The following is a 144,179-nucleotide window of genomic DNA, read 5'->3' on the forward strand; positions in this document are numbered from 1 at the left end:
GCTCTTTTTTACTGGATTTAGAAATGAGAGAAAATTTAACTGACAACATAAAAATCTATGTTCTTAGTTGGTATGCAGATATGGCTCAGAATGAAGTTATTAGCATGAAGAACATAAAGCGTTTGCTTCGGTATTACCACTGCCTCTTTATTCAGCTCTTAAAATATTTTTTAGAAATCTAATGAATTGTCAGACGTAATGGATTATATAACAGTACATCCTGAGGGGCTGTAAAGCTTTTGATTGCAATCATTTTCTTTGAAAGCATGAATCGGTTTAAAACATTTGTCTCTGTCTGTGTTAGAGTGACAATTTTTCAATAGGTGGTTCTAGATCTCCTATGCAAATAATGTTACCTGAGTGTATGCCTGAACTTTCCTTTTTGAATCATCTTCAAAGTAAGGAGGGATCAAAGTATCAGGGGCACACATCGAAACTGTCAAATGCCTTTTAAATAACTTTATTTTTTGCCAAGAGTTCAAAGTAAGATTACAAACATTATCTTCATGACTTCATTACAGGCAAGTCAAAAATTTAAATTGGTGTTCATATGTGTCCATCATGATGAAGATAGTTGGCTTTCAGAATGGAAAAATGCATTACTTTTTTATGTAAAAAAAGAATAAAAGATCAAAATGCTGAAATTATTAAAGGAACTACAGAATCTACAACCAATAATAAGTTTAGCTCTTAACTTAAAGACGGGGATCATTACTGAATCTGTTGATCTCAAGGGTAGTTTTTTGCAGTTGAAATGAGAGGTGCCTTTCATGTGTATGTTATTTCTGTTTTTAGTCTGAAGTTCTGAGGAGAAAGTGACTTACAGATAAATGTGGGCCTGATTCTCCATTGTTGCATCATTTTCCCACCATGGTTAATTGTTAATTCTAAATCTAAGACATCTTACATTTTACTTTTAGAAAAGTGATGTGTGTATGTGTAAGGACTTAGATGCTAAAACATACAGGTCATTTCACTCAATAGTTTCCCTGATTTTATTAAGACACTTTAAAATATGTTTCTTGGTTGCAGTCTTAAGTGCTATTCTATGACTTACGATCAGTTCTGAACTAATTTACAATAAAATTGGTAACCCGTCATAGTAGTGATGGTCTCAGGTAAGTGTAACTTATAAATTATTGTGGGCTTTTACAATAGAATTCTTAACAAAAATACTGTTTGAAGCAATTAATGACATAGAAAAGCATGTACAGCAACAGGAATACATATTTATCGTTCTTAGGTTTTATTATATGTCTTTATTTAATTGGCTAGAACTTTTAAAAAAACTCCTGTTTGACTTTCAGAATAAAAATCTCTGATAAATAGCTTTTAAGGGAAGCTGGGTGACATACAATCTATATAAATGAAAATTAAATTCTATATTCAATGGAAAAAATGATTTTCTGTAATAATATTTTGTATGTAGTGCTGAGGATCTGCAAGTGCTTTACAAACATCCTTAGCCTCACAGCACCCTTTGAAGTAGTGAAAGAGTTAAGAGTCTAAAAGAAATAAAATAGTTGTAGTAATAAAAAAGGAATTAATGGCTTCAATATTATTAGGAAATTAGCTTAAGGAAACAATGGGTTAATCCTCTGCTAAAGAAAGGGAGTCCTTCTTTGATCCTCTGCTGAAGAAAGGGAGTCTTTCTCTAACCCTCTGCTGAAGGGAGGAGCCCTTATCTAATCGTAACCCCTGAACACAAAAATTCCGTTAGAAAAGGGCAAAAGGTAAAGTAGAAAGGTGCATGCTTAATAGGATAATAGAACATTAACACACACCCTGCATAGAAAATTAGCTTATTAGCATGAACATGGGATGTATATGTTATATGTAGAAGAAAATGTATGTAATAGGCGGTCGCGAAAGTTGTAAACCTTTTATTACCCAGCCAATGGGGAACAAGGGAGGGACTTTTTCGGCTGGGATAGGGAATATAAACTGTTGAAATATGTAAAGAGCGCGCGCTCCTTGCAGAATATATTTTTTTTCTCTTGAGTTGCGCCCAGCTTTGCAAACCTGTTAAAGAAATAAAAGTAGTTTGTTTTTACTCTTTACCCGCTTATGTCCGATGTTCTTTATTAAAACTAAAAAGGTGTTTCTAACAGTAGGGAACTATTATGGACAAAATGAGGCCTGAAAAGGCTTAAGGCTAGGATTTTCGAAGGAGCCTATGAGAGTTAGGAGCTCTACTTCCATTGAATTTCAATTCTCAGATAAGTGACTTGCTTAAGGTTGCACAGCAAGTTCATGGCAGAGCTGTGAATGGATTTCAGGAGGCCTGGTTTCTAGTCTCCTGCTCTAACCACTAGAACACACACACTTTGTGATGCCAGAGTCTATTAAAATCATATCACTCTCATTCACTTCACTGTAAGCATTTCAGCAGAATATATTACATAGGCCACTTCAGAGTGTAGGAAAGCCAGAGTTCTTACACCTCCCTTTTTAAAACATGAATAATTTTTTAGAATAGTTTACTCTTCCTGTTACTTTGAGAAATTTTTACCATTCAGGCTAAATTTTTCTATGTTGGTATTTGCCACTGATTTATTTTTTGAAAATTTCAGCCGATTCTGAGAATAAGATTAGACAAAAATATGTTGTTTTGCTCATGTTAAATTCTGGTGACCTTTTCTTTAAAGAGCTCTAGCACCTCTATGCTTTGGAACAGAGACTCAAACTTTTGCAGTGGTCGGTGGCCTTCATTTCAGGAATGTTCCTTTTGTTGTCCACAGGAAAATCCACCCAAATGTGGCTAAGTTATGAGCCTTTGAAATATTGCAGTTCACCCTTGCTCAATAGAGGTATCTTAGATTTTAACAGGTAATTTCCCTGAAGAATCTGTCTGCACTGGGCATGCTCTAGCCTGGGGCTGAATAGGACTTTCCTTGCAATTGCATCTATGGGTTGCTGCAGGTTGTGCTGGTTCCAGGTTTGGGTACAGGCACCTGAACTAAGAGCAGGTAGATTGTCTCTCCTGTGCTCAAAATGACCTCCCTCCTGGGCTCAGGCTGCATGGAGGAGAAAGCTGACTGATATAAATACATGAGGGCAAGAGCTGGACCAACAGTGGGATAGATTGGAACAAGGAGCCTGGGGGAGGGAAATGGGGCAGGGGAGCTGGAGGTGGGGGAGGAAATGTGACTAGTTAGACAAAGAAACTGGGAGCCAGGGAGGAAAATGTGTGTGTGGTTAGTAGAGGAAGGAAGACTGAGATTAGATGGAGAGCTGGACAGGGGGAGTGGAACTGGGAGAAATCTGAAGAGTGGCGAATGGGACAGACTACGTGGGGAGAATGGTATTGGAATGAGGAGCCAGGGTGGGAAAGAGAAAAGCCTGGGACAGGGATAAATTGGAGAGGACAGGGCAGAAGGGGTGAATACTCTCCTCCGCAGTTTGGAATGGAAGAGTCCATGCCCATTAGAGCATACTCCCCTCCACAGCCTGGAATGGAACCAAACATGCCCAAGTTTCACTATTCCTCTGAGGACAACAAGTATTTTTGAAACACACTAGCAAGGTATCCCATCGCCCTTTAGTGGCAGTCCTGATGGAGGCTGATAGTCTATTCTTGCTATCAGTTACTCCATTAGCTCAAGTGGCCGAGGTCTCTGTGGTGGTTTAAAGGTTTCAGTCTTGCTGATGATCCATGTGGGTGGTGATATGATGCCACATGATGAAATTTTTTTTTTTGGGGGGGGGAGGGAGGGAGAGGGGTTCATTTTTTTTTTTTAAATCTAGGAAATTACATACAAAAAAACTATGTTAAAAGAATATTATTAAGGTATCAGAACCAAGCACTTGAAAGTACTTGTGCATGTGCATGATGATATACTCTTTAATTACATGAGCACATTCTATTTTTTCCACATGACCCTCGCCTCATATGGTGCACAGGGTAGCCCTGCTTTGGAGATAAATTGGGGTTGGGTAGTGAAGGAGGCTGTTGTCTGCAGGATTCCATCTCATTTGTTGCAGAAATTAACTCCTTCTAACTTCTTAGCTTCTTCTTAACTTCTATAGATTGATACTTCACCTTAGCTCATAGAGCTCTATCTATTTTGTAGTAGGTTGACTTAAAGGGAACACTTGGTCAGAAAAATAGCTGTAAAAGAGATGTTGTTTCTGTATATCCATGCAGTTCATACATAGCTCATTATTATTAACACAGTTTGTCTTTAAATGTTATTGATAGTTTCTTTACTAAGAACATTTGGTAATAAAATGCATTTATATTACTTATCCTTCTAAGACTGTACTTCATTGGTTAATACTTCTCGTGATATTTATTTTAATTGGTTTTTCGTAGCTATTCTGACCTGACATTTATTTATACTTTGACCATTAATTATCTTGCTTAGCGTTCCAACACATCTGAGCCACTTTGCATGTTAAGGTAATTTATGTAGGTGTTGAGTTTTGTTTTGGATTTATAATGGTAAAATGTATCCTGTTCATCTTTATATATGGTGACATCAAACGAATGTAACTAACCGTTCATTGTTTCCAGTCTCTGTTGTTTTTATTATTAAACCAGTGTTTACCAGGGGAATCAGATTATCTGATCACAGATGTCAGTCAAACATTTCTCTCTGTTTGCTGGACCCAAGTTTCTGAAGCATCACTTACTGAAAGGTGCTGAGAGGCTGCAACTCCCATTGATTTGCAAGGCTAGATATCATGGTGGTAGCACTCAGAGAGGCAAACCACATGAAGTTACAAAATTTTAGCATGAGTTACTTTGCTGATATGCTAAGGATGTGCACGATATAAACTAAGTGCTAGATCATCAGCTATTCTGAGCTTTCACTCTGTGCAGCTGATGGGGGGAATAAAGGGAGACTAAGTGCTGCTCTGATCTAGGGTGGGTTGCCCATGGCATAAGTGCTGCTCAAAGTTATGTTGGCTAGAGCTGTCCCATAGGGATGTCTCTGCTAGCTGAGGATTGCCCGAAGCATTGTGTACTCTGGGACATGGAGGTGACATTTCTGGATGGGGAAACCAAGTCAGACTGGTTACACAAATTGCCCAAGATCATAAAGGAAGCTTGTAGCAGAGCCAGGAATAGAACTAGAACTCCTAGTCTCATGCCTTGCCCACAAAACTATCCTTCCTTACACTAGGCTTGCCATTATGACGTTAAGAGCTTGTTTGAAGTGGGAAGTAAGGAGAAAATGTAACTGAAGGGCTTTTTAGAAGTCTTTTTAAATAGGGAGTTGAAGGAAGAAAAGGAGGCTATTTGGTACATAAATTGGAGACAGCTGGAAGCATATGAGTCAGAGTGTAAACATGTCTGTGGTTAGTGTTTATTTTGTGACTTGATTCATTTTTGGGACGGCCATGGGTGCAGTACTAATCAAGTGTGTCTGAGGGAGAGAAAGAAAAGAGGGGAATGAGGTCTTTCTAAATGGAAAACGCTTTGGGGCATGTACTCATGGGTCTGCTTGTTGGAAGGCTGCAGTCAGAAGCTGCCCTCGCTGTTTTGCTAGCCAGGATAGAAAATTTTGTCAGTGCGCATCACCGCCCCCCCTCTCCCCTTGGCCGAGCAGCCCAGCCCAGCCAAAAAAAGAGCTGGCCAATCGAGGAGAGTAAAAACAGCCAGCAAGAGCAGTGTGTGTGTGTGTGGGGGGGGGGGGGAAGGAACTGACCAGTGCAAGGTGCCCAGGGCAACCTCTCTGCTCACCCACCTGTAGAACTCGACCTGCAGTCACTTGGGGATAGCCTCTGAATGAAATTATGTAGAGCCCATCATCAAGAGCCCAAAATTAGTGCTGAGCAACATTAACTCCTATTGACTCCAATACCTTCTAGGATCAGCCCCTAAATAAGTACATTACATTGATGTACTTTTAAGACTTTCCTCCTCCAGTTCCAAGATGCATGGTTTTGCAGGCAAATTAGATGCAGGTCAATCTAACCTATGCTTTTGCAGTCGTACTGACAAGCAAAGTATTATGCCATTAACAACATATGTCATAAGGACTATCAATGCTTATAAGCTCTTGTGCTGTAAAAGGCATGGTTTCTGTGCCTGGCAGACGGGTTGCAGATTTGGCTCTTGGTTTATAATGCAAAATCTGTCTACAAGATGGATGTGTATTAAGGTATTAGGTGTCTCTAAAATCAGTGCTTATATTTTTACAGAACATATTTATGATCATGTTCCTGTCTGCACCATTAAAAGACTTGTTTTTATAATCTTCATCTTTCCAAATGAATCGCAATAGGTACTGCCTGTGTACCAAAGATGAGTCAAAAACACAGCATGTTGAAGTATGTGTTTATGAAAATCTTTCTTCGTTTGTGACTACTGAGATGTTATAACTTTATTTGGGAGGAGTAGGATTTCTGGTGTGACACACAGACATTTTGCAACCTGGAATAGTGAGGTTTTGTGAATGTTTATATTCACTACTCCAGGTTGCAAAATATCTGTGTATTGCAAAGTGTGTGTGTGACACCCAGGAATTTCACTTTTAAATTATACATCTGGCATTTCCCAACTTCTGAGTGCTTGACTTTGCAACCTAAATAGCATTTTTTAACATTGTTTGTTTATTTTTGTATGTAATTTACTAGACTTTTTTAAATGAAAAAGGGTAAAATTAAATTCCATTATGTGCAACATTAACAACCTCTTCTACCTCCCCCCGCCACACACCCATGCATCCTCAACAAGGTTTGAACTTCAGCACAGGCTGTTATTACTTGAGGTGGAGAACTAACTATGTTAGCTGGCAGTAAGAGAAAACTGTTATTCCGTAGGGGAGGATGGATTTTTCAGTCTAGGTGCCTAGATCGCAGGAGTGGCTAGGGGCCCAGTACATGTTGACTTCCTTTATCCCCACCCTTGGAGCTGGGGGAGGGCCAGGCAAATGTAATTCCCCAGAGGGGGAGGGAAAATGGGACACTGGGTCTGGTGGCACTTATGGAGGTTGGAACCTAGCCTGGTTCCTGCCACACATGGTGCCCCTAAGGGAGGGGGGGGGGGGGAAGCAATGGGGTCAAGTGCCAGGTTTGGCAGGGGAAGAACCTAGCCCAGCTTTTTTTCTTTTACCCATATACAGTGACTCCAAAGCTCCCAGCTGTTCCCAGTACAGTGGCTGCTGCTGCTGCTTCTGCATTGGTGGCAGCATGAGCCCAGCCTTAGAATGTTTCTGTGCTCAATTATATATGCATGTTGCCAGAATTGTCCTGAGGAAAATAAGGAACAAAAAGGGAATGGAGTTTTGAGCCAATTATCTGTCAGCAAAATCTGAATGAAATCTCAGAGGAGAATGAGAAGACTTTTCCCTAGTTTGAGGGTATTCCACCCTGTTCAATATCAGAGTCTGCTGCAAACAGTGGAAATGTTCATGTGTCTAAAAGAAAAGGTCACAAGAATACTTTATAATGAAAAATGTTGGGCAGCCTAAATATAAGGGTCACTATCCACTCCTCTTCCAATAAGTAACAGAAACCAAAAGTTCCTACTGAAACTAGGGTGTGCTCGCCACCCCTCCAAAGAGCCACATTTTCACTAAGAGCTTCTCGTTTCTGTGCAGCACTGTTCATCACTTCTTTACCTCTAGAACCAGTAGCTACAAAATCATAGTGAAATCCCTAGCTTGCTCAGCGTTCCATGGAACTCTTCCTTTCCAGTCTGAACTCAATTCAGAGTTTTAGCGGAAAGGGAGTGATGAAATTTCTCTGACATAAAAATAGAAGATCATTTGGGGCCTGTTCCAGTTTTCTTAAGGTCACTATCCAAACTCCCATAGCCTCATTTCCGTCAACAAAAACAGGGTCAGGCAACCATAGATGCCAGTTTTAATATTTGGCCTCTTATGTCTTTATTTTTTTAAACACATGCAAAACATGAAACCACAAATCTAGCTCCTTCTTCCCTTAGGAAGAAAAATCCAATAAACACAATAAACTGCTGCGACAAAAGAAAAAAAAATACAAAAGCTATAAATGTCCAATAAAGACAAACTATAATAAAAAAGTGCAGGCACAGGACTTTATTAGTATAAGTATTTGTATTATTGTAGCATCTACGAGCTCTAGTCATGAATCAAGTCCCATTATGCTTGGCACTGTACAAACACAGAACAAAAAGATGAGTAAATATATGACAAGAGGCAACAGATGGATACAGGCAGACGCACAGGGGAATACAAGGAAACAATAGGACAGTATTAATCAGTATGATATGCAATGGTCTGAGCACACCAACGTCCTAATCATTATCAAGTCTTTTGTAGGCATCATGGCAAAGGAGAGTTTTTAGGAGGGCTTTGATGGAAAACAGTGAAGTATAGAATTGTGAAACGATGTATAAAATGAAAAGTGCCTAGATTTCCTGAAAATCCAGAGCTTGTTTTCATCTGCATAAGTCTTCCTTAGCGGTGGGGTACTTTAAAAAATCAATTAAAAAAGCCCAGATTCTGTCTTTGTTAGCTATACAGCCATTTGGTCACAAATTTCCATCAGGCCACCGAGGGTCAGTGTGATAGCATGTACTGACTTAATGTGTATTTTGTCCCACTTGCCATTGTCAATTTTTGCTCCTTGTGTTGAAGTTATTTTACCTGCTATGGAGCATTTTTTGAAAAGCTGAACCAGCAAGTTAATTTATATAGGTTCTCTGGTCATGTGATCAGGTTTTTTTCTGTATATTTTGACTATGGAGATAGAATGGAAAAATACAGTCATAAGTCATGCATTCTTCTGGCTTCCGTGTAAGAAAATGTGAGGAGAAAAAGCTTCATCACGTTTCCAATTGATCTACCAGCTAGTGCAGTGTGGCAATTGCAGGGGAGGGGGGGTCTTATCTAAGCCTATTTATGTGGAGGAAAAGCCTGCTGTGTTCTCTGAATCTGGTGTAGACTTCTGATTGCAGAATTGTAACACTAATAATAATAATTAACTATGCAATAAGTTCACAATCTGAATTGTTACAGATGGTCACATTTTTTATCATAGACCAATCAAGATTATTTGTACCATCTACTTATTCTCAATAAAACAAAAGGCAATATATATGTTCTGTTCCTGTATGTTGATTGCTCATTGTAAGTGGCACTTCACATCCAGAGTATTGGAGACATGAGGGACGGTAAGAAAAAGTATTAAAATCTTTGCAATTTAAAACCTATGCAGATTTCAGTGTTGCCTTTATAGACATACATGTTACTAAAAATGGATTTACTGTCTTTATTAGTTTAACTACCAAACTATAGTTCCAGTTCAGCAAAGCACTTCAGCATATGCCTAATTTTAAAGCACTTAAGCAAATGCTTAAAGTTAGGCACATGCTTAAGTGCTCTTCTGAATGGGGCCTTAATAGTGTAAAAATGGGCCAAAGGAGATGAACTGATTTAAAAACATCACTGATATAACTCATATAAAATATATACACCTATTGTAACTCATAACCACAATTCTGCTGTGTTTCCCTTGTCTTTTCTACAGGATAACACTCTGGTTTGTAACGATGCAAGGAAATAATTTATACTGTCAATAGTTCTATTTCTTTAATAGAAATACAGCAATTAAACATCCAGTTTGAATTTTATTACACCTTATTTCTCCTACCTTCAATAAAGCTTATAGGAAAATCAAGTTTGCAAGATATAATGCAAATCAAACCTAAAGAATCCTTAATAAAATATAAATCTTTTGACCTGACGTGTGTTTGTCAGGCACTTATGTTAATTTACTCATAAAAAATGTATAAAAGCAGTCAAAACACCTTCTTTTAAAATCTCCTATCTTTTTCCAAGCTTGGAATGAATTCCTGCAGAAATTTGTACTAGCTCAGTCTGAAGGGGGAAAAAACCCCTCCTCTAGCTCACCTGGTAGAGCCGTCATGTGCATTTATGAGGGTTCCTATTTGAATTTTGGCTATAGTAGTTAATAGGGTGATCACACACAAAATACAGATGTGGCCGTACATTATGGCTGGTGGGAGGTTCCACTAATAGAAATGATTGCTCTAGTGGTTGGGCACCTACTGTGGACATCACAACATTTTTGGGGCTAGCAGTCAGTTAGATGATATTGAGTATAGCATGTAGACCCTTAACTAGTGTACTTCATTTACATGTTCAGGTGGGTAGTTATTGTTCAGGATTCTGTCACTTGAGCCCTCATTCAATCACCAAATAAAAGTTTCTCAAATCTGATATGGTTGTCTTGGTAAGTGACATTTTTCATTCCCCTCTAATGGATTGTTCCTCATGTTTGTTCAGAGCCATCTGATATGGCTCCCTATTAGGTGTTTGTATATTATAAAATTCTTCATTGAAACTGGGGGGGGAGGGGGGATACTCTTCTAGGGCTTGATCCTGCAATGACTTATGCAAGATCAAATGCTGCCTAAAAATTAGAAAAACAAATCTCCTTAGGTCCTACCAAGCCCAGGAGCTCCCCAAACTCCCCACATTTCCCAGTGCCTGAGGCCTGGCATTCTTGTGATACTCAGACCTGGGCTACACCTAAAATTTAAGTCAACCCAGCTATATTGCTCAGGGGTGTGAAAAATTCCCTTCTGTCTCTGTAGCAAGTGTCTACACTACAGTGGGGTAGCTGCAGCTGTGCTGCTATAGTGCTTATAATGTAGAAATAGCCTCAAATTGACTTTCAGTGAGACATAGGCTCCTAAACTGCCTCAGGCAAGATTTTTAGAGGTATTTAGATGCTTAAAGATCAAGATAAGCACTTAGTGGGATTTTCTCAAGCACCTAGGCTGCTAATTCTTATTGATCCTAGGTACTTTAGAAAATCCCACTAAGTGCCTGTCTTCCTCTTTAGGTGCCTATTAAATATGTTTTAAAAATCTGGCCCTAACTCATTTTTGAAGTTGGGACTTAAGCACTTTTGAAAGTTTTACCCCATGTGGCCAAATGACTAATTCTCTCTTAGCTGGGAAATGTTCTTTGTTCAATAGTTTTATTCCAGAATATCACAGAATTTAGTACTGAATGCAAACATACATTATGTTTTCCCCATTTTCTAGTATATGATAACATTATCCACTATTGCTACTGTACTTTTGTCTCTCCAAAGGTTTAGGCACTTTCTTCTAGATGCAGAGATGATTCTAAATGGAATTAGTGGAAAATTCCTAGCTCCTAAAGAGAGTTGCAAAAAATAGGTCCAAATCCTTAACTTGTATGAAATGGTGTAGCTCTATTGATGTTTCAATGGAATCACATCAATTTACTTCAGCTGAGGATACAGCTCTTTGGGACTTCAGCACTGTTACTGTTGTTGAGGTGAAATTGGCATGGTCCCTGTGTAGCGGTATCTGCTAAAACCTACTGGAAGTGTCAAATGAGAATAAAATGTTTGCTGTAGCTAATGTATGAAGCATCAGTCCTTCCTGTTCCATTACCTCATTCAGCTACTTAAAGTCTAAACAGATTCTTATGCTACCAGTATTTATTAATTTATTTATTTGCCAGAGAAAACACTGAAACACACCAGTATGTCAGCTCATTAACTTCCTCTGTGACTGATTTTTTTCATTCAGATTCTCTCTTCCACTTTTGGAAACAAGGTAAAGAAAACACTACATGGTGCAGCAATTTTGTATGAAGTGACGTTTTCTTCATGCTCAGATTCCTATTAAAGCAGGCCAATGTACCCAAAGTTATCCAGGTTTCTTTCCTCTATTCAGTGCAGGAGGTACACTTCCTAGGCCAAATCTTAGCCCAGCAGGTTGTGTGTGTAATTGATGTCATGAAAATATTAAACATTAATCTTTCATTATTGTGTGATCTCTGTATTATAAGCATCCCTGTTCATTGTAATTTCCCTGCTGGAGATTATAAATCAACTGTGATTTGGTCTAGTTGTATTTGCTTTTGCTCACCTCTTAGTATGCTTTCTTGGTTATTTCTGCAGACCTCCTATGGAGGGCAGAGCAAATGGGTGGTGACTAGCTAAAAAGTTCCAGATTATGAATTTGACAGTGTTATTTGGAATTTTCTTTTGCAGGCAGCGAAGTTTGGGGTGAGATGTTTCCTCTACTTTATTCATCTGCTTCTTTTTAAAATCCTAAGAAATTATATAGAGAATACTGTTGAGAATATTAAAGTTACATGGCTAAGCATCTTATGTCAGGAATTGTGGTGTGTATGTTATAGCTTTATATTTTGTGTTTCTATCGTTCCTATTTACCCACCTGACAAAAGGGAAATTTCAAAGATTTCCACTGCTGTTAAATTTTTTTTTGCTAAAAATAGACGAAGTGTTAAATTTAAACTTGAAAGTTGCTTTCACTGTGGAAAACATCCATTACTTCCTAATGTTGGTAATTCTTCAAGAAGATGTGTTACATAAGTGGTGGAATTTGGGGGCAGATTTCAGAGTTTCTGATCACCAGCAGCACATGTTAATTTTAATTGGCGTGGTGGTATCTACTCATATGCCTGAAAATCTGGCCCTTGCTTTTGCCTTTGTCCTTAAATAAATAACTTTGCCCTTGAGAGACTGGTAATTTATCTCCATTCAAGATTCATCAATGCTGTGTTTAAAATTATCACGATGGATGATTTTAGAAACTTTGTATAATACATTTCTATTTTCCCATTTTATATGCTAGCTTCTTAGAAAAATCATGACTTTTTACATGGATTTTCAATGAAAGGCAAATCTCATCTTCATATTTTATTCTGAACTCATTTGAATTGCCACGGGGCTCAGTTTCGGGATGGTTTGATGATGTTGCTGACAACCATTGGATAAGAAGACAAAACAGCAAGTTGCAGATTGTTAAATCTGGCAGTTGTTTTATCTATCTGTAGACAAAATGAATTTTAACTAAACACTATATTAGCTCATGATGGCCTGCCTTCATCTTTATATTGTGTGCATACTAACCATTCTGTCTTGACATTTAACTATTCTAGTTATTACACATGTATCAATGAGCAAGGAATAATTAGACATGGCTCAATAGCGCTAAAAAGATTTAAACAGTTGTGTAAATCCAGAAAAAGAGATAAAGGAGATAAAATAAGATACTTTGTCGCTTGAGGCTGCAAGCATAAAATATATAACAATTCTAAAAAACAAAAACACCCATATCACACACCACCAGCAAGAAAGTACTCCAGAATAGAATGAAATTAAAATACTCAAGCAGGAAATATTTAAGGCAGTCCTCTAATTACTTCATTTAATATTTTAAAATCTGCTTCTTCTCTGACAGTTTTGCTTCCTTGTCAAACCACACACACTGCAGTGGCAAGGGATTGTTCAATTGAATGGCACTGGGAATAACTGGTGCTCCTGGATTCTGTTTCCATCTCTACTGACTCTTACTATGTGACATGGGGCTAGGTTGTTTCATAGAATCATAGAATCATAGAATATTAGAGTTGGAAGGGACCTCAGGAGGTCATCTAGTCCAACCCCCTGCTCAAAGCAGGACTAACCTCAGCTATATCATCCCAACCAGGGCTTTGTCAAGCCTCAGCTTAAAAACCTGTAAGGATGGAGATTCCACCACCTCCCTAGGTAACCCATTCCAATGCTTCACCACCCTCCTAGTAAAAAACTTTTTCCTAATGTCCAACCTAGACCTCCCCCCTGCAACTTGAGACCGTTGCTCCTTGTTCTGTCATCTGCCACCACCGAGAACAGCCTAGCCCCATCCTCCCTGGAACCCCCTTTCAGGTAGTTAAAAGCCGCTATCAAATCCCCCCTCACTCTTCTCTTTTGCAGACTAAACAAGCCCAGTTCCCTCAGCCTCTCCTCATAAGTCCTGTGCTCCAGCCCCCTAATCATTTTGGTTGCCCTCCGCTGCACTCTCTCCAAATTGTCCACATCTTTTTTGTAGTGGGGGGCCCAAAACTGGACACAGTATTCTAAATGCGGCCTCACCAATGCCGAATAGAGGGGAATAATCACTTCCCGTGACCTGCTGGCAATGCCCCTCCTAATGCAGCCCAATATTCCATTAGCCTTCTTGACAACCAGGGCACACTGCTGACTCATATCCAGCTTTTTATCCACCGTTACCCCCAGGTCCTTTTCTGCAGAGCTGCTGCCCAGCTCGTCGGTCCCCAGTCTATAGCTGTGCATGGGATTCTTCCTTCCTAAGTGGAGGACTCTGCACTTGTCCTTGTTGAACCTCATTAGATTTCTTTTGGCCCAATCCTCCAGTTTGTTTAGGTCACTCTGTATCCTATCCCTACCTTGCAGGGTATCTACCACTCCCCCCAGCTTAGTGTCGTCCGCAAACTTGCTGAGGGTGCAATCTACCCCATCCTCCAGATCATTAATAAAGATGTTGAACAAAACCGGCCCCAGGACCGACCCCTGGGGAACTCCGCTTGTGACCGGTTGCCAGCTAGACATGGAGCCATTGATCACTACTCGTTGAGCCCTATGCTCTAGCCAGTTCACTATCCATTTTATAGTCCATTCATCCAACCCATACTTCTTTAACTTGCTGATAAGAATACTGTGAGAAACCGTATCAAAAGCTTTGCTAAAGTCAAGGTATATCACATCCACCGCCTTCCCCACATCCACAGAGCCAGTCACCTCATCATAGAAAGCAATCAGGTTGGTCAGGCATGACTTTCCCTTGGTGAATCCGTGTTGACTGTTTCTGATCACCTTCCTCTCTTCCAAGTGCCTTAAAATGGATTCCTTAAGGACCTGCTCCATGATCTTTCCAGGGATTGAGGTGAGGCTGACCGGTCTGTAGTTCCCCGGATCCTCTTTCCTCCCTTTTTTGAAGATGGGCACTATATTTGCTTTTTTCCAGTCCTCAGGGACCTCCCCCTGTTGCCACGAGCTTTCAAAGATAATAGCCAATGGCTCTGAAATCACCTCAGCCAACTCCCTCAGCACCCTCGGGTGCATTGCATCCGGCCCCATGGACTTGTGAATGTCCAATCCTTCCAAATAGTCTTGAACCTGTTCCTTCAGCACTGCGGGATGTTTGCCTCCTTCCCATTCTGTGCCACCCAGTACAGCAGTCTGGGAGCTGATCTTGTCTGTGAAGACAGAGGCAAAAAAGGCATTGAGTACCTCAGCTTTCTCCACATCCTCCGTCACTAGGTCGCCCCCTCTTTCTTTAAGGGGCCTACACTTTCCCGAATCTTCCTCTTGTTGGCAACATGCCTGTAGAAACCCTTTTTGTTCCCCTTCACGTCCCTTGCTAGCTGCAACTCCAATTGCGCTTTGGCCTTCCTCATTTCATTCCTGCACGTTCGAGCAGTGTTTATATAATCCTCCCTAGTCATCTGACCAAGCTTCCACTTCTTGTAAGCTTCTTTTTTGCGTTTAAGTTCGCCAAAGACTTCTTTGTTAAGCCAAGCTGGACGCCTACCATATTTGCTATTCTTTCTGCACATCGGGATGGTTTGCTCTTGTGCCCTCAATAAGGTCTCCTTAAAATACAGCCAGCTCTCTTGGGTTCCTTTCCCCCTCATATTAGCCTCCCAGGGAATCCTGCCCATCAGTTCCCTTAGGGAATCAAAGTCCGCTTTTCTGAAGTCCATGGTCCGTATCCTGCTGTTCCCCTTTCTTCCTTTCATCAGGATCCTGAACTCGACCATCTCATGTTTAACCTCTCTCTGCCTCAGTTTGCCCATTTCTAAACTGGAGATATTCTAAACTGGATAGAAATGTTCTGAGAAGAACTGGTGACAGTTTTTGACTGAAGACTTTTTCACAGAAAAATTCAGATTCTGGTCAACCAAAATATTTTGTGAATTTGTGCTGATTCTGGAAAATTGTTTCAGTTTGGAAAAAAAAAATGGGAATGTTTACACAAACCATTTTGACATTAATGAAATGTCTTCTTTAGATTTTTCCAGCCAATTTTCTACACCAGAGGAGGAAGAGAAGGAGGTGCTGGGGCTCTCCTTACAACTTTTGTCTAGTGGTTAGGGCATGTGTCCCTCCCCAATTCCCAGGTGAGTGCCTTAGCCACCAGGTTATAGAATCATTTTCTGTCTCTGGCCTGATACATATTTAAGTATTTTGTACAAAGTGGAACAGCTTCAGTAGGAGAGACTGAGAGAGACCCACTGATAGCCTGGTGGTTAACCTGGGTTCAAATCTCTGCTTCAGAACAGGCATTTAAACCTGTGTCTCCCACATCCCAGCTAAGTTTGTGAATCTAGCTCTTCATTTTCTTTGCCTAATTAAAAAGAAAAAGAAAAATAATTTTGTGAACTTTTTTGATTCAATGAGAACTCCAAAAAATTTCAGTTTTAGTTCAACCCAAACTGATTTTTTAAATGTTTTTTTTTTCCAGAACAGCCAGTGAACAGAAAAATCAGTTATTTGCTCAGCTCTAATTGTGAGGGTTAATTAATGTTTGGAAAATATTTTGGGAAGCTGGATGAAGTAAGAGTAACGTATGTAAGTAACAGTAATGTAAGATAAAAAAAGGAATGGCCTTTAAAATGCATGCCGGGGTTCTTTATTTCTTTGTGCAGACACATTTTATTTTGTGAATCTCCACCTAGCCTCAAATTTCATAATGAATTCTAGATCAGATTCCTCTAGTATGCCAGTTTGGAATAAAGGCTTGTCTACACTTAAAGCACTTCAGTGACACAACTGTGCCGCTGTAACACTTCAGTATAGACACTACCTAGGCTGACAGGAGGTGTTCTCTCATATGTGTAGATGATCTACCTCCTCAAGAGGTGGTAGCAAGGTCGATGGAAGAATTCTTCTGTCAACCTAGCGCGGTCTACACAGGCTCTTAAATCATCTTAATTTCATCACTCAGGGGAATGGATTTTTCACACCCCTGAATGACATAGTTATGCCAACTTAATATTCTAAAGTAGGCCAGGCCTTAGTCTTCTGAAAGCAATGGGGTTATATTGGTGTCAAGCTTCTATGAGTGAAGATAGAATCTGGCCTTTTTATAGGACAAGATTATTTTTAACTGTTCTGTATGCTGAGATCTATTTTCCTGCAAGATGAAATGTTAGGATACTTAAAGGCGTGTCTGGCGAATGCCAGCATTCCATGTGTTAAAGATAATATATAGCTCTTACAACTTTCATTTAGAATTATATTTCTAAGGGCAAGTTTGGCAGTCTGCAAAATTGGGCATAGATATCATAGGTTATACAGCACCTGATACTTTTTTTTTTTTTAAATAACGTATTAAATACTAGGAGGCAAGGGTGAAGAAAAATCACCTCGTGCTATGCATCAGAGAGTTAAAAAAATCATTCAGCTGGATTCAGTAGTGAGAAGCTTGGGATGGCCTTAATTTGGGAGATTAATACTGTTGGTTGTTTAACTAAGGTGACAAGATATCCTCATTTTATAGGGACAGTCCTGATATTTGGGGCTTTGTCTTATATAGACACCCATTACTCCCCACCCCTTGTCCCAATTTTTCACATTGGGTATCTGGTCACCCTATGTGTAACAGAGAGTGAATGAACATGAACTTGATTTGTTTACTTTGGTGAGAGGGGGCTGCCTCAGTTAATCTACAGGCCACCTTTAGGATTTACTGATTCATATACAATAAGGTGAAACTGACACACGGCCTTGATTTAGTTTAAAGGAGCATTACATGCTGATGTTGTATTAACCAAGATTCAGGCCAAAATATAATTTCAGTATAAATAAATGGTGAAAACCTTTAATACACAGGTGCATCAATTACATTGCTGTTTTAGTCCATAGTATGTATCCTTAATATGAAATCCTACTTTTCACATAATGTAATAACAATATGGGAGTTGCATGGTGATTGGTATTATAAAATGTATAGTAAGATAAATGCTGTTATTATGGAAATCCTATTAGCAAGTCTCTATGTACTGTACATGCAGCACAGATTTATTAACATACTCTCCTGTAGTTACTTTCTTGAAAACAGTTTTACCTCCTATGAAATACTGTGCAATAATGTCATTAATAAACGTATCTAATTGCCGCATATAACTGCAAAAGCCTGAATGGCTTGAAATGGATTTCATGAGAAGCAGGATTATTGCAATGGACGTATTGAACAACATATATAGCACATCCCTCATTCTTTGTACTTCAGTATGTCAAAAGACAGATCATTAAGTGCATAGTCAGACAGTTAGGTTAATGAAAAAAGCTAGCCTTTTTATAAAGAGCTGTCAGTAGATGGCAATGTGACTATTTTATGCAGAATTTTCATTCCATATGTAGCTAACAACTTGCAATCATTTGCCTTTGCTGCTTAAATTACTGTAATTTAAAAAAAAAAAAAAAAAAAAAAAAAAAAAAAAAAAAAAGCTTTTAGAGCCCTTTTAAACTATTCTTTAAATAATTGATAGTTACAAATGGAAATCTTAGTCCAGAATCTCCAAAAGTGATCAAAGTTATTTTAATTTTTTACTGGTCAGGGTTGAATAAAATGTCACATATTGTGCCATAAATAAGCAGGGAATTATTGTTCTGGTATCTGATGGTGCAGCAGATTTAGTAAACCCAAACTTTTGTCTATGTAGACACTGTGGGCACAATTCATTTGAAAGTGTGATATTTATAATGAGCAGCATAAGGATAATAAATAAATAAATATATTTTCTTGTTGTCCATAATACAACCAGCACAAAGCCCCTTAATAACTTCTGCTCATCTCTTTACTTCAATGGGGCTCTTCTCTCTGGCTCTAAATAGAAGGGGGAACACAAAGCTCGTCATCTGGAGCTATATTCTATACTACTGTAATAAGAGATTAAAAACAACAATGTACACACACACGCATCTAATTGAATTGTTTATTCTATTGGTTTGTCCTAATATTTTCTTTTGACCTTTTAGATTTTCAAATACATTTTTTTATACAACTATCTATGACCCAATTGAATACAATTGTATCTAATGTTAAAAAAACAACTATAGTTCTGAGACTATACTTATTCATCAAAAGACACATTTATGAATGTGCTGGTGCCCACATTGTCTAATGGTAGTAGGCCTCAGAAATGCTGACTGCTGTTAGAATTTAACTGCCTTGGTATTACATAAGCTCATATGTTTTGGGAGTGCCCCTTTGGCAAGAATTTCTGGTATGAGGTGGGTCAAAGGACCAATTTGATGCTGAATTGGAGGCCCCCTTCAATTTCATTCTTGGAAATAGTCACACATGCACAACTGGCTGGAAAACCATACCCAAAGAATAGTTATCAATGGTTCACAATCAAATTGGAAGGGCATTTCAAGTGAGGTCCTATAGAGATCTGTCCCGGATCTGGTTCTGTTCAATATCGTCATAAATTATTTGGAAAATGGCATAGAGAGTATACTTAATAAGTTCGAGCTTGATACCAAGCGGGGGTTGCCAAGGCAGGATGAGAATTCAAAATGATCTTGAGAAACTGGAGAAATGATCTGAAATAAGTAGGATGTAATTCAGTAAGGACAAGTGAAAAGTACAACATTTATGAAGGAATAACAATTTGTCGAAATACAAAATGGGAAATAGCTGCTTAGGCAGGCATATTGCAGAAAAGGGTTAAGCTGACCACAACTAAATATGAGTCAACAATGTAATACCGTTGCAGAACAAACAAACCATCATTTTGGGATGTATTAGCAGAAGTGTTGTAAGCAAGACTCTATTCAGCACTGATAAGGCCTCAACTGGAATACTGTGTCTGGTTCTGGGCACAACACTTTGAGAAAGATGTGGACAAATCGGAGAAAGTCCAGATGAGAGCAACAAAAATGATTAAAGGTCTAGAAAACATGACCTACAAGGAAAGATTGAAAATATTGTGTGTATTTAGTCTGGAGAAGAGAAGACTGAGAAGAGGGATGAGGGACATAAATCTTCAAGTATGTAAAAGGTTGTTATAAAGAGGAGGGTGATAAATTGTTCTCCTTAACCATTGAGGACAGGACACAAAGTAATGGGCTTAAATAGCAGCAAAGGAGATTTAGGTTAGACATTAAGAAAAAGCCTCCTAACTGTAATGGTATTTAAGCACTGAAACAAATTACCTATGGAGCTTGTAGACTCTCCGTCACTGGAGGTTTTTAAGAACAGGTTAGACAAACACCTGTCAGGGATTGTCTAGATAATACTTAGTCCTGCCTCAGTGCAAGGAACTGGACTAGATGATCTATTGAGGTCCCTTACATTTCTATGGTACTCTGATTCCTGATATCTGGCAATTATCTGGTAATGAAGCGGCGTGATTCCAACATGCAGCTTTGGTCGCCAAAAAATTAATCCTGCAAAAATTAAAAAGTCAATCCCCACCGAATATTGGTTCCTGGCTCAGTGATTTGATTGACCTCACAAACAAATGGCTGGCATTTCGCAGAAAGGGAACGCCCAAAAAATTCAAAGCAATTTGGGCTGACTTTTTTGGAGGTCTGCGATTAATGTAGACCATGAAGATAGATATGTTGCTTCTCCTCCACTCACTTTATCCTAATCCTCCTTATTTACTTTGTGTATTATGGTGAATCTGGTATTTTGATATATTTGTTGTATTTGTAAAAATTAAAAATAAATGATAAAGCTTTTTCTCAGTAAAATTGGAAAAACAATGACACACTTCTGAACAGTGTTAACCAATTTATTATCTTTATTTTGCTAGCTAATTTTTAAAAAATAAAGAGCAAAATCTTGATCTCTGCCAAACAAAGGAAAATAATGTTGAAGTCTTTTGTTGCCATACAAACAGCCAGGCAGAATGCCTCCTTGGTATATGAAAATACATGAGGATATGCCCAAACATGTCCTATTCTCCACATTCACCATTGGAGTAAGTAGGAACATCTCCACTGATTTAGGTGGAGTGGCATTAATTTTGCTATTGGTCAATTTGATCCCATTTCTGCATGTGTTTATGGTCTGCAGGCTAACAATTACTATGCCATCAGCAACAAATGGTAATTGAATCAATATGTGCTTTTCTCTTTGAAAAAAAACAACTATTAGATAGGATTAATGATAATACTAATTTAGTATAGATACAACACTCAAGCTTCAGGGAAACCTCTTATTATTTCCCCCATATTCTCATGTATGTTGTGCAGTGCATAGCATACTGCAATAATATGAATAGCATTATATGCACTGGAGTAAAAATTGCTTTGTAGGCAGTGACCACTTGCTTTCCGTTGGCCAAACGCACATTCTACCACCATCCTGCATCTGCACAGTGTGTAATTAAATATTCTGTCTGTAATTAAAACTCCTCTCACTTTTGGCTAGGACTTCATGAGCTAGAGTAGTAGGGGTTAGGCTGGGCCTCCCAAAATAACAGTGGGCATAGACACATGATTGATATCCATATTATTGGATGAGAATGAATTCTAAGCTTGTCCAAACTTGAAACATTTGATAACATTGAAACATCTCTGGAATACCCTGGCATTATGCACCCTGCTGGTTCATCCCATGTTTGTGTTCATGAACCTTCCTCTTCGGTCAACCAAAGCTTGCATACTGAGTGAGAAGTATCCTTTCAAGTTTATGTATTCATGTGCACCTTACAGGGAGGATGGGGAGAGCAGACAAAGGGCACATATGTATCATCACTGACCCCAGCACAGTTCAGGGAGCTCATTTACTCAAAGCCTACTATTATTTCAGGGACATTCACAATCATCACCATCTGTGGGTATACCACAGCAATAAATACGTTGCAGTATTTACTACCATTACCACAACACCAACAGCTGATTTGCGACAACCAAACTGATTAGCCGTTGACCTGTAGCAATCTGGGGTAGCCAGGTTCCAGATGACAATAGCACCCTGCTTCTGGATTGGTATGGCCTCCATCATCTGTGTGTCCTAACACTGGAGGGTTGGAGTAACTTTCTCACACAGCTCCAGGAGTGTGGCCCTCCTCACACAGAAGTTCTGGACCCGCTGTTGACATCACAGGTCTGCATGACAATATAGTCCCACCACTCTGTGCTTGTGGTCCTCTTCCAGAACCACCGGTGAGCAAAGAGGGATTCCTCAGCTATTAAAACGTGCATCAGCTATCTCCACTCCACCATGTCTTCATGCACCATGCATGATCTCCTTCTCAGGGTGGCAAGCCACTGCTAAAATGCCCTCCATCATGTTCCATGCCCTGCTTCTACCTCCTGGTTCTGAAATGAGTAACATTAATGCCAGAAGGTGCAACAGGTAATTGCCCAAAGTTGGATCTAGGCCTTGTCATCAGTTAGAAAGGATTCTGCAAACAGAAATCTAGAGCATGACAGACTGGAAGGGTATTGCTTTACTAAATTGGCCAGCTAACAGTACTGCTGCACATGCAACCAGGAAGGACAGACGTTCTCCCATAAAATACAGCCAAAGAATTCCTAAAGCAGTGCACCTTAGCACAGTTCTAAGAAGCATGGGATATACCTCCAGAAGTCTTAACACTTCACATGAGTACAGCATCAGTGTGGATACAGCAGCTCAGGTATAGCCTTGCAGTGTGAATGCTTAGACTGGGTACTGATCGCCCAGGTTAATTCTGCAGTGAAGACATACCTTAACTTATAAAGTTTAGGAAGAAATTTGCATTATGGGGAGGTTATTCCATAATTGTCCATGATGTAGATTCTTATACTTCTTCTGAAGCATCTTGTTCTGGCCACTATCAGCAAGCAGAGACTGGACTAGAAGGACCACCTGTTAATATGTTATGGCAATTCTGAGCCCTTCACAGAGGCGGAACAGTGTGTACCATAGGGTGGTTTCTCCTTGGCATGAGTGGTTAAGTGATATTCAGGCCCTTGCTGGGTTGTTGTAATAGGAGGACAAATTAATTTTATGAGTCATATTTCTTTAGTGAAATGTTTATTTGCAAATAATTTATATAATGTCCTGTTTCCTTGCACAAACAGCAACAGGCAATTCCCTTGGGCACAGTTTCCAAGCCTTCCTCTACAGAGAGTCCTGTGCCCAAAGGAGCTCTGTCTTTGCTCCTTCACAGGGCCACGTTCATGACTGCTTCTCTGGTTTTCTGATTGCTTTCTAGTTGTTTTCTGCCTCTCAGACCCACCCAAACTTAGGTGCAATCAAATAATGCCCCAGCCCCTGTGTTTACAATCAGTCCCCAGGGAAACCACCCAACCTTTTTATTCTCCCTCAGTTAGTTCTTGCTCAAGCCTTCCCATGTACCTTTGGCAGTAGCTTCTATTATTTTGTTATCTTACTCCATTAAGGAGCTGAATTTTTGCTTCCATTTAGCCTGAAGGAAGGGTGGTTAGCACATCCAATAACTTTTGAACTCTATGATTGCTTACATATCAAAGACACACTTGCTGGCAGCCATTAACAACTTTTGACATTAACAGTGTGTTGTAGCAGCATGCTACATAGTAGCTTTTGATCAGAAGAACATCTGGCTAAAAGCTGTGTGGTATTTTAAATGTCATATTTTTGGTTAATAATTTCAATAAAATAGAATCTTTCATTGCCAGATTCTGAAAAAATAGAGAAAAATATTGTCTTCTAGGATGCTTTAAAATAGGGTTGGAAATTTTAAAACCCATTGAGGTTTTTTGAATTAAAAAACCCTCTGCCCCAAAAACCCTGGGTTATGGCCTTTATCTATAGCTTGACATACAGCATCTCCATCTACCAGGGTCCCTTACAGATGCGTCTGAGAAATCCTGTCCTAAAAAATGATACCTTTCTAATTATTCTTTAATTTTGTGTCCAATCACTTGATTTTACATTCACAACTTTTAAAAGGCAAGTACTGTTTATTATTAAACCATATGAAATATGGTTCTGCCTTATTAATGTTTCCTATTTATATATAAAGGCAATACAGTAAGTTGCTTGCTGTGCCTGGCAAATTTAGGAAGGAAAATTAAAATATGGTATTTCATTTGTCCCCATTATACTTCTCCATAGTCAATCTTGTCAGCTATTTTATTTTGCTAAAAATGTCCCCATAGTAACCATAAAAAGGCCCCCGTTGACCCCACTTCCTTAATTGTCTCATGAGAGCAATCATAAAGCATACATTCACTCCTTCTGTGGCAAATTAATTTAAGTCTCATATATAATTTGGGCATTCGGAATGTCTGAAGAGTTGGATGTGAACTCCTTCTAGATTACGAGCAGTTGAAGTTTGTGTCATATGTCATACCAGAGCTCGTTTTCCCTAGATTTGCAATAGGATTTCTGATTTAACCTTTACACTTAGTCATAAGACATTAATTATTTTCCAGACTTCAAGTGAGACACTGTTATAAAAATGATCAAGATTCAAAAGGAAAGCCTCATTTTACATTGAACTTATTTTGACTTCTAATTGCAGCAGAGGAAAAGGTACATCAGTGCTTATTTATTCTCAAAAATGCCGCTGGCAAGTTTAGCAATGGAAGAATGTATATTTGTTCCCCATCACCCATTCATATACATTTTGTATAGTCACTGACCCAGATCCTCCAAAATGTCCAAACTGTGCTCAGCAAAAATCCTGGGGCATTGGCAAAGGTGGTTTTACCACAACTTTGCAACTCCTTCACTGAGTTGATTGGTACCAACTTTCACTTGCAAGAGTGAATAGCTTTATTGACATTTAACTTACATTAGGTGTACCCATTCCTCAGATGAGGAGTTATTCTAGGAATTAGAGTACATATGTAAATGTTACAATGAAAAAAAGGCATGAGTTGGTTGACTGTCTGCCTAGGAGACCCCCAGTGGTTAAATCCTGAGCTTGTATTTTAGACTGTCTCCCCTCAGGACAGATTGTAAAGAAAGGGAAATACCATGGTATGGATAGTTACTATTTTCCTCACTTAAAGCAGGCTTTATGGTAGCCTTGAGGTAAGAAAATTGACATCACTCTGTTTGTGACGGTTGGCAGGAAGAATGTACACCATGAAAACCTGACTTTTTTTTGTGAGGATTTATTTTAAGTGAACTAAAATGGTGGCTGGTTTTTCTAATAGGTAATTTTATTAATAAAATAATCTTAATGTTTACATTATACTGCTTAAATTTGCTGTTCCTTTTCAATTCTTGTATCACTGAATGTATAAACATTTTTCTTAAATAAATCTCACTTTGCATTTACTAATAAAATTCACATCTCCAAACTGTGTTGCCATTTCTTTAGCTGGCCATCAGCCTTGTGTGAAGCTACTTCCAACTTCTGCATAACATCAAGCTACAAGATATTCAGGTAACTTGCTTTCCTTAAAATAATGATTTAAAGTATTTCACACTGAGCTGGACCAGTGATTTTAAAAATACTCAATGGGGAAGATACTTTGACATTTGGAATGATAAATCTGTCTGAAATTATTCACAATGAAAACCCAAACATTGGGCAACTCATCTGATTCTTTTATTCTTCTTTTTCTTCTTCTTCCTTTTTTTTTTTTTTTTTTTAAAACAAATTCAGCAATCAGGGGAGGTAAATGAAGAGTCTGCCAAGGATTATGAACTTGGGCTGTCTTCTGGTTTGCAACAAAAGTAAAATGTACAGCTTCTCAAGTTCACTTTTACATAAAACCAGGGAAAACTCTACATCACTTTTAAAAGGGTTTTGAATCTGAAACTCAGGAGGTACTAATCCATGTGGATTGAAACCAGATAATTTATTCTTTGCAGCCCTCCCTCTATCTCTTGAAAAGAAAGTGACTGATTTTCCAGACTGACTGATTTAATTCTATCCTAGGTAGAATAAAATGGGTAACACACTGAATTTATGAGACTTTATCCTCTGGGAATGATGCCAGGGATTTTTTTCCATATAAATGGGCATGTGGTTATTTTGGAGGCACTGTGGGAGACTGCAATGTTAATGTTGGACTAACTGTATATTTGGCAGACAGTAAGTAATGGAAATAAAGCATTTTTTTAAGGATATGAGACTAAAGGCATGTCATCACGAACAGTTAGGGTGTGGCAAGCTGACGTAAATGTACAGTGCTCCAGAGTGCTGTGTACTAACCGTCGATCTGCTGCTGTACAGTGGAAGTTCCCTAGTGCCCATTGAAATACTGCAGATTAAAACAGCAGTACATTAATGTGTGCTAGGAAAATTTTATTGCACAGCAGCAGGGTCCACATGGACAGTTAGCGCACGACACGCTGGAGTGCAGTAGATTTACACCCCAACTACTACTCATTTAGACAAGTCCTTAAGAACCAGTTCATGGGTCTGATGTGGTAAACGTTACCTATGGGAAACTTTACACATCTGAGTAGTCCCATTGAGTTCACGTGCATAAAGTTATTACATGCAGTGTAAGTTATTACATGCAGGACACGAGCCAGTATTTGTTCCATTTTTAAATGATACAAAAATTTCACCATAGTGGTCCCAATTGAGTCAGTAGTAGGAGAAGATTTGGGTTCATTGGAGGGCAAGATACTACACGTGATAAGAGTGCTAGCTTGTCTCAGTTTTTAAAACACCTTATCATCAGGCAACCTTAAGCATCTGAATATCTTCAGATATAATCAGTCCCTGTACATTGTGTTTTTATAATGCTGGGGATTTTTTAATTAGAAGATGTATTTGACACACGTAATCCAATACTCCCAGTAAATCCTCACATTAAAAGTTTTAATAGCAATCATGCAGAAAATATTTAAATATGACAACTTCTCTTTAATTATCATAAAATTGTATTATGATAAAAGCAAAATGCTGGTCCAAGAAATTCAGACAACGAGCCTATGTATAATTATGCAAACACACACTGCAGAAATTGCATGCAGAAACATGTAAGAAAAACAAAAAAGCTTTCATTAGGAAATCACACATCTCCACTCTCATGTTTGAGTTGGGAGATTAAAGATCTTTCCTTTCCAGAAATTGTCTGATTTTTGTTTTGTCACAGGTAAAAATCAAACGATTCCCATTAATTTCAATATGCATTTTAGCTATCTGAAGAGGAGGGCTTTTTTGTTTCTTTCTAGTTAAAGATTTCAGTATTTTGCAGTGTTTGAAGTTAAGGAGTGAGAGATGCAAAAGGAGAGAAGGGAAAAGGAAAGAACTACACTGTGAAACCACATGCAAATCCAAATGCATTTTCTTTGATCTTATATGAAAAATATTGTAGACTTCTGAAGGCTAAAAATGTCACAGATAAAATCAGCAACCTTCCTAATAGTAGGCACTGCTTTCATCAGTTTCCTGATTCACTAGTATTGTGACTTAAGGTCTTCCAGTTCTGAAACTTGATTTCATCATTTACATATTTAGTCCAACAGGCGTTAGATCTTGCCATTTCTTCCGTTGCTTTTTAGTCTTCAGATCTATCACTTAATGGGCAGAGAAGAGATATATAACATCTGAAGATGTGCTTAGAGGAGGAATGGGAGAACTTCATTTTTTATTAGCTTTTGACAGCAAGCAAGCTGATACTTCAGTAAATCAACCCAGTGAGTAAACAGCTAATATAGATCTCTCATTGCTTGGAGGAGCTTGGAATATTCTTCATAGTGTTCAGATTTCAAAGGTTGAATTCTGAGATCTATATTCTGCCGGGTCTGTGGATCACTGGTGTTCCACAGAGAGCTGGCGGGTCCTGGAGTGGCCCCGATGGAACCCTGCCTGCCAGTTCAGCTTTCTGACAGCAACCTGCCTGGGGTTCCATCAGAACTTAGGCTATATTGAACCTTCTTCGCTGTAACAATCTGCATGGAACTTGGAGGGAGGAGCACAGGTTGCAGGAGGGAAGAGTCTGGAGGCTTCTCGGTAGCCCACTTGCCAAACTTCCCAGGAGTTGGGGACTCCAGGGCTTTCAGGGTCTGCAGCTCCAGGACAACCCACCAGGCAGATGTTGGGATCCCAGAATTGGCATCCCCAGCAGCCTGTGAGGTGCACTGCTTTCAGGGCTCATGGATTCTGTGGCTCTGGGGCAGCCTACCAGGCGGAGTGCCCCTGAGCCAGAGCGCCATTACCTTTCATGGAGAATTTTGAAATTTTTGGGTTTTGTTCTGAATAGGAACAAAACCAGTATGAAAACACTTGACAGCCCCTGTTGTCAAGCTTTATAAAATAAATACATACAATAAAATTAAATAAAGTAAGATAATCAAAAGATTGGCTAACGAATCTCAAACCTTATTGGCCTGTTCTCCAGTAAATTGTTTTTTAGCAGAAAGCTGGCTAGAGATTAAGTCTTACACCGTGTAAGATATTTAGAGTAGGTAAGGAATACTTGAAAATTTTAAATATAGGACTCAGTATTTCCAGATGATATACAACCTAAGCTGTTAAGGAAATTTGCTAATACATTTTCAGTACTATTGTAATTTGTTTCGACAATAAGAGAGATACCAATTTCTAGAAAAGGTGTGATCCTGTCAATTACTCTCCTATAAATTGCAAATGTTACCCTTGATAAAACAATTACATGTTAGAAAATAAAAAGCAGCATAGTCTTATAAAGAATGAGAAGCAGATTCTTTTCTGGATCCAGTTTTCACTGGTGCAGCAGAGCAGGGAGGGTTTCAGGAACCACCTATATCTCCCTGATTCTCTCTTTCTTTGTCCTGGGCTTCGCAAAGTTTATTGTAGCCTGAGGGATACTCTAACTTGCTCCAGATGACTCCAGCTTCCAAGAAATCGTATTACAGTTGGCGATTAGCTGGAAAAAAAAATAAAATTTGGATCTATGGACTAAGTATATTCATAAATGTTTCTGTTAAAATGATCAGTGTGTAATAGCTATAAGTGTTGATGTTTAAACTGTTGTCTTTAGATATCAGAGTTAACAACCTTATTGAGATGAATGAGGTAGCTCACACTTCAAAGCTATTGTTTCTGGCTATGTGGAGATTCAGGACGAAACAGTGCATTGGTTACATTTTTTTTAAGTTCACTTTTTTAAGTTTTAATTCCTGTACGAGAAAGTAAATACTTTTTTAATAATTGAATAAAACAACCAATCAGATTAATTTTCATGCAGCCAGCAACATCACTATAGTAGTTTATAGCTGCCAGGCAAAGCTGACACCTTAATGAAAATACTTTTTAAATAAAATGTATGACCTATTTTAATTTTAAAGAATATATTTTCATTACTGATACAGTTATTTAAACAGATTTGATTTTAAAAAGGGAATTAATCAGCTAATGAATATTATTACTGTTTATTTGTATTCCAGTAACACCCATGATGTGCTGGATATTAGCCACAAGTACAGAAATATGTTGTTCCAGCTCTGAAATGCTTACTGTCTATGAAGATAGGCAGTGCACAAGATGGGAAAGAGGGATACAACTGAAAAATGGTCAAGATTTTCAAAAGTGGTTTCTGTGAAAAAGAATACAATAGAAATATGTGTTTTTATGCTATAGTGTGTGTACTTAACATCACTCATTGATTTCAGACCCTGTAAAACCTGTGCAAAAAGAGATAAGCTATGCTCTGCAGTTTCTTTAACTCTAAATTTCCTTCCATTAAGAGTTTAAATCACACCTTTTTGTCACTTTAATGTGGAGCAGGTTCTTTTCTGTTAATAAATGTAGACAAAGCTGTGATTTAAGCTGAATCTTGTCAAGGTAACTCTTTGTTAAACTGTGAGGAGAGACTTGGCTGTAGACCACTATTAATGGGAGAAATATTTTATAATAAAAAGCAGTATGTTAGTAATAGAGGATTTGCTGGTTCTTGTAGTCTCCACAAGCACACATTCTTGTCAGTTTTCACTGCGAAGTGCTAATGCATTTTTGTCAAGACTTTAGCAATTAAAAAAACCAAAAAAACTTACCACTTCTCTGTTTAATATTGTCGAAGACGGAAATTCTAATTTTCTAAAGGAAGTAGTGAAAACAGAGATCTTAGCCAGAATAAGATAGACAATGTCTGACTATCAAAAAGAATTCATTTTTGAAAGAAGGAACCCATCAGAAAGTATAGCAGTTTGAATATAAAACTGTATAAACCTTCAAACTCCAAGTATAAAGGGGTGTCAAATTGCCAGTAGTTTTCTTTTTTCTTTCTTTCCCCAATTTCGTTAAAGGGATCCGTCAAATGTAAAGAGATGACATGAAGTAATTTATATAAGATCATATTCACTATGTAAATGACTGCAATGCAAAAATGAAAGCCCATTTCTCTTGTGTGTTTGCATATACAGCAGTTACTCATCACCTAATACTTATGGATGGATTCTGTGATTCTGACAGTATATTAGGTATTCAGGCAAAAGCTCAAGGGAAACATATGAAAGAGATAGCATGGATCTGTTTGAGATTCTGAGGCAGCCAAAGTGTAACAGATTTTTTGCAAATGCTAAAGCATTCAAAAGTATGGAGGAGTTACTAAGAAGAAAAAAATTCCATTCATTTTTTAGTGTACTGATTTAAATTAATACCTTGAAGATGTAATCCTGGGAGGTGGCAGGTGCCTTCTGTTATTAAAATCAGTAGGAGTTGAGGATGCCTCATTTTTAACGGGAGGTGACCAGAACCCAAGGTCTGAGGTCCTAACTTTACAAAAGGCAAGCTGTTATGAATTCATCATGACTAAGTCTGGTTCAAAAGTTTTCTGGCAAAACTGGTTTTCAATGGAAAAGTGGATTTTTGACTAATGAATATTTTCATGAAAAATGTCTGCTTTCCACAGAAGTTTTGAAGTTTTTGTCATAAAACAGAATACTTGAAAACAGAAGGGTTCTGGTTTTGACTGAGACCCTTTGATTTGGAAATGCTTGTCATTGTGGCTATAGGAGTTGGGGGGTCTTACTAAGGGACCTGGCATGCAGAACCTGATCTTACAACTCCAATGAGCACAACACTGGCATTTTCAAATTTAATTTTCAGGTTTTGACCAATGGTTTTAAGTTTTCACATTTTTCTTTTCCCAAAAATTTGCAATTTTTCATGAGAGGAAAACCTTCATTTTTCCCACCAACTTGCATCTTAAGACAGATTTCTTTATATGGTAGTGTAAGTATGTACCAACCTACATTTTAGACTATGATAAAATCTATTTCTTTGTCGACTTAAAGTGCATTTACAAGTCAGCCTTCCATATTCTCAACTTTTGTGCAGTGTTTTAGGGTATATGGGCCAGTTTATCAACAGTTGGTCTCTGGAAGTCTCTTCCAGTCCTATGATTCTATGATTTTCTGAACAAACTGAAGGCACAAAATATTCAACTATTGCGGCAGAGGTTTTGTGGCGCAATATCCCACAATTCTATTATTTTCTGAACAGACCGAGGGCACAAATAATTATGGGCACAAAATATTACAACTATTGTGGCTGTGGGTTTGTGGTACAATAGGAGGGCTTTTTTTAAAGGGAGGCTGAAACTAGGCTTTAAAAGTTGTTTCATCATTTCAGGAGCGAAGTTGTATGAAACATTTAGCCTACTGTTATGTAAATGTCAGAGTACATTCTCTTGTTATGGAAATAGTTTTCTAGTACATTTCTAGCTTTTTTGTTACTCATTATTCTCCCTAATTCAAATGCTGCAATCTTCAATTGAATCCACTGGAGATTCAGATTAGATTTGATCTATTTTTAATTGCTCTGTTTCTTTACCTATTGGGTTCTGTCAAGCTTTCTCCAGAAGGTTATTTTAATTCCTCAAACCTCTTTGTCTGTATTTCTCTTCTTTCTCTCTGCTAATTTGACATAATTTCTGCACATGGATGTGTGTGACACCTTGGAATTTAACTAAATGAACACAAATCTTTGGACTAAGATGCATTAACGTTGCTTAGTCCTACTTACAGACCATTGGAGATGTCCTCCTGTAGTTCTGTCCAGAGTTCATACTTTAATAAGCAATGGTCTAAACTTCAAAAGGTTCCAGTGATCTCAGATAAGCATCCAAAAAATTGGAAAGATAATGTCAGTTTATTTGGAATCTTCCTGTTGTGGAAATCAGGTGGAATTCTCAAGGTAACAGGCTTTTCTTTCTTACGAAATTTCCAGTATTTCCAGGTTTTGACCATACTGGAAAAACTTTGAGATTAGCCTTGCATGTAGTATTTCAGTCAAAACCAGGGAGAATAGAGTCACAAGCTAATTTAACCAAACTTTTTGAATCTTGAAAAAGTTTATAGATTCATAGATTATAAAGTCAGAAGGGAGCATTGTGATTATATAGTCTGACGTCCTGCAGAACACAGGCCATAGGACTTCCCTGAAATAATTCTTGTTTGAACTAGAACGTATCTAAAAGACAAACATGTAATCTTGATTTTAAAATGATCAGTGATGAAGAATCCATCACAACCCTAAGATAAGAATGTACCGTTACAAATGCTATGGTGTATTATAATTGGAGAGATCAGGGCAGCAAAAACGGGACAATGAAGGGACCCAGATTACCTGGAAAGGATGTTAGAGAGGGTAGGGATGGCTAAAAAAGAAAGACTTCAGTAGTCCAGAGCAGCCAGTTAAGGGAAGGAGGCCATCAGAACATGGAGTGGTAGGTGGAGCCATATGCATTTGTGGTCTATTTTCCCATTCTGATTATTTTTGCTTGGGCCTGTAGGATGAATTGCTTCCAGTTCACCTGCTGGGACATTCGTTTAAGCAGTTTGATTTTTTTATTCCAGGAAATGGGAATATTCCAAGAGATTTTTAAAAAATGCTCATAGAGATCCTCTTTTCATAATTTAAAAGAAAAAAAATCCTATAATTAAGACATTATAGTAATCTTATCAGGGATTTATAATTTTAAACATATTTCTTTATGATAACCACTTTGAAACTTGACATTGAAAATATATCCTTCTCATAATTTATTTTTTAGAAGAGGCACTCTTGTACTTAACTAGTGCCCTAGCTTGGTATTAGGGGGCACGAGATGCTGGATGCCAGCTTTCGGGTGATATACAGAACAGGATCCAATAGCACACTTTTAAGAGTTGGAATATCCTGCCCAGTGCATCCTGCCCATTTCCACTTTATGTAATCAAATTCTATCTATCCTACAGTTTCAGTTGAATAAGGAATCTGGTTGTCTTATCAGATATGCTAGTATAAATTAAAAGGGAATCCACTGAAATCAATAGTGTTACAACAATGTGAAATCAGTGTGGCAAGATAATCAGATCTACTGTACTTTCTTTACTTTTTGTCTTAAACTTTTGTGCAGTGCTCCTCTGTGTCACTGGTATGTCCACCCTGGGGTGGCTGGATTACAATGGTAGTTGAAGGGATCCCAATATTGCCTACCCCAAGTATTCAAAAAACATGAGTCAATCCCACGAAAAACCATGAGATTGGCTTGATTAGATTTTTTTAGTAGTATAATTTTTGGGTTCTTTTTATGTATCTTTTAGGTTTTGAATATGGATCACATTTCCAAGATTTTCTGTGCAATCATGAGTGCTAGAAACTTCCTTTTTTTAGTGAAAGCTGAAATTCTCAAGTAATTACTTGATTTCAGTGGCTGGGGCTTCAAAAAAATCATTACTATTATGAGATCTGCAATAAAAGCACTAAGGTTGGCAATACTGTTTATAACATCCTTATAATGTACTGCAGTCTCAAGGATGTTGGGAAGCTAACCTAAATTTTGTATAGTGTTTGGAGAACCTCTAATTAGATGTACTATAACTATAGTAATATAAAATATGGATATTTATACGTAAGCTTATAACATTATTGCATGCCAATAGTGATTTGTTATTACAGAATCGATCTAAGTCTTAGGCTTTTGGTGAAGATTTTTCATATTTAAAGTACTTTAAAAACAATAAAGACAATGAAATGGCCCTCTCCTTGAGATATAATAAAAAATGCAAGACAGGACAAATTTCCGATCTGCCAACTTTTTCAGTGTTGCTTTAAATTCCCTCACTTAGATTATTTGTTTTGCATTTCTCCTTCACTGAAATTTTGACAAAAAGACAATGACAAGCATGTGAATATAGCTCTTAACTTATTAATGTCAGCTCTGACTCCTGTGACATGAACTAGTAAAGTGTGGTTTCAATGAACATTTTACTTTCATTCCAAGTTGCAGTCAACCACCCGAGTTGTCCAGAAGTGTCATATAACTTCACTGAAATAAGATCAGCACATTAATGCATTAGTGTATTCAGTTAGCTCTTACCTTATAGTTGCTTGTCACATTAATATTTTGTCTAAGCCAAACCTTTAAAGAAATACAAGAACTCACATCACACAGTATTCATACTGCAGGCTTGGTTCTTCCATTCTAGTTGGAGCAGTGCAGGCAGGTTGCACATGTATATTTCTATAAGAGAAAGGCTAAACTCATGGCAATGATTTATTGATTTTTACTTCTCAAATTCCTTGGTATGATTACAGGGATGACAGAAAGTAATTGTTTTTATGGTGGTGCTTGCAACAGGACCTGTGCCAGCATGGTAGCCCACAGCTGAACTCCGAGTGATGGGTGGAGAGAACAGCTCTTTAATAGAGTTGCATGATCAGTTTGAAAAAACAGTTTATTTGATGAACTTAGCCCTTTTCATGTTTGTGAATCATTGATGACTGATGATATTTGCCATTTATTTTCTATTTTAAATTGTTCCATAAATTTGCATGCACAAATGTCAATGACAAGTTGCTTGTCAACGGTTTGCTATGAACATTCCTTTTAGTAACTGATATTCTAGCTCTGACCGAGCCCCTGAGGCACCCAGGATTGTTTGGTTTCCTACAACCAACATTTGGGGAAATGGGCACTCGTTTGGGGCACCTCGGATCTACCTTACAGATTTGTGTATGATTGGTGTGATGCTTCCCAGGTGTATTCAGCTTTGTGAGTCACCTCATCACTCCCAGCAGTCTTTCTTGCTCCCAGCGGAGAGGTCTAGCACACAAGCCTTTCCTAGTGGTGCCAGTGTCCCAGCAGATGATGTGCTACAGCACCTCTTAGCTGTGCCACAGACACACACAGCACTGACTCAATTCCCCTGCTGAAGACAGATCGCGAGTTCGCCCCCTCAACACCTAAGAATGGCTATGGCCGTCTCATATCTGAGACCTGGGGGTTTAAACTAGATTCGTGTGTACAGAAAATAACAACATATCAAGAAAAATAACTTTTCTCCTTTCCACAGTCAGAATTCCAGAACAACCTTTTGAGTCCTCAGGCTGCAGGGAGAGTGAGGGGTCCATCACACCCGCACCTGTTTGTCTGCCAGTCCCTGATCACGCACACCCTTAAGTCCTTCCTCCTGGGTTCCGTGGGTGTGATTTGACCCTCTTCTTTTGTTTGAGCTGCCTGTGTTTGTCCTGGTCAGCTCCAGCTCTACCTCTGCACTCTGACGACTGGCCTCCAGCTTTCTCTCTCTCTTCTCCCCTAGCAGCCTTTTCTACCGCAGCTTCCATAGGCCTGGACCTCTCACCATTAACACTACCGCTGCTTGATCACCTGGGGAACTGTAGACTTGGTCTCCTGCATGCCCTGTAGGAGAAAAAAAGAACCCCTTCTGACTCCCAGTTTAGAGAAGGAACCCCATCCTACCTCATGGCATACGAATGCAGCACCAGCTCCATTTCTTCTGTTCAGCAGCCGACAGACCTTGCTGTGCACACACGGCTCTTCTGACTGCTTCTTAGTGAGTGTAGTGTATGTTTCTTTGCTCAACCTGCTGCTGCTTCTGCTTTATTTATCTTATACTGTCTTTTGTTATGTTTCCTTTACCCAAAATAAACATACAAAACAAAACAAAAACCCCTGTTCCCAACCTTCTCACTTGTGAATATCTCAGATTCTAATTTACCAGTGCTTGGTATCCGATCATTGGCTAACCAGCAAACTGGGTGTAAATCCTGCCATAACTGTGCTACTGTAACACTCCCAAGGAGTACCCAAGATAATGGTAAGGTGCCTCACAACCCTGGGTATGTCTGGGGAGCGTCACATTGGGTGGTTCTGAAAATCAGACTCAAGGTATTTCAAATTAGGCTTTCAGAATTATTGTCCTTGACCTTCAGAAATTTCTTCTGCTTCTGTCCATTTTTTTCTAGGAATCAGGTACCTAAATTGCTTTGTGGCCAAAAATGTATCCCACTGAATGTACTGAAATAAACTATTGAAAACTATATGGAATCTCAGACCAAATTTTCCATTGAAGTAAACAGATGTAACCTCGCTGCATGTTAAAGCCATCCTTTGGCTACCCAGGCATTTTCTGCCTGATTTGCATTGTTAATCTAGATTATAAAATCTTTGAGGCCCTCTGTTCGGTACAGTGCCAGATACCTTGCAGGTGCTCAACAAATACATTCAAATAATTTGGTCTTCCTCTAAAAACAGTGGCAATATGCAGGCCATATTTTCAAAAGTGGCCTCTATATTTGCAATTACCAAACTAAATCTTCAAACCCCCATACTTGTGTATCCAGGTTAGATAACTGTATGTCTGCGTCCTTTGTGTGTGAGCACATGTCCAGTCTAAATGTAAGCTCTGCACGTGCAAATAGGTGAGCGCACAGAACATTCATGCACAAGTTTACAGGTCCATTTCAGGCTGATTTGTATGTCATCTTGTAAATCTGACTCTATTTAGATTTTAGACAATCAACAGAGGATCAAAACATTTAACTGTTCCTTAGCTGCACGTAATCATTAATTTAAAAACATTCCTGAAAGTGCCCTTTGCTTTTCCTCTGTTGTAGCCATGGAGTTCAAGTGCCTGCCCTAATGTCCTCTTAAAGCTATTGACACAGAGCACCCATACTGGAATGTGCATTATATGGTCTGGCTGCTCCCATCCTTCCCTGGATCCTTCTCTGGAAGAGACAGAAGAGATATGCTGTTAAATTGACAGCTGTGAGTGGCCCAGAGCAATGGAGTACATTTATTTTACTTTGATTTTTATTTTCTGCCCCAGGTGCCATAAGAGCAAAATCCACCAGGTTTAATATGTTCATTTAAAAACTAATCTTGCAAGTCTTGAATCAAGAAAACTCCAGATTATGCACTACTTGCTATTCTCTCTGCGTAAACTTTAACAAGCACAGTTTCCTGAGGTGTGTTCTGTAGGGGGGATCTAGTCTTGTCTAATCAGTTGCATGAACTGCTGTTAAGATTAAGAGAGGGCAGAGTCCAGAAAAATCTCAAACTTTTTATTTATTTATTGTAAAATCACTAGACTCACTACTTGCACAAATAAAAACCACCCGTTGAGTAACATTTCTGATGCGTAATGATCTTCTTCAGGTGATACCAGCATTATGACCTTCTTGACTTCCCTGGCACATAATTTTTGGATCATAATTCTATCACAGTTTCTTTTTTAAGTCACCCCAGTAAATGTATTTTATCTTTTATATTATCATAAATTCCATAAGCAACAACACATGAATCATAATGTTTAATATGACTAGATGATGCATGTGATGACGGACATCCCATTTTGAGCCTCTTTTCCACAGTCTCTGTATACACAGACAGTCTTGCTTCTCTCAAATGGACACACAACTCCTGTTTGATTCTCTTAGGAAATGAAATCATACATTTAATAGAATATATTTCTAAATATCCTACAATATCCAGGAACAACAGGGTGTATCTACATGGGGTGGCAGCTAATTAAGTTGTCACAAACATTATTTTGTATTTAGTGGTGTTAATCCCTTCAGTCCTACCAGACTTCAAGGCCCAGATTCTTGGCCCTGCTAAATGAGCAGATCTGGCCAATGGAGGTTTCCCTCTGCCCAGAGGAATCCTTCAGTCATATGCGCTGCTGAAGTGCTTCTGACACCAGCCCTCTCTGGTGCTTGAGGCTACTTCATTTTATGCCAGGAAATGAGTCGGTGGTTGGACAACTCCAAGATTTATTGGTTAATGGGCTCATAAAAGGTGGCCAAAAGACATCTTAGCATAGCTTACAAGGGAGCAGGAGGGCAAACTGCATTTCTGATGGAGCCTAGGATTTGGCTCACAACATTAATTCAACAAACTTAGTAGCCCAGTTGTCTCTTTGAACATACTTTACACAGCCTTATGTTGCACTAAAATAAATGTTAGAAAATAGACACGTCTTAACTTGAATGGGTGGAGCTCAAGGGGTTAATAAAGGTTAGATACTAAAATTCCAGTTTTAGATGATTTAGCTGTGCCACCGGAGAAGTCCAGGCCAGAACTGTTTCTTGTGCTAGACATGAAAAAATTTAAGAATGTTACAACTTTATAAAACTCTCTGCCTTCATGATTCATATATTTTGTGACTAAAACAGTTTAGGGAATCTCAGGAATAGCACTAAAGCACTCATGTAGGTTGTTTTAAATCACAAAACAGATGAGCTCTGACACATGATGGACTCTCAGTCACAGAACAATAAATTGTTACTGTGATCTTCCCTAATTTCATAAATGTAAAGGGGGACTGGCAGCTATTGATGCACCACTTTTCCTGGTAAAACACCTTTCAACTGGATTATTTTGCATGAAGGCACAGAAAAATATGCATATATCAACGAGATGATTTTCTTGGCAATACTGTAGAGACTAGCAAGGGGTTAGCAAAGTACAAGTTATCAGGCTTTCAAGGACATACAGTACTATTAGCTGAACTGAACTGGGGACATCAGGTATAACTTCTCCTAGTACTTGTGAAAGCAGATGAATGCAGTGGGTGGGCGTGCTGCTGTTGCTGCCCTTCTAGCTCAGATGCCTTTCTCGTAATAACATTTAAATTTGGATTGCTCACATGATGGCTATTCCTAACACATTGGGTTGAATCTCCATGTGAGCTTAGATGTAGATTCTTTTTTTTACAAAAAAGTCTTAATAAACATGCTATTTCTGAATCCTGGAGCTTAAAAAAATTAATATGCCCTATTTATTTTATTTTGTTCTAGGCAAAAATATGGATTTAAAAAAATAGTTATGTATTTATAGACAGTTAGTCCTTAAAATGGAATAAGATCTTTTCAACTTTGAAATAAAGGTTTTGAAATTGTTGAGACATTTAAGTTCAAAGAAGCTATGGAAAATGCTTTCCTATAATTTTCCTTCATACTTTTTGCAACAGTGCTAATTTTGTATTCACTGTAGTAGGATTTAATGTCATCATAACAATCTCCTGAGCACATCAATGTGAATCCACAGACATGTTGTTACAGTGTCAAATGAAATGATCTTCCAAGTCTATGGAGAGATCAATGATGCAAACCCAAGGGGGGGGGGTATATTCTGTCAAGATGTTAGCAAATAACGTCTCTGGGAGTCCGTGGAGTACATTTTACAATGTAAAAATGAAACAAAGGGATGTCAATATAATTCTACAAAGAGAACCGTCTGATTATCAAGATGATTATCAAAAAAGAAATTGCTGGTGTTTGTGGCCCTACGCACACCACCATGTGCTGTATTTATTCAGCAAGACATTGATCTTGCTTATCTGTGGCTACAATGAACTGGAGTGTGCCCTTCAACTTAAAGATAATTGCTATTGATGTGACATCATTCTGTCATAAATATTGGGACAATTTCAAACAGAGATTAGCATGGTTAGAGTTCAGCTGAAAGAAGAGTTTAACTAAAAAGCTTCCACTTTACACACAATTGCAACTTTAAGTGGCTTTTTTTAAAGCTATAATTCATGGGGAGAAATATGTGGTTCAGCCATTCACTGCTGCCCAATCAACAGGCACAAAAAGCAACTTCAGCTCCAGAGAGTTTCTGGAGTAGCCGGGGAGCTTTGGTGGCAAGGAGTTTGGACAGAAAGAGACAGCAGCAACGGTAGCAAGAACCTGGGAAGTTTGGAGGGAAGGATTGGTAGCAGTGTCCAGTTGCAGCTAAAGGCCCCAATTGGCATTGAGGCCCTATGTACTTTGGGCTGTAAAAACACAGAAAATTGAGAGTCCCTGTCATCAATTCATCTGTCAAAGGAGAAAAAGACAGCTGGTAGGAGTAGGGGAAGACACTTCATTTTACTACGCTGAGAATTAAATGCAAAAGGCATCTCTTCAACTTGACTCTCTTCCAGTGAACTCTGTTCAAGTGCTTATCAAACTTCAAACCACCCTTAATGGGAAGGAAGAAAGACAGAGATTATTATTGTTTCTATTTCTAGGTACTTGTGAGATGCATGGGGATCTGCAGGAGTATGACCTTCACTGTCAAGCAGACAAATAGTTTTCACAATAATTCTCAGTCTTTTAATAACATTCTCAATAATATTTCCATTTTTGCCAGAATCATAGAAGATTAGGGTTGGAAGGGACCTCAGGAGCTCATCTACGTCAACCCCCTGCTCAAAGCAGGGACCAACTCCAACTAAATCATCCCAGCCAGGGCTTTGTAAAGCCACAAGAATGGTATGTTACAACTTCTTTTGTCTTTCTGCTTGGTCAGTCATTAACCACAACGAAACGGTGCACTGTGACAGAATAAACAGATACGAGGAGCCATAACAGCCTAAGACAGGACAATATGGGTATGTCTACACAGGGATAAAAAATCTGCAGCTGGCCCAGGTCAGTTGACTTGGGCTCGGGCTCCAGACCTGAAAAATCACTTTGTAGAGGTTCAGGCTCGGGCTGGAGCCCAAGATCTGGGAGCTTTCATGTGCAGGCTGGATCTGAGTCTCTGCAGAGCAATTTTTAGCCCCACAGCCTGAGCCCCGTGAATCCAAGACAGCTGACCCAGGCCAGCTGCAGCCATGCTGTGGGTCTTTTATTCCTGTATTTAATTCCTTTATTCCTGCATTTAATTCCTATGGGACTTCAGGGAAGATTTGTTGATAAGGGCTCAGTCAGCAAATGAACTTGGGGAATGGGAGAGGATGGGGCAGTGGTAGGACCTAGCATAGTGTTTCCAGAATTGCCCCTCAGAATGATACAATTGTGCACCAACTGTGCACAGATATAAATGATTACATAAAGCACAAGAATCAACTCCAACTGTTTATATTCAAACTTGTAATCCTGATCTTCCATCAGAAGGCAGGCATCTTGCTGAAAAAATAGATTATTTCTAACAGAAGAAACAAATGGCACAGTTTGGGGAGTTTGGGATTATATTGCAGCAGTAGTATTAGGGTCATGTGTCAGTTGCAGTTTGGCTGGCCCTTTATGGGGATTCAGGTTCATCCTTGCCTGAAATATAGCAGTTATCCCCCAGCTGATCCTGATCTGGTGGTTTAATTACCATTCGTAACCCCAGCTGTGACAGGGTCAGATAGGACTATATAAAGAAAGAAGAGAATTCCTGCCGTGGAGAAGGCCCAGGAGAGAGGAGGAAGAGGGTGCTCTAGCTTTTTGGGGAAGGCCCTGGTGAAAGCAGGCTGGAGAGAACTACAGGAAGCAGATTAGGTTCCTAGGGGAGGTCTTGAGATAGGGTCTGTAAGAAGCAGGGAGGTCCCTCAGAGAAGCTGCCAGAATCCCTAGCGAGGGAAGACAGCGGGGAACCCTTCAGCGAAGAAGCACCTCTGGACCAAAACCCCTGGAGGGTAGTGCTCAGCCTAAGGAGCAATGAAGGAACTCTGCAGTGTCTGGGAAAAGGGGCGTTGAGAATGGAACTTCAGTGTATGCTGGGAGGGGCAGGAGGATCATTTGTTTGGATGTTTATTTGAATTCTTTAGCTGGACTTTTGTTACCCAGGAAGGGGTCCTTAGACGGCACTTAGATGGAGAGCTGTGTCATGGACAGAATCAGCTTATCGCAGAATCAAAGTGAAGGTCAACAGGGGCATTAGAAACAAAGGCTCCTGCAGCACTAATTCCCCCAACACCAGGAAGTATGACAGTGGGAAGTACAACTGCTTACATTGTGTAACAGAGTTCAATTTGAACAGGTGTTTTAAACCTTTATTTTGTAAAAACCTAACTGACAAAGAAACCAAAACATACAATGTTGACTTTGAGCACTATTTGAATTTTTCATGGTGGTTGATGAAAATTGAATTGATACAGAAAGAATAGTAAGAGTTCAGAAATCTTCCCTTTGGTAACTATTTCTCCCTCACTGTATTCCCTCACTTTTCTTTGTAACCGTTATGCAAGAAATCAAAAACACTCTGGGATCTGTCCTTTGGCCACATTGTTGTCCCTCTTGTGATGATTTCTAGAATACTAGTTATATATTGGTAGTGTTTGTCTGTAAAGTATTTAATACATTTTTAGCCATAATGGAAAATACGAGCACCAAAGTAAGCCTTCTGAATTTTAATTTGATGACAAATTGGCAATATTGCAAATGTTGTCACACTTGGGAGGCTAAAAATACTCTCTCATACACATTAGAGAGACAAGGGGGGTGAAGTAATATAATGATCTCAGCAGTGGTAAGGCAAAATAACTTCCTGAATGCATGGAATGCATCCAGTCAGATGTGCTGATCTGTTGATATAATCAATATAAAAGCATATGAGATCACTGTTAATGTTTTGTGTGAGATTAAACTGGGGTATACCTGGTTTTGGGGTGTATGCTGGAGATGGAAGTGTTGGAATGTATTATCACTTCTGTTGTAGGCAATATGAATATTAGAAAACACGCACTTCTTGTTTCCATTTTTAAAGATTTTGGGTGGATGGGATTTGTTCTGCCAGGATCCAAACTGTCACTAAACGTAGTTTTTGTTTGATAGTTTTTTTGTTTGCTGCTTTAGCACTGGCTTAACAATCAGATGAAGACATCTTCCTCTTTAAATCAGAATATATTCAATGTTTGTGTGATTCTTCTTCTGATATAAAACCTAAGTGTTCTTATGCTTTAATATTTAATTAAAACCATATTAAATAGAATAATAAAAGGAAAAATTGCCTGTCTCTGAGGAGTGCTGAGGACAGAAAGGATTAGGAACTCTATACAATTAACCTCTTCAGAGCTGCTGCAGTTATGTGTGTCCTGGAAGGTCCATTTTCAACAGAAACATTCATCTTGTTGGAAGACTTATAGATATCAAGGCCAGAGGGGAACATTGTGATCATCTAGTCTGATTTCCTGTATAACACAGGCCATAGAGTGTCCCCAGAACAATTCCTAGAGCATATCTTTTAGAAGAACATCCAATCTTGATTTAAAAATGGTCAGTGATGGACAATTCACTATGACCTTTGGTAAAATAAGAATGTACAGTACCAAGTGCTATAGTGTATGCCAGGTAGTAGTAGAACATTGCATTTCTTGGGTATATATACTATGTTTTCCTGAAAAAAATTAATACTTCCTGGTATGAAGAAATGGAGGACTTACTTAAATGCCCGCCTGTGTCAAAGATGTAAAAAGAGTGTAAGAGAACAAAACTGACTTCCTTTTCATCACTTTGAACATGCATTTCCCAACTGTGTGCACTACAGTTTTGATTATCTGAACTATGGGACACAGTGAATACATTCAGATAGTGGAAATATTGGAAAATTGAGGGGGGTTTTTTCAGTGTAAGAAAGTCTTGAAAAACATGTATCAGTTTTAGACAGCAGGGAGTTTCATGTCATTGAGGGTTGGATGATTTAGGTTTTACGGTCTGAGATTAAGTAGTGGTTAGTACAATTCTTTATTAATAAGAGTTGGAACAAGAGGTTATGCAAAAAATGTGGGTCTTTTTGTTTTTGTTTTTTTTTAAACTGTGATTATTCATTTCAATTGGTAAATAAATTTGCTTTGGCCATGCTTACACCTTTCCTGAGTTACTTTCTGCAGACATTCACAGGATTGAGTTTTCCTGGTACAGATACTCCTGGCCAGTGAATTTCAAAATCTTACTTTGATTTTTCAGAGTAGAACTTTATAAAAACTAAATGTTAAATGAATAATGTTCACAAATGATCCTGAATACACTATTGAAAAAGATCCTCACTGACTTAACTTAAAAACAAATGAATACATTGCAGAAAATAAAAATCTGCTTGGATATAAGCTGTGAGTAGTAAAAGAGGCTAAAATCACTGAATACATTATTTCCAACAAATTATTTTCATGGTTCTAATAATCTTTTCTCTATCTAATAGGTAACAGTTAATCAAGTTGGGATTTCACATATTAATCTGTCTTTTTATAAGGATAATTATATTTCTAAACAGACAACATCTTTTATAAAATACAATGTCCTCTTGGATGAAAGATGCACTGTAAAAACACTAACATTTCATTTTTCATAAAGGGAGTTAATTGGTTCTAAAAATAAATGTAATTAGATATGTGTAGAGCCAAAGACCAATTTTACTCAGACAGAGTTATCAGGCTTCTTAGATGGGGAAAAGGAATTTACTAGGGATTAATTTGATTACAGTTATAAAGAATCCAACAGCTGTTTATCTTGGCACTATCTTGTGGCTCTTTGAACCATTTTTATATCAAGGGCCCAATCCAGTTCATATTGAAGTCACTGACAAAGTTTCATTGACTACAATGAGTTCAGGATAAGCCCCAATTCCTCTTTACAGTTCCAAAAGTGTAACATTGTCAAATATTTGTCTGCAGTACAAATAATGAATAATAAATTATATGAAGAGCGGCACTGTTTTTTAAAAGAAATGGGCTTCTATAAAGCTTTCCACACAAGGATGTTAACGCTTTGCAAATAATTCAGTTACCTTCTTAAGACCACTGCCAAATGATAAAGTACTCATAAAATAACCATTTTACAAATGGGGAGATTTGCCCAACATCGCTTAGTGAGCCAGTGGCAGAGCTGGGAGACAACTCACATCTTCTAATTCCCTCTCCTCTGCCTTTGTGTGCAAGACCATCCTTCCTCCAAACTAATCCTGGTGCAGTCAATAAATCATCAGGGCTCACTGAAAAAATTAGAACAAAACAATTCTCTGTCTGAAATAGGGTTTTGTTGAAGCTTTCTGTGGGAAAATATTCAATTTTGGGGTATAATTTTCTATCATGACAATCTGAATGAACTATTTCATTTAGGGTCAGGTAGATGATGATGATGATTTTTGTACCCTCCTTAGCAGCTTCTGTGACTCATGGAAATTTAGTTTTGGGTTTCATTGCAGTCTGTTCCTGTAGCTGAGCTGCTATAGTGCCTCAGGGGGGACTCATACCCTCTTAATTCTGTACAGCAGAGGGCAGAATTAAGTATCTAAAGCTAAAGCAAAGCCCTGCAAAGAGTGTATGGGATGGGAAGCGGCAAATGGTTTTGCTCCCTTTCCTTGCCAATTTCTCTCTTAGCATCCCTTCTGCTTCTCTCTCTGTAAAATATCCATGCGCCTTCTGGATGATGCTGAATTAGTCAGAAGTGTGAGGGAGAAACCCGGCAGGGGCCAAAGTAAGCAGCATGGTATTCTGCCTGTTGTCTGATTGTGTATTAATTATATTGATTACTTAAGAATTCCCAGTTAACAGTGCGGTTTGATAGATCCTTGTCTCAAAATCAGTATTTAGAATTACTATTCAGTTTGGAACCCCGATGTGACTGTTGCAACACTCATACTTAGGACAAACTTTCTGTATTTGTAATAGTTTTTATTAATAGAGTTCAAGTTGAAGTTAAAATTTCAAACATACCAATCCAGCAAGGTCGATAGACATAAAACATAATGTGCATCTGAGCATCCATATACTCACACCATTCCTTGCAGAACAACCTGAAATGTTAGTCATTATCTTCTTCCTCCTCACCATCTTCCTTGTCACCATCCTCAGGATGGCATCCTGGTGTCTCCCAAGCACTACATCTCCCCTAGCACACCAGCCAGAATGCAGCTTTTATAATTTGTTATACTGATGCCACTATGCCTAATGCATATTCAGTAAGGGTTTATTCTATTTTCCTTATTTGTATTTCCTCACCCTACTAATATTGGGGTACCCTTCTCCCATAGGTTACTATCTCATTTACCTCAAGCTTATTAGCGTATGTCAGTCAGTTACCATGGTATTCTTGTGGTCAGTCATCTGTTGATATTCCTAACTTTAAAATATCCCAAGCTGGTAAAAACTAGCATCTTCTGGTTACCTGTCAGCAGTTTAGTCATTATAGCATTTTATCTGGTGATACCTTATCATCTAGAATTACCCCTGATTAACTACTTATGTTAAGGCTTTTTGAGCCCTATGTTTTAATTAATTTAGCTAAACTATTGCCTTACAGGCCTGATTGCATTACTGCCTTCACTTATACCTGTAAGTTACCTAGCAAATACCTATAACTACAGGCTACATGCCCTCACTACTTTGCAAACTGGTCCCAATGTGTGGGAGAAATTATGGACTGCTGATAATGCCTAAATCTGTAAGGGTGCTGCGGGCAGCACTAAGGCTTGGGGAGGGACAGTCCCTCTATGGTAAGACAGTGTGGAAGAATAGTCCCTCTCTGCAGCTGACCAAGAGCCGTGGGGCTGGGATCCAGGATCACGAGCCTTCAAGTTTTGTCTTCCAGTCTCTGAACATTCCTGCAGGACTCAGAATGAAGGGAGAATGTGCAGATTTTGTAGATCAGATTCAAAATGCAGCCTGGGAAAGAGAATGCGCATGCAAAGGTGGCTTTATGTCATCTTTGCAGCTCAAGAATTTTAGACTGCTCTGTGGACTAGTAATCCTCCAGTTTATGTTGAGCAACTAACCTACAGTGGCTTCTCCGTAAACACAACGGGCTGCTAGGTAGCCCACTATAATCAGAGTGCAGTGCACTCCAGCAGCTGCTCCACCTACTCCTAAACTACCACTTCCCTTCCTGCACTCAACCATTCTTCTGGCTTGCTCCTATATGGGGGTTACCCAGGAATTATTAATTTGGTCTTTTCTGCTTGCTTTTTGTAGGAGAATTTATGGGAATTTTTTTCTTACTGTAAATAGAATTTTAAATTCAGAAGAACCTTAGCAAGATTTAGCTGGGGCTTTTTTAATGTATTCAGTGCACATATACTGACTCAAACAACTGTTGTAAACCTCTTACCAGACTATTTGCATTTTGCCTGAAAGAAAATAAATCAACAATTGGTTGCTGCAGACACTGAAGTGTACCACTTGATATGTGACAGTGCTGCAAAATTAAATCAAAATGTTTCAGAGATCCAAATTACATTAAAGCCTCAAAGAAGGTGGAATATTAAGGTCTTGGTTTGTGGCAAAAGAATGCATATATAATAAACAATTAGGAAATACTCCAACTTCTCATAAAAATTATTTCCTTGCATTAACATCTCTCTCTTTTGTTTTTACATTCTGAATGATGCCACTAAGAAGTTGTATGAATTACTTGTTGTTAAATGTAATGTCATAACAGGTCATGAGAATAAAGTAGCGTGGGACTGACAATGTTACTGTTTTGCTTGAAATATAGTTTAATGGAAAAAACGAGTAATAACCTTCTTTCAAAGTTAAACTCTGTTGCCTTGAGTGAGAGATTTAAGTATTAGCATAACTTTCTATTTACATGAATTATGCCATTCTTTTGTCATTTTTAACATTACAAAGCAGGAAATAGCACTGATTTATTGCTGTATTTTTAAAGGGCAACACTACACAGAAATCAGAGTATGAGGGAACTAGAAAATGATATCTGTCATAAAGCACTGCTCTGCTGGATTTTATGATCACTGTCAATTTGCCCTATTTATAGGGGTGTCTTTAAAAGCAAGCTAATACAAGAACTTCAAACATGAATGATGTTTCACTATTTATTGTTTCTCTGCCTTGGATGTAAAGTTGAAAAAGAGGTGCCTTCTATTATTTGAAAAAGGGAACACAAGATTCTTCTCCACTCACTTTGTCTCTATAATTAAAAAAAATATGTTTTTGTCCTCAACTCAAGTTCTCCTACATCAGAGAGATCATTGCTCCTAATGAAATAAACCTTGCTCTTTATGTTGGCAATTTGCTATCCCCTTTCTGTTGGAAAATGTTAAAATTCTCTCCCATTTCAAATGAAAGAGGACTGCTTGGTATTCATTTAATACTGTTTCTAGGTATAGGGCAAAATAAATTTCACCATCTGTGCAGAGCTTATGAGAACCAAAGGCTAAGTCGGGGGAACTGTAAGGCTTTTAGGTTGACCAACTAATATGCACTGAGGTACCCAAGGACTCTGGATCCAGATTATATTAAATCAAAAAAGAAAATCAAGAAAACATATCACCAACTAAACTAAACTAAAAGTAAAGCAATATAGAACTACCAAATCAAGGTCAAATCAGGGTCAAATCAAGAAATTCATCTCAAAACTGTATTGCAGTGAAATCAAATCAGTTTTAGAATTAATCAAGTCCTATAATTCTAAAGAGGAGTCTAAGAAGATGGCTGTCCATTTGGTTATAAACCACAACAAAAATTATTTACCATTTATTTAATTATTATTTATTTAGAGCTAGTTTAGAGTTTAATACTGAAATAAATTATCTAACTACTGAACCACAAGCTCAAAGGCATTAAGTTTCCTTCTTAGAATTCTATCCTTATGTGGTGGCTAACTTTTTTCTCCCCTACCCATCAGAGATATTACAATACAGACTTTAACAAAACACTTTTGATAAGCAAAGCTTGACAACTCTTGCCTACCAGAAACTATAGATGACAAGTTTCTTGTCTCTTAGGACTTTTAATAAATAACTTTGAGATAGTTTTTAGGTCAGTTGAAACTTGGGAGGCTTTTTTTTCCCTGGTGCTTTCCCCATGTGGACATTATGGGTGCTTATGCACACAGTCACACTTTCACATACTAAAAGTAAAGAATATAAAAAGGCTGGGATGTCTCCCAGCTAATAAAAAAAAAAAAAGGAAAAAAATAGAAATAGGAAAAATATGAGATAACAAGGGGCTCACAAACTCTTCAGTTGTCATAGTCTTCTGGACTCCAGCAGAGTAGGAGCTTTGAGTGACCATGGTCAAGGAACCAGACAATGGTGTTCTTCTGGTACAGTATATTTTGCTCATGGGCCTCCCTCACGTACAGGACAGCATGGTCAGAGGCAATTTCCTCTCCCTGAAGTGATCAGTCTCAAGTGCTCCAGAACATCATGATTCCCTTGGATAGCTTGTTGACCCAAGAGTCAAAGCTTCCCAGCCTTTACATTTTTTTGTAGTTTGCAAGTTTAGCTTACTCAGCTGTGCAGCACCTCCCTCCATGGTCTTCAGACAAATCGGGTGGAGCCATTCAACTTTATCCAATTAGGTCATCCTCAGCTGAGCAGCAGTTTGGGAAAAGTCCTGTTTTAAACTAGTAATTCTTAAAATATTTGGGATTTTATGTACCTCAAAGAATGGAAGTCTGCATCCACTCAAAAATGTCAAAAATCAAACCACACAACCTGTTTTTGAGTAAGTGGGCCTAGTCTTGTCAGAGTACAAGGGCTTATGATCACATTATGTCACCAATTGATGGAAAGTTTAATACAATTTTTTTTTTTCCTAAAATGGACTGATTTGGAAAGAAAATAGCCTAGAAACACAACCAGTTGCTGAACCAATTGCTTGCCCAGCAACAAATTTAAAAAATAAATTGCAAATAATACAATTTATAATGATATTGAAACTGGTCTATTAATCAAACAACTTATCTTTTCAATTTTTTTTACCTTGATAAAGTAAAGTTACTTCAAAGCCTAACAAGATGAAAGTTAAAATCTACAATGTCCAATTTTATATAAAGTCCCATATTCTCATATAGGCTATTTCTCCCACAATCTTGTGCAAGGGCTCTCTGTAATAATGCTACTTCTTAGTCAAACTGTTGGTCCTTGTGATTATCCTTATCTTGGAGTTGAAATACGTGCCATGGATACTTTCTGGGAAGTACTTGTTTAGGCTATTGTTCTACTATGAATTGTGTATATAAAATAATGCATTTGTACTTTAATCCCTGAAGCAATAATATTTTGTCTAGGTGAAGGCCATTTGGTTTGGAGAGTAATCTAGGTTATGTGGGGGAGAATGAATATACATTCCAAATGGTAATAGATACCTTGGGAGTTATTGCCCTCTACATAGCTTTGTGCCTAGAGTGCATGTTGCTTGAATCTGTACTTTCCCTTATATCATAAAGAGGTAAAGGATACAGTTACTGGTCATAGGAAAACTAAATCCTAGTGTGCTTTGAATTATGGAAAAATTTGTAATTGCAAGGAGCTTGAATAGTGGAGAGAAAAAAGCCTGTTTATCTGAAATACGAAGCAACAACGATGAAATATAAAGGGATATGGGCAGTTTTATTGAGAATAAAATATTCATGTTGATAACTTACATAAAACAAAAGATGGAGTGTTTTCTGCAGGGAAATTACTTTCTCTGATGAGCTTCATTTATGCATGATGGAGTTTTGAATTTTTGAAAACCCCTTTGGATATTTTTTTCTTTCAATTCTAGTGGTTTTAATTTCAGGCTTATAAACAGATATAAAATTTCTTGCTAAAAGGGTCTTATTCTGTTTAAATCCATACTTATTACATTCAGCTAAAACAGAATTGCTTCTTACAATGACAATGAACACAATATCAATATTTAAAGTTGCAGCCTCACAGATTTCATGGTGTGATGTGGGCACATCATTTTAAACTGCTCTCTGATAAAATGTGTCTTCATTTGCTTCCAGTTTATTTTTTAACATTCTTCACCTTAAGAAATATCCTACAGAGATTCTGATTGTTGTATCTAGTAACTGGTAGCCAAACAGCCTAAAAACAGAGTTTTTCTGTACTATGGCTGGAATTGCAGTGTGTGACATGCAGCTGAAACTCAAAGACATGGTCATTATGAACTGCAGGGAGCAGTTCCACCAGGTAATCTCCAGGGAAGCATTGCACTGGCCAAGCAACTAGCAGGACTAAGCTTTTTCTCATCCCAAAGTCCTTACGTGCCGCACACTGTTCAGAGGAAAATAGGAAATGGAATAATACTGACCTCTGGAGAAGAGGTTCAAATTCTGGGTCAGGTCACAAGAGAAAGTAAGTTTAATAATCTCATCTTAGTTTCTCATTTAACCACATCACAAGACTGCTGTACTTACTTAAACCTGAAATTCAGTCTTTTGCTCAAGGATTAAAGTGCTTTACCAGAGATGTGTGGAAGAAACATGAATAGTGCCTGCCCCATGACTGAGTGTCTGGATTGAGTCAATACTCCCAAATGTAGGTATTAGTCATATAGTATAGCCATTTTATGTAACATTTTGGTAGTTACATTCTGTCTATCTGGATTCTTGATAGCTTTAAATTATGCAATAATATTAAATTATTAGGAGTTATACTTCAGTTTCTCTCCAGGAAAAAATGTGCTGCTGTGTTCCCACTCCAAAGTGGGGTGCATCTTGGTAGTGGGGAACTTATATCTATGGGGCAGATTCTACTATTGTTATGTATGTTGAGTGGTATGAGACTCAGTGGAGACTAAAATATTAATTAATAGGTGAAATTTTGTTTTTCTGGAGAGAGTCCAGCACAAGGTCTATGTATTGCTTAAATCTCCATTAAATCCTTAAAATGGGCCCAAACTGGACATCGACTTTAAGCTTGCCCTTTGCACAGGGGTAAGTTTCCTCCAATGATAGTAAGGGTGGCAGAACTGGGACCTACATATTCAAAGCTGAGTGTGTAAATTAGGGAACCCAGTCGTACATTTGAGTACTTGAATGATTTATGTGCTTGAAAGTGGCATTGGTCACCCAGTCACCAATGTGAATGTCCAGTGCAGAATTAAATTCCCTGACTTAAGTGCCCAATTTGAATGTTGGTTTTACAATTTGTAATGAACCTTGGAATCTTTTGGGATGAAAGTCAGTATGTAAATGAAAGATGGAAATGCAACTGTCCAAAGAATCTGTTTATATAACTTCAGTGAAAGACAAAGAGTTTGGAATCAGGTGAATCTGCTGAGGTTTTGCATGATTTATTCCACAAAATTTAAACTGGAAGATTCTTTCCCCCTGTATTCTAAGGATTCCTCTTCCTCTAGCAGAAATAGGCTTTCTCTCCCTACAAAACTTACCATTGGCTTACTTCTCAGAGAAGTGACCTATAACCCCAATTTCACAAGGTCTAGCCAGATAACCTGCTCTGTCCATATCTAGTTTATGGAGGGGAATTGACATGATAGACTTGTTCTTCATGAGAGCCCTAAGAAGTCTCTTTTGGAGCAGTGCCTTGATCCCCACTCCATTCTCCAATAGCTTGACCCAAAAGGTTGACCATCTCTAAATGCTGCAATGTTGTTTAAAGAAACGAAAAGATCAGTCTGATGTGTTAGAGACCCTAAACTATGTCACACTAGGGACTTCATGCTATGGGGATTATCTAAGAATGTGGCACAGTTTGGTAGTCTCCCATCCAAATTGAAATAACTTGACAATGCAGCATCAGTGGGATTTTATGGATGCCTCTGTGACAGAAATGGATGGCAGGAAAGAATACTTTCCTACCTTCTGGATATTAGGGAACAAACCAGTTGGCTGCCTTGTGTGAGTTAAACAACTGCCTGCAGAATATATTAGAGGTGAGGGGAGATGTTTCAACATCTTTGGGCTTGCACAGCAAAAGATAAAGCGGGGAGGCTAGACCTAATGGAGAGATGAGGGGAATTAGCTCCAAACAGGGCCCAGCTCCACTGAAATGTTCACAGTTCTGTTTCGGGTTTCCTGTTTGTAACAAAAGGTTTGTGAGGGACTAGTAATTATTATCCTTACTGGAATTTTGGCCAAGATATAAGGTCTAACACTGCAAATGTTAGAGTCTGCCAAGCTTTACAAGCAATCAAGTTTCAGGTAGTATTATACTTCAGCGAGCTTAGATGAATTATTGATCTTGGTTCAGCAGTTTTAAAAAAGGAAACAATACTTTGAAGTTCATAGAAACCATTATCTCTGAAGATGCAGTGTGGAGTTTTCAGCATCATATATATATATATAGGGCATATATAACCTGTATTAGAAAGTCTACAACAAAACTTAATCAAACATATTTATTTAAAGGAACATCAAAACCTGATTACTTCTAGTCCTTTCTTTCCTCTCACATTCAAAGATTTTTGTAGGCATGTTTACTTAGATACAAAATTAAAAACAGCTGTGTCCTATAGGGAAAAACTAGGTAAATGATCAACAAATATTACAGCTCTAATGTGTCTGAAAGATATCTCTAGCCTAAGTAGGTAAACAATTAAATACATTTAGTCATTTGCACATCAGACATACGGGGCAGAAGGAATGCGCTGCTTAGACTAGAGAATCAGTTTTTGCTGAAAAGTTACTTGCACATAAGTTTTCACTGGATCAGGCTTTATAATTGGACTGTATACTTGACTTTTAAGAATATTAAGTGAATATTGCAAATTAAGGAAATGGACCCTACCCTATTTAAAGGCATCGTTAAGGGACTCTTGGGGGGCCGCTGCCGAGAGGTTCAAGAATCCTTGCTAAGAAATCATTCAGATTTGTGGTAACAAGTATCACATTTTATAAAGTGTGTGTGTTCAGAACTATTGTTAACTGGAATACTGCCTATTCTCACATAACACGGACTATGATCTAACCTGCTCAATTTTGTACTGCCTTGCAGATTCTAGTAGCAGAAAATGCTGCTCTCCATTCCTCCCTACAGATTTGAATATATTGCATTCTTAATAACAAAGCTGCCTTTTTTTTCTCCTCCTCAAGCCTCCTGGGAAGGGCCTATAGTATTAAATAATAGTAATTGACAGCTTTTATAAGGTGCTTTTCATCTGTAAATCTGAAAGGGGTTTGCAAAGGATATATGAATCATAATTAGAGCTGGTTGAAGATTTTTAGCTGCCTCGTGGGTAACTGACTCCCTGACTTCCCAGGAGGTTGATCCTGCTGGCTCCCTGATTTTACTGGGGAGCCCGCGGAGGCAGCTGCCTGAGAAGGAATCAGAAACATTCAGTTTTGGTTCTCCCAAAACATTAATATTCCCACTGCAAAAACCTTTGCATATTTGGTGTTTCATCCCCATTCAGGATATTCTTTTTTTTTCAAAAATTCAGAATTTGTCATTGGTGGGAAATTCCCTTATTGGCCATCTCTGATCATAATCCTGATTTTACGTGGGGGAAGTGAGGCACAGAAAGGTTAAGTCACCAGTGGGCCAGTGGCAGAGTCAGGAACTAGGTTTTCTGAGTCTCTGGGAAGCTTGTGCTCTATCCACCAGGAAACACTGGCTCTGGAGTATGCAGCCTTAGGAGCCAAAATGTGGATTTAGGAACCTAACTTTAGGTTCCAATTATTGAAAATGTTGGCTATAATCTAATTCATCCATAAACAAATTCCATCTTTAGTGGTCTAATGAGCTTCAATAACAGCAAAATACATATTTCTATTCTTTGGTGTGCAACACTAGTTGTGTACATGTGTTCTGAATGTACAGAAATATCTTTCCACTGACTTCAGTAGGTCTGGACAAGGCCCTTGTTTATTTTACATGTTGATTGTTCTTCCCTCGGTTTGCAATATCAGTCATTTCCTATTTTAGTGAGAAAGCAGGCTCGTTTAGCCATGCATTTTAGATTCTATTCTATTCTGTTTAATCGTTTTAGGCATGGATACCATAGTAGGGTAATGCAAGAAATGGTGTTAGTGATTCAGTAACTGACTCTCTCCTCTCCTTTCTGAGCAGGCACATTATATGATAGAATAGAAGATAGTGGTTTTCATCTACAGTCTTACAAGCTTTCATTCTCTCAACTACTCTGCATGATAGGTAAGAACTATCCTCATTTTACAGATGGAGAAACTGAAGTAAAGAGATTGTGACCTATATTAGGTCACTGAGGCAGTTAGTTATTGGATTTGGATATGAGGAGTTCTTGTCTTCCAATACACTGTATGGATAACTAGGCTAAGGGCCAGATTCTCTGCTATGTCTGAGATCTGTTCAAAGCAGCAGAGAGGGCAGGATTGTCAGGGAGCAGTTTATGACTCCTTGATTTTCTTCCCATCTCAACCTCAGTGACAGCACAATGAAATTTTGCCATCTGTTACCTTGGTGTAAATCTGGAGTAACTCAATTTACGTTGGTATGACTAAATTTGGCACAGTATGTGAATGAAGTTTGGTAATGTCCAAAGAAAAGAAATGGTGTGTGCTTTTTCTTCAGAGATGAAAAAATTCAGGGAATATTTTTAATCATTAATCTCAAGAAGCTGCCACTTTCCAGAGAGGTAGACATTTTGTAGGAACTGTTTAGCCTTGGGGCAGTTCATTATTTACACAGATGTATAAGTAGTACAGCTCCTGGCAGTTTTTATCATTACTAATGAATGAATAAGCACATTAAAAAAAACATGTTTCATCAGAAGGAAACATGTTACACTGTTCTTATCAATAATTATATGCAGGCCTGTGGGATTATATTGTTGCGTTTTTTTATACAATCACTTTTCTTAAAAGGAAAGTTCAGACAGATGATAAATGACAGTTGAAAATTTTAGACATACTTAAAAGAAAAAAAAATTCCAAGCCGCTTTAACAAAGGGAACACAGACAAATATCGTATGACCATAGTTTGATAAATAATATTCCATTAAAATAAATAGCATACACAAAAGTTAGGCAGATTTATAAGAAATGGACTGTGTCAGGTTTTTAATAGTCATGAGAATGTGATTAGTTGACCTATTTCATTTCCTATTTTAATTTTGGAGATCTGCAGAGCAAAGATTGTTCCTGAGCACAGTATTAAAGCTGTTGAGAGAAGAAAAACAGGGAAATATTCCTTCCAGAATTCTGGTATGTGTAAATGATAATTTATTTCCTAGAGGCAAGCTAGGAATGGGAGAATGAGCCTTAACTGGACAACTGGGCTGATTTCTCATTATTACCAATGAGAGAAAAGGACAGAAGAATCAACAAACTAATTCTCCTCTGAAGCAACCAATGAGGGGATGAAAGTGGATTGAGAGTGACATCAAATGGGGTTAACAGCCATCAAAAATAATTCAGAGGAAGGAACCACAGCTAAGCCATGGAATATCCTGACCGTAAACAATTTTCAGAGGATACAATATTGTCTGGGAGCAGAGGGGAGTGTTGTGGTGAAGGTTGTAATTCTCACAGTGCAAACCCTGCCTTATCCTTTGGGAGAATTGATGAAAAAAACCCAACCACTTGGAACCATTAGGGTAAGTTAGCCAAATGTTGGGGGAGGCATATCTCCAATGAGAATTACTGTCCCTAAATAACACAAAGCCAAAATTTTTAAAGATTGAAGCTTAAAGCTAGGCACTGAAATCCATACATAGATATCTAAATAAGTGACCTGATTTTCAAAAGTGCTGAGCACTCTGCAACTTCAATTGACTTCAAAATGAGTTTTTTGAATGCTGAGTGCTTTTGGAATTCACGTGGTTCTGTATTTTGATTCAATACTGGCATCGAAGACAGGTATCGTTTCTCTACTATAACTTTCTTGCTCCTAGAAATTTGAATATTCTTCATGCCTGTTGAGCTATTAAAAAAGAAAAGGTGATATATATATAGATGGATAGCTAGCTAGCTAGACAGATACTTGTGTTAAAAAGTAATGAAATGATAAGACCAGAACTTCTGAACCAGGAAATAAACAACATTATATATTATATGGGGGGTTTACTTTGATGCAAAAATAAGGGGAAAAAATATCAACAATACCATAAGTTCCTCTAACTGCATTGTGGTAGTAACTGCTTCTTACTTTTTGTACCATCTCCAGTAAACAGTAATGCTTTCAAATGGGGCTCAAAGAGAGTCGCCTACAAATAGAAATAGATCACAATATGTAGTTACATTTTTCATCTGTTGTAATGCTGTTTGCATCCAGGCTTGTAATAAGAAGTACAACATAATGCTCATCATTTTTTAAAATGAGTTCTCACTAAGGTCAGACGGTTTGCAAGGAGCCTGAAAAAGAAGAATGATTTGGTTCAGAGTGTCAGTGTCAGAAGAAATATCAGTCATAAAATGCCACTCTTGCACTTTCAAAGACACGGACCAGAAACACTGAGAAAACTGCCAATGTATTACTCTTTGTAAAGCTATGTGCTCCAAAGCAGGGAACACAGGAGTCTTTTGGTATTGGGAACCATTGTAATATGCAGAAAGTGGTGCTCAATCTTGGTATAGTCTGTTTTTGAAAGTTGATTTTGCTATCACTGTGCTGGCAAATATCTAGTAAAAATGATTTCCTGTTTTTCATCTTTAAATTACCATGATCACCATGGTATTTGCCAGTAGCCTCCATATATTAGTACCTAGCAGAATTGTCCCCTTATGTGCAGCTGACTGAGTGGTAACATTTGGCAAGTATGTTGGCAAGCCATTTAAGGGCTTTCTGCTGTTTTCATTTGACGTTTTAATAGGAAAATGTAGGATATTTTGAATCCCCAGTCCGTGGTAAAAAAGAGGATTAATGTATCTAATACATGAATACCACAATAAAATTGAGTTCACTGTTACTCTTCCTCATTTTTGTAGTCAGCACTTAGTCTAGTACCTGTTGCAATTCCCTCTGGGCTATCGTGATTCAACCTCAACCTATGTAACCTTATCAGATTAGTTTCTTACTCAACACCTACAACTACATGCAGAAATATCAATTCACTGGATCCTTTGAAGCTTCAGTATTAAAAAAAGTATGTTTCTTGTAGTGTTGGAAACCTTGCCACATCCATTCTTTCCCACCCCTACTAATATAGAATTGCAGCAATAATAGCTAAGGCTCTGCACAAGGCAAGCATAGCAATCTGAGCAAGAGCGTCTGGCAAGTCTCCACTCCTGCAAATTACGAGGATCTAGTCATGTGTCACCCGTATCGCCAACATCTGTACATTACTATACATGTATATGCCACAATCTATGTAATTTTACTTTTTCACTCAGACTATTTCAGGAGCGCTGTAGATGGAAATGTGCCTGGAATATATGAGAGCAGAATAATATTCTGAATAGTGGATCCATTTCATGATCCATGAATGGTGGTGAAAAAGAGGAGAGAAACAATTGAGAAGGAGAAAGAGAGGTTATCAGACACAAGAATCATGGAATGTTTTGTTTATGGGGATAAAATCTTTGTGCCCTCAGAGATTATGCCACTAGCATTGATTCTGACTACTTTTGACATGATATGTCATTCTTAGGCAATTTTACTGAAATTTTAATTTTAATGAGAGCTGAAATAACAATCCATTTGGGTTTCTGGGAGCCAGGGGAAATATATATAATTTATCTGGATGGAGACTGGAAAATTACTCCTGACCAGATGGGTCAGTGACTCAAGTATCCTCATCAGTTTTTTTTTCCCCTTCTCTCTTGGCTCTGTCAACAGAGTGCAAATTGAAGAAAGGGCTTTCTAGGTGATTATGCCAGACCATCCCTTCTCACTGCTGCCATTTGTTAAAGAAAAGCAGGATAAAGTTTTCCCCTTCCCACCTTGCTCCCAAAAAGAGAGAGAAATGTTGGATTATACTGTCACTCTTACTGGCACATATCACTTTATTTACAGTTCAAGACCTAGGCATAATACCCAGGCCCTGACTCTGTTGATTGAAGACTGGGGTCACCATTGTACAAAAAAACGAGAAAGGATTCAAGAAAGGTGGAACAAAGAATTAGGTAGCAAGTGAGTAGCTTTCCCCATAAGTACTGTAGGAGGGGCAGATCCTAGGAAGCAGTATCCAAATGCAATCCTTCCTTCCAGCAATATGATGATATTACCCAAGAGCACATGACTATGTGCTATTTTATCTAAATTATGCTGTTTCATCTAAATATGTATGTGCCCATTTAGCTGGTATTAAGCAGATACCTTTTCCCAAACCTTGGAGAGGGAGAAAGGGAAGGACGAGAAATTAATAGGAATACTGAGAAGATTCCAAACAAAGGGAGAGACATTCCAATGTACCCATCAGCTCCTGGGCACAGGGGGCATCCCAGTGGGAAAAGGAATCTTGTGAGGGTGACTTATTTGATTACAATGCAATGATAGTGGAATCTGTGTTTTCAGTGTGGGAAGTCAGTGTGCTGCCCCCGCATCGAGCACTGCACATTGCGAGCCTCCTCCATAGCAATGTGCAGAAGGACAGAAACCCATCCTCTCACACCTGGGGAGGGAGATACATAAAGGTCTGCAGAATTTGCTTCAGCCATTGGGTTGCAGTAGTCTACCCCGAGTGACTGCATAGCTGTTCTATGGATTGAGGAAGAGGTTTCTTCTCCACCTCATTTTCTCCATGTGCATCTGCTCAGTGATTATCCTGACCATCTGGACCACTTACCACTACAAGTGTAGATATGGTGGAATCTTAGGTGAGCAGAGAGTGAAGCACAATTTGCACTGGAGTACAACCTACAGTGTTTAGCAGTACCTTTTTCTTATTCAACTATAAATTGGCGAAACTATACCTTACGGATGAAATGTGGATGTTTTTTCCCCTCTGATACGTGTTCATTAGCACTGCATTCATCTTGAACTCCACTCCTTATTTCCTTCTTTTTTATCCTATTGTTAACTGTTAGATATTTTTTCTATCTGCTCTTTCTCCCACAGTCTTTCCTGAGAGGACACCAACCTTATAACTTGTGTGCATGTGGTTTTTTTAAATTAGAAACAATGCATTTGTCCATTTCCAGTAACAATAAAGTAGAACAAATTTGATGAACAGATGAAGAGAGAGAAATGTGCTGCATAGTGCATATAAAAGTATGCAGGGAGAACAGAAAAGATGGAAATTATGCCTTTATGAAACGAAACAAATGTTACCTTTGGCCAGCACCATTAGGCCTTTTCTGTTCCTTTCTGTTTATTCTTATATCTGTCATTTGGCAACTGGCTGTTGAATGACGCAATGTAAGATGAACCTTATTATCTTCGCTTGCTCTTAGTGCAGAGTATACTGCAGTGATAGAACAAGAATATAAAGAGGGAAGGAAATAGTCAGAAATGGACATAGTCCTGATGGAAAAAGCTTGTAATTTTGATGGGCAAAGAGATCTGTGTATGCAGTGGGTGAGCCTAGGATATGGTAAATGGCTAGTTAGCTATTTCAGTTTAACTGAGCATAAGAAAACTGCCAGTATGTCCCATTCCTCGTTAAATTACTCTGGTTCTTCAGTTAATGTACAGTCTCATAGTACTTGCATATTAACAGTTATAAAAAATGCATCAAGATAACAAGAGTTCAAAACATTCAGAATCCAATATCAGGCAGCACTACGTAAAACTCTTGCACAAAAACTGAACCCTATTTCCATTCATCCGACAGCTTGCAGGCACTTCACAAGGCAGTTGTAGAGTTCATGCCTAATAGCGTGCTTGCATGCTCATTGGCTGCACTGTAGATTATATGAGTTCAATGAACAGTTCTTTATGTGGATTATCTCAGATTCTCTTTTATGTGGCTTTGTTATATCTGGCAGTGATGTGCATAAACCCAAGCAGTAAAAGATGACTATTGTACTTCTAAAGTATATGGATCTCACTCTTTTCAGTTGTTGGCGGTCTCTAAAGTGGGTGAAGGGATCAGATGGTGACAATCAGCTGAGTGTGGCCTGTGATCTTTGGCTGCTTCAGTAATTTTTGAAAGTTGCCAAAACTGTGCAAAATCATCATACGCCACAGAAAGTGACTCACTCCTTGAACTGAAACATGAATATTAGTACAATTGTGCCTGCTTGTGCTTTTATAAGTACAGGGTGTTCAATATTTCCACTATAAACCCTGATTTTCAAGGGTTTCCAATTCACCTGTAAAATTTTATTCTGCACTGAACTGTGGTGGTCCTCACTTAGGAAATACATTTATGAGGCAGCTTTTTAAAAATAGAAATTAGTTTGGTCTCCTTTTCATGTGATAACAATCCAATTAAAATCTCAAATTATATAGTAGGTGGCTGATTTAGATATTGTTTTGATATCATATAATTTTTTCAAAAGAGCATTTGGATACATAATTAACAGGGACAAAGAGCCTTCTGATACAGGAAAAAATACAACAATTTTAATTAGTTTCTCAAATAAGAAGTCAGGATATTTTTATCACAGAAATTAGTGATGGAAAAACCCATCTGCATCTCTAGGCCTTTGTGGGGAAGGAGTAGGTACAGATGGGGAGAAGTGTGGTTTATACAAGTGTTATTATTTCATATTTGTGCTGTGATGACACCTAACTGCCAAATGAGGTAGTGGGCCCATCACGCTAGGCTCTGTACAAACATGCTATGATAGTCCCTGTCCCAGAGAACTTCAGTATACAGATACTTAACCTTTTGATTTCTGAGGGCACAATTTGGCTTATTGTTTTGGCAATGGTGAATACTGCTTTACGCTAGGGGAGGAGAGAGGACGACAAGGCAGTGAAGCTACAGTTAAGACCTCCAATAGGCAGCCCCCTGTTTTATGTGACAACAAAGTGCTCCCATGGTGTACTGTACTAATTAATTTGGGCAATCATCTGCATTAGGCAAAGTCTGTTTAAGATGGGGCGGGTTTTAGTATAGATTCCACTTTCCCAGTTCCACTTTCACAAATGGACTTGGGAATAGTTACTGATGGATTCCTGACATAATCTACTACTTAAAAAAATAAACATACACCCTCCATTCCCTGTCAAACCCATAACAGCCAGAGACAGCTGGTTATTGTAAAGGGGTGGCTGGGTATTGCATAATCAATATGTTTTTAAGTGATGGCAGAGTGCCCAGTTTTGTACAGCGTCTTTTATTTATGTTTATAAACAGAAATAAATCAAAATACAATCATGCAGTCCTGTTCATGCAAACATTGCCGGTGCAGGATTGCTCTCTATTGTCCACTCTCTGGTGCTTTGACCAAGTTAGCTTTAAAGGTATCACTTGAAGGAGTATCTAATTCTTCCTGTTAGAGCATATGTCATTGTTTAATACACAACACCATTAGGAAATGTTGATGTTTATAACCAGCAAATTTATTATAAATGTCACATCCCTGTGAAAGGTAACAAGTAAAGTCACATAACACAACATCCAATGTTAAAATGACACCCCCTTCATCAGACAAGCTTTCAACTACACATCGCTGAAGAAAAGATCTGTGTAGCTTGAAAGCTTGTCTCTCTCACCAACAGAAGTTGGTTCAATAAAACTTCACCCACCTTGTCTCTCTAATATCTCTCTAATATCCTGGGACCTCACCCACCTTGTCTCTCTAATATCCTGGGACCAAGATGGCTTCAACAACAGAGCATGCATCCCTCCTCAGTTATACACTAGACTAGATTTAATGTTAATCTCTAAATCCTTAACGAAGCAAACAGGAACTGCAGAAATTGACACCATTACAGTCAGATCATGTGTCAGTGGAAGCAGTATTTGAGAGCTGGGATGGATCCCAAAGATCAATTTTTTTCTTGATTTTCCAAGACAAAGATCTGGCTGCAGCAATTAAAGAAAACATTGTTCAATTCTTTCAGGTAAATGATACAGAGAGTATAAAAAGAAGCAGGTAAAGCAGCATTTAGGACACAGTTGATAAATAGAGCCTCTCGATTAATTAAAAAAGAAAGAGCTCTAGAAAAAATAAAACTAGAACAGGAGATAAAAAAATAGATGGTCATAAAACCACAGGTTCCAAAAAAAGTACATCAGCAATTAACTAATATTAGAAGAAAATGGAGTATGTTGATGACATCAAAAAGCCTGCAGGTATACAAAACAGACATTTTATTAAAAAGGAAATAAAGATGATAAGGTATTGGCTTGAAAGCCTAAAGGCATTCAAGAGCAATGTATTATTCCATCAGTGAAAAACAATCAGCAAAAGATCGTTACGCACACTAATGAAAGATGTGATACTTTTGCTTGCTTTTTATAAAAACCTCTATACCTCAGATACTCCAAGTTCTGAAGTTATACAAAAAAAATTGAAAGTAGCAGGCCAGCCAAAGATGATCAAAATTGGTAAAGAATTTTTATCTAAAGAAAGAAATAACAAAAGAAGAAATCTTAGAGACAATAGCAAGTGTGAAAAATGGTAAAACTACAGAATCTGATGGCTTGACAGCTGAATTTTACAGGGTATTTTAAATTGTATTAATGGTCCATTGAGAAATGCCTTCAAGACTACTCTGTTAGGGGAGGAATTTCCCCAACTTATAAAAGATGTGGTTGTTTTTGTCCTCTCTAAAGTTGGAAAAGACCAAGGGAAGGAGGGTGAACACAACTGCCTTTGTAATGGAAATATTGTGTGGGCTGTGCCTCTGTGTAAACTCAGTGGCTGTGGGTCTGGGGATTGGATGGGGGAGCAAGGAGTAGAACCCAAAGGGACTAGAATGGGCCCAAGAGCAGATGGGAACCCCAGGACCCTCCTTCCCAGCTTGGCGCAGGCTCCCTACACACACACGCTGAGTGTCACTACCTCCTCTCACTCCCCATCCTATCCCTTTGCACTCCCATTCACAGAGAGCTTGCATCCCTTCCCTTAGGAAACATTTTACCTTATAAAACAATGAGAGTCGTGTAGCACCTTAAAGACTAACAAATTTCTGCGGGCATAAGCTTTCGTGGGCTGCAACCCACTTCGTCAGATGCATGATGACCTTATGAAGACCCTATTTTATAGATCCATAAGACTGTTGAATCATGACAAAGATTTTAGCAAAAATACTAGGTAGCCACTTGCTGTCCGTGGATTCAGTTTATCTATATCCAGATAAAAACTGGATTACCTAAGGATAGACAAATATCAGACAATACTTGGAATCATCCAAAAAGCCAAATAAAAGAAAAGATCCACTTCGTTTGTTATCACTTGATGCGGAGAAAGCTTTTGATAGAATAGAATGGAACTTTCTGTTTCAAGTCCTGTCCCATGTGGATGTTGGTCCCCAGTTTCTTAAATAGATAACCTGCTCTTTCCACCAGTCCAGAAGCAACTGTGCAAGTTACATCTTGCCTATTTGAATTACACAGAGGGACTAGGCAGAAATGTCCATTGTCTCCTTTATTTTTTGCATTGGCCATGGAGCCTTTTGCACAGAGGATAAGGAACAATGAATCTATCAGGGTAATAGAACTCACAGGAACACTTTGTTATATGCAGGTAATGTAATTAAGGTAATTTAAGTAATTTATTTATTCCTAAGGTCCCTAAAATTAATATCTAAAGAAATCCATGACTTTGAGAAAGGCTCTGGCATTAAAGTAAATTACACTAAATCTGAAATGCTAGCTATGAATTTGCCAGATTCTAGAAGTCATTCCTTCAGAAAATATTGGGGTACAAATGGGCAACAAATTGTATAAGATACTTAGGAATTCAAATCTCAAACAATGTAGAAGAACTCTATGATTTAAATGTCAAACAACTACTTCAGCAAATGAAAAAGCATTCGAAGTGCTGGGGAAGTATGAATTTCTTTGCTGGCAAGAATAGCCACACTCAAAACGAACTGTGCCAAGGATATCTTGCTCATTTCAAACTCTTTCTGTAATCCTCCCAGATAAAACCTTAGTAGGAATACAGACGATGTTGTTAAAATTCATATGGAATAAGAAAAGACTAAGAGTGAATGCAGTTACTTCACACAGACCCTTTAAACAGGGTGGACTAGCTGTACCAAATGTTCTGTGATATCATCAAGCCAGGCTGCTCAAAGCAGTAGAGGATTGGGGATAGTCTAATCTAGCCAAACAGTGGGTCTTTATTGAAAAAGAAAATTGTGGCAGTGGAAACATCACTTGGCTTCCAGGGATTAATAAAAAAAAAAAAAAAGCACACCCTTCAGAAATGTATACACATTCTTTAGTAAAGGCTGCTCTATGGTTTTGAGATAGAACTATGGATACATTCTTTTCCCTTGCCAATGACTTCCATTGCAAATGATCTATATTTTAACCCAAATCATAAACCAGAGAGATTTAAAGACTGGTACAGCCATTGAATACAACTGGTTGGCCAGCTATTCAGTAAAGAATTTTTTCTAGCTTGGAGATCAAAACTAATTTTAACTGGTCCACTCTCCCATGGTACCAGTACTTTCAAGTTAGGGATTATGTGTCTCAGCTTTGTAGAAAAGCTGCTTTATACAGAACCTAACTTTAATAGAAGTGATGGTAACTGGTCAATTAGGAAAAAAAAGTTATAATTATTTTATATGAATTTCAGCAGACAGCTTTCCTGACCAAAAATGTCCATATAACATGCTGAGAAAAGGATCTGGATAGACAAATTACGCAAGGGAAAAATAGGACCAGCAACCTTGTAGCCCATAGAGCTAGTTTGCCTTTATTATATTCAGTGCTTTCCGTTATATTCAGCAGTAATGCAAGGAACCTACAGGTTTGTATACTGTAAAACATTAGCTTCAGCAAGTTAGAATAAAGGTTGAGGCCGATGAACTTCGAACAGATAAAATGCCCAAAAGAAAACCCCAAATACAGGGGGAACTGAAAATAGAGTGTTTAAGAAGAATTTCTAACCATAGGCACATATGTATCAAACATAGTGGAGTCAGCATATCAGATTATAAAAGTTACATCCCAGCTTTGGGACAGTAGGAGAAAGAGATGTAGTCTTTGGGAGGTGCCAGAATCCGGACCGCTGGTGATGAGGAGGAAGGTGATGGTGATGAGGAAGATGCTGGCTAACATTTTAGGTTGTTCTACAAGGGTTGGTGTGAATATAAGGATGTGCAGATGTACATTCTATAGTATCTCTATCTACCTTACTGAGTTGGGGTGTTTATGACCGTGCTAAATGTATTAATAAACTATTGTAATTACAGAAAAGCTCCTATAGTGTGAGTGTTGTAACTGCACAATGGGGTTCCGAACTAAATAATAATTTTGAATAATACTGGGCCTGATCTTGGGACAAGAACCTGTCAAACCTCAAAGTGATAACTAGGGATTCTTAAGTAACCAATATAATCTATAGGTCAGGTTACAATCCCATCCTGGAGCATGATAAAATAATTAAAAAAAAATACTGTTTCAATGGTAACTCACATCAGTCAGGTTATGAATATATATATATACAGAGAGAGAGATTGAATGGAAATAAATGTTGGAGAAATTGTGGCGAAGGTTGAGATTTTATGCATACATAGAGAATATGTCCACTTGGGAGTATTGGGATGCAATTTGCAACCAAATTTCAGAAACGATTGGATATCTTTACCAAATGATTCATCCATTATCCTCCTGGGTCTTCCTAGTGGAAATGGTCACGCAAATGAAGAATTAATCTCTCATCTACTAGTAGCTACTAGGCTACTGATAGCTTCTCACAGGAAAAAGAAAAGTAATCCAACTGTAGAGGAATGGTTAAAAAATGTGGGAGGTTGTTACGGAAAAATTAATGCACCAATTATGTATCTAGAAAATTGGACAGAAGACAAATAGATACTTAAATATTTTGTTAACATTCATTCAAAACTCCAAGTACAGTCACCTGCAAAATAAATCACACCTGTCAAACTTTTTGGGAAATATTGACATTTGATAGACATGTCTGGATGATTAAGTATGTGTAATCAGAGATTTTACTCAATTTAATAAAATCACTCAAAATGACATGTCATGGGTGTAATGATGCTCTCTCTATAATATAACACCCTATTAAATAGAGCTGATGACTATATTAGTGTATGTCGCTAAACAAAAGCGTATTGGTGTTTTGTTTGTTATGTTTACGTGGCAAGGGTTTGTAAATAAATTAAAATCTATTCCTAAATAAATAAATAGTACTTTTCTGTTTGTTTTTATACTTACATTGAACAGTTGTTATAGGTCTGCTCTCTGACTCAGTGTGGGTTTTATACAGCAAAAACAAGCAATCATACTGTGACAGTTAATTTCCTGCAATATCCTGGACAAACCTTACTGAATTAAGTTCAAACTTATTGAATTAAATTTCAGTATTTTAGGAGTTCATTGTATAAAAATACAAATGTGTATGTTTTATTGTGGATTGTATGTAACGTCTCCAGGGAGAAGACATGGCTAATATAAACCTTGGGAAGTGTTATGAGCTTCCAAGGACTCTTGAAAACAATATGCTAGACAAGTGGGATTCCTAGGAAATATTTGAGAGGAAGGAAAGGCAACTTCTCACCTCTGGACCCAGCCTTTCGAAGCTGTCCCCTCAGGAGAAATCCATTGTCTGCTGATCATATTTTACATGAGGATAAGATCAAAGCAAAACTGGATAAAGGAGTGACTCTCAGATTCATGGTGGTGCTAGAAAACAGAAAAACGCATTGATGGGGTTTGAAGGACTGCTCACCTGCCAAAACCCTTGCTGGAGTTGAGCTGATCTCTGCCAAGCTTATTATTTTATTGTTTAATATGTCTTCACCTTAAGAATAAAGCACTTGCTTAGAAAAAGCTATGTGCTAACTTATAACTGTTGGTAATTATGTGTGGCCACCCTATGGACTTTCAGAATCAGGAACTTAGCAAAAAATCAAGGAGAATCCATTTTGGAATATTTTTTTGTAAGGGCAGACAGATATCTCTCCTCTAATGATCCATTCAGTGAACTGGTCCTAAGGTAGGATAATTAAGAAGTTTTCACACATGTCATCATTAGAGAGTCTGAATTTTTTTTTCTTGCTGTTTTATAAAAATTCCAGGTTATGTATGTGATCATTTGTCTGAGTCTGTCTCAGCTGGTTGCTACGTACCTCACATGTTTCTTCAGTGAGGTAAATTGTCAGGCAAGTGATCTAGCCAGCCTTTTAATCATTTCTAAAATTTTATTATTCCCCTCCTTATTCTTGCTCATATTCTCTAGAAAGAAGTGAATCAAAACAGCCTCTTCCAAGATTGCGGCAGCCAGGTTTGTCTCTCTTCAGGCCATTTTAGATACAGGCAGTGAACCAGCTAAAGCAGGGACAGACTGTTAAAGAGAGTTTTCACACAATCTATTTCTGCAGCTTGAAGCTTTATTCTTGCTTGTTTTTAACACAGAAGACATTATTTACAGGCACAACATTGTTTCTCTCTGAAAAAGAGAAATGGAGAGTTCTAAAAATCAAGAAACAGAGTAGTTTGCAGGTAGAAATGATAAAAATTTATGATGGATCAAGTCTATGAATACACAAAATATGTATCTGGTTTTTTGATGCAAATACATGCTGGACTAAAAACCAAGTTTCCCACAACCCAAGCAATTGGGCTTTTTGCAGAGGGATTAAGACAGAGTTAAGTGCTTGGAATGTTACCTCTGTCTCTGTGGTCTCTCTTCCAGCATGTAGATGGTGGTTTCAGACCACAGAATTCACATAATCACACATCCAGCAGAAGCCTATTCCTCAGCCCATCCTCCAAAGCCCTCTCCTTAGCAGTTTAATAGCCACTGTAGTAGATGCAAAGATATCCTTGCATGACTATTCTGCACATTGGCTCTGTTTCCACCTCATGAGGGCTTAAAAGAAACAATGCTTCCGAACTGGAGAGGAATCACTTTAACCCTCTTTTGAGCTTTGGGTCCTAATAGCCTCATGCAACATAATAAATTAGCCACTGCCAGTGGAATTTGGTGGAATTTCACTTTCTGGTTTTGACAATATAAGCAAAGTTATCTGCTAAGTAAATAAATCTTGCACAGCATTCTGCAGATGAACAAAATTTATATTGATGGTTGAAGGAACTGTTGGAAATGCTGTACTGAAGGCTCTCCAAAATGTAATTGGGAATGAAGACAAATCATTACAAAATGCATGATTGCACAGATTTATGTTTTGCACTAGACAGCCTTAAAGCATGCAGTAACTGTAAATGGTGGCATGTCACAGCATTATTCATGTACTGTAGCATAGTAGGAAGGTGGCCAAATGAGTCATACATTCATTCTATTGCATATATCTTAAACATATGGAATGATTCCCAATGCCAGATGCTTTAAAATGGATCATGTTAATTTCAAGAAGAGGAGAGGATAAAATTCCAAGAACTCCTTAGCTGTTGGCTTTGAAAGCAGATGTACAGAACACAGTGTAATAATTGGTTCTTTACCCTAGGTTTCAAAAGGTGCTTCAGAATATACTTAATAACAATGTTGTGCCATTTTGGATGTACAATATGAATTCCCATTACAAATCCTAAGGCAACATAATTCCAGTGTAATGATCAATATTTTTTAAAATATTATTTACATCCACATTTATTGCACCAATATTCCAATTTGCCATCTTGATATTATATGGGCTAACCATGGACCCAAGTGTTTTGAATGACTGTTATAATTGTTCTCTACAATCTATTTCTTAAACAGAAAGACATGCATTCTTATTTAGTAGTAATCAAAAGTAAGTCTGCTGCTGTGGAAAAATAATAAAGACTTCTGTGGTTGAATAATGAGGAAAAACTAAATAGAAATAAATTAACTAGTGCACAATGCATCACTGCAGATATTATTAATGGTACTCAGAAACTTGTGAAATAAGATGTATTGAACCTGAAAGTATAAAGCACGTACACAAATATGATTATATAGAAAAGCGATTAAAGTGCTTGAATTTCATGTTTTCATACTTGATTAGTGTTACCTTCAATGCAATGTTAATTACCTTTTATTTGTATCAAGACCAAGAAATATTTTACTTGATTTATTTGTTGTGTTAATTTACATGAAAGATGTCAATTTACTTTTGGACTTGTCTATTTTTTCTGCAATTGGCACACACAGTTTCATTAATAAATTACATACAAAGATTAAAGAGACAATAGAGTATCTTTCTCATTAACTTTGTCCTTACATGAAAACAGACACTATTAAAAGTTCACTAAGTGAAATACTATATAAATAATCCTACATACTGTTTAATATAAAATATATTAGTAAAATATATGTCTGTGCTTTCCTGTATAGAGGCCTATATGAAGGGTTCTTAGTTTAACTGGTGTTTTCCTGACTCTGGAGTAGTATCTTGTTTTGTACAATATGTTTGTATTTGATTTTTCTTTTGTCTTGACCATCAGATTATGTCTACTTTAACTTTAGGAGCTGGCGTGACAAATGAGAAATAATATGTACCTGTAATCAAGGAATTACTAGAGTAAAATCATGAATGGTTTTACAATTATTGTAAGCTGCATTCAGTATTCTGACTTGCTGTTTTCTTGGATTTGTAATATTTAGAGCAAATAACAAAGATTCACTTCAATATCAGACTTGATTATTATTTGATAAACACTGTCTGTGTTCTCAGCACGGAGCAAACCATAGCGGCCTGCCCCAGTGTATTTACTGTTGAAAGAGACAGATGAATGCGGAGATAATCACTAATGTTTATAGGAGTAGAGCCTCAACTGGTGTAAAGAGCCCAAACTCCATTGAAAGCGATTACAATTTATACTAGCTTACATTACAATTGTAAATAAAAACGTAAATTACAATTTACACGATAAGGTTGCAAAAAGGTGTGCTTTGTTTTTTTAAATATAGGCTAGCTCTCTATCAGCGTTTCTTGGTTTGTAGGTTAACATTGGTAGATTCTGTGGACAAATAAATTTGAAGGCAGGATTTGAATAGAAAGAGAGAAGGTTGGAGGGAGTCTAACCCTAAGTGTCAGGATGGAAAAGTTATGAAGCAGGAAGATTGGGTGAGGTGTAAAGGGGAAATAAGAAGAAATGAGACTAGACATGCAGGCGGAGTCAGAATTGCACAGAACCTTTAAGGTGAGGATAAGAAGCTTGAACATGATGCAGAAGGCAAAAGGAAGTCAAAAAATGATTCGGAACGGGAGAGATGATTTCAGCTGTGAAACTTTGGTACAGAGGTGAGCAAGATGAGAAGAGCCAAAGAGCAGGAAGTTGCAATGGTAAAGGCAGGAAACAACCACACATGGACTAGCATTTTAGCCCTAGAGGAAGAGTCGTATTTTTGAGAGCTTGTAGATTAAGAACTAACCTGATTTGGCCTTCAGTTTGGCTTTTCATAGAATCATAGAAGATTAGAGTTGGAAGGGAGGACATCTTTTCTTTAGTTTGTCTTAAGCATAAACACTGTTTCCCAGTGTAAACAGAAATTACACATTTGGCCAGAATCTACTTACATTGAAGACAATGATAGTTTTCCATAAATACCTTAAATAGATAGGGACCAATCCTGATCTTAGTTACACTGCTATACATGGAAGTGATGAGACCTGAGTTTTATTACAGAATTTGTCATTGACTCATTGTGATTTAATCTTTGATCATTTGGTAGAGTTCTTTGAGATCTATGGATGAAAAGTGCAATATTGGTGCAGTATTATCATTACACAGTGCTATATTTATCTTTGGGTCTTATGAGTCAAAACCTGAGATAATAGTAAACAAGGAGCAACAGGGAACAGCTGAGAGAGAGGGGTACAGGGATTGTTTTTTCTCCTTTTTTTATTTGACTTGTTTACTTGCATTGGCTCAATGATTAGCTCTTTGATTATTTACTCCAGTGTAAATTAGGAGTGACTTTGCTGAAGTGACAATAGTTATGCTGGTGTTAAACTGGTATAAGTGAGCTCAGAATCATGTCCATAGAATATACTTGAAGTTCTGCCAGCATGTCTCTCTTCCAAACCTTTTTTGGGAAAGATTGTATTGAGGTGTGAAATTTCCATGGTCTGCTCAGGACAACAGAAAAGGTCCCTCTGTCAATACTTTTACTTCTAATTAGCAATAGAGTAAAAAAAGTGTCCCTGAGCTTGAAGTGTGCACACAATCAATTTACACAGGCTCTTTCCTTTCTTCTATATCAAAATCTTTGTACAGATATTAAACATTATGCTTTCCATTATGCTGATTGATTCCAATCATTTAAAAAAATATTCATTTCAGTTGATGTCAGTGCAATGAGTTTTTTAAAAGCTGTTCCAAGTGATGTTCATCAAGAGAAAGAATAGGATATTTCTGGGAGGATTTCAGTACCTTTGTGAAGTATGACATTCTTTGGCTGTGCTGCAGAGAAATATACATAAACTTGAAATATATGAAATCTTTATAATGAATTCCAGTACGATTGGGGGGAAAAAACCCTAGATCAAGGAAGCCAGTGATTATTAATGCTTTTGTACTTTTCAAGACACAGTGAAGGTCAATGCAGTAGGGGAAGTGTCTCTGCTGATTTAGATAAACGGTATCTCTTTACTATGCATTCTGTTTTTCCTTTTATCCACTTGAAGATTTACTATAGGATTTTACCTTAGTCTGTCAGGCTATGTTAAGTGTTTTTCTTAACCGATGGTGGGGTTATTAACTTGGTGCCATTTTCACCCTTTAGGGCAAACAATCACTTCCACTACTTAAGAAGGTTTATTATTCCCATACAGATGCTGTAAATATTCCAATTTAAATATCTAGCACTAACAATTTATTATTATTTAATATACAAAACAGAACATATTCTAGTGAGTTTGAATTTAACATACAAAATTAAACAAAAACAGTTTTCCTTTCTTTTATATTTTACTGATATGGCCCCACAGTCCATTCTCTGACCCATTTTAATAATACTACAGAGTTTATAATATGCAGTAAGATATTCAGACTGAAAATATGATGTACATATGTAGGCACTGAATTTAATAATATATACTTTAAGTTTTATTATGGCGAAATGCACCTTAAAAAGTCTCCAGGTGTGAAATCATAAAAACATAAGAACAGTCTTACTGGGTCAGACCAATGGTGCATCGAATCCAGCATCCTGTCTTCCAACAGTGGCCAATGCCAGATGCTTCAGAGGGAATGAATAGAAAGGACAATTATCATGTGATCTGTCCCCTGTCTTCCAGTCCTAGAATCCGGCAGTCAGAAGATTAGGGACACCCAGAGCATGGAGTTGTGTCCCTGACCATCTTGGTAATAGCCATTGATAGATCTATCTTTTATGAATGTATCCAATTTTTTTTGGAACCAGTTATACTTTTGGCCTTCACAGCATCTCCTGGCAACAAGTTCCACAGATTGACTGTGGATTGTGTGAAGAAGTACTTCACTTTGGTTGTTTTAAACCTGCTGCCTAATTTCATTGAGTGACCCTGGTTCTTGTGTTATGTGAAGGGGTAAAAATTGCCAGGATCGCTTCTGCAGCTTATTTTAGAAATTAGCATCATACTAGCTATTTTCCAGTCATTTAGTACAGAATTTAAGTGATCTTAAAGTGATTTAAGTGATCAGTTACATACCATAGTTAATAGTTCTGAAATTTATGTTTGAGTTCCATCAGAACTCTTGGACAAATACCATCTGGTCCTGGTGACCTATTACTGTTTAACTAATCAATTTGTTCCAAAACCTCCTGTATTGACACCTCAAATGGGGACAGATCCACAGATCTGTCACCTAAAAAGAATGGCATAGGTCTGGGACTCTCCCTCACAACTTCTGCAGTGAAAAGCAATACAAAGAATTCATTTAGCTTCTCTGCAATGGCCTTTGTCTTCCTAGAATTCTCCTTTAGCATCTTGATCATCCATTGGCCCCACTGATAGTTAGTTTGGCAGGTTTCCTCCTTCTGATGTATTTAAAATTCTTTTTGTGATTTTGTTTTTGCTGTGTCTTTTGCTAGGTGCTCTTCAAATTCTTTTTTTGCCTGCATAATTATGCTGTAACACTTGACTTACCAGAGTTTATGCTCCTTTCTATTTTTCTCAGTAGGACTTTACTTCCACTTTTTAAAGGATGCCTTTTTGCCTCTAACTACCTCTTTTACTCTGATTTTTAGCCCTTTTTTTTTGGTCCTCTTACTGTTGTATTTAATTTGGGGCATACATTTAGTTTGAGCATCTATAATGGGCTTTTTAAAAAGTTTTCATGCATCTTGCATGCATTTCACTCTTGTGACTGGTCCTTTTAATTTCCTTTCAACTAGCTTCCTTATTTTTGTGAACATCCCCTTATTGATGTGAAATGCTATTGTGGTGGACTTGTTTGGTATTTCCGCCACAACAAAGATGTTTAATTTAATTACATTATGGTTGCTATTACCAAGTAGTGCACCTATATTCACCTCTTGCATCAGATCCTGTACCCCACTTAGAACTAATTCAATAATTGCATCTCGTTGTGGGTTCCAGGACTAGCTGCTCCAAGAAGCTGTCATTAATTGTGTCTAGATATTTTATCTCTGCATCCCTTTGTGAGGTGACATGTACCCAGTCAATATGGGGACATTTGAAATCCCCATTATTGAGGTTTTATTTGTATAGTTTCTCTAATCTCCCATAGCATTTCACAGTCACCATCACCATCCTGGTCACGTGTTCGATAATTCCTACTGTTATCCTCTTATTATTCAAGCATGGAATGTCTATCCATTGAGATTCTTTGGTACAGTTTAATTCATTTAAGATTCATACTGCATTTGACTCTATACATTTTTTCACATATAGTGCCACTCTCCCACTCGCACAATCCACTCTGTCATTCCTGTGTGTGTGTGTGTGTGTGTGTGTAGACTAGTATTACCATGTCCCATTGATTATCATCATTCCACAACATTTCTGTGATTCCTGTTATATCAATATCCTCATTTATCATTTTCCTCAGATCATGGCCCTATTGAAGTAATTGGGACTACTGTAATTGACTTCAGTAGAATCCAGACTTTAACCCAAATTCTAAAATAATTGATATAAAAGAACTTTTCAATTACAAGTTAAGATTTTTTGAAAGGTACTGTTTATGCAGTGTTTATCACCACCTTCCAAAATTCTATTTACTTGGGATAGGTAATTTTGCCTTCTAGTTGGGTAAAATATCAACACGGTTTTTATCATCAAATTCCATGGCTAAAGGAAAGGCAAGTACTTTCTGTTCCTGTGCTTCTAAATTTTCATGACAATCTTGCGAGACTGCTTTATCCACATAAGAGGTAGAGTGCCAGCCATGGTACCTCAGATTACTAGAGATTTCTCAAATACTCAGCATTAGAGAGTTGCGCTGATAATAGGAAAATGTTACTTTTTAATGGCTTCTTCCATATAGTGGGTACAGAGGTGAAAGCAATTCCATTCTGCCTTCTCCATATACCTCAACATGGAATTTTAAGGTTTTCTTCTAAAGTAGTCGCAGACCATACTTAGCTTTGACTTCAGTTGAGTTGCACATGTTTATGCAAGGGCTACATATTGCTTTCTGTGCTTATTCAAGCCTGTCCTTGTAAACTAAGAATGTCAACAAAGGTGCCAAATAGTAGATGTGGACACCTGTCTATCAGGAATTAGATTAAGACCATCTTTTCTTTTCACATCGGTCTCTTCCAAGCAGCTGCTAGATAACAGATCTCATTCACGGTCATTTAGGGATGGATGACAATTAATTATTTTAAGATTAAAAGTTTGGTAATAATTACAAAGGTTGGCCAAACAATATTTGTTTTATATAAAAAGTTTGAATAATTTATTCAGTGATTTTGAATAAATCTCTTTTACATATGTTGCTGACAATTTTTCTTTTTCTTTTTTCATTATTTGGCTTATCTATGGAGCTGGCTGGCTACTTGTTAAATAACATAGTCAAATAATTTTGTGAAATATTTTGAATAATGTATTCAGTAAATAATTTTGTCTTTTATTGTCCCAGTTCCATCCCTTTCCAAACTCCTGAGATCTCATTTACACTAGAAATACAAATATTTGCAACAGTACATAATTTTGAGCACAAACCTACTGCTATGTTGTTTAAAGATAAGGGGTAGGATTTCAAACTCACTTAGGGAATTTGGACTCCCATTGACAGGGCTTTGGATCAGGATTTTGATGATGTCCTGCCACTGCCATGCAAGAAGCAGTAATACTAGTGAAGAGAAATGGTTGTTCTGTGGCTTGCACTGAATCAGTCTGGCATAGCTCCAAAAGTAGCTCAAAATTAGTGGGTATTGGTTGGATTCTTTACCACTATCTCTGATAGCCAATGAGAGCACCTAACTTTCTCTAGGTATCATTTACTTCTGGCTCTTAAAGCTTTATTGCCACTTTTAATCAAGCTCTGGTAGCTTTTCACTGGCTGTATATGCTATAACCCTGCTTTCAGTTCAGCCGCAATATCACAGGATCATTTTTGACAGGGTACACTTTAGTTTTTAGATTGTAAAGTCCCCTATACACTTAAAGCAAAGACTGTAAACATGAGCTCATACATAACACATGTCTCATAAATAAAGATCTTACCTCCAGGCTAATCTTTCAGAGTACTTTTCACAGTGATCTATGCTTTGGTCCCCTGAAGTCAGAATTATTGAAATATGTTGTTACCTTAGTTTGACCCAATTATCCTCCAGAAATTAAAGCTGGGTCCATTTATAGCAATCCCACCCTACTAAACTGACTGTTGGAAGCCCATCATCACACTGATACTCAAAGGCTTCCAGTACAATATCGGTGTATACTCTTTCAGGCACACCCTGTGCTGACTTCAATTTAACCCAGAATTAAATGAACATTTATTGTGGAAAATAAATAGCAAGATGGATCTTAAAAAAAAAAAAAGAGGATAGCATTTTGCCAGAACTAAAGACTAAATACCCCAAATAGAAAAAATAAGAATTTATAAAATGGAGTGAGAATCACTTCCTACACAGCTGTGATTTTTTACTCATTAAAAATAGTTCTGGTGTCACAAATGTTGGAGTGAAATGTGCTGTGCAATGGTTTATAATCCTGCAAGTGTCTGAATCTTTTTCTGAATAATTTTATTATCTCCTTTATTTCTCCAGGGCATTTTTAAGGAAACATGTAAAGGTACCGTATGTTACACAGTGTTTATAGTCAGTTTCTATTTGCACTTTTTTTAATAGTATGCTCCTTATGGGCTTAAAACTACAATCATTGGCTTAACAAAATGTGTATTCTTCTACCATTTGTTCTTACTGGTTTGTTTCAGGTTTACTCATGAGTTCTGGACTGCTGGGTTAGGTAGTTTGTGTTATATATTTTTATAAAAAACTATATTGATAAACGAGCAAAGTGACAGATATCATACACTCCTAAAGCCCTTTCGTGAGCTGTATTTCTAGACTCCATCCTACACCATCTGAGGGATGAGGATGGATATTGTAACTGTATCTGACAGGTTTCTTTATGGTATTATGATGTATCTGTCACATTTTTCTTTGTTTTCATTTTTAGATACGAGTGTTGAAGCATTAAAAAAAAGTGCATGAACTTTGCTAACAGATATGATTGAAAAGACAGGTCAAATTTGGATGCTGCCATGTGAAAGTGCCTCTTTAACTAATATAATGAGAATCCCAGGGACCTTCATGCCCTTTGTGCATCTCTTTTCAAGCACTGCAGTTTCCAGCCTATTTGTAAACGCATTAACTGTGTTTCCTTCTGTCTTCAAAGGTTACAGATTTGGAAAAGCAGATGAAAGCCATTGTAAGGGAGTGTTTGAGTCTTTCAGTCCCATGTTTGCCCTTGTTTTTTACTCTCCACAGGCAGCACAGTGGTAGAATGCACAGTGGGATACCTGCTTTAAAGACCTCATTTTACCCATAAAAGCTATACTGCTGACAGTGCATTTTTAAAAAGGTCTACTTGAACTAGTAAAAAGCTCTATATACTAAATACAAAGACTTTGATGTCTTTTGTTTTCTTTCTCTCTTAAACTTTCAATGGAGGTTGAAGAGTCTGTGAATTCAATGACCTGTCCTATGAGGTAGCTTTTGTTAATACAGTATGTACATTTGAATGCGTTTTGTCCTCAATAGATTACTGTGGGTGGCCATTTCATATAGCTACTGTGTAGATTCAGGCACATTCAGAGACACAGAGGTCTTAAGAAAATGGAGAAGTGTTACTTTTGACACACTTTTTAGTTCTCCACCCCCAATACTATGTATCTGAAATGTTCAGTACCTATGAGTGGTGGGATTTCAATTGTTTATGATGGAAACTGCAAACCCAAGTTCCATATAGAGAAAATCTGTCTCACCAATAAAATTAACTCTTGTTGACAATATTTTAGAGAAATATTTGTTTCCAGATTTCCAGTTCTGACAGTTCCTCGCCAAAGATGTATGATTTCTGTCAGGGCATTTTGTAGGAATAGGTCCAAGATGAATTGGGCACTGTTGAAATGTAGACTTATTGGTCAACAAATGATGAGCAAACTTCAAATGGCTATGAGGTTCTAGTGGATTTGACTAAGAATCCAAAGGTTTGGATACTTGTTGCAAGTTTTTTTTATTTATTTTTGTTTGGAAATTAGTCTGGAAAAAGAATCTCATCAAACCCAGGAATTAAAGAACAATAAAAATTTCACTCCGAATTTTGAAAATAGCTCAGATATGAATGCACTTCCATACTGGGCTGTTGAAACAGTTTGGATCTTAGGTCCTGATCATGCTAAAAATTAAAACCTGTTTAATGTTTCAGTAGTCCCATTAAAATCAAACTGTGGATGTGGGTTATGCATCTGAATAAAGTTACGCATGTGTTTGTTCTTTCAGGATGGATGGCCTTACTTTGCACAATTTGATTCGCCTAATCCCTACTATCTCTGGTTGAAGTAAGTATTTTACTTACTCCTTTGTTTATCCTCTTGGTGGTGATTTAATCCAAGTTTGCAACCCACACTTTTGGGTTGTTATCCAACCCAAACCTTTAGAAGTTTGCCTGCTCTTAATTTTTTGGCTATATTTTTAAAGTTGATAGTCTAATGAGATTTTTTAGGCAGTTATATTACAGTGAATGTCTGGAATAAACAGCTGGGCTTCAAGTTCCTCTGTGATAAGATTTTTTTTTCTAACTTGTATTTCCAAACTGAACCTCTTCATTTTCTGAACTTTCCAGACTGAACCTCTCATGACCAAATGTCCAGCAAAATTATCACAAAATATTGTGCCTTTCTGATTTCTCTGTTTAATTCCATTTAATGCTTTTACTCTTACTAAAGATTTTTCAACTATTGTCTTAACAGAATCTTGATTTTTCAATTCTGTTATCTTTATGAAAACCATCTGAGTACTAGGGAAGATAATACTGGAGCTACGCAGGAAACTTGTTTTAGGCTGAAATACTGTTCAGTGCAATCCAGACTAATACTGATTGCATGCATCTATAGCAATATTGAATATCCATATATAGCAGATGTTTAAAACCCATATGTTTAAATTTGCATTTTGAATTGCTGTTCCCTGCTGCTGTTGTGTTTTCTGGCTCACAGTGTTTACATTGAATGGAAGAAAAAATAATCCTAATAGAGGATGCTTTTGCTAAATTCAGCTGTTTAATATTCTTCACAACTGAGCCATGCACCGTGGTGTTCATTTTAAAGCACTGTAGGCTGTTATCTCTGACAAAAGAATGATATACTATATGCATTTGTTCCCCAATTATTTTTAGGACATAGTTGGTACCAACTATTTTGGTACATAGTTATTCTAACACTGAAAAGATTGAGGTCTGGATCCGGCAGAATCCTAAGTGTCCTCATAGGCGTTGATGGTGCTGAACAACTTACCACATCAGGCCCTGGATTCCTTTGCTTCACAACCGTTGTATTGTATAGTATCTATTTTCTAAAATTCATTCTGCGGTTTTGCAAGGATGGTGGGAAGGCCATCTTTCAACCTGTTTGACCATTCTCCTACCTGGATATAAAGTAGGTGGAAATAGTTCTGTTGGGAGTGAGAACCTAGGTGGTGGGCTAAACAGTCTTGAGTAAATAGCCCTAGGAACAACCGAGGGATTTCAAATGTTTGTGAAAAACTCCTCAGAGAGAAGGTGAAGTTTTTGATCAGATTGTTATAAATAAATCCAAAATACAAATGTGTACTTGGGCTTTATGCATTTAGTGAGTGCAACAAAGACTGTAAGCTGCTCTATCTTAAAGTGTGTTAAGTCTGCAGATGGTGTGTGTTTGTTTAAATACAGTATCACTTATTATTGTAAATACTATTCATTTCATGCCAGTTGCTTGCCTTGGAAAGATAGATTTTTATAATTAGTAGAGTAACTAGATTTTCTCATGCATATTTTTCCCAGTGACATTATGTGAGTGACATAATGGACAGCATTTGTTTTTGGTGTTTTTTTTTTTCTTTTTCTTTTCATTTTAAGACTAGGTTTGCATTTCAGGCTGAATCTACCAAACTTACTTGAGTATTTGGAGCTATCACATGATCTACACTCACAAGTACATCATAGACTGCAGAATAGATGGAGCAAAAAAAAAAAAATGCCTGCACATATTCAATAGCTTTGTCTCAAAACTATGGGCAAAATTACATGATTTGGGAAATATCACTGTTATCTGTCATCAAACACATTTATTGGCAGTAGTCACAGGGATTCTGTTTTAGTAATTTGGATCCACTTGAGAGGGAATATTCATTGCACTGTTGGAAACTCCAAGGACTCTATCTAGCACAAGTTACACACCCAGGAATCCTAATGGAGTAAATACAGAGCAAGATGCTGCAGGATCAGGTCCAATATGAGACAATCCAAGAATAGTGGATGTTACTGTAAAAATAAATAAAAAATAAATAAAATTAAAAAATCAACATTTTGGCAATACCTACTGTGTAGTAAAATCTCAGACATCAGAATTTTCTCTTATTACCATATTTAGAATATAAAATAACTGTGGTAACTGTATGGTACTTGCTGGCAAATGATGACTTTCTTTTAAGTATATATATTTGCATGAAACTTTTAGGAACCGTGAACATTTTTCTGAGTATCTGAGACAGCTCAACGTGTGAAGAATAAACAAAATAGTTGTACAAACCCCAGAAAGCAATTCCATAGGTCATGACTGCCCCAGAGTGCCCCCACTGGTCAGATGTGGCACTACAGGTACTCCTTGCCTCAGTTTCCTTTACTGAAGAGGGTCCCCTCAGCTCTCCAGAAACCAGTCTATGCTGGAGATGTGGCTTATCCCTGTATCCAAGTTTAAAAACAAACTTAAAATACTTCTAGGGATGCACAAGTCTAACTAAAAAGTTCCAGACAAACAAAAACATTCCTCTGTCCTTTGGAACTTCTTTTAAGCTGTCCCATGGATCCTGTTCCCAACCTCTTTCTGAGCTACATGTGAAAGTCTCTATGGCTCTGGGATAGAACACTTGGTTCCCAGGTTGACTCTTCTTAGCCCCTGCTAGGCTCTGTTCCTTGCCTCCTTCCCTGCTCTGATATAGAGCACTGGGCTCCCCAGTCTGGTTCCCTTGGAGAGTACCCTGCAGACCCTGGCTCAGCGCCTTCTACAAGAGCCTACTCATTCCTTGTGGTTCCACCTGTCGGACTGCTCTCTCCCCCCATCCTTTTATAAAGCCCAGATGTCCTTTACTCTATTACCTGACCCTCCTTGGTTGCACCCCTCAGGCTGGGAAGCGGCGAATTCATTATGGCACATGTGTGGCTGTACCCATCTCCCCTTAAAGGGACCAGTCACCCTCTGACAAAAGATAATTGTCACTTTTATTTAAGAAAAATTATTGAATAATTTTCTGTATGATTCTATGTGTTGCCGGATGCTATTCGGGTTGGGTCTGAGCCACAAAACCCAGATTATTAGTTTGAACACCCTCTGCCTTCAAAACCTCTTTCTGTTCAGATTTGGGGTTTTGATTTGATTTAGTATTAAAGTAATCGCCAGATACAAGTTTCTAATCTGGATCCCACCTTAGATTCCAACCCCAAGATTTAAGAGTGTTCAAATCTGGTATTGGGTTTTGAGGTCTTCTGTGGTCAGTAGATATGTTTCAGTTCCTGTCATTTCTCCAACCTTGCTGACAACCACAAATATCAGGTATAAGGAGGATTTTTAGATGTCAGACATTGCTGACTTCTTGAATTTTTACTCTAAAATAAAATAAATAAAGTAGAAAAAAATAAGAGAGCCAGGTGGCTGGGTGATGGAGATTAGAGCCCCTGAGGGACTGAAATGAGGCTACCAATCTCATTAACTGACTTCGGAGCTACTGATTTGTACCCAGGTCTCCAAGCTGAAAGCGTAATCATTATTCAATTCACTGTCTATTCTGAAGAAAGTTCCAAAGGTTAAGACTATGGAGGACCGATGATGGCAATCCCTTCTAATGTTTAAACTACTGTTTAAATATGAATTAGATTCTAGGGTTGACACTTTGGAACTGACACAGATTTATACCTTTATCACATTCCAAACACTGGCTTCTTGAAACCTTTTAAAGCACTTCTTGAATAAGCAGTCACTCACTGTGTCTATTGGGCTATTTTTTTGCTGTTTAGGTTAGTAATTTCTACATGACTGCATCTTAATATCCCTCTCCTATTCTCATATGCTACTTCCTTCCCTGAAATGTGGAAGTGCTTTGGAACTTTTAAATTTATTCTCTGGTATGTTTATTAGTGACTGTTGCTCACTAATGATTATTCATTATTTTATTTGCAATCTCTAGACACAGAAATAGGCAGGCTTGGTGTTTGTGATCCTCAGCTAAGAGATGTTAGATACGGGTGTCCACCCCCATTCCCATTAAGGGGAGAACATGGGCAAAACCACAGAGGAACTGCTGCAGGGACAGGGATAGGGCATGAAGAAGCAATATGGAGGGATTCCACACATTGTGGCACAACTCTTTCAGGGGAGCATATGGCAGACCCCCTGACTGGCGCGGTTCCTGTCATGCTGCCTGTGACCCTGCCTTTAGCTATGATTGAGTTTTCCACACAATCTGTCAGTGTTTCATTTTTTAGGGATAGGCAAGCAGGGTCAACTCACAGCAATGTGAGTGCGCCCTCCCCTTCACAGCTTCAGTGTGGTATACATTGCATTATCAGCCATCTAAGATGAGCTGGGGACCTGAATTTTTACATTGCATATATGGCAGCATATTGGCCTTTCTACTGGCCTCAATTAGACTTGTGTTAGCCTGGGGAACTTGGAGAAAGTATTCTTTAATTAAAAGAAAATAAGTGTGATCTCCAAGGAGGTAATCCAAACTTGTCCAGCCCTTGTACCTACTCTCTCTCTTTCTCTCTCTCACTCTCTCAGTATTTGATTCTGTCTGCATGTTCAGAGACTTATTATAGCATGGTCTCAGCTTTACAGATAGTGAGGAGACTGCTGTATCTTTGCTTAAATCTTTTTATAAAGAACAAATATTTTTCCAGAGTGATTCCTCCTTCCCCCTCAACTCCAAGGTCTAGCACCATTAATACATATTAATAAAAAAGTAATATCTCTGACAGTTAGTTATCTTTATCACAAGGCTGAGCATACTGGTTGTGAATTAGTGCCGCATGCTTGATATGCCCCATGGATCATGCTGTTTAATGTTATCATTCATAAGGTGCCTGATATGTCATTTTGTATGCGCAGGCTTCAGTATCAAGGCAAAGATTTGCCTCAACATGGCATGAGTGATTCACAGAGATAAACTGTATGTGCTGTTTTAGTTAAAAAGGTTAAATGAAATGTCAATTGTTACTATGAAATTTCAGTCGCTGGTTGACTTTGAATGTTCTGACACTGTAAATAGCACAGGGACTGAACTTTCTGAATACCAGCACTTTGCAGTTCATAAATTAGATCTTCTTAATGGTTTCACAAAGTGCAGAGACAATACAGTTTGCACAGACATGAATGAATGACTGTTGCTAAGCAGTCTTGAGATATATTCACTTGTAAGAAAATCTCGGAACTTTTCTATTTGTTGCAGTTAAACAGAAGCCATAAAATCAACGGTAAAATGCATACAGGATTTATGATTATTTTGAATTGTTTTTCCTAGTTTTTAAAATAAACTTATGATGCAGCCAAACCATAAGAAAATAATGTCAGATTTCTGAATTGCACCACAAAATGTAATAAACGCATGGATCAATTTTATGAGTGAAGAAAAAATGTTAACCTCTAATAATTGGCACAACAAATTCTTGCATACCTGCTGCTATGACATAAACCTGTGGCTATTATAGCATCCTTTGCTGACCACCTTCTTAAATCCTGGGGATGGGGAAGGACAGAGACATTTGCAGAAAGAAAAGAAGACTCTTCTTTGTACTACCATGTTGATGAGAAGGGAAATGTGATGTCTAAAAAACTCCTTCTATTAAAAGAATTCAAAATGTTTTGGTTTGACAGCATATTGACGTGAAACTAGAAATTGCAGAAAAACATCAAGTATTTTGAATAATTTGTCCTAAAAAGATGTTAATTTAATTCATAATCATTGGTAACACAAGTGACAATTTAAAGGAAATGGGAGGGGAAAAGAAAAAAATTGAAGCGTTTTGGAACATCAGCCTTGCAGTGAAGACCAGCACCAAATCCTGCCCACTTTACTCATACAATTCCCACAGACTTAAATTGGAGATTTTGTGAGTAAAATGAGCAGGATTTTGCCCCAAGCCTTGTGAATACCTCAGTCAGAGGTGTCTGGTTTGCATTTGTGGGGAATATTTCACCAGAATGCTAATTTTAACGATGGTCTTTTCTCACTTGGGAAACCATCAGAATGCTGCTATTCAATGATAGCTGATAAGGTTGAGAAATTCTTCCATGAGCTAGGGATATGGATGTCCAGAGTCCTTTCCATTCCTTGCAAAGCCTCATGGTTACAAAGGGAGATAGGCACAGATCAAGAATGAAGTGCTTAGTATCAATCCCATTTGTCTCATCTCGGATCCCTTAGCCTGTATAACTATATGACAGTTTTATTAGTGTTACATTCATCCTCCTCCTTTCCCTTCCAGTTTTACACACACCCACTGCCTCATGTTTTGTTTTAGTTTGTGATATCTTCCAGATAGGTACTGTGATTTCCTTTGTGTCTGTACAGTGCCCATTATCGTGGGGCTTCAACTCTGACTGGGGCTGTTGGATGCTGCTGCCATGTAAATAATAATTATTATTAATCATAAAAATAATTTTCCTACAATCAAGGCTGGATTCATATGTGTTTATCCACCTTAGGTAAAAGTTATGAGCCCTTGGATAGGGTTAAAATTAGAGCTAAGCAGAAAATGGAACTTTTTCCCCCTCGGAAAAATTTGACTTTTCAGTGAAAAATTGAAACCTGAAATTTTGATTTAAAAAGCTGCTGAGGTGCCTTATGGGAGTTGTAGTTCGGGTGCCCATTTTCCTCTAAGGTTCTGGTTCCCTGGCTGGATGACAAGGTTCAACATGGTTTCCTCTCTTGCTATGCTGCTGTAATGCATCAGTGAAGTCCCATAGCAATGGAGCCTAACCCATAGAAGAGAATGGTGGCATGAGGCACCCAAACTATAACTCCCAGAAGGCACTGTGGTAGCATCTCAGAATAAATTTGTTTTGTTTTTCAGGAGTTCAGGGGGAAGAGAGGGTTTAATGAAAAACTAATTTTTGGCAGAAAGCAGACACTTTTGACAAAAGCCCCCTAAAAATCAGTTTAATCTAAAATGCAATTTTCCTTCAAAAACAGTTTTGTACCAGCCCTAGTTAAAATGGGAATTTTGTTGACGTACAGGATATTTGGCTGCATTTTGGAATTCTTGGTTGATCTGATGGAGCTTGTGTCCCTTCTGGCAAGGCTGTCCTCAGTGATTTCAAAAGTTACAGTTCACAATATCATGATCACCATGGCAACCACAAATCTATCCCAGGTGGATACTGGTTCAACTCACACAGCTGGTTTTGACGGGCGATTAGAACTGAAGGAGCTGCTAATGGTTGATTTGTAATGGTGTCACTATCTCCTCCCTGTATTTTGTGGAATTGAAGTCAGAAGATCCACCTCCCCTGGTGGGACATCAGGGAGGAGGAGACACCAGGAAAACAGAATGTGGGGGTTGCGCTGGAAGTAACTCAGCCACATGGATAGAGCATTCCACAGTGTTTAATAAAGTTCCACTTGTTCAATTTAATTCAGCTTCACTCTTCGCTAATGACACATGGTGTCTGAGCAGTGAGTTCATTAAAGTGCAGCAGATGGCATGAACTTTGGTCAAGAGCTCCCTAGAGCCCTGGATTTTACCTGGTTGCTTTGGTTTCTGGGCCACTACTTTAGGGAAGATTCATGGTATGCAGCCTTCCACTCACTCAATGATGTCAGGCTTTTCCAAATGTGCTAATTCTTCTTTCACCAGCTTTCTGACATGGAAAAGAAGCATCTGTGTGGCTGAACCATGTCATCAATGTGCAGTTTTATTTGTTGTCCCTTCAACTTTCCTATTGCTTTGAACACGTCCTCATGAGATTAGAAGTGGATTTTGCCTGCTAGGTTGTACCATTTGGATCATCTGAATGAGTTCTAGTGGACTTGCTGAGGTATAACTAATCAGCCTATCTGTGCCATTAGTCACCCATATACTTCAGACTGGTAACAGACCTGTCCTTAAACACAAAATGAGCTGAGAAGACATCATATGTTGTCAGTGGGTCTGGATTTCCAGATATATACTTCTATTGCCAGTGGTTGTAAAAGCAGTTTCTGTGGCATGGCATCATGCACACGTTGACCCATTACATTCACTTATGCACCTGTGTCAATTAAAATTTCAGTCTTGTATCCTTGTATGATGATGTGGCATCATTGTTGAATAATGTGCTCAGAAGACTTTGTTCTTTTGAGGAATAGTGTGAAAACATAAGATGTCCTCTTCGGAGGTGTCAGCTTTCGCATGTTCACTCGATCTTGAAGTCTTTGTTAGAAATTTGTCTTGATCTGGGCGTAATGTTATATTTACAAAAACTTTGGTTTCATTTTCCACAGCAACAATGGAGAATTTCATTTGCTGAGCAATCCCATAGTATGGGTATGAGCCTCCACATTTGTAGCATTTTACATTTGTCATCTTTCTGGCTGGACCAAGAGTTTTCTGGGGTTGGTTACCATCTTCTGAAAGCCATACTTCATTCTGGATGTGCGGTCTCTTTACTTGTTACTAGGTTTCCTTGATCTATTTGTTGAGCATGTGTTTCCAACTTCTCATTCACTCCAGAAGTGTTTCAGCATTTGGGGGTCTTGGAGAATTTGTCTTCTCAGCTTAGCTGACAAAACATCTTTGTTTTATCTGCCCTCTTATCTTGTGATCATATTTGTGAACTCACCTGAACTCGCAAGATGGTGAAGGTAGGCATAATACTCATCCATGTTTTCCCCTTCTTGCTGATGGGCTTACCAGAAGGTATATTGTTCATTATCAATGTTTTTGCTTTCTCATAGTCCTACCTCTGGTGTCAAGCAATGTTTTAAAAACATGTTGCACCTTTCTTCCTGCATAGTCTTGGAGCATAGCATGTTTTGTGGTAGAGTCATCTTCTTTCATTGGAAGAAATTGATTTTCTATCCTTTCAAGCCAATGTCCCCATCAGGGAATTTCGGAAACATTTCTTTTTAAGTTAAGACTGCAGTTTAGCGCAGCATACTGTGTGGATATGGGAGATAAGGTAGACCTTTGGTAGATTTGTTGTCACAAAATCTTGGTTAGCAATGTACTGTGTACATTGTTGTGTTTTTTGTTTTCACTTAAGACAGACATATTCAGAGTTTCTGATGCAGTCCGAAGGCATGCCACACTCAAAATGTCTGCCACCACATTTCTTGGTAGACAGAGCAACGCACAATCACTGCAGAGTGCTGATCACAACATGGGAAGAAGACTATTGTTTCTGTGGGCAGTGTCGTACAATCTAAAAAATTCAGCAACTAGAAAGAGCTAATAGTTTTTTTCTTTTGTTGTGGTCTCTTTTTGTTTGTTGGTTTGGTTTGGTTTCTGGTTCTTGTTGATTTTTAGTGCCAATGTTTTGATTAGGAGCTTCTGGAATGGATCATGCGGATGTAGAATATAGTTTTAAAGAAAGATTCCATAGACTATTGGTTTAATACTGCAGCTTACAGAACAAATAATGCATCTTCTCCCTGTGTAGCTGACTCAACTCTCTAGCCAAACCAAATCTGGAATAGACTAACATGACCTGGCTGCTATACTCAGTATCTAAAAGACAGCACAAATCATGGAATAGATCATAAACACTACCTGGTATAACTATCTACCATGCAGATGCATACATTACATGCATTTGCTGGGATTCAGAATGTATTGGTGGCTTCCAAAGTAGCAGAGATGTATCAGGAGAACAAATGCAAAGTTTTTTTCTATGTGAGTTTCTGATAGTTTTACTTCCTATAATTCCAAAAATGCTTACAGAGTTCTGGGGTGTGAGCTGTGAATTGGACAAATATCCTGCATGATTAATCATTGTGACAACAAAAAGAAAATAATGGATCCAAATGTGGTTTTGATTCTGAACATCAATAATGAAGATGGAGAAAGCTTTTCCAAAATTATATGCAATATGAATTAGTCTGAGTGCACATAACAAAAGCCCTCTACAAGTAATTTTGCATCATTAAGGTTTAAACAAAAGATAGCTAATGAAAGCAAGCTCTGTCCTTTTGCAATCTTGCAAGCTTGATAATGCTAAAGAGGGTTCTAATTCAGAGACATTTTGTAGTGACAATGGGCTAGTGCATAGAACTAGACTTGCTCCAAACAACCCTTATGACTCTAACAAATAACTGTATATCACACTGCATTACCAAGCCACAATATGTGTTAAGATTTGCATATTGCAGCTACTGTATATACCTTTTTGTTGCATATTAATATTTATGATCTCAGCATTATCATGTTTTTTTCCCTGCTAAAAGCTGTATTTGCATTAGGGTTCATTATCTGCCACATCAGTTATTTGCACTGACATAGATTGCACATTCTTTTTATTGTCACATCATTTGCCTCCCTGGAATCCCTTGAAGTACTGTGTCAGCAATGTGTACTCATACATTTGGTAAAATATTGTTAGAAAAATATCCCCATGTATACTGCTGAGAATAAAGAATGTTTCACTCAGACATTTGATACATGAAGTGCTATACATAATCTGAAATAGACAGCACATGCCCAATCTTTCAGAAAGTAGCATAAAACATAGAGAGTGCACTGAAACCATAGCAGTATCTAGCTTTTCTTGCAGTAATGCACTTTCAAGTACATAATCATCTAACCTTTACAATACAAGTTTTAAGGTCTAATATATTGATTCCTAACCATTAAGAGTTCTAAATGACATTTAGCAGCTTAAGGTCATGAGAGAGATCCAGCAACTTTGGGTGGAGATAAGCAACAGCTGGCAAGCAGAGAGGGAATGTTGAGTAAGGCGTCTTTAGCTGAAATCCTGGTCTCACTGAAGTCAGTGGCAAAACTTTCCTTGACTTAAATAGGGCCAAGATTTCACTCTTTATATCTAGTTCTGAACAAATGCTGGTGCAAATCAGAAGAGATTCTACTGAAGTCGGTAGATTTACATTAGCATAAATAATCTATAAGTGAAACTGGAATCAGATTTCTCTCTTATTATGTATAAATGAAGTGAAAGGTATAAGCTTAGACTGGCTTCACAGTATTGGAGAATGTGCAGGCTTGGAATTAAGCAACAAAATAAATGTTTGGGGATATTCACTGTCTGGCAATTGAATCTTCTGGAAGAAACTGTATAAATACTACAATTAATATTTTTTGCAGTGAATATGTGTAGGATATTTATAAATGCCATTCATATCCCCCCAACCATTTCATTCTACTCTGCTGAGGTAATTGTCCTTTCCAATTTATGCCATGATTCTCTATAGCATGTTCATATTGATGATTGTTTGTTCATGCTAACACCCACTATGTGCTAGGTGCTGTCCTGAAGAATGACAAAAAAGATTCCCAAGACGTTTACAATGTGTGTCTGTGGTTATAAGGTGCCTTTGTAAAGGTAATCCTTCATTGTAGGTCTCTGTGTCTCTTGTGACAAGTACTTCAACACTGTCTGCTGTACTTTCCAAATGTAAATGTTTTCCCATCCCCATGATTAACGATGCAGTTAGAAAATTGGGAATCCTGTAAATCCTTTCCCCAACTTTAAAGTGGGTGATAACAGAACACGGCTCTGAAGAAATAATCCCCTCCTAGGTACCAAACATTATGACGCAATATAGTTACACGCTGAAGTAACAAAATTTTACCATACGTATAATATGGTGAGTGTGTGTGTATGTGTGTGTGTGTGTGTGTAATATATTCAATTTACACTTACATTTACATTGTTACTTATTCCATTATAAACTAGTGAGTCATACACTTTGTTGCTTCTGTAGGCTGAGCTCATTGCACAAACCAGGATCTCCTGGCATTTCTACATTCTCCCCCACAAGCTCTCTGTGTGCTACTTTCCCATTCCCCTCTATTTCATTGAATCCCTGCAGACTCCTTTACTGCCTTCCTCAAACTAGGTGTTTTGTACCTGCATATGGCATGGGGGGGAAGGGTGTCACCCATTCTTTCCCCGTGCCAAGGGATCTGTGTGCCTCTCATCCCCATCTGTCACATGCCAGGAAAAAAAGAAGGAAGCCCAGAAGCTTGATTAATGCACAGTTGTGCCTAGAAAGTGGAGTGGGGCTAAACCTAAACTTCTAGAAAGTAGTAAATGAAGAATTAAGATAATGCAAATGTGAACTATGAAAAACCAGACTATACAAAGTTGTTACACTCCACCTCTGCCAAAGGCACAGGGGAACGGCGGGAGAGGCAGAGAGAGGGCCAACCTGAAGGGGGTGCACTGGGTGAATCAGGGGCATGACTGGGCATGCTTGTGTAGAGCGGGGGGGGGGGGGGAGAGGGGGGTGTCTTCATTCAGGTGTGGGGCCCAGCTTGGTGTGAAGCTTGGCTTGTGGAACTAAGGACGTGTGCTACCCTCTAGTAAGCTGCTGCCTGCAATATATGCTGCTGCAGCAGAGGCCACAGACAACTAGGAGCAACTTTTTATGTCCTAATAAGATGGGAAGGGAAGGTGAGCTGGTAACGTTGGTGGATACTCTATGTTTCTGAGGAAGGATGGACAGAGAAGGAGAGAGACATTGGTCAAGGGTGTCATGTTGGTCATTGTAGAAAAGAAGATGGAACTCTTCACTTACGATAGACCAAAAAGAATTAAATAGGTAGAAAGGGAACATGTTGCATCACCTACAAGGAGAGAGATTTTGGGGAGGTGGGTAATGCCAAATATTTGTCTGTGCTTCATGTATCAGCAGGGTTCTGGTCATTTAGAAAAACAGCCCACATTGCAGCGCATTCAACACCCTGTTTGGGAGACACTGTTTCTGTTTCCCCAGAATGACATTTGGGTTGTGTTTGGCACCTGAAGTCTTTTACTGAAAAATACAATAAATGTTTGCTGGTATAGAGGGTAGTATGGTTTACATACCTTTGACTCGGAGACAAACAGTAGAAAAGCATGACCAGAGGCTCCAAGCTGCTATGGAAAGAACCAGGTCTTGGGTTAAAGCTAAATAAACAAAAATATAAATCCCATGTAACGGAAATAGCATACCTGAGAGAGACGTTAACGCAGCAAGGTGTACAGGTAGATCACAGTAAGGTTAAGAACATCACCAACATGCCTGTCCCAACAGATAGGAAGAGGGTACCAAGATTCCTTCGAATGGTAGACTATGTATGGAAATGTGTGCCTAATCTAGCTGCCAGGCCCAACAACCTGAGAGAGCTACTGTGCAAGGATGTCCAAAGGACATGGGATACAAATCTTAATAAAGAGTTTGAGACACTGAAGGAGTTGATTAAAGAAGCTCCAGTCCCTGAAGTCTTGTGACAGTAAGCACAAAATGAGTTTGTCTATGGCCACCTTCAAGGAGGGTATTGATGCAGGCCTTTTACAACAGTGTAGTCAAAATGGAGACCAATGGCTTATATATCATGAGTACTAAAAAAAACTGAGTGTCAGTTTCAAATAGAGAAGAAGACTTTGTCCTTAGACAGTAGTTGTAAAAAGTTTCATGACTTTATTTATGGGAGGCCCGTGTTAGATGAAACTAACCATAGACTACTTATTGCCATTGCCAAAAGGGGCCTGGCAACTCCTCCCCACCAAAAATATAGAGATTAATTTTTCAGCGGCAATTGTATGATTTGGAATTTGAATACATATTTGGGAGAAATTTGGTGGTTGCAGACATTCTCTAGAGAATTTGACATAAGTGCAAGAAATCTGCCCTTTCTCAGATGAAATGTAGAATGTGATTGCCAATAGTACTGCTCAGGATGAGATCCTGCAGGAAGTAATTAGGGTTATTAGTACATTGTGCTAATATGTTACATTATAGTCCCAGTCACTCTTATCAGTTTAAGGGGGAATTCTTGGTACTAGAGGGGATTTTGTTTAAAGGCACCAGTAAGATAATTCCTTAGACGCTACAGAAAAATATGTTAAAAATCATATCTGAAGGTCATTTAAGAATTGAAAAATCTAAGAGAAGGGCCAGACACATTTTATGTAGGTCTCAAATGAATAGCTACATTGAGGGAGTTCTTAAGACTTGTGCCAAAAATGGAGTCCAAGGCAAGTGAAAAAGCCCCTGGTGATAGGACAGGAAAACTGGCCCCCTGGAGTAAAGCAGACATGGTGGCTTGCAGGAACTATATCCTGGTTCTAAACAATTATTCTCATTTCCACTTACTAGAACATACTACAGGAAAACAGGTGATTGTGCATATCAGATGTATTTTTGCTAGACATGGTATTCCTGACATCATAATGTCATAGTTTAGTGGGCATGAGTTTAAACAGTTTGCAGAACTGTTTTAGATATATAACTGCAGGTCCCTGTTATCCTCAATCTAATGTGTTGGTGGAAAATGGTGTCAAAATAATAGAGTGCCTACTGAAAAAGACTGCTGAGTCAGACTCTGATCCGTAATTAACATTGCTAAATTACGGAATGGCACCAATGAAACATGGGTTGTCACCTGCTGATATTTTGTTCAATGAAAAACTGAAAATAGGAACATCTGCGCTGTTAGAAACTGATGGTAGAATCACTGAGGACTTGCAGATGAATAGAGACAAACAAAGCAAAACAAAGAAATCAATATGATTTGGGATCACAGGAGTTGCCACCACTTCATGAAAAAGATGCTGTGTCTATGATAGGAAACAATGGTTGCAAACAGCATCAATGTCCCAAGAAGTAGCTCTCTGGTTGTGTGAGATTGTCACCCCAGATGGACCCATCTATGGAGGAACAGACACCTTCTTCAAATCCCAGATGGGAGGGAGGTAAGGGATACTGAACAGGGTTGCCATTTCAGATTGCAGTGGAAGGGCAACTTTCAGTGGGGGTCCAGGGGCTGCTTAGACATGCCACTCTATTCAGCTGCTCCTCTTCCTGCTCTCTACTATCCCCGTGGGGAAGATCCATCTGCAGCAGTAGGGGAAACTCTGGAATCCCCTTGGCTCTTTCCCTGTCCCTGATTGGTCATGCAGCTCAACTAGGAAGTGCCACACACCTTTCCTTTCCCAGCCTGGCCCACGCCTACGTGCAAATATTTTAAAGCAGCCACCTTTACTCTCCATTTTCACCCTGTTCTCCAGCAATTTGGAATAAGGACATTTATTTGACACTGACTTTACCTTCTGACTGAGTTACAGACCAGCTGCTTAAGTACATGGTTCCATTCAGGTGTTTGAAGAAACTCTTCAATGATCCTTTGAGGGTAAGTCTACACTTTAAGCTGGCCTAGTTAGTCTAAAAATAGAATGTTCTGCTGGCAGCTTCTAGTGATGGAAGGGCTTGCCCCCAGTGCATGCCCATTACAGATGCTAGGTATTACTGGAGGTGGATAGCCACTCCAGCTACTATGTTCTATTTTTAGCTTACTAGATAGTTTAGAGCAGTGTTTATCAACCTATTTAACACTGTGGGCTGCACATACACTTAGAGACCTGCAGTTGTCCTGTGCCAGCTGACTTGGGCTTGTGGGACTTGGGCTGTGGGACTGATTACTTGCAATGTAGATGTTCGGACTTGGGCTGTGAGCCTGTCAGTTGGTATGGGCCCGTCACAGATGTCTAATTGCAATGTAGACATACCCTCAGTCTCAGAGTAGGGAGGCTCGATGTTGTGGCATAATGTGGTTGCCTAGGATCATGGAAGACCCCAGTGTCGGGGCATCCACCTGGCAAGACTCTTGTCTGTCTCCTAGACCTGTTGGGTGAGGCAAAGAGGCGGAAGGTCCAGGATTTCTGCCTACCTAGCCCTCAAGGCAAGCTTTTGTCAGTTTCATTGGGGGCGGGGCAGTGAAATTGACAAAATCATTCCAGGCAGGTATATCAATTTTCTCTGCATGGTTTCAGTGCAAAACTGGATTGAAACTCAGCACTTTTGATTGAATTTCACTTTGTGATGTTTTAATTTGGCTGTGAACAAATTCAGAGATAACCATCCCAGACGTGTGTGTGTATGAGAGAGAGATGTCTGCTAGAGCTAAAAGAGTGAGGTCTGGCATGAAGGAAGGGCATGCTAAATCCAGTCAAAATCTGTGTGATCTAGGTTATATAGATAGTGACAGTCCTTGGCTTTGGCCACTAAATTAATTACCTTTGGAAGTAGAGTATACCACTTGCTATTTTGTGCATCATTTCCAGAATTTCCATCCCTGGAAGCCAAGTGAAATTCTGATTTTCTGAGGCTGAAATAACTTCCCTAGATTCATCACTTTTTCATATATTATACTATTCTTATCTGTGCATATATACAGTGAAAGCATCCACAAGTCAATATGCAGCACTTTTAACAGAACTAATATGCAGAGTCGTGTCTGTCTAGAATTTTTTTTCAAATGTTGTATATGCAGTGCTACAATATTAATTATCTATGTTGATCTCAAGCATTTTCCAGTAAATAATGCATAATTAGCAGAAATTGCTTCAAACTGACTTCCCAGAATAGGTAAGACGTTTTCAAGTAAACTCTTGAATATTCAGAATTTTTTCATGAAATGTCAAGATGAGTTGACAATTCAAGAGACATAAGGATACATCTGAGCAAAAGGGTAACCTTGTATATTTCTCAGAATAGAAGTCAGTTAGATATTTGCAGCAAAAATTAAACATGCCATTTTCAATTTGTTAGTTCATCATTTCCAGAGAGATGAAAAAAGATGCTATTGTGATGAAATATAACACCTTGACCTCACCTTTGTTTAAAAACAAAGCATGATATATTGTTCTTATAAGGTAAACATCAGCATGATTTTCCTTACTAAAAAAGCTGTCTTCTCTTGAAGCTTTAAACATATTCCCATGTTTCCTTTATTTCTTCCCATCTTTAAGGTTTCCATGTCTTACTAATCCTTTCTCTGACAGAGGAGGGATGGATGTGTCTCCCCAGACTACCTTTATCTCTACTTGTATTAACCATGGTTAGGGTGAGATCACTTGGTTGGCCTAGAAAACTCCAATTTTGTTAATGGTATTTGACTCAATGGATCACATTGCATCATGTCATCATCTGATAGAGCTTGTCAAATAGTCAAAAAATTATTAATGAAAACATTGGTGGATTCTGAATCTCTTTCCGACTTGACCATATTCATGCGTTCCTCATAGTCATCTGAATGTTGATTACTGGCATTCTTGTGTAAATAAGGCTATCTGAATACATATGAAGGTATTACATACTTTTTAGTGCTTAACCTCTCTAACAATTTTGATCAACCAGTCAAGGAGGAGAAACAACTTGTGACTTTAGGTGAACAATTTCATGAATAATAAATAATAAAGAGCAAGTAGCCAAAGACAGAGCCAACAAGAAGAGTTTGCCAAAAAACCAAAAAACCCATAGGCTGACCTATATTTGCAGAAAAATGTAGAAATAACAAATCAGTTAATGAAACCAAAATGTCCTCGTGGATATTTCATAGATAAATTGAAATAGAAAAAAGGACTACATTTTTCAGAAACTATTTGCTTCAAATTGCTTCATCCAGTTCTAATAAACACCATGTCAGTCTGTATCTAGAGCTATGGGAAACATTTTATGAAAAACAAGAACCTGCCATATTTGAGCTTTATTTCTTGTGTTCATTAAAAATAAACTACTAATAAATTTGGTGATGAGTGAAACTAGTCAGAAATGAAACACCAAGATTATACTCAGCCCTGGGTCTGCTTCTAGTTTTAGAGTATGAGGGCCAGATCCTCTGATGGTATAACTCAGTGTAACTCCACTGAGTTAATGGAGTTATGCTGATTTATTCCAACTGTGTATCTGGCCCAAGGTACCAGACTAGATGATTTTGTTTTGCTGGGAAGAAAAGGTGGCTGCTAGGTTTAAGTCTATAGCTAGATATGCTATGACAAAAACAATGTTGGCACAGCATTCTTTCAGCAGCATCTACCTGTATGAACAGTCCAAGAAGATTAGAACAACCATGTGTGGACACCCGTATTTTTTAGGGCCAATTGCTCTAATGAAAAGGGAAGAACAGATCTTCAGGTGATGTACATCAGGACAACTCCAGTGAAGTCAATGGAGCTATCCTAGTTTTCACCAACTGGGGATTTCGCCAAAAGAACCTGTTAATAAAAGGTATGACATCCTAAAGATGGGTTGGAGTATGGCATGAAATGAATGAAGTAAATAAACAAATATTTGATCATGAACAGTTCAGAAAAATATTGAGATGGGCTTAAATATCTCACACTGAATATTATCAAAATATTGCCTGCTCCAATGTGCAAGCCATTCACACAGGACTTAGAATAAAGTTTAAACTTGTAATCTGACAAGGGAGAAAAAGTGAAGCACCTCCATAACATATGAGTCAAAATATATTCCAGATTAAATAAATTTGCAACATTAGGATGCACCCAGTGATTAAAATAATTAAAGTAAAGCAATTGAGATATAAAAACAGAAATGTTTTAGTGAGAGCAGTGTAGCATTAATTCTTTTAATGAAAGATGCATAGCAGCCTTTGTCCTTAGAGATAAGGATCATAGTGCCAAGCCTCTAGTGAGGGCTGCCTAGCAACTATACCATCTAGTGAGGGCAATGCAGAAGTTAATCTCTTTAGTAAGCAAGTGTAGCTATTAATTTAATTAGTAAAAGCAGTGTAGCATGAATCATCTTGGTACAACAGCAACATTTTTAATGAAGATGATGAAATTCTAACCTTGAATAGGCACATCAGGGACTTCCTCCCTGTTACAGTGGGACAGTTGCAAACCTTATTAAAAGTAAAGTACAGAAGACAATGCCCTAAAATGGGATCTTATGAGGGCTCCTGCAGAGAAACAAGCAGGAGAAATAAATGTTACTTACTGAAACTATACAAAGGAATTTCTGTTCTTATAAGCTGGGGAGAGAGAGGCAAGGGTCCTGAGGTCTCCACTCCCCAGGCACATATTTTCCCCCCAATTTCTCTCTTCCATCTTTGGAAATGTATACGGTAGCCACCATATATCCTACCAAGGATGTTGACTAGAATCCTTTAGGAGCAGTGACATGCTGCCAGCATTACAATGGTAGCTCCCATAAAAACTTGCATCTAGCTTGAGATGAACTCTGCATACCTGGCATATGGTAAATTGGCTGCAGAGGTGAGAGACTGGTGGAATCCATTCATTTGCTTTCTCATATAAACAAAATCACTTTCTTTTAACTATTAATAAAGAGAGAGACAACACTGCTTGGCAAACTGAGTGCTTTTTCAGGAACTGTTCATACTATGCATTTCTGAAAACTATGCTGTGTATAAATGGATAGTGAAGCATCATTTGAAGTAGGGGACGGAGTCTAAAGACTTCGTTGGGTAGCTTGAAGGTCTCCTTCATTGGGAAAGTTTTACAAGATACCTGTCATTTGGTGTCCATTCAGAGCTGATTCATTTGAAAGACAAAAGTATTTGCTCTTCAGAAGTACTTTTATAAGACATAGGGACAGGTAATTTTTAGCAGTGATATGATAGGGGGCAAGAAGGGGATGGCTCTGTAAGAAAAATTAATCTTCACAACATTCCTTTCAATTTGGTAGCAGAATTTTAACCAGGGGTCCTGGGAGTCCTCTTCTGTCACATTTTGACTTCAGTGTTTCCTTAATGTTGCTGGAGGGCTCATTGAGACATTCTCTTCTTGCACCAGGATCTGAATGTGCTATCTCCCCAGCACTCCCAGAAGTATCTTTCCTATTATTTAATTTAAAGGTATATTTCTGATAGTTTAAAAACCTTGACTTTCATGCAAAGGGGTACAGAATGTATGCGTGTTATGTTACCCTCCCACATAATATAATTTATTTAGTCTCCTGGAGGATGCTGAAAGAGTGCACCAGAAATAGAGATTGCACACTTAAATTTACTTTTCAATAATGTGTATTGTATTTTTTGTGGCTTTAACCTATCAAGCAGAGACAATTAAAAGTACACCTATACAATTACTAATATAAGAATCTAACTGGGTGGCTGCTCCCTGTGATTGAAATAGGCCCAGCTCCCCTCTGCCAGGTGCTCCCACTTGAGCCAATTAAGGAGGAGGGACAGCACCTAGGCTATAAAGATATGAGATTCGGAGGTGCAATCCAGGCCAGTGACAGAGCTTGTAATCCTGAGAGCCTGCCTGTGGCTCAAGAAGGGAGTTGGGTCTGGGTGAAGGCAATGAAGGAAGGCAGGCCAAGCCTTGCATCTTCTCCAGCTGCTCAGATAGAAAGAAGGGAGGAGGGGTGTGCCCAGCCTAAGATGGGGTGAAAGATTTGTTTTTGTATTTGTATTTGTATTTGCATTTGCATTTGCATTTGCATTTGGAATGTATGTTAATAAAGAAACCAGACCCAAGGGCTGTTATTGGATGAGCAAGACAGTGTGGATTTTTGTTTAAGGAGCTGCTGGCCATGAGCAGGCACTTTGGGGGAAGCAAACCCTGTTACTGGTGAGGCCTCATTTGGAGTACTGTGTCCAGTTTGGGGGCCCCCCACTACAGAAAGGATGTGGACAAATTGGAAAGAGTCCAGCGGAGAATAACAAAAATGATTAGGGGGCTGGAGCCACGAGTGGTCTGGCCATCTAGCAGTTCTGGCAAATGCCAGAGGGGCAGGTGCACTCAAGGGCTGTTGGGCTGGTCGGCCCGCCATGGAAGCCTTTCATCAGGCCTTCCATCTGGGCCTGGCTGGAGCACGGCGTCTGCTCTGCTCCCCCTTATGGCCCCGCCCTTCTCCCAAGTCCCACCGCACAGGCCCACTGGCAGTACCCTGGCCCTGGCTGGATCGTGGTGGCTCCCACTCCCAGCCCCACTCCTTCCCCTGCTCCTTTCCCACCACGTAGGCTCAGCGGCACCCTGGCCGGTGTGCTTTAAATGCCAGGGCTGATTTTTAGTCCCAGTCCATCACTGGCTGGAGCACATGACTTATGACGAGATGCTGAGGCAACTAGGTTTGTTTAGCCTGCAGAAGACAAGAATGAGGGGGGATTTGATAGAAAGCCCTTAACTACCTGAAAGGGAGTTCCAGGGAGGATGGAACTATGCTGTTTTCAATGGTAGTAAATGACAGAACTAGAAGCAATGGTCTCAAGTTGCGGTGGGGGAGGTCTAGGTTGGATATTAGGAAAAAGTTTTTCACTAGGAGGGTGGTGAAACACTGGAATGGGTTACCTAGGGAGGTGGTGGAATCACCATCCTTAGAGGTTTATAGGGTATGGCTTGACAAAGCCCTGGCTGGGTTGTTTTAGTTGGGGTTGGTCCTCCTTTGAGCAGGGGGTTGGACTAGATGACCTCCTGAGGTCCCTTCCAACCCTAATCTTCTATGAGTCTATGAACCTTTCCTATTAGAGGAATGAAATAATTGTCTAGTCCCTGAACAGAACAAAAAATATTCTCTCACATTTCTCCAACTAGTGCAGTGAAGACTATTTAGTAGAGGAGTTCTCAAAACACTTGAGATTATAAATTAGTCTTGTAAGGCACTTGTGGTTTGAATTTGAACAGGTTCAGAGGGATGAGGATTTCCAGACTCATGAGATTAAAGGGAAAGAAATAGTAAATAATTGTGGTAGTGGGGTCTGTGTGTGTGTGTGTGTATATATATGCACACCATATGTAAATTCATAGTTTACTACTCATATTATTTCAGATACTTTAACACATAGTATGGTTTTGCTGCTAATGGCATTTCTAGATCTGTAAGTAGTGCAAATTATAGCTGATTAAACAGCTCTAGCTATTCATATGCTTGGGTCGGTAGCAGTGACATAAAAGCGGCTCATCATCAAACAATTAGATGTTTCCTGTGAGATTGAAAGGGTTTTAAAAATATTTCAAATTCCAGCACTATTATTTGTTGAGCTGCATATTTGCTCTGTCTGCATATGTGTCAATGTACATGTATATGAAGATGCCAGTGGGAACTGAAGGTGTTAAACACCCAAAAGGAGGTGTCAACAACTTTCAGGGACTGGACTATTAAGTGGTGTATTAAAATTATTTTTTACTTTTAAAAATGAATTATTACAATGGTTAGAATAAGAGTTTTTACTGATGTGGATTAACATTTGTGAGCTTTACAGAAGAGGTGAGTTTTAAGGATAGATTTGAATGAAGCGAGAGCTGTATTTCACTGTAACCTGTATATTTATCTGCCAAAACTTCAGTAAAAGCTAGGATTAAAAGAGAAAATACTTTAAGTATTTTACTTACTGATAAGTCTGTTCTTAGGAGACTGAATTATTATTATACTTTCATATATGTTAAGTGATTTGAACAGGGAAAGTGCTTTATGGGCCTGATCCATGAAAGCTGAAGGCACTGTGAGCATTCCAGTGACCGTTGGATGTTAGATCAGGCCTTATAAAATACTTTGGGTGAAATTCTGGCCCCACTGAAATTAATGAATGTACACCCTGTATATTTGTAGTGGTTTGCGAAGAAATCTCATCTTTTCTTTTGCTAATTTAGGCTTCCTAGCTGCAGTGTTCTGTCATATTGAATCATCTGGTGTGGAGAAGGTGCTGGCAAAGGAAAAGTTTGTGATATTATGGAGTATTTTGCTGTACAAATTATATATTGTGTGTACTGTCACTCCATACTAACTTGAACCTTAGAAAACATCCTAATCTTAATCAAGGATACAATATTGGCCTTAGAATGAATCTGCTGTTAACATTGGAAAGTACCCCAATATTTGTCAGGGGTCAATATAAATATCCTAATGTTGAGAAACAAAATTTGTCTGGCATCCTTTTTGTTCAAAGCTATATCCACAAATATATCTTGGTCTATGACCTGTTGAAAATTGCTGAATACTTGTGGCACTTTTGAGCAGATACAAACTTTATAATCCTGGTGCAATGTTTTTTGATCAAATATTGCCTCAAGTTTCTGTGTAACTGAGCATGCAGGGGCTAATAAAGCAGCTTTGGTTTAATAGTTATTGGTGCCCTTTTACACCACGTTTTGATGTATTGCTTCTATCTGGCTCTTTAAGGCTAGCACCTCTGCTATTCCCCATTCATTTACCCCTGCAGCTTGCATTTATCTTTCTACTCTCTGTGTAAACATGACACCACCTTGATAATTAATAGATGGATTGAAGATGGTAGCTCCCAGTTCAAATGTAAAGGGATTGTAGCCATCCCTGATAGCACCGTTTCAATTTAGAGGTCTGTTATTTTTGCCATTATAATCTCCTCCTTTTAGTAATGTAGGTATTTACAGTGGGTGAAACATGCTATAAAAAGTCAGGGTTTGGGAGAAGAGTAACAGCAATAGGATACAGAATTATAATTTGACTATCTATATTTAACCAAAGCTGGTGGTGAGGTGACAAAATGAAGTTGGCTGAAATTGTGAAGTTTTTTATTTTAGCTGAAGTCTTCTTTTCACAGATTTAACAACTCACTCAGTTTGCTCCTGAAAACATACATGAGTAACTTTGTTCATGCAACTAGTCCAGTTGAAGTCAGTAGGACTACTCATGGGAATAAAGTTACTCACATGCATAAGTGTTTGCAATAGCAGGCCTTAACTTTTCCAGTTCTTGCATGTTTCACTTACATTTCAAACAAGAAAATAGTTGGTATGACTTTCTTTCATTGAAAGCACTGATAAAACCATCAGCATACATGTACGTGTTGTACAATAATAAATGTTAGAGACAGATGAACCCTAAGCTGTTGAGCTCTGGAATTAGAGGTGGTTATTATTCGTAATACTATTTCAAAAATACAATTTACTGAAACAAAACACCCTACAAAAACCTCCAACATGTTGCTAGTTACAGCCTCCAACTAAGCTTTTGCCCTTAAATTACTATTGTAAAAATCAATTTGAAGGTTCTTCTGAGATAATGACTGAAAGAAGAGACAGATGCTCTTATCAAAGTTTTGACCTTGAGATTTACCTCATAATACCTGACCAACTGGGAAAAGTCAGGGCTAGGAAATTATATTAGAGCTGCTGCAGAGCATTTATACAGCAGTATAATTTATGCCATCAACTCCACAGTAAAAAAGGTTTAATCTAGTGCTTTAAAGAATGATCATCAAATTATCTCACTTATCCTCATAAGAAGTTATTTTATTATTGCAAAGAAATGTCTTACATTTTTAAGGAATACTAAGGTGAAAAAAGTGGAACACTGTAAGTGTGAGAAATATAATGTGAAATCAGCCTAACAGCATTGTCTGAAGGATACAATTTAAGAGTTTGAGAATATTTAATGCTCGAGGTGTGGCCTACAAAGCCCCATACAAACTCTGGGGTCATTTGAATATAGTAGACACCGTCACTGGGATACATCTCCTCCCTATCCTCACATGACCCTCTTGGCTGACCTTCTGAATTTATACTGCACATGGGTGTGTGTTTGTGTATTCAAAAAACAAGGTTGATTGTAAGGAGCAAATTGATTAAGTATTCCAGCCTGCAGATTTATTCATTTTTTCTTATTTATATTCCGTGCCCATCATTGTACCAGGCAGGCAAGTCTAAAAAAATATAACAGAATAATATTCTTTGCACTATGCGCTGAAGCCCTCCAAACTCTAGTCTAACCTGAGGCAGCAAGTTCCAAAGGTGAGGACCCCAAATGAAAATACCTTTCTGCCAGTCCCAGCATTTTACCTCAGGAACCAAAAATGCACCAGCTGACCTTAATTGTCATGATGGAACAAAGTGGGGTCAGGCAGCTACTCAGTGTATTATGTTGTTGCAGATCGATATTCTGGGCTTTATAGAATGTAACCAACATTTTGATTTGTACCTAGGACACATGGGCAGCCATGAGTATTACTTGAACATGGCAGCTTGTCCATTTTAGGTAACAGCATTCTGCACCAGCTGAAGCTTCCCTGCAAGTGCTAGCTGTCTGAAAAGTTATGGGAGTAGTGGAATGAAAACAGAATGATGGCCGCAATTCCTCCCTGCTTACATCAGCAAGTGGAGCTGCTGAGGTGTGGAGGAGGAAATATGCTGCATCCTCTTGAAGGATGGAACAGCACTCCTACCCTGGCAGCTTCCAAGAGGAATTTTGATGAGTTAGTCAGGTGGAATTTCGTACTTGAGGTCTCCAGATGCAATGTAGCTCATCCACACTTTCTCCAGCAAGCAGAGTAGAATCTTACCATTACAAAGAAAGACCCAGATCTTTTCACACTTTGCCTCTACCTCAAGCTGGTTAATTTAAAATGGTCATCACAAAAGGCCTCTTGAATTTTATGAAATCTTGGTAATTGATCAGCTATGGGCAAGGTATTTAAACATCCTGGATCAGGACTTTTGCTTTTACTTTTATCTATACTATAAATATATTTGTTACCCTGTGCAAGGGATGCTGCTGACTGATTGATTTAAGATTAATATTAAAGGAAGGGTTTGGGACCTGATCAATGCAACACCTGAGCTGAGATTTTGGTGAAGAGTGTGAATCATTTTGACAGGCTGTAAATATTAAAATTGATTTGAGCTGAGACACATCATTTTTTTGTTAACTGGAGCAAAAGAGCCAATGCAGAAGCAGATTAGAAACTGAGTTGGAAGTAGAAAATGTTGTCAAGTTTACTTTTCTTTGACTTATCAGACACATCTATCACTGTCTGTTGAAATATGGATCTGGAATTATCAGGAGGAAAAGAATATTGTGTAGGAAGATTGTATAGTAAGTATTATAAATGGGGGAGGGGGGAAATCAGCACAGTCACTCCCCATCCCAAACTAGTTACATCATAATGCCATAGTAACATCCATATTAATAACACTTCATCTCCCTTTATAGCTATTTGAATTTCACTAAGACAACACTTTTGAATTTTTTTGTTTTTTGTTTTTCAATGAAATGTTAAAACAAAATACTTCAACTAAGGTTCAATATTTTTCTAATGATTTTTTTTTTTTTTTTTTTGGTGAGAAAATCCTACTTTCTCTTATTAATTAATTCTCACTTCTCTTTTCTGAAAAAAGAGAAGAACATTTTTTAAATTAGCAGGCTTTTCCTACCTAAAATGATACAAAATATTCATTTTGAAAATTTTGGCTGAAAAACATTTTTATTGAAAAATATCAAGTAAAACAAAAATACTTTTTCTTAACCTTTTCACAAAACCTGTTTTGACCATCTCCACTTCTTATTGCATTTTCAGTGACGTGCTAATGGGAACAATCCTGGTGTATTTAATTATTGTGATGGCACTGATACAGATTCTCTCGTTGCCTTACATTTCCTTAAGTACAATGCCTAGCACAATGGGACCCCAATTTTGTTAGGGCTTTTAAATGTAGCTATAAGTCATAAACTAAATAATAACTTCTGTTTTGTAAAAAGATTTGAGGTATTTCCAGTATTTTAAGTAAATGTCAATGATTTCTCTTGTATCTCAGTTTATTAACATAAAGTGATCATGGTGTGTGTGTGTGTGTGTGTGTGTGTACTTAAGTAACAATAATGAGTATCGCTTAGGCACAGAGGGTCAGAAACTTGTATATGTTGTTAAGTTTTTCACCAAAGAGAAAAATAAGAAAGCTTTGCTAGAGTGTGTATAATTTTGTGTGGTTTAATTGGAATACTATATGTGTCAGGAAGAGATGGTTGGCAACTCAGTGCAAAGGATCATCAGTGGTATTCATTTATTTATCATGGAGAGACATGTTTTGTACTAGTCTTAGGGCATGCCTGCCTTGATAGGTGGGAAAATTGGATGATCCACAGCTTTTCCCTGGATACTTTCTACCGATTGAAGTCAGCTGCCTAAAGAGGAAACTAATAGAAATTTTAGTGAAATTCTCTAGTCAGGCTAGATGCAGGGAGGGTGTCAGTAAATCCACTGATAATGATTCAGTGAGCAAGCCAGCTGATGATGCTCAGCTATGCAGAGAGGGAACCACTCTTGAAGAGGACTGTGAATTAGGCCTGCCTGAAGCTCAACAATGTTGAGAAGAAAAGATTCAGCCATGAGGAAGGAAAAAGATGAGTGCTGTTGATGATTTAATGTATCAGGTAGTTTAATATTTTGTTACTCACCTACTCTAAATAAGCCGCATTTTCACTCTACATTGAAGCCTCATTTATTCGTTTTAAAAAGCGGACTCTAATCCCAATAAATCTGTCAATTTAACAATATTTATGTTTAAATCAGATGATTGACCAGCCTTACGGAAAAGTATTACAGAATTTAATTTTGATAAAACCAATATGGTTCTATAAAACTTTAATAGGGATCCACAGAAACTACTGTACTCTGAAAACCTGTGTCACTAAATTCTTCCACCATTGCTGACTGAGTAATACCTTATTCTATGGCTAATCCCATTGAAATCCATGGGAATATTCATGGAGTAAGAGTAAATTAAACTTCAGAATCCAAATCAAATAATTGAATAGGGCATGATACCCTTTCTGCAGTATGTGTGTGTATACATGTGTGTTTAACCATTCTGTAGAACTCTATCAGGGAAATATTTTACTTTTAAATTCTATAGGACTTTTTCATAAGGAAATGGCTAAATTGAAATCAATACAAAAATATTTGTACAAATGCGATACATGTAGTCTTTTTAATACTTTTGTGATAGTTCATTTGGTAGTATATTACATGTAGGAAGGAGAGTGTGAATATAGTAAATTAATAATTATCCATTCTGGTATCTGTGGTGCTGATGTTCTGAGAGGTTTAAAAAGGTTTGATCTATATAACCTATTGAAAGGCCATTACGCTAAGAATGATGGTGGAATATATTGAAAAGGAAAGTGCAATTTTAGAACAGAGTTCGTAAGGTAACTTTTAAATTTCTGCTTAAGTAAAAGTTGTAAAAATAAATAAAAAGAGATGGGCAGTGGAATATTTAATAAGAACCTGAGTCAGGCTTTGTCCAAAGAGAAGGCACAGGATTTTTAGTAACTGCATTGGCACTTAACATAGTCTAAGGCTGCTCAGGATTTGGGAAGCATCTAATACATGCTGGGCATGCTCAGAGAATTAATACAGTCATTAGCATAGTTATTTCCATAATGTTGTTTCATTATCTTATTACTAGTGTCAATCTTATGTTTATGTGGTACCTGTCCATGGCTCAATTGTTGTTGAGTTTTCTAGAAATTATAATGATTTATTAACTGAATAATATTTTGGATAGAGCTGATCAGAAAATCAAATTATTTTATGTTTTTCATCAAAATTTCCATCTGTGCAGTTTATGAATTCTGTGTTAGATTATGTATCTGTGTCAGGCTGCAAACTCCATTTTGAATGTGCAACCTGTTATCTTCTCTATGATCTGTTTGCCTCCATGTTGGACTTGGGTTGAAAATGCCAGAGGATGGTGGCAAAAAAACAACAATAGAGGATTGTTTTCTCTAAGTATCCAAATGTTGGAAATCTATTCACTCTAGACAAAAGACTCATCCCTGCCCATTGGAGGAAGTTGCTTTGGGAATGAAGTCCCCTGGTGATAACTTGTGCTCATGTGGGGAGGCTGGCAAGAATATCACTTGACAAAGGGGGCTAAAGACTTAAAAAAGATAGGCTGGTCTGCTTGGGGATGGGGCCATTTTCTCCAGTCCATGAAGGATAGATCACATGTAACAGACTGTATGAGGGAGGGGACACCCTTCCATTCTATCTTGCTGGATCTGGTTGATTCCCCAAGGACTCATGAGGGAAGGGTGAATTAGGAAGTGAGAGACATTCCAGTTTCAGATATTTATTGTTTTGTAGGATATGCAATCTCTTGTGCTTTACATGATTAAAAAAGTATAAAGATGTTAGACTCTACAAAGTATGTGCATCATGACTGCTTCACACCTGCTGTGTGCCACTGAGAAAGTTAAACTTTAAATCAGAAGATTCACACTGATTGGGTGGAGTTCTGTGTTTTAAGTATGAGGGAGTCAATGCTGCACCCAGAGGGCTAGGTGGCCGGACAGTGGTTTCCAACACTTGTAGGGGGGTAAACTAGATGAGGCTCATGTACTTACAGAGAGAGAGAGGAGAAAAGTGAATAGCTTACATCTCTTGAAAACAATCCCCATGCTGTCTTTCCGGGCCAGATGTTAGCATCCCAGTTTTCCATTGCCCTTCCCACCCCCATTTACCATCTCTCCATTTACCTAACCAACTCTATATATACACAGTCTGGTTAGGGAAACAGATGCAAAACTCACCTTGCAGGATATAGCTCAATGAAGAGAGGATAATTCTTTAACTATGATTAATAGCCACTAAAGCCATTACAGGCTTAATGACCTACCACATTTCACAGACCATCTTGTGAGTAGATTCTCTTCCCCACTTCCCCTCTCCCCCATCCCAAAGAACACTGAGTTATGGACAGAGGCCCGGACTCTGTCACAGGTAGCCTCTTCTCTGAGGAGGCACTTGGGTGTGGAGGTGCTGATTCAATGCAGATATAGGATTAGTGAATAGGGAAATGACATCCTTGTTCCTGAGCAGATGTTCAGATGTATCTACAATTTGCTGGGATTGTGCACCTTCAGTTCTGGTAAAAACTGACTGCACTCAGCATCATTAAAACTAGAAGATTTTAATCTTTTAGGTCACTTTAAGGGAATATGATCAAGATTTCTAACACAAATTTTGACTTTGTAATGGATAGAATGTGTTGAGAAAAGCTATCAAGCCATATATGTGAAATTGCTAATTAAATACTGGTCACCATTTGGGCTGCTGTTTTTTTGTTTTGGTTTTGGTTTCTTTCCTGCTATTAATGCCACTTTGGAAGGAGGGGGTTGAAAAATATTGAAGGGCAAGTTCAAAAATGAATCATTAAGGCATAGACCTGCACAGAAAGGACCACCCTGTATAATCTGGCAGATATAAAAATGTTTAGATTTGGCCCAAAAGTTACACCCACAAAAAAATCACATGAGCACAGTTGCGTGCCCACACCCTGAGTTTGTGAACTTTTGTCATTGCTTGATTTCTGTCAACAGGTACAGAATTAGTTGCATGCATGTTATTTGTGGCCATAATTTAGGGTCTGCATTTAGACAAATTGGCCTATAGTATTACTAAGGATAGCAGTGTCAATTGGGTGGAGGATAAGGCTTGATTTGTTTGTTTGTTTTTTGTTTTTTTCTGGGCTGTAAATGGGTGAATTCTTTCTCTTCTTTTCTTGAAGGTCAGTTACACTGCAGTGAACAGGAAAGGAAGATTAAGGTTGAACTTTCAGTTTGGAATTTAGGTAAAATGGAAAATCAACACTGGACATAATGATCAGCAATGCTGAGTGGTCTGTTTAATATTATTCTGATAATAATCACGATGTACAGCTTAGTAACCATCATGTGGCTTGTGAAATATTATACCTTTAACTGTCCTCAGATATTTAAGGAAGATTTGATCTTATCATGGTTATCACTAAACCACATTTGATATGCTGGAGAACAAAAATGAAAACTCATATTTGTGGTTCTAAAGCATAACTTCTACTCAGCTATTAAGTGTTTTTAAAACATTAAACATTTATAATTTTAATTCAAAGGTTTCCTAGGCTATTCTTCAGATATAATTGAATCCTATAAATGACACACACAGAAAATACCCAATTGTGACAATATGGAGAATTAAAGATTAGTAAATTCCTGGACCTATGATGGCCAGACAATGTGGTACGAAATCGCACTTAGCTCAGGAAGGATCACCCATAGCTGCTAATAATTTGTACCTAAGGAAAGCTTTAAGCGTACCTCAGTTAATCCATTCTTTGATTGTGCAGCCGAGTTTTGATGATGCAGAATATATTACCATGGCTCAAAGCAGATTTACCTGCTGGTGATATGGAACATTAGGCCTTTCAAGATTTCCCTAAATTAACTAAGGTAAATTATACATTTTATTTGTTAAATATGATTCTAATTTGCTCATGTGTCCTAAGGGCAAAACAAAACCGTTATAATTAAAAAGATAATGCTGTTACAGTCTTTTATTTAAACTGCAGACTTCTCAGCTTAAAAAATATCACCAGTAAAGCCTGTAACAGGGATAGGCAGTATTTGCATTTGAGATATGTGGAAACCTTTGCTAGGATAATATGTACATGTCAAGTATAATAGTTGTGACTATAGTAATAGCTTTGACCCATATGTATTAATGTATGGGCTAGACCCATACATATTTACATATAGCTCTGGCCCATACAAGTAGGATCAAAGCTATTACTGAAGTTTTTTTTAAAAAGTGAATATTTCCTAATAGCTTAGTTTGAGAACTTTTTTGAATACTAAAGAAGGGAGAAACCCCTTCAACAATAGTCAAAATTAAACTCAAATCTAAGATATTAAAATATGGAAAACAGGAGGCAAAAAGGAAAAAAAGCTTAATATTGCACAGTTTTGATAGACAACTAATAAGGTTATGCATCTAAATGTAAGAAAAACAGATGTTTTGACCCCAACATGAGAGAATGAAAGACGTGAATGGACACTATCAACTTCTAAAACAAAAGAGGGTAAAAAAGCATCAACCACAATACGTGATCAAGAACACATAGTTGAAGGAAACGACTGGTAGCAGGCCTTGTTAGTACAACTTTAGGGATTTACACAGGCCAATTTTATAATTGTATACTTGTGTATATATGAAGTTTATTTAAGTTGTGAAACAAGTTTTATACCATTTCCGATATGAAAGAATGGATCTGTTAATAAATTGAAAAGTGTACATCATGCCACATGTCATTCATATGACTAAGCAATGCCATTGAAAAGTCCCTAAATTTGACGTGCCGTCCTGACAAACTAGCTGACAAAAGGAACCAGCTCTCTTCCTTAAGTTAGTATCTCACAAACATCCAAGAAGAAATTTTCCTCAGAATTGTTTATTTAAAAAGTATAAACTAAAACTTTAAGACTATTTAGAAAAAACAAAAACAAGTACCTTGTGTACTGTGAAGTACAAACCGTGAAGGGTCCCGAAAAAAGCCAGACTGCAGTATAGGAGGAATAATGGGTGCTTGAATGACCACAAAGATTCTCTGTTGTTCAATTTCTCCAGCTACTGGTAAAACTGGAAAAAATGAAATGTACAGACTCATTTGTTTCATTTGTGTTGATCTCCAACTGGCAAACGTTGTCTGTTGTGACAGAGGATGGATGGAGTGGGAGGGAGGGGACATAAATTAATAGGATGCAAAAAAGAAATATTTTTCTACTCAATACATAATTGGCTTATGGAACTTATTGCCACAAGATATCATTGAGGCAAAGAGCTTAGTAGAATTTTAAAAAAGTATTATCCATTTATATGGATAAGGAAAACAGTTACATTAGATAGGATAAAATTAATTAGGCTATAAACACTGATGCTTCAAGTCAGAGATCAACCACTAACTCATAGGGATAGGCAAACATTTCCCTAAAAACACACTAGCTAAAATGTAAAAATCTCATCCTGAATAGATCATTAACTTAAATCCTAAATCTTAGGCAGACCAAACAAACAGATGCACCAAGGTCTGATGGAGTCATCAGAGATGATAATGATGACAATCTGAAGTTGTTAGCTAGACATTGTGGATCAATTTTCCACTTTTCTGGTTGAACTAACAATTCTCCAAATCGTTTAAAAGATCCACATGTTAGGTACGGACTCTTAATTCCACAACAAACGAAAAAGACAAGAAGGTGATATAAAGGATACAGAGTGTGTGGGGGGAGGGAGGGGAGGGGAGGGGGAGAGAGAACACACTAGTTTCCTATATTTCGATTACCTTGGAATTTTGTGCTTCAAGAATCAGTGCATGAAATGAACATGTTTCTGATATATTTGAACATATTGCTGATATATTAGATCTGAAAAGAAACTGTCACTGAAACATTTTCACTTAAATAATAGTGGAGAGTTACAATTTTACAAAATCTTAGTCAGCCCAATTTACCCACAATTTATTGCTCATGTATTTCCTCCCTTTAAATCTAATGCCATGGCCTCTTTCCTTTGATGACATTGTGATGCTTTTTAATAAGACTTTGCCTTGTTCTTTTAAGCCATGCACATATAACTCATTTTGCTTCCTGGGTGTAACAATCTTGCTCCTGACTACAATTTATTGTTGTCTGCATCATGTCCTTAAAAAGGCAATATATTATTGACATGCTTCACATTGCATTTGGTGCTGGTTTATGGTAGGGTTGGACACTTAGTTATCCAGTGGCTTCAAAAAATCAAATATTATTACTAAAGATTTCCAGTTTTCTAATATAAAACCAAATTAGACCCAAGTTTTGTATTTCAAAATGTAAAATCATTTTGAATATTTTCTAGATTTGACCTCTTATTTCACAAACTAGAAAATAAAAGAGCTTTACCAAAGGACTATAACAAAATCGATTCACAAAATATGCTCATGGGATTTTTTTTTTTCTAATTTATAAGTAGAAAATCTGTGATTAAATATGTTTAATTCTGCAGAAACTTGGTGGAATGTGGCTAATCAATGGGACACAGTAATACTAGGGTATAAAATATATTGGAATGACAGAGAAGATCACATTGATGGGGGAATGGCACTAAATGTGAAAGAAAGCAGAGTCAAATATAGTAAAAATCATAAATCAATTAAACTGTACCATAGAATAGCAGTAGACATATACTACCGACTACCTGACCAGGATGTTGTCTGTGAAATGTTTAGGGAGATTACAGAGGCTACAAAGGCAGAAAATGCAACAATAATGGGGGATTTCACCTATCCTCATTTTGACTGGTAACATGTTGCCTCAGGACAGGATGCAGAGACAAAATTTCTAGATGACATAAATGATTGCTTTGTGGAGCAGCTTGTCCTGGAACCTACAAGGGGAGAGGCAATTCTTGATTTAGTCCTAAGTGACACAGAGGAGGGAGGAGGAGGAGGATGATGATGATAAAAATAGTAAGAGGACCAAAAAAATGACAACATGATTAAATGTTAGCGTAAAAGAAGCGGTTAGAGGGGAAAAAGGCATCCTTTAAAGCAGTGGCTCTCAACCTTTCCAGACTGCTGTACCCATTTCAAGAGCCTGATTTGTCTTGTGAACTCCAAGTTTACCTCACTTAAATACTAATTACTTACAAAATCAGACATAAAAATACAAAAGTATCACAGCACACTATCACTGAAAAATTGCTTACATTTTCATTTTTATGATATAATTATAAAATAAATCAATTGGAATGTAAATATTGAACTTACATTTCAGTATATAATATACAAAGCAGTATAAACAAGTAATCGTCTGTATGAAATTTTAGATTGTATAGACTTCGCTAGTGCTTTTTTATGTAGTCTGTTGTAAAACAAGGCAAATATCTAAATGAGTTGATGTACCTCCTGGAAGACATCTCTGTATCTCCAGTGGGTACACGTACCCCTGGTTGAGAACTACTGCTTTAAAGGTTGAAATTCAAATCTCAGTGAGGAAAATAGAAAGGAGAATAAACTCTGGCAAATCCAAGTGTAAAGATGTAGTAAGGCAAGCTAAAAAAGAAAGTTTGAGCTAGTTGCTCTTCATGTGACTGCCTAAAATTTAATATGTAGTCTTATTTTCAGAGCTATTCAGTGATTCTTAGATAACATTCAATACTTAATATATAACCAGTAAATATCTTGAAGGAAGAAAGTCTGTTGTAACAATGAAAGAAGGATTCATTACTAAATATATTTAGGAGGATTAGGTTTTATTATTTTATCAAATGTTTTGCTATCAAACGCGTTTCTACAAATTAAAACTGTGAGTTGGAATAGTTCTTCACATTTTAGCAATAATTTTTGGACAATTTAACACTAAAGATTTATGCTTATGCATTAAATAAGACCAATGATATATTCTCATTCACCTTAATTGGATACTTAGATAATTAGACTTAGGTACATGCATTATTTCACTGAACTAAGGTTCTAAATGGTCCTGTGGGTTATTTATTGTTCTGAGGTTTTAATTTTTTATATAAGAAAATCAGGATCTTTTATTACAATATTATTATCTATAGTATATTATTGTCTCACTTATTATTATATATGGAATATATGTACAATATGTGATTAGCTTATTGAGTGTCATGTAAGACATTTATTATTGCTCTTTGATATAATAATGGAAACATATAGCTAAATAAAATAAAATCATCCACATTAAAGCTGGAAAAGTCTTACTAGGTCACCCTGTTCATTCCTCTGCCATTTCAAGAATGTACCCTACAACGTTTATAGTGTTTTTGCCATTCTAATTTTATGCATTCACAGCATGTAATAGGTTTAAAGGCCCAGATAGTTTCATTCACTTTACCTGGGTGGTAATTAGGTAGTTATGTGGCAAATAGAGAGGGTGGGACTAAAAAAGGATCAAGTGATAACTCAACAGGCACTTGAGTCTTATAAATAGGCTGAGAGTTCAGGCAAAGAGGGGAGAAGCCACAGGGAGCAGACAGGAGGGCTGGTTTCCTCCTGTGAATGACCAAAGCACCAAATATAGTTGGAGGCTACAGGACTCAGGGAGATTTAGGACAGTGCTTCCTATCAGAGCTGGGGATAGGCAGTGAAAATCCAGGAAAGGGTTGAGCACAAGGCCCCAGAAGATAGATTGATTGTTTGGGACACCAGACTACACTTGGACATTTTGTTTTCCTGGAAGGGGCTTGAACTAGCTGCTGCTTAGCTGGAGTGCTGAGCAGTGTACAGACACAGATGGTCTGGGAGGGGCATTAGTGATCAACCCCCCTGCAACACCACATCCCAACACAAAAGGGTGCTGTTGGAGTAAGGATGCACCATTACAGGGTCTCTCAAGCATCACTGAAACCGGATCCTACAACCTCCAATTTACTTCAGTCAGGCTGCACATGGCCACAAGGGTCAGTCTACTCAGAGCTCCTTTCCAGGATATGGGGTTAAAATGGTAAACGCAGTACATCCCTTGATGAAATAACAGTGTTTCATACTAGAATAGTGTGACAATATCCAGGATGGTTCTCCACAGGCGGTCGAGCCTAATGATGAAGACACCAGAAATGCAGCTTAGCATTTAAGTTCATTAGAAAGGCAAAACATTTTCAAAGCTGTTTCAAGCATTGAAATGCTTACCTTCATTTCCTGTGTCTGAAACAATATCATCATACTGTTAAGATAACTTCCTGTTTGATTATTAAACCTTCAGTAGATGTAAGTCCTTATATTTTTGTAGTGAATTGCTCTTCTTTGTAATTATATGAGGTGATTAGAATATCTTTTACATCACATTGCAAAAAATTCTAATATTGAATTCAGTTTGTAATATTGTTTAATTATTCCACTTGAAGTTCTTTTTCACTTGACTGTGCTTTTGTGTCACTTGAAAGTTTAAGAAAACAACAATTTACATAAGCAAAGATCAGAAATAATCGTAAAAATCCTTTAATAACACTCTACCGAACCTTCTATTTTCATTTTAAAATACAAATTCACAAAAAAAGTTTACCACCACAGAGAGAATCTTTTACAGACAACAGTAACAGACCTCATTTGCCGGAATGAGGGGCCACTTCCTTCCTCTTTGCCACTTAGGTTATCCAAACTATTAATACCTGCTGAACCTTCTCTGCATCAGTCATCAATCACGAGCAATCAGTCAGCTACTTGATAATTAACAGTGAGGGGGGGAAAACACTTCAAAGGGCTAAAAATATTTTCTGTGGTGGCTTCATGCATAAAATCAAATACATCTTTTCACTGTTAATAACCACTTCAGTGCCTGCACACCTTTAAGATAAACCTAACAAAGTGGTACCTACTGGAATATTTAACTTAAAACCTACACTGCTCCTTGGTCACTGTGCCCTTCTTTTCAATAGGCATGTGGCATGGAAAAGGGATTTAAAAAAAAACCAACCAAAAACACTTCTGATTTGAGATGAAGAAAATGGGGCCCTTGACAGAAACCTATGACTGTGCTAAACCTCTATGGTTCCTGATGAGGATTTAGTGGGCTATAGATAGAGAAAATGCATTTTTTCAGCGAAGCCATGGATTCTCACTACTCTGTACCTATCCCTGGATCCCTGTCAACCTGGAAAGAGTGGTGATGTGCTGTGGGGGAAGAAGAGGTGAGGAAGACAGTGCCAAGTCCAATTTCTATCCTAGTTACCCTCCCTTGCCCCCAATGTCTGTCTGTCTGTAGATACAGTGAAGAACCAAAATTTCCTGATTGTCTTACACAACTAAATACATTTTGCTGTCAGATAACCTTTAGCATTTGCAGTATTGATGGTATTCCCTGTTATAACAATATGAAAATGTACTATGCATGGCTCTTGGGGAGCAACAGAACATGGGGAGGCCAGTAGGGCAAGGGTTCTTTACTTCTTGTGTCCCTCAATACCCCATTATGTCAGCAGTATTCCGGTACAGTTATCTGAAGCAGAGTATTGATAGTATTTGTTCTTTTCATAAAATTTAATATTTGATTAATCCATTCTTAGTTGGGGTGTTGTCTCAAACAAACTGGACTTGATTCTCCAGTACATTAAGACCCCTTTATGCCACTCTGGTAGGAAAAACGGGCTTAAAAGGGTACAAAAATGGCCCCTTAAAAACATTCTCTGTACAGGGAGCCTCTCCATTTGGTGTAGAGTTATTGTACAGCTCTTCTTTGGTCATTCCAGCAGTCTATGGGCATGGCCAGGTTGCATTGCCTTACAGCAATTGTCTGCTGCCTAGTGTAATGTTTGCTTTAGATATTCAGATTAATACAGTTAGATGCAAAATGTAAAGATAGTATAAGCCCAAGATTCACTCCTTGATTTGGTTACATGTAATATATTTAATTCAGTTTAAGAACCTTGAATGACACAATGAGTGGTGAAATCCAAAATTTTATTATATAAAACTACAACAGGAATGCATAAAAGAACTACAGTATAACAGCTTAACTGTACATTTATACTTGCATTCCTAAAATGAAATAACAACAGAGGGTGATCAGTCCTTTTATAAAGGAAAGGCTGTAGAGTCTTTTCTTTAAGCGGTGCATGGAACTGTATGGAGTTCCCCCCATAAATTAGGGGCTATCATATTTATAGTAAATTATAAAAAGCTAATAAACATTAAAGTCATATTTTTACCATATCTACTCTTCTGCTACAGTATTTTGTCTTCCGTACCCACCAACCCTAGTGTCTTTTACTTCATTTGCTATTAATATAAAACATCATTCTAATTATCATTTGTATCAATGAAAATTTTGTGGCCACCAATATTCCAAAACATCAAAAATTCCCCTACATCACTTCCTACAACCAATTTAGACAAAAGCGTTTACTACATGACCCATGGTTATGCCTTGAGTCACTTCTATTAGTATCTCTTACACTAACAAACTTAACCGTAGCTAATATGAAATCTAAACTTTAGGCCTAGAGGCGTATGTCCTACTTATAGAGGACACCAAGAAAAGCAGAGAATAAGTTGAAGTGACACTGAGGAATACACAAGGGGCCAGACCAGGCCTCAATTAGCCCCATAATATGGAGAGCACCAAGGTGGCTGGTTTAAAGCCACCTTCCCCCCACAGCCCTCTGTGCCTGCCCCAAACACTGGAATGAAGTAACTGAGAATAGGTTTACTGTATGTAAATAGTGTGAGCCAAATGTAACTCGGATATAATATAACTGAAATCAATGGTGTTATACCAGGGCTGAAGCTGGCCCCATATATTTTTTTCATTAATTTAAGTATACATGTTTAGGAAAATACACCTATCAATTTCATAAATCAGAAAACATATTATGAAAACATCTATTTCTCTTTACTGGCTTCTTCATCATTAAAAAATCTGAGCAGATTTTTAAAAATCCAATCATATAGGTTTCAAGGCAGACCCAGCAACTTTGTGAGCAAGTAAGTTTTGTTTTGTTCTTTTGTAGGTACATGCAAATGAAAACAGCAAAAGAGAAGCTTGTAAAATATACCAATGTATTATAAATGCATATTTCATGAATTTTCCTATGTTCCTGCGGTTATGACTAATTAGGTAATTATTCCACTCTCTCAGTGAGTATGATTTCATAGTCCTTCCTTTTGTGACCCAATGGCTATCCTTTGTAATGCTGTATACATTTAAAAAAACATGAAATAGTCAATGAATATGGGACAGATACAGGCTTATCAGCTACTGGCCATGTTGAGAGAAAAAAAACTGCCCCAGTGATAGCAAACCATGCTCCCTTGGACATTGTTCTTCAGTTAAGCGCAGTATCATAGGTATACCTATTGTGGGAATCTGAGTGAGGGGCTGACACTCCTTCTTCCCATCAACTTTTTGATATTTTTTGCATGCTATCACAAGTCTGTCTACCTATGATCCCAGCTGCAGTGAAGACATACAGTTTATTTCTTTCAACTTTTAAAAAATGTTATGGCACTAATGCACAATGCCTCCTGCCAAACAAGTAGACATTAGTTATTACAATACCCTTTTAAGGGGCATCTCCTTGGCTTTTCCCAAATGAAGCCAAGGCTGGTCTGCTCCCTCTCTTCCCACTTTGAGGAAATTAGCATCTCTAAACTTGACTTCTGAGGAAATTGTCTTGGGCCTAATGCAATAGAAAGACTCCCAGTGATTTCATTGGGCGCTGGATTGGACCCATAGTCCCTGTGTTCTCTGGGCAAAAGGATACGTGGTTGGAGTGCCTCTGTGAAAAGGAAGAAAGCTCCTTGATCACATTCCTTCACCTTGGCTGAATATTTAGTACAGGGACAGGGGCCTCTTATACCATGCTGATCTTCTTTCTAGAAGACATAATTCCTCTGTCAATTTAGTAATGATTTTCAGAGCTAGTTGGGAATTTTTTGACAAAAGCTTTTTTGTTGTTGTTGGAAAATGCCAATTCATCAAGAAGGTTTCTCATACCCAGGATGGAATTTCTGGTCAAAATAATGAGACCTTCCCACCCACCCACTGCAGAATAGTCAGTAGCCCAGTGGCTATGGGATTCACTGATGGTATGGGAGATTCAGATTCAACTTCCTGCTGTGCCTTGACTCTGCTCTGTCAGTATCTCTCTCTTTCACTCTCTGGCCCAATAAATATTTGTTAAAACCAAACGGAACAGCTGCACAGGAAAGACTAAGAGAGACTCACATTAGCCTAGCAAAGAGGCTGGTGGCTAGGGCACTCACCTGGGCTGTGACTTAATCACCAGGCTATTGGCTGTTCTGGGATGTCTCTCTCGCTCTGTCTCTGGTTTTTCATGAAAAAGTGAAAAAAGTCTCTGTTTCATCCAGATGCACAATGGGGGGGAATTGAAATCTCTAAAATGTTCACAGGATGGGAAAACTGCTTTCTACCCAACACTGATGATTTTTCTATTGATTGTAAAATATACTCCATATCCTATATTTTCATACAATGATGACATACTAAGACTGGAAATTCATAGCCAGATTTATCTTCGTTATCATTTTTCTGGAATAATTATGTATATAAAAATGTTAAAGATGAGAAGCCCTATGCTTCAACCACTGATTTTAGTGGTATGGGTAAGATCTGCAGGATCATGCTCAAATTAAGTATCCAGTTTTTCCTAGCAATAATATAATGCTTTATTTCTATAGTTTTTGTATTAAACAAAAATATTATTATACAAAAATAAATTACTTAACTTTCAGAGGAGTATCACTGAAAGAAAACCCATAGATGTGTGTATTTAGCTTTTGAAGCCTTTTAAAAAAGAATAAAACTTTAAAGAACGTTTAATTCCAGCTTCTGAGGTCTTGGTGCTTTTACAGATAACAGTTAGACTCTGAGTGGCTAAAGGTGTCAGAACTATTCGTGCGATTTCAAATGGATAACTTTAATTAGAAACCAGTGCTTAAAGGTCAATATCTTTTATTCTAGTCTCTAGCTGTGTGGCACACACACAGTGCAATGATTTGTCTAAATATCAAGGCTTATTAAAACGAAAGAGTGAGGGTCAAACCCTGCTTACCTGACTCACAAGAGCAGTTCTATTAACTCTAGTGGAACTGTTTGCATAAGTCAGACAAGCAGGATTTGACCCTTGCTTCTGTGTCATTCCCTGAACCCTTTCGTCCCTTCCCCCTTCCAAAAACTATTGTAAGCACACATGTACAGTGCAATAGTCTACATAAGCAGGAGTTAAGAATGGGCATTTTATGGCCAGTTTCATTAATATGTTGAAACTAATCTGTTTAAGAAAATGTTCAATATTTGAGATCCCAGACCTTGGTTATTAACTTCCCATTCAACCATTGTTTTTCTCAAACCTGGCTGAGGAGCTGTGTAAGTATTTAGTGGGGAAGACTTCAACTGAAACTAGGAAGTTAACTTCTCCCTTGGCTTGGGGTAGCAGATTTCTTTGGCAGAAACAGCGGTCTTGAGATAGGTGAAGCCTCTGTGACAGCTAGAGGTGGGAACCTTTCTGGAAGTGCAGGGTTCTGTGCCTGTGTATTTTTAGTGAACCCAGTAATAGTTCATGCACTACCAATATTTGTTAATAGTCTGCTTAAAATTGTCAGTCGTTATGATTATGGCAGCAAATGAAACAAACAAACAAAAAAACCTGGGTAAATTTAGTCTGAAATTAGTAAGTTCCTTCATCAATAAGGGTTTGGTTCCTTGCAGAATGGCCAGCTGACCCTCCGCAAGAAAACCCTGGAAATTTCAGGCTCCACCCCTAAAATTAGATGCAGGAAACTTCAGATATGCATGCTCCCTGCTTCATTAACCATAAAAACAGAGTTTGGTAACTATGCACAGAACATCATGTTATCAGTTTCCTTCCACCCACCACTATACAAATTGTGTCACTACTACACCATCTCCAGACCTCTTTGTATTCGGTGAATTGATCTACAGTATGATCTGATTTTGCTCAACCTTTCACTTAATGAATCAATCAAGTAATGTTCTCATTTTGAAATGCTAATGTTCAGCTTCATATGGCAGTTAGCTGAGACACTCTGACAATTCTGTTTAGCTTATGGTAAATATTTCACACACACAAATAATCCCTTGCTTTACAGTTTAATAAACTGTCACAGCAGATGCAGCTCTGTAAAATGGATTTGAAATCCTCTTTACTTCTCTTTAAATATTTTCATTTCTGGTTTTGCATTGTTCATTGGTTGTTTAAATCGCCTTTGGATTTCCAACACTTCTGTTAAATATCATAGAATCTCAGTCACAAAACTAACGAATGCAGTTTAAATATTTAAATGCACTTCAGTTTCCATTCTGAAACTTACACAGTGCTCCAAATAACTGGTGGGAATCTTTCAAATGCTGACCTATTATATGTTCCCACATGTGGAGTCATCTAAAAGCTGTAATGGAGGCCTGATGAGGGAAGAGAAAGCATAGGAGCATTTTCAAAAGAGCACAGTCAAAACATTAACGATCAGATCATGAAAAGTTGTACTCATGGTAACCCTGCAGTCTTAAATATGAAGTGCTCATATAATGGAAGTAATTATGATTATGGTGTCAATGGGACAGCTGGGTTTTAGTAAGCAGACATTAATCTGTGATAGACAATGCAGTAGTCCTGGACACTGGCACATCTAGATTGCACATAAACCCTGAGGTACATTTTCAAGTCCTTCCAGCATGTACAATATCCAGGAGTTCCATGCTGTCAGATAAAGAAACTGCTTGGGTGAGCCTCCATGAGGGGCTGAAGAGGGGAAGCATGGTTGGTTGGGATGTAATGGACGGGTGTGCAGGGAATGGAAGGAGAAATGGATTCAGTTGGAAGGAATGAGAGGACTGATGGATTTTTGTGAGGAGGAAGAAAATGCACAGCTGGTGGATTTTTAAGAGAGTTATGAGAGGGTTGGAGTAGGATAGAAGGGTATTTTACCTAAGGAACATTACATGTATTACTGAATGAGGTGCACATTTTTTGAGGAAGCCCTTTAAGATTTTGTCAACTACTAGGAAACTTCCAATTTCAAAAAATCCTTTGGACTAGCTTTGCTTAGTATAAATTGTCAAAGTTCATGGCTGTGGCTGTGAATAATGGGAAATATGGAGCAATAATGACTGATTATGGAAAGCATAATGCCTCAATTCATTAGAAATTTAAACAACCCATAGCCCTCCACCCTCACCCAAGCCGTCACTGTGGGAATTTATTTAGAACTAATTTGAATAGTTTTTTTTAATGTAATTGGAGTTGGTAGTGGCCTAGTATCCTTTTCTATTAAGCCACCCAAAAAGTTGAAACTCATACTCTCCTTTATAATTAACTTTTGATTTAAAATGGCAGACTTTTTTTGTTTTGTTTTGTTTTGAATTAAATAAGTAAATGGCCAGAGATGAGAATTCATAAAACTGGAATGATCTGAGATTTGGAAGTGATGAATGATTCAAAGTGGATATTCCACTGCGAATCTACTGTGTGCAAAGGCCTGTTGGAGTAGAAAGCTGTTAGCATCATGAATGTTATTTCTGGAATATTTCTCCTGTATCCATATGTCCGGTACTCTCTGAAAGTGTATAATATTGAACGTGACGTCTGGCAGCCTGAAAATTCTATCTGCCCTCGAGGAAGCAAGGGTATCTTTTTTTTTTTTCTTTTAAATAGAAACTCAGTACTATTAACAGAATTCACCTTGAATGGCAAGAAATCCACTTAGGAAACATGGAATTTTAAAGCCATAGGACTTCACATGGCATGGCTTTAGTTGGAGCCTTTGTAGTTATGCTGGATTATCTCTGATTTGGGTGATATTTGGGTTCAGAGTGTGAGATTTGTTCAGTATTCTAAAAATAGTGAGATAAGTCCCTGTTGAAAGCCATGTAGGACTAGTTTAGTTCAAGCTGCATTTAGCTTCTTGGGGGGTGGGGAACATGAAAGTAGAATAATGCCAGTCAGCTACAAACTTATCATTGTGCAACATTTCAGCAGCAGTGTCCAATAGTAATGACATATTATACAATTTCTCATCACGTAACTACAGGGAGGATGTCGGTGGTGTCCTCAATGACCGAGAAAGCAGTTGGAGAGGGCTTGGGTGAGAAAGATTAAGAACTCCAGTTTGGCCATAGTGAGCGTAAGCTGATGGCACGACAATCACAGTCACAAACAGAGATATCAGGGAGACAGCAGTACCCACAAATAGAAACCACAATTCCTAGATGGTGTGTGCATGCTGTTGGAAGGAGGGCAAAGCTCACTGCAAGTATAACTGGGTGAAACACCATTGACTTGGTTGGATTTGTGCTTTCTTGCAGCAGCAATAAATATTATTTGAAATGTCTGCAACCAAATGTTAGCAATGAAATTCATGCCATAAAATGGCCCAGAGTCTGATGCTGTTGCTCACAGATGTCTGCAGAGATTTAGAGAGACAATGACCTTTCCTTTTAAGGAGCAGGTTTTACTGATTATTTACTTAAGCTTTTCTTGCTGTTTTGCTATGATTTTTAGAGCCAGCCAAATGTTCAGTGGAGCTCAGCTGCCTGAAAACATTTCCAAAAGCTGCTATTTATATGGTAAAATATTTTATAAAAGAAGTAAACATGAAGGTTTTCCTTGAGAAAATTCTACAGGTATCTGACGCAAGGGTTGAAAAAGTCAGCTCTTAAGTGATCAGAGGAGCTAGTGAACAAGAGCAGCAAATAGGGACGTTTTGAGAGGGAGCATGAGAGCCAGATGCATTTAAAAACATTCTCAAAACTTAGGCCAATAACTCCCTTCCCTACCAGAGAACACACAAACAACCCCTTCTTCCTGCAAGAGTAAAAATAATGCAGGCAGAAGTCCAGCAGCACAGTGGGGGCTTTCCAGTTCATTGCCCTGAATGCAGCACATATGATTACTTGTCTTGTGGGCAATAGTATATATGTGCATTTGGTGCAACGAACTCATGGTCCTCGGAGACTAAATACAGGCTCTTGAGACCAGAGTGGCTGAACTGGAAGAGCTAAAGAAGACAGACAGGTACATAGATGAGACTTTCTGGGATGCAGTAAAGTGGTCCCACCTTCAGTCTGATGTCCTCTGTGCTTTAAGGAGGACGAAAGTCTGGGGGAAGAAGAACATCAAGCTGGAGTGAAGGGGAAATGATCCAATAGGTGGGACCCTCCTTCCAGATGATGCCACAGTATCTTCTTGCACTGAGCTTACCTCTGTGATGGACAGGAATCCAGTACCTAGAAAGAGATAGATAGTAGTAATGGGAGATTCGATTTCTGGACATATAGATGGGTTTGTGAAGTCTCTTTACCTGCATGGTGAATTGCCTGCTGGATGGGAAGGTTGTGGACCTCTTGAGACATCTAGATAGACTTATATGCAGTGCTGGGGAGGAGCCAGTGGTCTTGGTACAAGTAGGTACCAAATACATAGGGAAATGTAGGAGAGAGGTCCTGTAGGCCAGATTTAGGCTGCTGATAAGAGATTAAAGTCTAGGACTTCCATGGTAACATTCTCTGAAATTCTTCCAGTTCATGCACAGGGCCAATTAAACAGGCAGTACTGCAGAGTTTCAATGTGTGGATGAGATGATGGTGTTCTGAGGCAGGATTTAGGTTTATTATGAACTGTGGAACCATTTGGGAAAGGAGGAGCCCTATACAGGAAGGATGGGCTTCACCTAAACCAAAATGGAACCAGACTGCTGGCATGTAACATTAAAAAGATTGTAGAGGAGTTTTTAAACTAAGGGTTGGGGGAAAGCTAACAGGTGCAGAGGAGCACAGAAGTCAGACAGAGACATACTTTATTGGAGGATTTATTAAAGAGGATACTCTATATACTAGTAAAGAGGAGAGGATAGAAGTTGATAAAAACAGGTAGAAAATGAAAAGAAATAGTCAAACAAAAGAGAGTTCCATTCAATTACATCACATGAAGGCAGACAACTAAATATTGACAAATTGTATAAGTGTTGGTATACAAATGCAAGAAGTCTAAATACTAACTTGAGTGCCTGCTATGACATTAGGATGGCATCAGAGAAACCTGGTGGAAGGAGGATAATCACTGGAGCATGGTAATAGCAGAGAACAAATATACGGGAATTACAGATTAAGTTGTGCTGGTGGGAGAATGGCACTATATGTGAAAGAAAGCATAGAGTCAAATATAGTAGAAATCTTAAATGAATCAAACAGTACCATAGAATCTGTATGGATAGAAATTCCATTCTTGAATAATGAGTATAACAGTAGGAATATATTACTGATTACTTGACCAGGATGGTGATGGTGATTGTGAAATGCTCAGGGAGATTAGAGAGGCTACAAAAACATAAAACCCAATAATAATGGGGATTTCAACGATCCCCATATTGCCTGGATACATGTCACCTCTGGGCGGGATGCAGAGATAATATTTCTACACACCATTAATGACTGTTTCTTGGAGCAGCAAGTCCTGGAACCCACATAAGGAGAGACAAGTCTTGATTTGATCCTAAATGATGCACGGGGTCTGGTCCAAGAGGTGAATATAACTGAACTACTTAATAATAGTGACCATAATATAATTAAATTTAACATCTTGGCAGGTGTCAGGAGGGGATGGGGTGGGGTGGGGTGGGGTGTGGGGCATGAAGGAATACCAAGGAAACCCACTACTGTAGAATTTAACTTCAATAATAGAAACTACACATTAATGAGGAAGCTAATTTAAATGGAAATTAAAAGGAAAATTCACAAGAGTGAAATACCTGCAAGATGCATGGAAACATTTTAAAAATACCATAATAGAGGCTCAAAGTAAATGTATATCCCCAAATTAAATACAACAGTAAGAGGACCAAAAATATGGCTAAACAGCAGAGTAAAACACAGTTAGAGACAAAAAGACATAATTTTAAAATTGGAAGTCAAATCCTAGTGAGGAAAATAGAAGGAACATAAACGAAAGTAAGGCAGGCCAAAAAAGAATTTGAAGAGCAACTAGCAAAAGACACAAAAAATAACAGCAATTTTTTTTCCAAGTACATAAGAATCAGAAAGTCTGCCAAACAGTCAATGGGGTCACTGGATGATTGAGGTGCTAAAGGAGCATTCAAGGAAGACAAGGCCATTGTGGAGAAACTAAATGAATTCTTTGCACTGATCTTCACTTTAGAGGGTGTGATGGAGATTCCCACACCTGAGCCATTGTTTTTAAGTGACAAATCTGAGGAACTGTCCCCAATTGAAGTGTTCTGTTTTGGAACAAATTGATAAATTAAACAGTAATAAGTCACCAGGTCCACCATATTCACCCAAGAGAAGAGTTCTGAAGGAACTCAAATATGAAATTGCAAAACTACTAAGGTCTGGTATGCAACCTATCATTTAAATCATCTTCTGTACCAGGTGACTAGTATAACACCTATTTTTAAAAAAGGCTGCAAAGGTTATCCTGGCAAGTACAGATTGGTAAGTTTAACTTCAGTATCAGACAAATTGGTTGAAACTACAGTAAAACTGGAATTATCAAACACATATAAACATGATTTGTTGTGGAAGAGTCAATGTGGCTTTTGTAAAGTGAAATCATGCTTCACCAATCCATTAGAAGTCTTTGAGGTCAACAAACATGTGGACAAGGGTGATGCAGTGGATATAGTGTACTTGGACTTTCAGAAAGCCTTTGACAAGGTCCCTCCCCAAAGGTTCTTAAGTCATAGAATAAGAGGGAAGGTCTTCCATTGATCAGTAACTGGTTAAAAGATGGAGGGGGGGAGGGGAAACCAAGAATAAATGGTCTGTTTTCACAGTAGAGAGAGGCAACGAGTGGCATCCCCCATGGATCTGTACTGGGACTAATCCTGTTCAACATGTTCATAAATTAGCTGGAAAAAGGGGTAAACAGTGAGGTGACAAAGTCTGCAGACAATACAAAATTACACAAGATAGTTAAGTCCAAAGCTGACTGCAAAGAGCTAAAAAGGGATCTCACTTAACTGGTGACTGGGTAACAAAATGGCAGATGAAATTCAATGTTGATAAATGCAAAGTAATGCACATTGGAACACACAATCCCAACTACACAAACAAAATGCTGGGGTCTAAATTACCTGTTACCACTCAAGACAGAGATCTTGGTGTCACTGTGGATAGTTCTCTGAAAAAATCCACTCAATGCGCAGTGGCAGTTAAAAAGCTAACAATATTAGGAACCATTAGGAAAGGGATAGATAATAAGACAATATATATAATCATGCCATTATATAACCCCATTGAATACTGCATGCAATTCTTGTCACTCCATATCAGAAAAGATATGTTAGAATTGGTAAATATATAGAGAAGGACAACAAAAATGATCAGGAATATGCATAGCTTCCATGTGAGCAGAGATTAAAAAGACTGGGACTGCTCAGTTTAGCAAAGAGATGACTAAGGGGCAATATGATAGAGGTCTATGGTCTAATGAACGGTGTGGAGAAAATAAATAAGGAAGTATTATTTACCCCTTCACTTAAGACAAAAATCAGGGATCGCTCAAAGAAATTAATAGGCAGAAGATTTAAAACAAATATAAGGATGTTGTTCTTCACACAACACACAGCATCTGTGGAACTCATTGCAGGGGATATTGTGAAAACCAAAAATATAACTGGGTCCAAAAAAGTACTAGATAAGTTCATGGTGGATAGATCCATCAGTGGCTATTAGCAAAGGTGCTCAGGAATGCAACTCCATGCTCTGGTTGTCCCTAAACCTCTGAGTGGCACTTGCCAGAATTTGGGACTGAATGACAGGGAATAGATCACTTGATAATTGCTCTGTTCTATTAATTCATTCTGAAGCATCTGGCAGTCTTGGAAGACAGGATACTGGGCTAGATGGACCCATTGGTCTGGCCCAATTTGGCCAGTCTTATATTCTTACTTCACTGAGAGCTATTATTTCTCTTTGGCTATCCACACACTCATTCATATGCATTGGTTCATATTCAATAGATTGTTACTATAAGGGCTAAAAAATCTTTTTAATAAGAAATTTCAAAGTCTGCAAAAATACCGGAGCCACCATAAAAGTGTCAGCATACCTGTAAGTACCAACGTAGTCTGACTTCTGAACTCCAGATAAAAGAACGTTGCTTCTAAGATTAATAGGCCATATCCTTCGCTGACATAAATCGGCATAGCTCCATTGAACTCAGTGGGGCTATGCCAGTTGACATTAGCTGGGGATCTGGTCCAAAATGTAATGAAATCATAAAAATTTCGATCATGAGTGAAGCTTTATTCAGATTATAAATACAGTCGTTCCTGACAAATTCAGTTAAACAGAAGTTATCCCAGTGTGAAAGCAGTAAACAATCTGTTGAATTGTCAAGGATGATGCCCTGTGTTGTCACTGTCTTCAGGTATATGTTGTTGACTGTGATGTTATCAAGACAGCCAGGGAGAAATCTAGCTTTTATCTTACGTCGAATAAGTCAAAAACAAAAATTCTGAACTGACAGTTCTAGGTTTACAATATATCTGTAACTCTTCCAATTTTTCCTATATTAAAGTGCTTCTTCAGTCATTTCAGGACATTTGGGATGACAGTCAGATCTGCAAAGCTCTGAAGGAGTCAAAGTTGTATTAACAAGAATGTTGAACAGCAGATCTATAATAGCATGTAAATTACTTGATAGATGCCCATTCAGACATGTTGAGTTAAGAACCCAGGTGTGCAAATACAGATCTATGATTTTTGAAGGGCATGATTTGGTAGAATTTCTGGCGACCTCTAAAACTTTACACTTAAGTGTTGGGGTTTTTTTTAAAACAAAATGGCATGATATTAATTTTTCATTTTATAAAATGGCCCTATTCAAGAACTATTGAGTGTAAATACACCAAATGAAATTAGTTAATAGTTTATTAACAAAATCAAAATAATCATTCCTTCCTTTAAGCAAAAGTCTGTTTGAATAAATTACTCCAGGTCCAGGATGTCAACAGACTCATGGGTATTTATCTGGGTGTCTCATGCATAGTGCTAAGAGAGTGAAATCCTGTCCTGAATAGCAGAAGGCATGTAAGTGGAATGGTCCCAGCTGTATATCCAGAACAAGAAACTTCCTTCAGTTGCTGGGAAGGATGGTTCAGGGAGGAACAAAAGATTCCCTGTCAAGTGCACTTTGCTGATGCTTTGAAGGGGAGCAACATGCTTCATTGGTTGCAACATGCTGTCGACCACAGCATAAGCGAGCACTAAGGCCCCAAACCTGCAGAAACTAAAGAAGACACATGCTTAACCTTGTGCTGTGAGTAGTCTCATTTTAGACATAACAATTCCTGCATCTTGGCAGGGGGTTAGACTAGATGGCCCCTGCGGTCCCTTCTAACCCTGGTTCTATGAGTCTATGATTGAAGTCAGTAGGATTCCTCATGTGCTTAAGTGCTCTGCTGGATCAGGGCCTAACTATCCGGGGTATTGGAATGTCCCCTTAGGGCCATGGTTTGGCAGCTGGCTCACCTTACCTCTAGAGAGAGATCCTGCCCCAATAATTGTGGGGGGGAGCACAAACTGCCTGTGCTGTGTTCCTAGTACTCTTAGGCCCTTGTCTACACTATAGAGTTTTGTGAACACAAGCTATCCCAGTGTACAGCCATTGCTGTAATTAAAATGCTGTTGCATGTCCTCACTGTGCTGCTTGTGTCAGTGGAGTGCATACACTCTACCAGCTCTTGCATCTGCACAGGGAGCAGTGCATTGTGGGTAGCTATCCCACTGTGCCACTGCACGCAGGGTGCTTTGGGAAGGGTTTGCAGTGCCTCATGGGGCAGGCCCAGCATCACATGATGAAGGTTTGAGTTCCATTGTTCTATGGGCATCCTCCTAGATTGTCAGCTGCTTTTCAACTGCCCTGTCATCCAAACTGACATTGCTGAACACAAACACAAGAAGCCCACAGAAGTGTGTGTGTGTGTGTGTGTGTGAGAGAGAGAGAGAGAGTGTGTTGGAGGACAGTGAGTATGAACCCACGCTGTCTCTTTAGTTCATAAGCAGCTGGAAGCAACCAATCCTGAGGTAGAAGCTGCTGCACAGACAGCTGGTGTCACACTGTTCCCCCTTCCCCAGCTCAGCAGAAACCTGTACCTGGGTGGGGAGGAAGACAAACCAACATCAATCCTCCCCCTCCCTCCCTGGCTCAGCTCAGCACAGCAGGTCAAGATCTCTCCACCCTCCTCCTCCAGCAGCAGCCCGCATTGCCTGCCTGCCTGCTGTAGGAGAGCAGGATTGAGTCCCTCAGAGTTCTCCCACAGCCTCATCTCCTCACAGACCCAGGACAATGATCCCCACCTACCCCTCCCCATGCCCTCTTGTAGTCCAGGCAGGAGCCCCTTTGCTGCGGGAGCCTAGCATGCTGGGCAGTAGCCGTCTGAGCTCTCCAGGCTGAGCAATTTCAAAACTTCCGGGGGTTTGAAAGGGGAGGGGGCGCATGCCTGTGTAGCTGGAATTAGGGCACTACAGCAGAGTTCAAAACAGTGAGCAGAGCGGTCAGGGTGGTCGTTCTGGGTTAGCTCTTGGAGCCCAGTTACGGAACACAGCGTCTACACTGATGCTTTGTTACTCTAACTTTGCTGCAAAAAACTCTACACTTCTTGTCCAGGTGGTTTTACTTTGTCGCCAAAGAAGGGGAGTTTTGTTGGGGGGGGGGGGGGGGAAGCGTTGTAGTGTGTACACCACCACTGTCCTGTCGTCAAAAGCTGACTTGTTCACAAAACTCTGTGGTGTAAAGCAGTCTTTAGACAAGTTCACCAGCCATGCTATTTTGTCCAAAGTTTAGGAGAAAACAGCAGACTGAGCTATTTGTAAGCAGGAGGAGAGAGAGATTATCACCAGCAGTGAAAAACAGGGTCTACATAGCCACATTCAGATAACAGTTCAGATTTACTTTAGATAAATTGTACATGACACTGTTCTAAATCCAGAATTCCAATGATCTAGATATGAATTTACTGAATGCTTGTAAACATCTCTATACAACATTAGTGCTATTTGAAGCTGAAAAACATTTTGAAGATATACTTGACAGTATAATGTAAGCTAGACCTGAACATGTTACACCATAACACAGAGCTATAATAATGGACTTTGCTATAATTGGAGACTGGCTATTGAATATACAACATTGTGGTGATTTTTAGATATAACCCCTGTTTCTCTCCTTCTGGCACCCCCAAGAAAAGCGCTTAAAGATATGATTTTGATTTTCTAATTCATTGTACTATAAGACCTGTTTGTGTGCCATGCAATTAGCTGTGTCCCTTTTTTAACATGTGTTCTAATTAATATTTATATTATTCTACATTGTTTTAACTTGCTACAGCTGGCATTTATTGTGCATGTTTTTCAATCTGCCCAGACACATTCTAATCACTTAATACTGAATATCTATGGCAGTATTTCAGATTGCAAACTTAATTTCACTCTGCTTAGCCTGCTGTTTAAAAATAATGTGACTATCAAAAAAACTACATTTAAATTTAGTTCAGAAAATGTATAAATCATAGGCTACACTATTTTATGAAAATGTTTTATTCTTTTTACATGATAGTTTAAAGGACACTTTCAGATTAAAAATGGGCCAAATCCTGAAGTTCTTGCTCAGAACTTGTTCAAACCTGTCTTCATTGTTTATGCTATGGTTTTACTTTTTTATTTCTTTCAACTTGGACAAAGGCATTCATTTTGGTTTTAGTCAATTTCATACTTAAATTTTAAACACAATGAGGGTTGTACATTGCATTACAAAAAAAAAAAAAAAAAAGAAAAAGAATTTCCATTGCAAATGTTAGAAATAACATTTCCATTGGACTTAAGTTCTTATAATATTAATTTTGCAAAACCTAAATTCTGAGACACATTTGATTTGGCACTATCTCTTTAAATTAACAAACTTTGATCTCAGTTCAGCAAGGGATAGTCCCATTGATTATCATGGGGCTGCCCCATGCTTCAAGATAGACATGTGCTTAAGTACCTTGTGGAATTGGAATTGACTATAGTTTTGCAGATACATTTCAATAACATTGCATCCAAAAAATATTCTTAATGACACAAGGCCGTATTCTGAAATGTTCATCATGACATTTACAACAGGGCATGATTTTTGGAATTCAGATGTACAGCAGGAGTGTACATAGAATATTTAAGAATCTTAATATACTACATCTGCAGTACCCTAAAAATCCTCTATTGAATACATGATTCCTATCCTTGCCACTGATTGAAATTTTAATCCAAAATAAATGTGGACAATTACAACACTGATTACCAGTCTTGTCACTCAATCTTGTATTTCATAGTGTAGGTCAAAAAGAGAATGTCTCTGAGTGAGATGGAATTCGTATCTCATTAATTTATAGCATAAAAGAGCATTACTCAGTATGATCTGAAAGAACTTTGCAAATTGTTTTCTTAAAGTATTACTTGCTTTTGGATCAGATATCTGTTTTCAATTTGCTTAGAGGATACCTCTTCTAAATTTACTGCACTGAAGACAAAGGACTGAGACATTTTCATGACTATGCTGACTCCACATTTCTGCCTACCTGTTGAGAGAAAGTGTACATAAATTTGCTGTGATTAATCTTAGCTTGAGAGAAAGTGCATCGTTTCATTCAGTAAGAGATGATGCATGCACCTTGTTGCATCAGGTTATCCATAAAGGTTGTGGATATGACACACTGTGATATAGTCTAATGCAAGGCATCCTACTTTTCATCAGACTTTTATTCTGATTTAGATTTGTAAGTATCACTAACATGTCTGCTTACAACATATGTATCAAGGAACTCAGCATGCAAATAAACCCCCACAACCATCCTCCAATCACCCAGGCTCTCAGATGGTGTCGAATTGCATTCTTCTCTCTTCTCCCCCAACAGCCAGGCTGTTGCCAAATCAAATTGTGTTTTTCTTCTATAATCTCTGTAAAATCTGTCTTTTCTTCTGTATCCCTGTGGCTAAAACTCTTGTCTATGCTTAGTTCATCTCCTGCCTTGAGTACTGCAACAACTTTCTCTCTAGCCTGTCTTGTGCCCAGTTTACTCTTTCTTCAATCCACCCAAAAATGATACTGAGAAAATGTATTTCTCCCATCATTCCTTCAGCCATTTCACTACTCTTTTTAAATCTGTTCACTGTCTTCCTTCTCCCTTTTGCATCAGTTTCAAGTTTCTGAGCCACATCTACTAGTCTCTGCCTGTGTTTCTCCTCTGACATCTGCACCCTTGCTCCTTTTGGTAAGGTTTACTGGTAACTGAATTTGAATTCTTCTGCCATGGTAGTTTTTCATGTTTTCTTTCAAGCCATTCCTATATCTGGCATTTCTTCTATCTGCTGGTGTTTCAAACATCCACTCTGTCATGAAAATTCTGACTTAAAACACACTTCTTCCTCAGGAATATTAATATTATTAAGCCATTAGACAAAAATCTTATTATTGAATTAAAAACAAGACAAATAACTCACACTTAGAAAATTGTCAGTCTTCACATCATCCAGGGTTTTATCTTTCTGAATTGCATTATTTGACTTTTTAGTCAGTTAGGGCCATGTCATTCTAAATGGTTTGTTCAGTGTCACACAAACTGTTGGCACTTAATATGTAATAAGGTTTGCAAGAACAAAGGCTTCATCTGGGAAAGAGACTCAGTCGCTCTGAGTCAGTATGATTTTATGTGAATTGATCCCTTTGCAGAATCAGGGCTCAAACTACTGTTACATAAGCAAAATGTATGCAAAATTTGACTTGAGCTCTTGTAATTTTGTTACCAACATTTAATATTTTCCAAGCAGATCCATATATTTATTTGTGCAACACTTACATTTTTTAAATTGAATTAGTTTTTAATCTCTATGTAGGAAGGTGTTGTGGCCTTCCTCCAAGCCTGGGCCCGAGGAAGGGCCACAACGACCAGAGCGGACAGTGGAAGGGCTGGCAGACCAGTCTGCCCGGCAACCAGGGAGCCGGCTAGCGATAGGCCCCGCCGGCCAGCCAATCCAGCCACAGAGGGGCAGAACCTCCGCCGGGGCTGAGAGTATAAAAAACAGGACCTGCAGGTCAGTAGGGAACAGGTTGTTGCCAGAAGCAGATGTGCTTCCCGCTGGCTGCAGCGAAGGCCTGAACCCAGCTGGGCCACTGCCCCAAGTGAGCAACCCCCCGGAGCAGATGCCCTGGGAATGGACCAAGCGACCAAGCCCCAGAGACTGGACCAATCCCCCTGAGCCTGAGGGCTGGGAGATACCCTCAGAAGCCTGTCCTGATCTGGAGCAGCTTCCTGATGCTGAAAGCCTGGAGCCCTGTGACTTAGAGGAGCTTCCCTCCGCTGAGGAGCTCCCCACCTTGCTGCCAGTGGATGAGGAGGGGCTGGTGAGTCTGCCACGGGCCGTGTACCCCAGCGACCCTGAGGATCCAGCTGATACAGGTACCTGGGGATACGGGGAGGAAGTGGCCCAGGGACACCCATAGCCATGGCTGAGACAGGGGCAAGACCCCATTGGTGTGTTGCGGTGGGAGCCCCGCTGACTCAGTGGCACCGCCTTTGCCACTATTACTTTGCCTGTGTCCTCCTCCCCTCCTGCCTTGTCCTCACCACCCGAGGAGTGATACCGTCCCCTGCTCTACTGACCAGAGGATACTGCTCGCCCGCCCGCCCTGCCAAGGGCCGGGGCACTAGGCTGCTTGCTTGCTCGCCCGCCCGCCCTGCCAAGGGCCGTGGCACTAGGCTGCATATGGAGTGACTAACTTTCCCCTTTTTGGAAGGTGCAGTGGCCTTCCTCCGAGCCTGGGCCCAGGGCTGGACAGGACCCCGTGTGACACTCTTGTTAAATATAAGTTTGCCTAAAATTCAGATTTGCTTTTGCTTTCTGCTATCCCATTTTCTTTTTCCATTGAATTCACTAAATCAGGTGCTTATTAACTCCCACAATCATTTTACCTAAGAATTGACTTGCAAATTCAACATAAACGTTTAAATTCTGTTCACTCTCATACAGTAGCTTGTATGTTACTTTATCTTTCTCATATTTTTATTTGGGTTCCATTTTGGCATTTCTCTGAAAGTGAACTGAAAGTATTTTACTTGCAAAGACCAGAGTTAAATTTCTTTTAGCTATAGATGATAACTACTCAATAACATTCTACCTGAGCTGTTTTAGCTGTTAGGATGTATTTTTATAATGCTTCTTATTTGGATTTTCATTGTTAATAATTTGTCTGATACTTCCACATAGTTGGGTACATAATACAGTCTATACTTGAGAAAGCAAATCTAGGATTTTATTTCTTTAATCATGCAACTGAATGAGGGACTGAAGGATGCATTGCACAGTGGTACATTTGGTATAACTACCTATGTAAGGGGAGCAAATGTACCCTTAAAGACATACTCTGGGCCAGGGTGCCAAGTCCTTCTGCTCAAGGGACCACACAAGCTTAAGCCTGACTGGGGAGGATGATGAACCAGATGGTACATTCCTGGGGGAATGCCACACCAGTAGCAAATCCAGGCCCAGGAAGAAGACACCAGACTTGTACATTTGTTGTAGCTGTAAAGTTTATTGAATTTTAGAGACTGCTGCATTGAATCTTGCCTCAGCCACTTTTTCACAGTGATTGCATTGTGAAGTGCTCTTTAATCCCCAAAGAGACAGTTGCGGTGTTAATATAATTGTATATTTGTATATCACTTTAAGTATAATTGTATATCACTTTAAGTGAACTGCAGTGATTATGGATTACAAGGGCAACAAGTGAATCAGAAGTGCCCTGGAGATGCCCACAGAAAGACTGAGGTAAACACCCAGGAACTCCTGGGCTCAGTCATCCCTATGTGTCATGAGTCTGGCTCCAACGGGATCAGGAGGGAAATAAAGGTGGGCAGGTAGTAGAGTGAAGTGAATTGGAGCAGGTACTCCGATCCTGTCATGACTTGGTTCAGCCGACGTACCTGGAAAACCCCCCTGCCCACACCTAGGTAGATACTGTGTATAGTATACACAGGCATAATGCTTGGCCAATTACACATGTCCATACATGACATATTTATCCTGCATTTTTCTGTAGATACAGGTATTTTAGTGGATTCTTGGTGAACTGATAGTATAATAGGACTTCTCCAGATGTGTGCCTAGATATGGGTCTAGCATTATGCTCAGAATTCTTTGATCTGAAATATGCCTTTGTAGACTGGGATTCTGTAGTCCAAAAGGAGGTGAATTCAAATTTGTCTTGTCTACTTCCTCACTGGTAGATGGATATTTACACAGACAGGATATCAGCCACTGATTTTAGATATTTTGAGTAAGATGTATTTTCTTCTTAGACTTTAAGGTCAGAAGGGACCATCATGATCAACTAGTCTGACCTCCTGCACAATGCAGGCCGGAGAACCTCTCCGATACTCTCCTGTAACAGACCCCTAATCTCAGGCTGAGCCCCTGAAGTCCTCAAATCATGATTTAAAGACTTCAAGTTATGGGGAATCCACCATTTACACTAGTTTAAACTGCAAGTGATCCTGCCCCATGCTGCAGAGCAACTTGAAAACCCCCCAGGGTTTTTGCCAATCTGATCTGGGGGAAAATTCCTTCCCAGCCTCAAATATGGTGATCAGTTAGACCCTGAGCATGTGGGCAAGATCAGCGAGACACCCAGGAAAGAATTCTCTGTAGTAACTCAGAGCCCTCTCCATCTAGTGTCTTATCACCAGCCATTGGAGATATTAGCTGCTAGCAGTCTCAGATGAGCTACGTGCCATTGCTGGCAGTCTCTTCATACCATCCCCATAGGGGATTGTACATATGTCTTTGTTCATGTCTTATATGTTTGCCCAAGGAATGTGTGAGATTGAACATATACATGATGTTCCTGTTTTGGGATCTTACACAGCATTATTTTAAAAAATGTGTTTAGTTCACTTTTAAAAGATGGTGGTGCTTATTTTGTTCTGTGGTGAAAAGCTCACATGTGGAAATTCTGCTGACTTTAAGCTGCAATCTGCATTATTAAGAAAAGAGTATCTGATGGCATGGGGTCGTGTAACTGTTTTATTGGCATGAGTTTCAGATACTTATAGTACTTATAAGTGATGAAGCCATGGGTTATGCAGGTCATTCTAAGCGAGAGCTAATAATTTTTATAGCCCTACTATTGTGCTTTTGGTATATGCCACACGTTTTACATGGGGGGAAAAAGCCCTATTATCAATATTTTTAGAGACTTTGGATTTTATTTCCTTATCCATCCTATTGTTTCCAGATTTCCTAAGTAACAAGTCCAAATACACAAACCTCAGAGGGAGAGGAAAAAATATAATTCAATCATTTGAAGAACCTCTAAAATTGATCTTTAAAAGATTTTCTGTGAATAACTGTCATGGTTATAAGGTCTGTTATCTTGAGGCCTTCCACAGCTAGAAGTCAGTCAGTGTGCCTCAATGGAATTTGGAAAATCTAGGCTTTCTTCTGAAATAAAACACCTACTGGGTTGCAGATATTAGACCTTAAACCTATCAATTGCCTAGGGGTAAATATTGCTCATCCTGAATATTATGTTTTCCATATACAAAAAGGAAAACACGCACTTTAATCTTAGGTGACTTTTATGTTATGTGAGGAAGGTCTGAGTGACACTCTCCCTGCTCAGCAGCTGAAAGGGGGGCACGTTATTTGCATGGGCTTTGTATTTGCATGAGTACAATTAAGTACTCCGCATATTGCATAACCACACTAGCTGCTGAGCATGATGGGAAATGGTCAATGTGTCTGATATTGTCTTACAAATCACTTTTCTGTGTTAACTGCAGGGGTAATGAAATGTTGTCCTTCAATTGTATGAACAAATGGTATCAGATCTGTGTTTAGCCTGTTCTGATAAAAAATTCACTCTCACCTGAACAGAGCCCAAAAACAGTGGCAGACAGATGTTTCAGTGTTGCAAGGGGGAGGGAGGGGTGAGAAGTCTCCTGTTGAGAGTGCATTAGCCCTGGCAAAGGGCTATCCTCAGGCATGGATTAATGATCTCCCTCCCACTGTTAAAAGGTAGTATTTGCTTTGTTAAAAGCAGGGACAATGCTCCTGTGTCAGCAGAAGGTTTTCCCAAGAGCTGAAATTCACTAAGAGCTGAAACTAGGAAACCTTGACTGACAACCAGCAGAGAGGTGCCAGCAGTGGGTAGCACCTGCAGATGGGAGGATTGGTCAGTGCCAGTAGATGGTGGGAGCAACAAGTGGTCAATGGTGCCAGCAGGAGCCACAAACAGTCAGTGTCTGCAGATGCCAGGATCAGTTAGCATCTGTAGACAGCAAGACACCAGCAGAGGGCGGGAACCAGGAGCAGTTGGCGCCAGCAGAGGGCGGGAGCCAGGAGTGGGGACTCAGTGTGGTCTGGGGGTGGCAGGAGGCATCATCAGCAGAAGTCTGGTTAAGCCTGCATCTGGCAGGAGCCTGCAGAGGGGGACTGGCTGAACCCCAACTGCGAAGTGGGCATTGCAACTACGACAGTCAGTACAGGGGAAAGCAAGAATGGAGAGGCGAAGGACACGCTCTATACTCTGGGGTCGGTTTGGTTCATTGAGTTCATGAATTCTGTTAGCACCTGTTTGGGAAACAGTGCAGTGTTACTTTCTTCCTGTTATTAAAAGGTTTACTTTCTACACTCAGACTCTGTGCTTGCAAGAGGGGAAGTATTGCCCTTTGGGGCGCCTAGGGGATAGTGTGTGATTTCCCAGGTGACTGGGTGGGGGCTCAAGACAGTTTGGTGTGGTATCATTGACAGGGACCCCTAGATATAGAACTCTGCCCTTGCTGCTGCTGGCTCTGTCTGGCAGACGGTTACACTTAGATTAAGGAAAACCTTGAAGAAAGATAATAAAGATATCAAATCTGCATGAGAGAGGCGCTCTCTCTCTCCCTTCCTCCCTCTTCCCTAAGGTTTTTTTTAATCTTCAATCCCCTGGCATCCCTGCTCCTTCGCAGCCAGGTGGATTTCCTGCATTTAAAGGTGCACTGATGAGAAACCGAATAATAGAAATGTAGGGCTGGAAAGGACCTTGAGAGGTCATCACAATCACTCTTACATTCCTCTTTATAACAGCCCTTATTTGAAAATATCAGGTTCCCCCTCAGTCAGTCTTTTTACAAAGCTAAGCATGCCCAGTTATTTTAACCTTTCCTCATAAATCATGTATTCTAAACCTTTTATCATTTTCGTTGCTTTCCTCTGAGCTTTCTCCAGTTTGTCCACATCTTTCTCAGTGTATTTTCCAGAACTGGACACAGTACTCCAGCTGAGGTTTTTCCATCGTTGACTAGAGCAGGACAATTACCTCCTGTGTCTTACATATAATGCTCCTGTTAATACACCCCAGAATATTTGCACTTTTCACAGCTGCATCATATTGTTGGCTCCTATTCAATTTGTGGTCCACTATAACCCCCAGATTCTTCTCAGCAATACATCACCTAGCCAGTTATTCTCCATTTTGTAGCTGTGATTCTGATTTTTTCCTTCCAAAGTGAAGTACTTTGCATTTGTCTTTATTGAATTTTGTCTTGCTGTTTTCAGACCATTTGTCAAGATCAGTTTGAATTCAAACCCTGTCCTCCAAAATGCTTGCAGTTCCTCCCAGCTTGCTGTTATCTGCAAATTTTATAAGCATCACAATGTCATGCACTACAGTGTGGGTGAGGCCAGTATAATTTGGGGGTGAATTTCAAGTTGGGGGAAGAGAATGTTTCTTGGAGGTGGTCAAATATTTTTTTTAAATGGCTGCTCTTTGAGACGTTAGCATAAGATCAGATGAGGTGGATGTAACTGTCAACTAGTGGGTTTCTTTTACCTTCCCCTTAAGCATCTGGTACAAGTCCCTCTCAAATACAGGATAGTGACTTAGAGAAATCTGTGGTTTGATTCAACAGAGCAGTTCTGTTCCTAGGGTGAAAGTGAGGCAGCTAATGGGGCATGGCAAGACTATTTTTCATATGGCTATCACAATCATATATGCACTCATGCATGATGTGATTTTTCTATTAACCTAGTTAAAATCACAGCCACTTGTATTGTTTCACCAATCATAAATATGAATTAATCTTCAAAACCCCTGTGTGAAGGAATTTTTATTTATAGTCACTTCTATAGTACCTATTACCATAGCATCTGAACACCTTGCAAATTATCCTCACCACACCCTTGAGATAGGAAAGTAGATTCTCCATTTTTCAGATGGAGAATTGAGGCTCAAAAAGATCCTATCTGGTAAAGCCCGGAATGCAATTCAGAACTCCTGAGCTCCAGTACAAGACCAATAGAGATATGTAAATGAAAGAGAATATAAGTTCAGGGCTCAGTCTTGCTCCTCATTTAAGTCAATAGCAATTTTGTCACTGAGTTCAATGGGAGCAGGATCAGATTCCTAAGTGTCTTCAGCTGTAGAACTAAGGACAGGAGCCTGGTTTTTCTAAGCTCTACCCCTAAGCAAAACTTGGATTCTATGTTTTTCACTAGCCCTTTTATGCTATTCCAGTGGGGCGAAGGGGGAAGAAATACCCCAAGAATATCTCTGGCATAAGAGGGCTCCCTATATGGTGAAAAGCTGACAGAACCATCTTGTCACCATCTCCCCACAGCCCCTGGTTTGAGAGGTCTCTGAGCCACTTTTCAGCTGTGGCCACAGCAGACCATATGTTATAGCAGTCTAGGTGGGGGCCCCAAGCTGCCCCCCTGTCCAGCCTTAGAACTCAGAGAATGTAAAGATGGGTTCAATCTGTCTTTGCATCCCCCTCATCTGTTGCTGCACTGAATACAGAATCCCTCTTCCCCAACCCAGAAATAAATTTAAACAAACTTGCTCTCCAGGCAGGAGTCTCAAAGTCTCCAAGCTCTAATTTATTAATGCAAAAATCATATGCATTTAAGTTATCTATGGAACGTTTTAGGATTGAAAGCTTTTTTTTTCCCTGTTACCTACTCTGCACTAGTTATAAATGACAAACCCCTATTATGCTATTGAAAAAGTCATAATTTAAATTACTTTTCACACACTGTAATGCTTTTCTGCATTGTTCCTAATGAAGGTTGGGTCTACGAGATAATATGGCTGGTTTCTAGCTGCTTTGTATGCTTTATATGTATGACAGCTCAAGAAGAAGCAATTCATTTACATAGAAAGTGCTTTCTCATAAGTGAACCAAAGCATGTCCACAGCCATATATAGAAATGTGTTGATGGATTGATAACATTTTGCCAGTGGTAATTTAAAAAAAAAAAATGTTCTTAAACATTGATTATTAGAAATAAAAGCAAGCATTTTCCAGATGGAAAGGACTTCCTTTTTTTCTTAATAACTACCCTGCTTTCTTCACAAGACAGACAAGGTTACATTCGACACCTGACTGGGTAAAAATGAAACCTCTATAGCCAGGACAGATATAAAAAGAGATGATATTTTTAGCTAAAATGCAGTTGTAACAATGTACAAACAGAGGCACAGACTGTAATATCCCTAGCCCATTGAGCAGCATTTGACATGACAATATGTACCATTTACTTCATTGGGATTATGCTTGGAAGAAGATGCTACACGTCAGTAGGAGTTGTAACACTGGCAGGTCAGATGCCAGCTTGTGCCCAGACTGCAGGTGTTACCTAAGAATGAACAAACTCATAGATGGAGACCGGACAAGTTCACCTGTATGTTTGTTTGGTTCAAAATAGGTATTAGTCTAATAAGAATGTATTTAGTTTATTTTATAAAGCATTTATAAAATGCTTGTAAGTGGCTGCATGCATTAATCTCACTTGTAGTGTCTGTATCGCAGGCTAGAAAAAATGTGTAAATTTTGCTTCATAACTTTGAAAATGTTTACTCTGAACTTGTGAATCCAGTTCCCCCACCCATCCAGTATAAGGCCAGTAAAAGACAAAAGCTTTGTTAATTACCCTATCTACCCATGGAGAAGTACCTGCAGAAGGCCTTGTCCCATAGCTTTGAATGCTGGAAGAGGAAAATAAAAGTAGTTGACATGAAGATTTTTCTTCTCTTTGCTGTTTGAATTGTGACTGGGCTAGAGAGACCAAACTAAAGGCAGAGATCCTCAGGTGCTGCCTCCCCATCCACCCTGAACGGCATGTTGAATTGACAGAACATTGCAACTCTGTCACTGTTAGGATTTAGATAACTCATTTATGTGTATATGTTTGCTTGCTTTAACCTGTTAATCGTCTTATTTCTTTTTCCTAGTCAATAAACCTTTAGATAGTTAATTACAGGATTGGCTACAGGCATTTTCTTTGGTGTAAAATGTAGGGTACCAATTTATCTGGGGTAAGTGATTGGTCTCTTGTGACTGGAAGCAACCTGAGCATGGTGTGAGTTTTTGGTGTAAGTGACCATTTATCACTAAGTCCAGTTTGTCTGAGTGGTAAGATAGACTGGAGAGTCAAAGGGGACTCTGTGACTCCATGGTAAGACTGTTATAGTGATTCAGGAGTTCACATTTGTTACTAGCTTGGTGAAAACTAATTATAGAACACACCATAAGTCTGAGGTGTCTGCCCTCTTTTTGACAGTCTCTTTTGAGGTAGGCACTCAGTCATGAGCCACTACAGACAGTGTGACAGAAGTATCTGAACCCAGACTGTTTATCACAAAATACTGTACATATAGTGTTCCATAATAATACTTAGGACTTGCATAATTCATTTCACCTTCAGGACACTTTCATAGAATCATAGAACATAGAATATTAGAGTTGGAAGGGACCTCAGGAGGTCATCTAGTCCAACCCCCTGCTCAAAGCAGGACTAACCTCAACTATATCATCCCAGCCAGGGCTTTGTCAAGCCTCCGCTTAAAAACCTCTGAAGATGGAGATTCCACCATCTCCCTAAGTAACCCATTCCAGTGCTTCACCACCCTCCTAGTGGAAAAACTTTTTCCTAATGTCCAACCTAGACCTCCCCAACTGCAACTTGAGACGTTGCTCCTTGTTCTGTCATCTGCCACCACCGAGAACAGCCTAGCCCCATCCTCCCTGGAACCCCCCTTTAGGTAGTTAAAGGCTGCTATCAAATCCCCCTCATTCTTCTCTTCTGCAGACTAAACAAGCCCAGTTCCCTTAGCCTCTCCTCATAAGTCCTGTGCTCCAGCCCCCTAATCATTTTTGTTGTCCTCCGCTGTACTCTCTCCAACTTGTCTACATCCTTTTTGTAGTCCTTTCACTTCACTTCACTTCACTTGTCAACTCCCTTTTCCTGTTTACTCAGGATTGACGGTGCCGATGAATCTTCACCACTCTTTTCAATCCCTAGAACAGATTCATAGTCTTGGAGTTCCAGTCCTTTTCTCTTCAAACATCTTCTGACAGTCTTTCTTTCAGACTTCCATGTCCTTTCTTGCTGTCGTCTTTCTCCCATTCTTTCATTGCTGGTCATTCTTCCATTCTTATCACATGTCCAGTCCACCTCAAACATGTGCTCTCCAGCCTGTCTATCACTGAGAGTTGCATGTTCATCTTCCCCCTAATTTCTTCCTCAATCTCCTTGAATAATTCTTTCTTTCTTCTTAACTTGTCTCGTATGTAAGACTTGCACCACCAGCTTCTTCTCTGAAACCGCCCTGTCTGACCACTTGTTCTGCCATGTTACCTCAACTGCCTTGATAAAACATTCTTCCTTTATTCTTCCTCCACGGACTTCATTGTCATTGACAAAGCATGAGGAAACCTTCCTTTACTTTTTGGCAGATCTCTTCCTTTCTTCACCCTCCGCCCCGTTACATAATTACCAACACATTTCCTGCTCAATTTCATCTTTCTACACGTTTTCTCAGGTTGCAATCAGATTTTAGCTATTAATACCTTATGTTGTTCTTCCATATATTCACTTGGTAAAATCTTTACATCTTCCAACATTTTCATATGTTCTTTTCTTATCAAAACATAGTCCACATGGGTTTTTCTTTTTCCACTATAGTATGTCACCATGTGGAATTTTCTTATTTCAAACCATGTATTCACCACTGAAAACCCATTAAACAAACACCACTCAACTCACTTCTCTCCTGCTGCATTTCTTTGACCAAAACTTGATTTACTCACCACTCCTTTTATTGGGCTTCCTTTACCAACATGGCAGTTTAAATCACCACCAACCACTAACAATGTGTTACACTCAACCATAACCACCAACTCTGCCAGCTCATTTCTAAAGATCTGCTTCTTTTCCATAGGACTACCTTGTTGCAGAGCATATGCTGACATCACACATATAACCCAACTCTCGATCATCAACCATGTTGTAATCAATCTACCCTTATGACACACTCAGAAATCTCTGGGCTTACAGTGATAGCTATTCCATTCATTTTCTTTTTTCCTTCAGCTCAAACAATTTAAAACCTATTTTTCAAGCTTTTACTTTTGCCCTCACACCACCTTGTTTCTTGCAGACATGATATATGGATTTTCTTTCTAGCTATTGCCTCAACCACCCTTATGACCTACGCAAAAGATCATCTAAATTCCAGGTTGAAATTCCCAGGTCTTTACCACTTTGTCACTGTTGCCTAGAAAACAGTATGTTTACGTGGTAGCATGTTTTAAATGACTCAAGTGCAAAAAAGCATGATACACAAAGAACATAGGAGCTAAGTAAGCCACTGATGCTGCCTCACTTAGCTGACCCTGTGGCGGTTTTCATTCAGGATTTACCTTCTCTTAGATCAGCTGCCATCTAAAGCTTCTGAGCATGATCCATGTGAATCGGAGAGCCATTTCCTGCTTTTAAAAGCTGCCATACCCTAAATGCTCCTCTGCCCACTTAGCGGTTGACACTTTTTAAGTTTGATCATTTTTACAGGCAAACACTTGGTCCCCAAAGCTGCATTTGCCATTCAGTGAGTGACACCACTCTTTACAGGTTGTAAAGATTGTAGGTTACAATTGGGATTTTCCCTTCATTGGAGCTGAGGCCATCATGGCATTGCTCAAAATTATCTGGTACTTTTAGGGACCATTTTATAAACATTAATTTATTAATCCACATCACAATGAGAGTGGTAAGTAAATAGTCTTATTTTCACTTTAACAGTGGAACAATCGAGGCAGAAAGATGAAGGATAACATTTTCAAAGTTGGGAAGCTAAAATTTTTCACCTTAGGAAAAGTGGCTTGGTTTTTCAGAGGTCCTTGTAGTCAATGGGGCTTGGCACCTCTGGCTTATGTGGCT

The 144,179-nt window shown here is 38.5% G+C and overlaps 1 long non-coding RNA gene across 2 annotated transcripts; it reads left to right on the forward strand.

Moving 5' to 3' along the window:
* Window positions 1-16,273: 16,273 nt before the first annotated feature.
* Window positions 16,274-108,400, forward strand: LOC137141335 (uncharacterized). Of its 2 annotated transcripts, none has more exons than XR_010916584.1 (6): window positions 16,274-16,380; window positions 24,178-24,277; window positions 25,074-25,139; window positions 76,422-76,446; window positions 78,159-78,217; window positions 108,143-108,400. It is a non-coding gene; the product is annotated as an uncharacterized lncRNA (long non-coding RNA). The 2 variants fall into 2 exon arrangements; XR_010916585.1 differs by lacking the exon at window positions 108,143-108,400 and adding an exon at window positions 100,469-100,536.
* Window positions 108,401-144,179: the final 35,779 nt, after the last annotated feature.

Source organism: Emydura macquarii, unplaced genomic scaffold, assembly GCF_026122565.2.
Source record: "Emydura macquarii macquarii isolate MOO-44397 ecotype Brisbane River unplaced genomic scaffold, CSIRO-AGI_Emac_v2 contig_3044, whole genome shotgun sequence".
Classification (NCBI taxonomy): Eukaryota; Metazoa; Chordata; order Testudines; family Chelidae; genus Emydura; species Emydura macquarii.